At 42.6% G+C, this 121896-nt stretch overlaps 5 protein-coding genes across 7 annotated transcripts; 2 read left to right on the top strand and 3 right to left on the bottom strand.

Moving 5' to 3' along the window:
* Nucleotides 1-44116: 44116 nt before the first annotated feature.
* On the bottom strand, nucleotides 44117-50266 carry TEX36 (testis expressed 36). Its single transcript, XM_036385759.2, has 4 exons — nucleotides 50174-50266; nucleotides 49157-49288; nucleotides 47411-47491; nucleotides 44117-46124 (listed from the first exon to the last, which is right to left on the bottom strand). Exons 1-4 carry the CDS (start codon nucleotides 50219-50221, stop codon nucleotides 45852-45854), a joined length of 534 nt encoding a protein of 177 aa, XP_036241652.1. The 5' UTR covers nucleotides 50222-50266; the 3' UTR covers nucleotides 44117-45851.
* A 1454-nt stretch (nucleotides 50267-51720) lies between these two features.
* Nucleotides 51721-73020, top strand: EDRF1 (erythroid differentiation regulatory factor 1). Its single transcript, XM_036385402.2, has 25 exons — nucleotides 51721-51893; nucleotides 53166-53374; nucleotides 54744-54810; nucleotides 55949-56074; nucleotides 56564-56688; nucleotides 57021-57180; nucleotides 58408-58509; nucleotides 58778-58899; nucleotides 59632-59743; nucleotides 60423-60570; nucleotides 60645-60753; nucleotides 61055-61166; nucleotides 61782-62042; nucleotides 62341-62412; nucleotides 62527-62677; nucleotides 64474-64662; nucleotides 65669-65869; nucleotides 66213-66431; nucleotides 66751-66974; nucleotides 67315-67473; nucleotides 68240-68389; nucleotides 68613-68766; nucleotides 69030-69145; nucleotides 69425-69588; nucleotides 71966-73020. Exons 1-25 carry the CDS (start codon nucleotides 51828-51830, stop codon nucleotides 72120-72122), a joined length of 3675 nt encoding a protein of 1224 aa, XP_036241295.1. The 5' UTR covers nucleotides 51721-51827; the 3' UTR covers nucleotides 72123-73020.
* Nucleotides 73021-73859: 839 nt separating this feature from the next.
* On the bottom strand, nucleotides 73860-83607 carry UROS (uroporphyrinogen III synthase). 3 transcript variants are annotated; one of them, XM_036385406.1, is made up of 10 exons: nucleotides 83389-83607; nucleotides 82002-82092; nucleotides 81177-81260; nucleotides 80731-80827; nucleotides 79431-79505; nucleotides 78826-78900; nucleotides 76277-76360; nucleotides 75891-75976; nucleotides 75227-75325; nucleotides 73860-74612 (listed from the first exon to the last, which is right to left on the bottom strand). In XM_036385406.1, exons 2-10 carry the CDS (start codon nucleotides 82062-82064, stop codon nucleotides 74472-74474), a joined length of 804 nt encoding a protein of 267 aa, XP_036241299.1. In that variant the 5' UTR covers nucleotides 82065-82092; nucleotides 83389-83607; the 3' UTR covers nucleotides 73860-74471. The 3 variants fall into 3 exon arrangements, with proteins under 3 accessions (XP_036241299.1, XP_036241301.1, XP_054371514.1); XM_036385408.1 differs by lacking the exon at nucleotides 79431-79505; XM_054515539.1 differs by lacking the exon at nucleotides 76277-76360.
* A 76-nt stretch (nucleotides 83608-83683) lies between these two features.
* Nucleotides 83684-92016, top strand: BCCIP (BRCA2 and CDKN1A interacting protein). Its single transcript, XM_036386130.2, has 7 exons — nucleotides 83684-83955; nucleotides 86056-86130; nucleotides 86630-86710; nucleotides 87427-87519; nucleotides 88003-88190; nucleotides 89357-89534; nucleotides 91645-92016. Exons 1-7 carry the CDS (start codon nucleotides 83815-83817, stop codon nucleotides 91813-91815), a joined length of 927 nt encoding a protein of 308 aa, XP_036242023.1. The 5' UTR covers nucleotides 83684-83814; the 3' UTR covers nucleotides 91816-92016.
* Nucleotides 92017-92178: 162 nt separating this feature from the next.
* DHX32 (DEAH-box helicase 32 (putative)) lies at nucleotides 92179-114696 on the bottom strand. The gene is made up of 11 exons (XM_036386129.2): nucleotides 114427-114696; nucleotides 110983-111173; nucleotides 109444-109816; nucleotides 106711-106956; nucleotides 104481-104580; nucleotides 104206-104364; nucleotides 96991-97182; nucleotides 95333-95482; nucleotides 94159-94349; nucleotides 93158-93339; nucleotides 92179-92431 (listed from the first exon to the last, which is right to left on the bottom strand). Exons 1-11 carry the CDS (start codon nucleotides 114694-114696, stop codon nucleotides 92239-92241), a joined length of 2247 nt encoding a protein of 748 aa, XP_036242022.1. The 3' UTR covers nucleotides 92179-92238.
* Between the last annotated feature and the right edge of the window lie 7200 nt (nucleotides 114697-121896).

The following is a 121896-nucleotide window of genomic DNA, read 5'->3' on the forward strand; positions in this document are numbered from 1 at the left end:
CCCCACACAGCACACTCCTTTCCAGACCCTATCCTCTGCTATTCCAAAGAAGTGAGGGAAATCGACCTTATAACACTTGGCAGGGACTTGCTGGGTTGTTCTGAGTGTCTGAGTTAGTCACACCAGACACCAGCAGGAACCAGAATCTCCTATGGTTCATTGCCATCATCATGGGGTCAGCATGGGAGAAGAAAAATGGACCAGAGCTGCTTTGTTAATACAGAATGAAACCTAATTTTTACGTGAAATTTGGTTGGTCTTACAGAAACTGACCAGTTTTCTTTTTATGACTAATTCTTTGCTGAAGAAATGGTCATTTCTACTTAAGAACAAGTGAGGTGTCTGTCTGCAGCATGCAAAAATCCACGTGCTTCCAGAAAAACCTGGGAAATGGTTCTTCCCAACTGGATGCCTTTATCTCACAGTGGGTTTCCTTTAAAGTGTAAACTAAAACTTTCTGAGACAAAAAGACCAAGAAGTTTTAGGTAATTCTTCTAAAATGGTCTGTGGACTCTCTCATGTGTCCAGCTGCTCCACTGAAACATGGAGAAGGAAACCTATCAGTCCCGTCATGGAACTGCTTTAATGGTGCATAATGAAATGGAATTTGTTACAGGATTTGGAAAAAGAAATTAGAGCTTACCAAGACAGCTGATTTTCTCCCGTGCTAATATTACTCTGCGGACTCCCATGGGACTCCTGCCTGTCATGGACCTTAATTTAAGCCAACTCTTCAGCAATGTCTGCGAGTAAAGACAGAAATTTAATAACTTTGCTGGAGTCTCAGGAGTTGATGAGATTTCAGAATTATCTTTGGGCACAATAAATACTAAAATGGAAGCTGAATTGGTTTTCACTTGCTATCATTTGAAAGTGTTCTTGTTATTTTTTTCTGTGTGGATTGCTTAATTAGAAATACAGGTGCATTCACTGAGCTGTATTTCACTGCTCAACTTAAAAAGCCATTTTTAAACTACTGATACAAAGCAAAACTAATATTTGCTGTTTAATTGGTTTTACTAAAAGTTATTTTAAATTAGTCATTTTTAAAATTAATTCATTTTAATTATACAGTGAAAATATTTATCTGTTAAGTGAGGACCCATAAAATGAATATGAGAAAGGAATAAAGGTGTCACTACAAGGGATGAAATGAGCAGCTTCTGTGTCACTTACTAATGATTGGCCGTTATAAATAAGATTTTCCCTTCCGTTGTATGACATTACTTTTGATATTTTTTGTACAGACTAACCATTAAAGCACTTCATGTATGACTCAGAGAGTAATTTTATTCTATCAGAACTCAGGACTACAATGTACTTTCCCAGGATCAACACCCACACAGCCTCCAGTGCCCTGTGCAGTTGAGGTGAGCAGCGCTGACAGAGCCGCGTCCCAGACATTTCGTGCTGCACTTGGCAGAGCACAACTGGCCCCAAGAGAGGCTGTTCATCAGTGCTGATGTGCAACACTGGGCAGGGGATGCCCCAGCAGCTTTTCTCGAGCTCTTATGGGTCATGCTGGAGACCAAAAACCATTTTTATCACCCACTGCCTGCACCTGACAATCACATATTACCTGCAGATGTCATGGCATTACTCCTCTCCTGTGCAGGACTCATGGAAAATGCTGTTAAGTCAATCCTTCAGTTCTCCCAGGAAAATCAGCCATATCTAAACCCTGATTCTGTGCACGTTGGTTACTTAAGCAGATTCCCTGGAGTTTACTGCAGGAGAAAAGCAACCCAGATTTGGTCATTAAATTTAGATTCTTTTCGCTCATCTTATTCACACAGTCAAGAAAGGTATTTGTATCATTCTGCTTTTCAATGGATGGAATAAAATTAGCTGCATAACAAGTGTCCTTGATCATGAATTATATAAAGCAATGCACTTATTTGGAATTCCAAATACACAAAAGAATTAAAGACGGTGAATGAGAAAATACACCTGCCAAAAGAAGAAAGGATCCAATTTTCCATACATAGTACAGATCATATTCCTAAAATGGCTGGAGCAGTCTGAAAATATTATTCTAAAGGACATATCCTGATAGTCCCCCTGACAGATACACCTTAATTGTTGACTGACTGAGATTTTAGGTACCTGCACTGTGGTCAGTGGGCAAAGCCAGATGGGTTCATCCAATGGAACTGCTTAATCTTTAATGCAATTAATGGAGATCCTGCAGAACCACAGAGAGAACCCACTCTGTCCCATGCCTGCATTCCCATCTTCCCAACGGCTATATCCAAAATGTAACTGTGCCTCCAGCCAGAAATCCAATCCATGGAAATTCAGCATAAGAATGGTCATGCTTGAGGTGAGACCAGAGGCTCATCTCAGGGTGATACCTCTGTTCTAGAGTGGCCAGACCACTCAAAATATTTATTTCCAGTAAATATTTGGAAACAAAAGATTTCTTTGAGCGTGAGGTTGGTTTTATGGATTTATTAATCCCTCAGTGGATTTCCTTTCCATGAGAAAATGCATCTTAGTCTCTTTGAGGCCATAGGAAGCAATATGAACCTTCAGGAGCCATTCTCCACCTTAAATTCAGATCTCAGAATGAGAATCATTCAGGTTGACAAAAGACCTTTAGGATCATCAAGTCCAACAGTCAACCCAGCACCACCACCATGGTCACCACTAAACCATGTCCTTAAGAGCCATATCCACATGTTTCTTAAACACTTCCAGAGATGGGGACTCCACCACTTCCTCTTCCAGGTTTTCTAGGTCTCTTCATCTCCAGTAGCACTCATCCACCAGATCAGCAACAGCAATTCTCTGCTTTTGCAAACCAGTCTAGGGACCAAAGAGAGGTAGGCACTGAGGGCAGCCAAACTGGCCCCACAAGAAGTCCTCTCCAGGAGATGCTCACCTTGAGAGGTCTCTGTCTTTGGTCCCTGCAGGTGGGCATCAGCCGTCCTCCAGCTGAGAGAAAATCTCCTCCCTACTGAACACCACACACCAGCCAGACAGGTGGAAACCCTCACATTTTGGTGCCCATGCCCTATGATCTGTGACCATTTTAAATGTCACCATCAATGGCTGCCAAAAAAACCCAAATTCAAAACAAAGGACCCAGTCCTGGCTCTATGGTTAAGGATCAGGAGCAATTCCAAATCATGTAAGGAATTATCAAATTAATTTAAGTTCCAGGTCAGACAGTCCTGGGCAGCCAACTGGACTGGGTTCAGTCTGAGACCCTGGGCAGAATGGATTCCGGCCAATATTAATAATTGCTTTACTAATTGAGGTTCTTTGTTTAGAATCTACAAATTATAGTTCAGGGTCTGAGGCATCTGTCATTCCCTATCACAAAAAATTAAAGCACCTGGATGACAGCATTCCTATTTTACAGCTCTTGTTGAGCATAACAGTTTTGAGATCTTCAAGTTGGCAACATGCTTATTTCATATAGTTTGGTGTTTTCCTTGCTTTCATTGATCCTTTGGAAATGATAGGAACCACGAATATCCTCTGGGTGAGCACCTTGGACCAAAAGGAATCATTGCTCAGCAATACAACCAATTTTATCTGCATTAAAAAGAAGAAAGAGAACTCCACACCACCATTTTCCCACTTTATTTGTGCAATAATGTGAAAGCCCAGACCAACTCAGAATTATGCAAAATACCAGGACATGAAGTGTCTAATTACATTCTGACTTTACTGCTTCCTAACACCCTAAGTCAAAGTAGGTGAACTATGAAGAATATGGAATAATTGCAATCATTATCACATAAAATGCACTGAATATGATTTTAGAGTGGTTTTGGGCTAAATCTATCTTTAGCTTAGCCTCATGGTATGAAGTCCCTTTTGTGCTAATAATTCCAAACCCCAGTTCAGGGGAGTGCAACAGAGCTTGATGAAAGCCAAATTTGGGGGGGGGATTACTGGAGTATTTAATTCTGCTGGAGCATGAGAAATTCCTCTGATGAAGAAATCTTGGATATTATTCCACTGATGTTACCCCTGGCAGAGTCTCATGGAAGTGGTAAAAATGGAATCAACCTCTCAAGATCTGGGCCTTGCACAGCTGAATTTCCATGATTATATGTCAAGGTAGAGAACTTTAATTGCTTATATCTATGCAACATTTTATGAGATCTGCTACAAGCCCGTAGCTATGAGATCTGCTACGAGCCTGCAGTTCAATCCATTTGCTCTTAAAATCATCTTCTTAAATAAATTTTTAAGAAAACCCTCGTCTCAGTTCAGCTCTTTTATCCTTTATTTATGCTTTGTTTAAAATCACCAGAATTGATAAGACTGAGCGAGGTTGCTTTGCACCTCTCAGAAGATGTGTGCACATTAAACATATTGGCAATATTTATTTATTCTGCCATCTGTCCCACCAGCCCCGCATTCTCAACAGTTTGGCCTAGAGAGGGCCAAAAATCACCTGAGCATCATAAACCGAGTCCCCGGCTGTCAGCCTAACACATTGAGCCCACAGCTGCTGTCCTGCTGCCTGATTTAATGAGGTTCCTAAAGTATGTGGACAAGTATTCGGGCTCTTGGTTGCCATGGCGATGGAGCGGGCGCTCGGAGCGGGTGTCAGCAGCATCCCGATCAATGGCAATCAGCTCACGGCCCATCAGCCCTGCAGATGCGCCCGGCCGGCCCTGCCCGCACGGACACGGCGGAGCTCAGCCCAGCCCGGCTCTGCCCTCACGGACACGGCGGAGCTCAGCCCTGCCCGGCTCTGCCCTCACGGACACGGCGGAGCTGAGCCCAGCCCGGCTCTGCCATCACGGACACGGCGGAGCTCAGCCCTGCCCGGCCCTGCTCTGCCCTCACGGACACGGCGGAGCTGAGCCCAGTCCGGCTCTGCCCGCACGGACACGGCGGAGCTCAGCCTAGCCCAGCCCGGCTCTGCCCTCACGGACACGGCGGAACTGAGCCCCTGCCCGGCCCGGCTCTGCCCTCACGGACACGGCGGAGCTCAGCCCAGCCCGGCTCTGCCCGCACGGACACGGCGGAACTGAGCCCTGCCCAGTCCGGCTCTGCCCGCACGGACACGGCGGAGTTCAACCCGGCCCGGCCCGGCTCTGCCCTCACGGACACGGCGGAGCTGAGCCCAGCCCGGCCCGGCTCTGCCCTCACGGACACGGCGGAGCTGAGCCCAGCCCGGCCCGGCTCTGCCCTCACGGACACGGCGGAGCTGAGCCCAGCCCGGCCCGGCTCTGCCCTCACGGACACCGCTGAGCTGTGCTCTGCCCAGCCCGGCCCGGCCCTGCTCTGCCCTCACGGACACAGCGGAGCTCAGCCCAGCCCGGCCCTGCCCTCACGGACACGGCGGAGCTCAGCCCTGCCCGGCCCTGCTCTGCCCTCACGGACACGGCGGAGCTGAGCCCAGCCCGGCCCGGCTCTGCCCTCACAGACACGGCGGAGCTCAGCCCAGCCCGGCCCGGCCCTGCCCTCACGGACACCGCTGAGCTGTGCTCTGCCCAGCCCGGCCCGGCTCAGGGCACGGACCTGTCCGAGGGGCAGCGCCCTGCACGGAGATAAACACGTTGTTGTTCGCTCTGTCTGTTCTCTCACTGTTTTGCAAACACGGTGTTTCACATCCTCTGAACTCAATCGCTTCCCTCAGGTTCCAGGAGAAACCCTAGAATCATGGAACCACAGATTATGCTGAGTTGAAAGGGACCTATCGAGACGAGCTAATCCAACTCCTGGCCCTGTGCAGGACGCCCCAACAATCCCCCCTGTGTCTCAGAGCATTGTCCAAACTTGGTCAATACTACATTCCCCAGAGGAAAAGGATTCATCCATGGTTGACTCAAACATCTCTGAATTTCCCATCACTTCTCACAGCATTTGCTACAACAGAGCAGCACCTACATTTCTGAGGCCAAGTGATTTTTACTGAGTCAATTCACCTGGTTTTGGAAGACAAACATTGATGTGCAATCTGTGATTCATGTAGAAGTTTCCTCACCCAGAAGGAACTGAAAACCAGAGTAGCAATCCAGTGACAGGGAGAAAACATGTCATGCCAGATAACTCAGGTAAGATTCCCACACATTTCCATCACAGCAGTAAGGGACAGAATTTTTTCCCACATACTTTCAAAGCTAAAATGTTTTAAGTGTATTTTCCCTTCTGTCCAGAAGCATGAAAGGGGTAATTGAGCTATTTAAGCATATCTGGAACACTCAAACCTGAATGAAAGGTTGTCTTAGACACTCATCACACCACAACCCCCCCAACAATTAAACATATTTTAATGATCCAAATCTCAATTTACCACCTTACAGCCTTGTAAGATTATTCTTCAGATCCAAAGGAAGCTGTTTCTTATTCATTTCCCAGCCCTTCTGACAGCAGCATTCAGACATTATCTTTCAGCCCAGAATATTAAAGCCCAAACAGCACCAGATCAGAGGGATTAGTCGCACATGTTTACATTGCCTTGGCCATTCAACCTCACTTGTCTTCAGATGGATCTTAACAATAAAGCAAACAGCTACACTGTGTAACAACCAAAGTGGGTAATCAAGGCCTCTGAACAAAGACAGGGAATTAAAGAGTTTGGAGTTTCTGTGAAAGCAGCAAAAGATGTCATCAAAGTTGGTACAGACATTTAAGAAAGTATCAAGTTTCGAAAAATGCTGTATTTTGTAGGGGTAGGTGGAAAAGCACAAGGCCATAACGACAAAAATTCAATCCCTCTGGGATCATCTTAGAAAACAGGCTCCACATTTCAAGCAAAGAAATTCCCCAACAAACCCACTCCTCTCCATATGAAAAAGCATCAACAATCAGACCTATTCTTGACATGGCATTCTGTCACTCATCTAATCCTCTGTGTCCAGAGGGGGAAACAAATTCCAAAGGAATTCACCTGGGGAGCAGGAATTTCCTTTTGTAAGAACTGATACCATCATTTTTGCTGCAGTTGTGAGCAGATGTTTCACAGCTTACGCTGCTCACCGAAACAGAGCTGAGCCCTCAGGATCTGAGCTGCACTAGTGCTGCAGTGGGGACAGCACGGTCCATGTCACCCCATGGTTTGTCACTCATCGAGGTCAGCTCCAGTGCCAACACAGCAAACACAGCCCACACCATTTTGTTTACAGCTGAGATTTACTTCATGCCATTTACACAGCTGCAGGTTTCATCAGGGATGTCTTCCAGACTGGGTTTCCTCATCAGAATGGTGCCATCTTCAAAGAGATACTGCCTTCTAAACTTCCATGTCCGATTTTCCTGTGGCAGTTACAGCGGCCAAGGGATGTCCACAACTTGTAGCAATGCCTCAGCTCAAGGAATCTGTGACTTGGTCACAGTTCAAGACAGGCTGATCTTCAGAACAAAATCCATTGCTCTGCTGGTGCTGGCTGCCAGTCCTCATCAGTCTTACCAGTCATGGGAAGAGGGGATTAAAGGCAAAGGCACATCCAAAACCCCTCCAGTCAGGAGTGAAGCATTTCAGCACTGTGCCACAATGGCACATTTCATCTTGGCAAACCTGTCCTTGGCAAGAAGCTACTTCTTGCCATGGACATTCCATCTCGTTCTTTTCAGTCAAATTGGGTTTTATTGCATCTTTGTGGTATCTTTGGCTTCCTTTGAGTAATTGGAATGGATAAAGTTAGAAAAGAGAACGTACAGGTCACTTGAAAATAGTGCTGAGGGCTGGTAACATTGTACCCTGTGACCACACAGGCTTCAGTGGTCAGTCATGAAATCTGCATTGCACAGGACCTGGCCCCATCACACAAAGCCAAGACTAGAAGATCAATACTAAGCTCTCCACCTAACCAGATACTCAGAGTATTCTGAGTGCCAAACCTATCAAAATTGTGTTTGCTGTACCTGACCCCTTGCATGGTGTTTTCATGCCGGTCAATCCTCATTTAAACAAGCAATAAAACTAATGGCACTGACCATTTCCTGTCACTGCAAAGGCAAAAGGTCTGTTTTACTGAACTCAGAGGAACTTGGCTCGTGGCTCAGAACACACCTGAAGGAAAAGGTAGCACATTCCTGACAAAAACTGACTCAGCTGCCAAGGGCAGAAAAATGACCTATTGCTATGTTATCTGAGACATTCACTTTACTCCAGGAGCAGAGGGACCGGTGGAAAAGCACTATGGACTGATCTGCTCATTGATTTCCCTACTGCACTATGAGTCTTTTCTTCCACAAGGAACTATCACCAGGCTTCAACTTCTCAAACTGACCAGCACAGAGCATCCACTGGCAGGGCAGCAGGAGCTTCCTCTAACAGAGCACTGGGAGGAATGAGTTAATCAAAGCCATCCCTGAAAACCTAAGGCTGGTGTTTCCACTAAGGCAGATAACTGCCTTAAAACTTGATCATGTAATCCTACTCACTTATTTCTGCAGTGGTGATTCCCACAAAGCATTTCCCTAAAGCTGAGTGGTCCAGAAAACTATGGTTTGAGATTTTTTTATTGGGTCTTTCTATTTTATGGGATATACAGAAACTTTAAAAAAAAGTTTTTAAATGTTTGAGATTGAGTTTGTTCTTACAATATACAGATTCTAGATTTGTAGTAGTAAATGAGAGCTCTGTTCCATCTTCTGCACAAAGACACAATTCTGACTTCTCTCCCAACTTGGATATTAAAAGTTAACTTCAAATCCCTTCATGAAATGGATGTTTATTCTGGGGGTTTTTATTTGCAGTTTTTGGCATAGTGTGATTTGGTTTATATTTACTTTTCCCCACCATAGCAATAATTTCCCCTTTCAGGATAGTGAAGTGTTCTCTAATTGGCTTTTATTTTGCTTCATATACTCTTTGCTCCTCGTAACAGAGCTTTGAAGAGCTCCCACTCTGGTGAGAGAGTTCCTACAGAGGCTGTACTTGCTGTAAAATATGATGACATTAGTTAAGTGATACGATCCTCCGAACACACATCCCTGCCATCAGCCTCCAGGAGCCAGCATTACAGGGAAGCAGCAGTCCATAATAAGTCCATATACAACAGGGAGTGATGTGATCAGAGAATGTCCTACTGAAATGCTTGTTCTTATGAAGTCCATGAATATTGCTTTTAAGTGTAAAAAAAAAAGTAATCTGTTCTGGAAAGACACTTATGAACAGAAAAGGGGAAAGAATACTCTCTGATCTCTTGAGCCGAGCTCTCAAGACATCAATGACTATGCACTCATTTATAATCTCCACTAATTTACTGGCTGCCCTAGAGACACACTTTGATCTTTGGGAAGATCTACTGTATCTCTCTGCTTTGCAACAGGCAATAAAAACTGTAACCCTTATAATAAAGTGGTCTAAATAATGTAGTCATAGCATCTAGCCCCCAATTCATCAAGGAAGATGCCACCTTGCACTCCACATTCTTGGCATAAATATTCATCACCAGCATGGGAAGGCTTGGCTGCGCACAAGTTTTGTAGTAGATGTCCTTCCTCTGCAAGTACATGTGCTGTGTGAAAGTCTGTATAATTAATGTCAAGGATCACTGCTACACTTTGAGCTGAGGATGGGAAGCAAATGCAGTTTGCTTCCCAAAGCTGGCTGGTTGGTTGGTCAGATTGCTGTCATTAGAGGCTGTGCTTATTCAGGTTTATTAATCTCCAGTGTTGGATACACATGGCAGCACCTAACATCCCAGCAGCACAGGGAGATGTTCTGCAGGAGGTTCTGCAGGGGAAGGAAAGCACATGGAAACCTCAGCCCAGGGGCTGCAGTGCAGAGCTGTGCTGGCAAAAAGAACCAGGTACCATGGGAGAGGTGAGGAGCAGCACTGCTGCATGTCCAGCACTGAAACATCAGCAGCAGCACCTAGAGCACCAGCAGCAGCACCTTCTCCTTGCCATGGCACTCTGGGACAGGCAAGAGGGCTCTTACTGCTCTCTGTGATTCACTTCAAACGTGTTCCTGCAGACCCAGGCTCAGCTCTCTCCTTCTCTCACTTGTCCTCTGCTCTCTCCCCTTTCTTTGGTGTTCAGCTGCACTCCTGCTCAGACACTGTTTGGTGCCTGTGTGTCACCCCCTTCCCTCCACATCCCTACAGCTGAATTTTTTAATTAAAGTGCAGCCCAGTGTCCAGCAGTCACCAGAAATCACTTCTCCTACAGAAAAGCCCCAGCATGCACCTGCTACTCAGTCCAGCACGGAGATACTCCTCTGAAGGAAGCAGAAATATTCCTCTGAAACTTCTGCTCTCACCAGTGGAAGGGGGGTGCTCTGCACTGCTGCAAAAAAAAGTTCAGAAAACCCAACTAAAACTCAGAAAAAAACAAGGCCCCAGAGTCAACAGACATTTTTGAATATTTTGGCCTAAATAATGAATAAGGCTCCCAAGCAAACACTTTTAGGATTAGCCAAGATTATGAATGTTTCAAGGCTGTAAAACAATAAAAATCACAGTCAAATTTAACAGCATTATTTAGCATATGGTACAGATAGAAGGAGAATAATTAAATAATTCAAAGAGCTGAAAGTTACCCATTATAGCTTCTGAATCTGTAGATCCTTTGTACAATTTCTTCATAATGGCAGAAAGCAAATCCAGCTATTAGGGCTACAGGAAATCCCATGGGAGGCATTTTTCTTAATTGTGTATCTAAATTTCATTTTGCTGGAATAAAATGGATTAAATGTTTTCTGCAGTTAGAGGAGCAAGGCATAAAGCAGCACCAAGAATCCCAGATCTCCTGTGCATTCACTTTCTGTCACCCAGGGCAACTCTGGAAGAGAGATCCAACACAGAGCAGGATTAATGACAGCTTGGGTTTGTCATGGCAGGATCAGCTTCCCATCCTGGGGTACCTGTCTGGGAATTGTGCTCTTAAATAGCACAGTGCATCCAAACAACCTCTTTGGTGGGATGATTCCAGCTATATCTGAGGCTGAAATGGAGAATAAATTGCCCACTTGCAAGGCAGTCAAAATTGAAGGGAAAAGCAGATTTGCTGCTGACTTTGCCGAGATCCCTTTGTAACAACACAGGTGTCACACAGGAGTGGGTTTGTTTCTGGTGAGGAAGCACCTCCTCAGTGTCAGCAATGAAATAACAGCACCAGAAATAGAGAGAGCAGAAATAACAGCACCAGATGCCTCCAGACCTGTCCACACTTGTTGATCCATGGATGCGAGAGACAGCACACGCACGGCATGGGAAATGACAGAATACACATCTGGATGCCAAAAAGCATTTACTGCAGCAGTTGCTCTGGGAACTGTCTTCCCCACTGACTAGCCAGATACACAAGGCTGGAAATATTACCATGGGATAGGCAGATCCAACAGCAGGTTAAAAGTTAGCAAAAGGAGAAGAAACACAGCGGTATTTGGATAAAGAGAATTAAATACACCTCCTGTCCCCAAACAGACCCAAGTCCCTGAGGGAGTAAACCAGAGAGAGCTGAATTTTCATATGCAACCAAAGCCAAGAGGAGACAACACAGAGAGAGCCCACTGCTCACCTGGAGTTTGGCTCCAGGAAATGGGGAGCCCCTGGCACAAGTGAGGTGCACAGGATAGGCCCCATGGTCACACAGGAGAGGAAACAGGAATGCTTTTTCTGGTGGAAAGGGCAGATGCAAAGGCCTGGTGTGACTTCCCCATGTGCTTTCTGCTTTCTTTAAAGTGCCTGTAGCCAAAATTAATGACCAAACAGGCAAAGCTAATCACTCATGCTGGTTTCAATACAGGAGCTATTCAAACCCAGTACAATTTTACCTCATGTTTATTCTGGACCTTTCATCCTAAGAATGTAAATGTTCTATGTAAAACTTTAACATGAAAATGGGGCCCAAACCTCAAAGTTTATTAAAATTAATGATTAATACTAGCCAGAAGCCAGTCCTTAACCAAAGACCAACACACAGAGTCATTTTCTCAAACAGGAGCAGAGATGCCCTGTAAAGTCTCTTCACAGCAGCAGACTGAGGGGAAGGAGGAACCCAGTAGGATCAGTTAACAAGGAGGGAATATGCAGGTGGGCAAGGTCCAGCTGGTGGGCAATATTTAGTGTTCACTACAAGAGGAATGTGTACAAGCTCCAGGAGAGGCACTGGTGGTGTTTATTATTCCTGCACATCAGTTCAGTGAGATATTGCTGTCACAAAGTGGCCCCCATGGCCATTGAGCAGACATCCTGGCCATCACAGGTGTATGTCAGTTTTCCCAGCAGCACAGCAGTGTGGAATGTTTGTATCCTGGAAACAGGAGCACAGGGTTTGGCCAGAGCTCAGCTGGGCCGTGGCTGAGAGGAGCAAGACAGAAGGAAAAGGGCAGAGGGCGTATTTGAAATGGAGAACTGGGGTAGGAAGGGGAGCAAGGACCCTGCAGAGTGTGTGTGGCTCTCTGCTGCCCATGGCATGGAAAAGGAAGAGATTTCCTGTTGCTGTTGGGCAGACTCCCTCTCCCTGTTCCTGGTGGCTGAACCTGCCCTGTTTTCCCTCCAGGATGATGGTCTGCCCAGCAGCAGGAGCTGCTCTGGCCATGCAGGGGCTTTGCTGTAGCACAGGGAAAGGGCCATGGCCATTTCACTTCTTCTGCTCCAGGCAACTGTCTCATTTGCCTGAGCCTGGAGGGGGACAGAACTCAGTGCTATTGTCAAGATGCCATAAAAAAAAATTATTCAATAGCAAAAACCTCCTCAGTCTGATCAGTCTGACAGACATTAGATGCTCCATGGCTTTTGTTGCCCTCGTAGAAAGCCAGACAAATGATGGTCAAATAAGTGAAGTACTATGGATTGCACTAATGAAACATAGGAGAACTTTGTCCTGTAATTTGCCATGGATAAATGAGCTATTTTTTCCTATTCATACCACATCTTTGTTAACAGCTCTTTTTGGAAAGGCTGAATCTCTGTGACTAAGGGTGAAAGCTGAAATTAACTCATGGTATATAAGATTTATAGAAGTATGTATATAACAACGTGGCTTTCCAGTAAGATGCTCAGATTCATGTACTAATATTTTTATTTTTCTAAATAGCTTTATTTTTTGGAGGGAAAACAGAAGTGTAGAGCAAAGCCAATCCTGTTCATGTCCTGGAGTGAGCACACACGTGGGAGAGCACAGCTCACTTCTCTTTCTGCAGCTCCAGGGCCACCCTGGTCTCACTTTTCTGCCCAAGGCCATTCCTTCCTCCCCCAAAGTATTTCAATGCTGTTGGGATCTCTTTCTCAGCTTTGCAAAAACTACTCAAACACTGTTCAGAGAGGTATTTTAAGAGTTTCAGTCTTTTGGTTTTCACTGTAATAAATTTGTATTTTCCCTGTTAAAACTTTTCTATTTCTGCCTTGCTGCGCTATGTCCCTATTCTGGAATTTCAGACACCTCTGGTGTGAAAATGAAAACTCCACTTTAACTGGGAAAGAAGAATCAAATGCCATTTGCTGGAACAGGTTTCACACCAAAAAGGGAGCATGGAACATGGTTCTTCTTCATAATTACCACAGAATTTGTGCAGAAGGAATTTGACAAGATCAACAAAAATATGAACAAGAAGAAATGTGTGTTAATGAAAGATCATGTATTTGGAATTCATACAGAGATCATGAAAGCTCACACAGGAAGAACACACAGCAAACTCCAGCTGCAATCATGCCATAATTTTAGCAGAAATGGCCCCATCACTGAGCAAAATGTCATGGTATAAAGTGATAATGTATTGAATTAAGAAAACTTTTTGGAAAATTATACTAGAGGGTCTTTTCCTAAATGGATGGTCATGTTTAATTAGGTTTAAGAGCAAATATGGCAAGGGATCTTCATACAACAGAGCAGACTGCTGTTAACTTTGGCTGCTTCCTGAATTTTCAATGAGATCTCTACTATAAAAATCATTTTGCCATTGCAAACATTAAGGAAAAAACTGCCTTCCTGATCAAAGAATGCCCCCTTTTGGAACATCCCACCTCCACAGAGCACAGGTACTGCATCAGGGTGGTTCTGAACACCACATTCATGGATCAAGTCTTCTTTTCCTGATAGAGGAGCATGCAGTGCAGGTTAAAACCAGAGTTCACTTTGTGCCCCTCACTCCTGAACTGCTATAAAGGCAGACCAATGTTAACACTCCTATGTAGCCTCTGCCAGCCCATGGCTGCACCAAGGCACTCATTTGTGCCATTTGTTTTTCCCAACCAATTTTACAATTCCAATCTAGCTATATTGACTTTTCAGCATGGCGCTGAGCTTCATTTCCAGAGCAGCAGCCAGGAGAAGTTAATGATCCAAAAATGACACTATTTTAAGCTCATGGTGGGCCAGCCAATCCCTTCCACCCTTGGAGTGAAGGGTTTTGCCTCTCAGCCCTGCGGGGACACAAAGCTTGAAGGCTGCAGCACTCATAGCAGCTCTGCCCCATTTAGGATCCTTGAGTATAGGTGCCAGCCCAAATTTCCCCTTCTCTCTCTCCACTTTCCATTACAGAAGAGATGGCAGCTTCCTTCTAGTCCAGGTTCCCCGATTCCCTGTGGATCAAGTGCTCAGGAAGAGGGGAGCACAGCAAGGGAAGTGCTGGCAATCGCCTCTGGCCTTTACAGGGGGGAAAGTGACTGACAGATAAGCCAGGACTAAATCTCTGAAGACAAATCTTGGGGCTGTGACCTTTAAACAATACCAAATCCCTCAGAAAAAAAATAAAATCAAGGCTAAACTTCTGAGGAGCTCTTTAAACCATTTCAGATCCAGGAGTCCAGTTTTAGAGCAATTCTTTTCAGGACTATTTTGTTTCTTTTGGGATAAAAAAAAAAACCCCAACAAACAAACAGGCATTTCTTTTAGACAGATAGGAATAGGAAAGCAATATGGGCACATTCTAGCAGCTGGAAAAATTATGCCTAGAATTAACCAATATAAGTGGACAGCATAAAGCAGGGCTGTTCTTTCTGATTTGTTTTTTTGGTGTTTTTTTTTAAATGCCACAAATAGAGCTTTTATTACAGCCCCACATTCCACCCGAGCAATGGATGTCCAACTGCATCCTTTAAAAAGCATTGCATTTTAAGAAACACAAGAACACATTAACAATGGAATTAAGTAACTGGCACTATTTGTTACCCCTGATTTTTGAATTCCCATTGGCTTTTCTTATTTTCTCTCCCTCCCCTCCACAGAACAAGATAATTAGACAGAAGCAAATAAGATGTACAGAGCTAGAAAACAGAAGAGCCTGACATGTGTAGTGCATGCTGTCAGCCATATGGCATTCTATATATATTGTTACAGATGAAAATCCTACCACACACTGCGCTGTACATTAACACTGGAACGGTATACAGTAATTCACGGGCAGAAACTGATACTATCTGCTCTGTTGGCTAATAGATTTTTGAAGTTTTCTCCATAGCATTTTATTTTAAATGACAGTGTTTTCTATTAATGGGTGGGCACTGTCAGTTTGTTGACCCCGGTCAGGAAGGACGTCTTTTTGTTCCGATGGCAGCCATCATTTCTGTGAAGTGATGCATGTAAAAAAGCCAGGAAATGCAATTCACCTCACACGCGGCTGTCACTCAATCTGACATCTACATGTTGGAGTATTTTCTCCAAGTTTTCTCCATGTGACCTGCAAGTTAAAGATCAGGGAGGTTACCTTCATCCAGCCCATCCATGTGTCAATCATCCCCACCTAAAAATTAAAGTTACAAATAAACTGCAGCTCTATTTATACTCTGCTGCCTGTCCCATCTTTTCCACGTCAATCTCGCCGTCTCTCATTACAGCTACATCATGCTGCCCCCCTTCCTGCTTTGTGTATCCCAGATTAAGTGCCTTTGTTTTTCTGCTGCTGTCCTTCTGAGCATGTAAAGACCTTAATGCCTTGGCTCTCTTTCTTACCCTGTAAAACTTTGAAAGGAAACTTAGAAACATATTAATGGTCTTTTTAGATCAGTGCATGGCTAGAAATCAAACAAAAACTCCCTTTTCCATGCAGAAGCACAAGGGAAGTAAATACAACCCTGGAGCTGAAGTGTCTCAAAGAGAGTAGAGTTAGATGAGATTTTGGGAAGGAATTGTTCCCTGTGAGGGGGTGAGGCCCTGGCACAGGGTGTCCAGAAAATCTGTGGCTGCCCCACCCCTGGAAGTGTCCAAGGTTGGACAGGGTTTGGAACAACCTGGGACAGTGGAAGGTGTCCCTGCCATGGCAGGAGGTGGAATGAGAGGAGTTTTAAGGTTCCTTCCCACCCAAACCATTCTGTGATTCTATGATTTCATTTTTTCTGTGCTAGCTGTTGGAGCACACTGAGGGAACTGCCAAAGGCAGAGCCAGGGACCTGGCAGTGTTTTCCCAAGTCCTTGGTGTATCACTGTCACTGCCCAGTAGAGACGAGGGGTTTTATATGTGCTGAAAGTTGACTTGAACAGAATTACACCAAGAAAAGAAAATATTACTAAAACCAAAAATTATTACTGCAAATCACCTCTCCCAGTATCCAGGTTCCTTCCTGTATTTAGAAAAATGCTCAATAAAATCCTGACCTCTTCCTAATTAACAGAGGCAACTCTGCACCCCAGCCCCTGAACACTGAACTGAAGAATAAGCTGGAAACTGCCCAAGAAATCTTGAATTACTTCAGATAGAATAAAACTTCATGGGAAGACAAGAGGACTGTCCTTCAAATCCAATGCCTTGGGATCAAGGTCCTTGTACTACCCAAGGAGATAAACTTATCTGAAATATCCACAAAAACACAGAGGGAAGATTTGGGAACAGCTTCCTCTCAATTACCAAGCAGGATCATACAATTTCTTATTTTACTTAGGTTTTGTTGCCAAAAATCTAGTCTGGGTTTTAAGCATTTTATTTGTTTTGCTCTTAAATCCCAGTTCCCATTGGGAGATAAGGTGAATCAGGGCAAGGTAGACAAATTCAGAGCCTCATCTCCATGCAGGCAGCAAATTTACTCACAACAGGCTTCAAACGTGGTACATGAGGGTTTCAAACCTTGGCCATATCCAGGGAATCCAGAGGTGAAAGAATATTTTCTGCCTGTCTTCAAAGGAGCACATTTCCAAACACCATCCTTTGGGAAGTGCCTTATCTGGCAGGCAAAAATAGCTATTGCAGTGCAAAGAGCAGAAAATGAAGCAAATTACCTCCATATTTTTGGCTGGAAATGTTATATCAGATAGTCCCTCTCACAGTCCTTCTCTTCTGCTCCATCAATATTTGAGTACTGCCTACAAAGAGGAACTGGCTTCACAGAAAACATGCATGGCAAAAACCACAGAAATGTCTCCATATATCCAAATACACCTCTCCATATCTCAGCAGTTGGGTGATTTTTCTTAGTGAAAAGGGGAATGCAAATTCCAGACTTCCCAGGCAGAAGAGAGGGTTGAACTTAGGTCTGCTTCATGCTTTCATGCTAGACAAGCATCTTGAACATAGGCAGGTTGGGATCACCACTTCCCTGGCCTTCTCTTTGCTTTCAAAGATTCCATTTTAAAAGGAAGTAAAGCAAAAAAAAAAAAAACACAAAACACAAAAAACACAAAGGAAATAAAAAAGAGTGGTTTGATCAAATGTTGTATTTTCCTGCGCAGTTTTAGTCTGGCTGCCAAATTTGGGCTGGGGGAGGAGGTCACCCAGCCAGAAGCACAATATGTTCAGTCTGCTGTGGCTTCCAGTGGATCTGCTCCCTTGGGCCTGCCAGATGGAGCTGCACACCCTCCACTGAAGCCCCTCAGCCATATGCCAGGCCTCACCCGTGGCTGTGCTCGCCTCCAGTTCTGCTCTGAACAACAACCAATGGAAACATTTGGATCCTTTGTCTCAGAGCACCCATAGGGAGGTTCTTCTAACCTGCCCTGAACTCCAGAGGAAGAAGTAGTGCCCAGACTTCTCCCCGTCCAACTTGCTGTGTTCTGGATGAACCTGAAATCTCTGTGTTCCTGTCGGAGTTCAGCAGGATTTCATGCCATCAGTGATGTGGCACAGTTACCTCACAGGTTCCCACTTGTCCCTCCTGCATCCCAGGGACATGGCCACACTGTGCAGCAATAAACCACCCAGAGCAGGCCCTGGCCATTCCCTGCTCATCCCCACCTCATCCAGGGGCTGATGGCTTGTGGAACATCTCAAGAACCAGCTGCCCTGAGGAGCTTCCTGGATCATGAACAACTTTCTGCACTAGGAGGTGAAATGTCCTCTGTGCTTCAGCTTGTCTCTCTGGAGAGCAAATCTCCTCCTCTGGGCTACAAAATGTGAGGAATTCCTTCTGTTTTCTGACACAGCTAAGCAGTGAGGATGGTGTTTTCATAAGCGGGTTTGTAGGAACTGGGACTGTATTAAATGACATTTTACAGCTATTTTGACTGCATGGCTGTTTACATTTCAGACTTTCAAACCTACAAGAAACAGGCTATATTTACCCTTTAATCAAAGAATGGCCTCTGGATACTTTGATTTAGGAGATCCAGCATGCCCCAGCATCGTGTTTACTGCCCACACTCACTGACCACAGCTTGTGCTCCCCTCTGCTCACAGGAGGACTTGGGCACAAATCCCCCTAAGACAGTGAATACCTTCATCATTTTCTTGTGTCTCAGCTGGAGCACAGAGGAATGGACTGAGAAACAGGAGGAGTGAAATATTGCAGTGAACTTTTAAACTAAAATAGCAATAGAGAGTTAGATAATTAAATGGGAAACCAGATCCAAATGTCAAATAAGGAGGGGGACATCAAAGAGAAACAGCAATCTCTGATAAAGATCAAGAGAGAAAACTAAAATTTTTATGGCATATGCTGACAAATGGCTGAAGTAAAATATAACAAAGTAACTTGGTTTAGCAATATTTCTACAGATTGTCTGAACTACACTGCTGCAGAGATCAAAGGATAGAGCTGGAAACAAAATACCAAAAGAAATGACACACTACCCATCTACCTCTTCCCTCTCCCACCGACCCCCCTCCCTTTTAAATTCATATTTCAAACCCAGGACTCAGAGGCTGGAAATTCGTAAGTGTTTCTGGAAAGGTCACTCCATCAACTGGGCGAGTGGGAACTTTTTATTTGAAATTTCTTTGCAGTGTGCTGTTATTTTCTGTCCCCATCAGAAAGGTGTTCTCAAGGCAGCTCCAGGCAGCTCCAGCTCGGATCTCCTCTCAGCTGAGCACCAGATTTTCCTGGGATGCTCAGCTCTGCTCTGCCTTTCTGTGTGGGACTCTGTCACATGGCTCCAGCAGATGGGTTTGCTGCAGTTTTTTTCCCCAACAATGCTCCCATTGTTGTTATTGAAACTTCTCCTCCTGCTTGAGCCCAGTCCTCATTATGTGCAGATTAATCCCCTGGTTCTGATGACTGTGCTTCTCTATCAACACTTGCCATTTGTGGGCATCCTCGAAAAAGAGAATAATTTCTTATTTTTGGTTGGCTTTGTTGACTTGCTTATCACTTCATCATACACTCCAGCTAAATATATTTGTCAATTGAGGCATTTTGAGCACTTTGTAAATAAAAGAGCCATCTGTAATTTATTTAAAGTTTATTTGCAGTAATCTCAAATGCAGGGACCGTGCCAATTATTTTTTGTTCCTGTTTTTCAATTACTTAAAATTAAAAATGAAATTTCACAAGGAAAAAAACCCTGGTTTTTCCATTCTACTTGAAAGCCAGCTCTCAAGATAGCTGCTTTTCTGTATTATCAGGAGACTGGGCAATAAAGATTATCTCTGACTACATTCTCCTCCTACAAGAGAACAAAGACTCTTTTAATAAATGAAACTCAGATTCTTCCTGCTCGATGAAAAAGAATTGCATTCAAAAATAAAGTAGCCAGGTGAAATCTTGGAGTAGATGTTACCTGCAGGACTAAACTAGATTGAATGACCCTTTCTGACTTAAATCTAGGAAAAGATTTGGCAGATGTAGCCAGATGGAGCCTGTACCTGCTGCAAAGGTGTGATAGCTAACAGGAAATTGCAAGTCCATTGGAGGGCAAGGTTGGACAGGAGGCACAAATGTTCACAGATAAAGTGGTTTAGCTGGTTTAAAATATCTACTTAGTTTAAACAAAAAATTACTTTTCAGGCACTTCTTGAAAGCTGGAAAAGAAAAAACCACCCTCCTGCACCACCAAAAGTGTGCAAAATGCTGCAGAGCCTCTGTGGAGCTCTCGTTTTCTGTTGGGTCCTGGTGTTTCCCTGGGAGTTGGCAAACACCAATTCCCATCTCCAGCCCCACAAGAGCAGGGCAGTTACAGGGCAAAGACAGATCACAGGGCCCTGACAGCAGGAAGAAGATGTTTATTGCTCCCCTTGCACAAAAGATGGATTCCATGCAACCTTGGTTAGTATTTAAAAATTCAGGAACAAGGGAATGCTCAGGATCACAAGAGTGAATTGCTACACTTTAGAAAATGAATATGTGGGAAAGGACAAGGAATGGGCTGGACTGGTGGAGACTCACCCTAATGTTCCCCAACTCAATCTTTATTAGCAGAGACCACCAGAAATGAGTGCATCCTGACTCCTTTTGATCCTTCAACTTGCATGTTTGCCATGAGGAAAGTTCAGCAAAATAAACTGTTGATTTTAGGAAGCTATTTGTCCCCTCTGTGTAATATATGCTGACATTTCCTCCCTGTGAACCATCTTTTGCCATTTATTACACTCATCCACTGAGTCCTTCCTCTGATGTCTTTCTATTTATAGCTCTGTCTCTTCTATTTTTCTTTTTTTTCATTGCCTTTTAGGATTGTGGAGTCAAAAAACAAATGTGGTGCCAGAAGAGACAACTGCCATTGGATTCTTCCAGGGCTTCCTAATCTGCTTCTGAAACTTCCTGGAATAAATCTCATCGGAGTGGAATGAGCTGGGTTTATACAAGATAAATGTGAGAGCAAACTTTGGAAACTTCCTGCTTAATCAGAAAATCATAGAATTTTGAGGGACTTTTTGAGGTCTTGTGTTTCAACCCACAGCACAAACAGGATCATGACACCCAATGACTTCTGCGGCCAACCTAGATGGAGACACCACAACCTGTCTCTAAGAGCTATTTCAAAACCTTGCCTACCTCTTGTCCTGTAAAACCCCTCTAGATTTAAGATGATTTAAAACAAATCTTCAAGTCTTGCATTTAAAACCAGACAAAACTCCTATCAATAAAAAAAAGGAAAAAAAGAACTGGTCTATGTAAAAACTCTTCATTCATGGCTGTGCACTGGCAGAGATTTCCTAACTCCAAGAGCAAGGAAGAAATTCATTGCTGCTGATGACAAGCAATAAGAATTCTTTGCTAGACAAAGCAACTTTTCATTTTAATTCCCTGTGACTTCAAGATGCAAAGGATCAAGTGGTTTTGGTTTCACACTTCACTAGCACAGTTTATTTGGAAACAGAAGAGGTGACAGATAACACTACACAGCATTCCAGACACTTCTAATGACCAGACAAATCCCAAATAACTGCCTGAGACTCCATGGAAAATGTCTACCTAGTTCCTACATTGAGCACGGAGTTTAGTACCTGCATTGGTGGGAAATTGTTGTGCAGTGGTAGTAATTAACGGCAGTAATTAAGTTTCCAGATTATAAAGTGATAATGAAGTGTTGATCGTTGCAGGTGAAGGAATGAGTATGGCACTGTATCCAATAGGGAGTTTGGTGCCTGAAGCTCTAACAGGAACAAAACTTCATAAATTAATGATTTTCTACTCTTCACTTCCACCTGAAACAACTGAAAGAAAAACAACAAACTTGAAACAGATATTGATCTTGGTTCCACCAGCATTACATAAATTTAATACAAAATCACATCATTTCAATACAGTTTAAAGCAGGATGAGTACATTGCAGACTGGTCATAAATCATGCTTTCTGATTGAATTAATGACCAGTACATGTCCAGCTATAAAATTCCTCATTCAAGTCATAATTGATAGCGTTGCAATCTCCCCTTAGTTTAAAACATATTTTTATCTTAGGCAGAAAAAAAGATCTAACACAGCTTTGTTTCCTGTGCTGGCTCTTCTTTCACTAGAAAGGGATTTGGGATTCCTTTTACTGTCCTTCAATCCCCAAGATTATATTTGCAAGAATTATATAAAATTTCAGAGATGAAAAATACCTGAAGATGAGCAATTCTAAGTAGTTTATGAGGAAAACAGAAGGGAGAAAGGCAGGAGAGGAAAACAATAAATTGATTTTTGGTGATTTTAGAAGGGCTGAAGCATTGCCTAGAGCATGATCCATGATCCATCAGTTCTTGCTCAAAGCTCACCTGGGAACTTCCAGGGTGATGGGGTAACCTGAGTGGCACTTGTGTTCTTCCCACAGAACAAGGTCCAGCAAGCCCAAATGGAACAATGACAACAGCCAATGCCTCCAGAGGCAGGAATGGAGCCCTGCACAAAGGATCCTCTCCAGGGATCTCCCTCCCAGCTGGAAGGGGCTGGAACAGGCTCATGATTGTGCCTTGGAGCAGAACCTCCAGGGGCTGCTCCAGGGCACGGGAGAAGGGATCTGACGGCTGAATGGGATCGGATGCACCAAAGAGGCTCCAAAGGCACCTCCTGCCTCAGCTGCTGCGTGACCCTGCTGCTGCTGATGTGCTGCCACTTTGGGACTGGTATCTCCTGGTACCTGCATCAGTCAGGGACGCACAGACACAGAAAGCAAGAAGAAAAATTGTGCGGAGAATGTTCAAGTTCAGTTTAGACAAGGCTTTTCCTAATTCTCCCCTTGAGCATCCCCTGCCAGCAGAGTGCAGTGGGACCCACCTGGGCTGGCTGCTCTGCACGGTTTCCTGGGATCCTGTTTCCCAAAGAGGAGCCTGCCTTTGAGGAGAGCCCTCCTGGCCCAGGCCAGGCACACGGGCAGGGAGGGCGGGGGACTCCCCCACCTCTGACAGAGCCCATTCAAAGCCAGATCAAAGGGACCATTCACTCCCATGCTCCAGGTTGTAAGATGATCACCCACAGGTCTCAGAGCAGAATTTTCCCACAGAGCCAGGCACAGAGCTGGGGAATACCCCGGGAGTTTCCTGCAGTTTGGGAGAATAGCTGTTAGCAAACTGGATGGATCCACAGGCCGAAGCTGTAGATGAAAGTTGGGAGCAACAACTGATCTAAGTTATTCCAAGAAAATAACTCTGTGCAAGAAGCCACAGAACAGCTGTCAGTTATTAATTACAATAAACCCACTACATCAGGAAATTGGCATGTACAGATACTAGAGTTATAATTAATCTCCAGCAACTGCTATCAGAAGCAGTTTAGAGCACAGGACTCCAGAACTTGTTCAACAGAGGCAAAGAAGCCTTTGCAAACACCTACGTGTGCATGTGCACCACGTCCCTCTTATCCACAATCCAGTGAAAAACAAACATGAAGAGATTCAGCTGGAATTATTCAAAACTTCTGAGTCAGGTCTCCAAAATCTGAAGGTCTTTTGTTTTTCTCTCTGTTACAGAGAGAAATGGTTTATGGTAGACCTTTCTCCACAGCCACAAAGACTTTATTTCCTCTTTTTTACTACATAAAATCTGAGAGTTTCATAAATAAAGCAGACATCTAAAAATCTGGAATGTGAGCAATGCAGCAGTGCTGTGACTGCCTTTGGAGACATCAAGGCAGGCTGCAGTGCAGTGAAGAGGGCACCGAGGCAAAATCAATGAACACTTTCCCCATGAAAAGAAAAACCTCAAAAGAAGTAATACAAAATTTAAGTCAAGAATCTAACCCAAAAATACAGAAAACAGTTTTCAAGGAACAAAAAGCAAGAGATATTAAGAGGAAAACCGCAGAGGAATGTGGCCTAGAGTAGGATTATAGGCTTTTGGCTCTGATTCCTACCATGAGTAAGGATTAGCCTTGATTACACAACGGCTCTGCTACTATTAGTGACTTGCTCACTTGCCAGTTGCAATAAAAGCAATGCAAAATATATTTTGTTAATTTTGACACCAGAAAAGCAGCCACAGGGCAGTTATTTAATCACGATTATGGGAGAAAAGTCCCATTTTTTGTTATCTTCCAGAAGGAGAGGCAGAGTCTGTTTTTACTCAAATCAATGTCATTATGCACATAGAGTCATTCCCTCCAAAATCTCCTCTGTCTTTACCCACATAAATAAACCACCCACCACCCAACCACCCTCTAACCTCAGTCTCTGAGGGAATGCTTCCAAAGCACATTTGGTCTTAAAAAAGGCACACTTCAATCTGAACCAAATAATCTTTCAGCAGAATCAACCCAAACCATTTGCACTCTCTTCTCACACGGATTGCCTGAAACTTGAGATTTCCAGAGGTCCACTGGAACTCATCTGCAGCATAAACACTCCCACATAGCAGCAGAGATTTCACCTACAGCAGTTCTTTTGTCCAGAGGCTCACCACCACTGAGGGTCATAAAAAGACTGAGCTCCATATTGCACACAGTCTGACAAGCAGATAAATGCACAAGTTGCTCCCTCAGTAAATTGCATTAAGGCCTGATTTTAGGATTAGTAGGACTTGATAACTTCCCAGGGATGCTGCAAGTCAATACATAATAGGTTTCAGACTTGCTTTAGAGCATCCCTCCCCTGTATGCCAAAGCAAACAGACACTGGACCCAAGACAGATCCCACTCAGCCCCTTCCCTTTCAAACTGAGTGTTCCATGTACTGGTTGTTGACTCCTGCTCCTACTGCTGTTCACTGGACCAAAGGGACAAATTAGTAAGGCTCCTGCCCCATCCATCTAGAACTCAACTCACCTGAGAGATGAGATTTGAATTTCATTATTCAAAGGAGGAGATGGAACATACATCTGTTTATGCAACAGATTACATTTCCTTGTGTAAGTACAATAGCTGTCTGATCACAGCTGTTCAAAAGGCATTTTAGTGTTCAGCTCACTTCCCTCCTCCTGCTGTCCTCCAAACCCTCCCCAGCTACAGCTCTGACAGTTCTGGGGATCAGCTCTGAGTTCTGCCTGGAGCTCTTCACTTGGTCTTGTCAAAGCTGATACTCAGCCTGAGGAAAATTCTCAGGCAGCTGGCAAACACAGGTAAGGAACAGGAGCACTCAAAGCTTGGACATCTTCAAGTCCACACAGCCAGGAAGTTGAAATTTTTGGTAACTCCATTTTTGGGTTAGGCAGCAAATTTTACTTAATATCCAGGGTACAGTGTGGCAGCCAGCTGAAGGGTACTTAAGATTATGTGAACTCTTGGAGGGGTGATCCTGACATCTCCACCCTGAGTGCTTCTGTTCTTCTTCAGATTCAGCTTTAGTGCTCCATGCAAGAATCTAAACTAACTAAACGTTCCCTTCCCCAGTGAGTGTGCTTTCAGCAGCATCACCTTGCTGATCTGAGTGACTCCAAAATCCCTCAAGCACCACTGCCAGTGCTGGGACACCCCAGGACCATGAGTCTGAGAACCAGGAGAAAGCCTGGACCCTCCCTTTGGCAGCATCTCAGACTGAAACTTAATTCAGTTGCTAAATACATTCTGAACTACTTTATGATATTGTCTTGATCCCATCAAAGGCAGGTAGGAAGACACAAACACACACACACACACACACACACACACAAAAAGTCTCTCTCTGGAGCATCCACTCTGCCCATCTCTGTGTGTTATTGGCAGGTCTTGGTGCCATTCCATACAAAATCTCTCATTCCCAAAGGAACCAATGCAGAACTTTAAATCAGGAAGACAAGGGTGAAAATAATGTTGTGGCTTTTGCTTTTCACTGAATTGCCCTCATTGCAATGGGCATGGCAGGAGAGAGGGAAAGTCCAGCTCCATTGCTGACAGGAAGTTTGTTCAAAGAGAGGGATGGTGGGACTTTGGCTGTATCCATTTAAAAGTAGCATATTGTACTAACTTTATCTGCAGCAACTGCAAAAGTCTGATACAAGGGACACTTTATCTGCTACTAATCTTTGAACTGATAAATACTTCCGTGTTTCAAATCCAGATTCTCTGAGGCCTCTTGAAGGAACAGGATCCTGCTGATTAAAGACAGTGTTAACACCTCCAGTCCCTGGCCTAGATTTTCAGAGGAAGGTTCAGATACTGAATCGAAAGTTCAACTCTTTTAAAAGCTCTTTCCTCCCTCATTACTCGTCTGGCCAAGATGGAAATTTGCTATTTGAATTTTTAGAGAAAAAGCATTTGGAAGAGGGTTTGAACTACTGTTGTTAACCTCACTTTTTGTCTTAGCCTAGAATCCAGAATTTTAAGTAATCACCTTTACTGAAAAGGATTGTAAGTGCAGACCCTTCAAGTCCCCTACTTTACCGAAAAGGATTGTAAGACCCTTCAAGTTCTCTAGTTTTAAAAAAAAATTGTACACCACAAAATACTGATTTCCCAACACCAGAACCAAGCCAAAGGGAGCAGGCAGACTCCTATCTTTTTTCTGATACACTGTTACAGAATTTATTAATAGTTTATATAGATTTTGTTTTTTGGTTTTTTTAGTCAGTAAAAAAATTCTTTCTTTGAAGGTACCAAGACTGATGTCTCCCTGGCCTTAAATAATGGAGCTGGTACATGGCTGAACAACTTCTTGCATTGTTTTATTTATGAATTGCCATATGTAGCTATAATTAGGGTGTTTAAAACACATTATGCTACGCTAAGTAAAGTGAGATATGTTTTTTCCTGGAGTCTTTTCAGCCGGAAAAGCCTCCTTGGGACATTTGCGATGAACACCCGTGCCCAAAGCCCGCGTGGAGAGGCTCAAGCTGCCCTCGCTGCGCGCCCCGAGGGCTGCGGGCTGAGCTGTGCGCGGCTCCTCGAGGGTTACAGCAGCACCATCTGCCGGACAGCCCCTGGCTCCGAGCACACCCAGAGCCCGTCCCGGCACTCGGGAGGGAAGGAGAAGCTCCGGCAAGGTCCCAAGCGGGGAAGGAGAAGCTCTGACAAAGCCCCAAGGAGCGGCACCGCCCGCGGCCACCCGGGGACAAAGATGCCCGCGCCTCCAGTCCCGGAGTTCCCAGAGTACAATAAAGAGATGAAACTATCAGAGTGTCCAGAGGAGGGCAATGAGGATGGATGCTGGGGAAGATGAAACAGGAAAGACTTATACATGTGATTGCCTGGCAAAAGATTTTGAGAATATGGAAACTATAAGCGAGATTGAAATGAAAGCAGGCTTTGAGATCCCTCAGTTACTGAACAACTGGAAAACAATGGCGTGGCCAGCTGAAGGTAAAAGGTGTTTCATCACCCTTTTGATGGAACAACACCCTCTGCTTGCAGACAGGCCCAAGGCTCAGAGCAGACCCCTGCCACTTGGCAGAAGGGGCCCAAAGAGGAGTTTTTAGGGTTTAAAATGTAACACAGGATGGTAATGTAGTGATTCTTATAGGCTGTATGTAAATGTTATAGGATTTGTATATTGTAGTAGATTGGTTAGTGAGAATTGGAATATTCAGCACAGAAGAAGATTTGTTGTATTGTAACGGGAACCTCACTCTGTTATCCTCTTTTACTCTGTACCTCTTTTACTCTCTCATCCTCTTCACCACACTCTTGCCTTCTCTCTCTTTCCCACTCTCTTTACTTCTCTTTTCTGCTCCAGCTGTGGCTGGCAGCTCCAAGCAGGGCCCTGCACCCAGGCCCTTTGCAATAAACCACAAGTTCCAAGACCTGGCTTCAGAGATGTCTCATCTCCATCCATCCCAACCATCCTAACCCTGTCACCCCCACAGATGAAGGGCCTTGGGAGGCTCTGAGAGGAGCAGCTGAGGGCTGGGGATGTGCTCAGCTGGATCCCTGTGTCCCAGGAGGAAAGGAAAAGCCTGGCTGGTTGCTTCTGTGCAGAGCAGCACCTGAATTGCTTTCTTTCAGTGTGATCAAGCTGTATTAGAAAGGGCTCAGTGGGAATGGAAGAGCTAACACAGATGATTGTGGAAACCCAGGGAATATTTCTCTGCCTGCTCTGGGGTGCCCTGACCCCCAGGGCAGCACTGACTCTGACCCTCATTCATGGAGAAAGTTTCCCAGACTTCAAGATAGACTGGAATCTACAAAATAGATTATAGAGAGCAGTGTAGGTGCATCACTTGGTGAGAAATTGAGGTTTTGGGATTTTTAGTGTGTTGTGGATGGAAGCAAGATGGAGGGCACAGGGTGCCCTCCTGGGTTTCTTCTTCATGTTTCTTCTTCCTCCTTCCTCTTCTTGGGTTTGGGTGGCATTTTGTAATTGGGCAGAAAAGTCTGCACTGGGGGCTCTGTGGGATCAGTTATTGGGTTAAAAGGGAAATAATCCAGGTGTCAGCTCTTAATTGGATAGTTTAGTCTTAAAAGACCTTGTACCAAGAGATTGTTGGTCATTTTGTGCCTTCCATGAAAAGCTGCTGAACTCACAGTAGTGAGGCTGTTTTACTGATAAGAAATAACAAACACCTGAGTCTGAACATGAACTGCCCTCTCAAGTGCCTTCAGTCCAGACCCAGAGAACCCACAGATGATTACTGAGAGGAGTGGATGGTGTGGAACACCCAGCCCAGCTCAGCACTGGCACCTTGCACATTTGGTTCTTCAGATTCTTGTGCTCTGGTTTCCCTCCTGGTGAACTCAGGATCCACTTTTCTCCAAAGTAATACTTGTAAAGCACTACGAGATCACAGATTTAAAACAAAACTCCAGAGAGACCTTGGAAATGTGTGACAGGCTTGGGTTCTGCTCTGGCCCCCCTAAACACCCTTAAAAAAAAATCTCAGAACACTGAACTTCTGTGCCTGAAATAATGTCTTATTGTAAAGGAGCAAAGGCTATGGGATGTAGATTCCCAAACACTGATCCTTACAGCTTCACTAAATAAAACAATTACTAACAGCTTCTTATTCCAAAAGATCAGTCAAATAATTTAGATTAACTAAGAAATGTAGGGGATGTATTAAAAATTCTTATGCTGTATATGTATAAACATGTGCCCATCTCCTAATCTAAGGGCTTTAGTTCTGTTGAAAATGAACTTGCAATCTTCTAGGACAAACTGTCCTTCACTTCATCTAAAGCCCTGCCATTAAATTCAAAGGCAGGGAGGCTGATCTTTAATGACATTCATCTATTTATATCTCACTTCTTAAATAACTGTAGAAATCTCTTTCCAGTGTGAACAGATTACAGAATATTTGTAAATGCATGCAAGCAATACAATGCACAATTTTGTTCTGTGCTTTCTAGAAGTGCCATCCTCTCAGGTGGAATTACCAGGATTAATTTAAGGACCATTAAAGGACAAAGCCCTTCTTAAAAATGGAACCAGACCAATTTATCTCTTGGTTGCCAAGAAATGCATTTAGGAAAAAATCAGCTACTTTGCATTTTGAACATGAAATAATTCAGTAATGTCAACATGCAGCAAAATGGACTCGAGTGTTAAAGTGACTCTGCCAGGGTGTAATTAGGGCTCATGTCTGGAAGGTTATAAAGCAGATATACCTGTGCTCCACTGGGGTTGACTCCACTACATTGGCTAATTATTTTTTTAGGAATAATGGCAAACCAAGTCAGACATCTTGCTGCTGATTTAATAACATTAAGCTTCTAGGAGACAACCTCTACCATTCAGTTAAAACTGAAATAGCAAACAGGGCATTTAAAGAAGGGACAGAAAAATCCTGGCTGCTCCCCTTTCCTCACACAAATACCTCAAAGCACATCACAATCTACAAAACATCAAAGAATCAATTTGAAGAAGTTTAAATGCACATCCAGACAGGAAAACATAATGAAAATTGCACAGATCTTTTACTGATTTTCCCAGGTTTTATTTGAACTATCTTGGAGGCTTTTTGCTTAAGTTTATTATTCATTGTTTAAATTCTTTGGGGAAGTTTTTCCCAATTGCTGTAATCATCTGTGTTAGCTCTTCCATTCCCACTAAACCCTTTCTAATACAGCTTGATCAGACTAAGGAAAGCAATTCAGCTGCTGCTCTGCACAGAAGCAACACAAGGCAGTAAAATAGTTCCCTTTTATGCATTTCTGAAAATAGTCTTACATTTAACTCCTGAAAGTTATCCATCTGAAAGTTTATCCATTATCTTCTTACAGGAACTTCTGGATTTTTTTCCTGAGGGTCTGGAAAGAATTTAGAAACCACCAGTGTTGCATCCATGTGGGAGTTACAATGATTCTCTCAAATATGCTTTGATGCAACTTTAACACCTAATTTCATTTCTTTCATGATGTCCAAACACCAACATAAACTGGTTTCCTCATTTCATCCACCCCTCTTCAGCATTAATTTCCTCTGTAAATTTTAACATCTTTTTGTTCATGCTGTATCCTCACTGTTAAAAGATTGAATGAGATGTAATAATAATTCTTGGGATACATTTCTGGAATTTTTTATCACATTAGTGGTTGACTGTTCTGATGTTTCAAGGGTTTTTTTCAGGTTAAAAAGTAATTACAAAACTGAAGAAAAATTAGCTCTCCCCTGACAATTTACTTGCTCTATCAGCTTACAAGAGACATTTGAAAATCCAAATTTATTATCTGAACTAGTGAACCATAACAAAAAAATTCTGCTAGAACAGAAAGGCATGGTTTTCATACTAGCTATAATTTTCCAATAAAAATCATACAGCACAGTAAAGATTAGATCTGGTTGGAAACAGGAATTTTCCCCATCATCTTCTTTAATTTTTTTTTAAATAAAGATATGAACTCTTCATCCAAACCTCAACCATTCAATTTTCAACAGAGAGGACCTTGATGATGCTGCTGGGAAGGCTGACAAGAGCTGAAATTTTCCATTGGATACAGACAATATTTTGGCAAAAAGGAAGTGTTATTTAATAGTTCAAAGAATTCCATCTAGTTAATTCCATCTTATCTGTTGTTTTTCAGTTTTTTTGGTTTATTTCAGCTCTGTCATTTTTTGACACACCAATACCCAGCCCTGCCTTTGTTCCTTATTCCCTGCCACTCTTGATTTGGGTATATTTGAAATAATTTCTTGTTTATCTTTCCATCTTCAGTTGTTTGCTCTTCAAATTCCCTTCTTAGTCTTGCTTGACTTTTTCCTGTAATGGTTTGTTCTTTCTGTAGGATCCATTCGGGCAGGATTTCCATTTTCTCTGTTTGGCTTGGATAACCCCTTAAACTGTACCAGCAGACCAAAAATCTGCGCTGCTGATTGAGCAATTAAGATTCTTTAGGCACGTTAATGAAAGGACACTGACAAGTGACTGAGCTATATATAATCATGGCCTTTTAGAACACCAGAAAATAAATTCACTAATACCAGGTCTTTTAGACCCCATTAGAGAGCACAGCCTGTGAGGCAGCCTGAGCATTTCATCAGGTCGGCCAGGTCTGTGCTGGCTTTTGATGAGCTCCTCATTGCCATACATGAACTTTCCAGATGAGATTCACTGCCTGATTATTTCCCTGGGGGATGGGAAGAGCACAGCCCTAATTAGCAATCTACTTTGATATGAAATAAATATTAATTGCCTTTTCTAATCTGAAGGTGTCCACAACCCTTGCCTTTTGCTATTAACAAGAACCCCTTTTTTTCTTTTCTTTTTTTTAAATTCTGAGCTGTTTGTTTTCCTTTACATTTAAATAGGCCTTAAACTTATATTTAAATATAAACTATCTCATAGTTATTTAAATATAAACTATCTGAATATAAACTATTCAAATATAAACTATCTCATAGTTACAGGTTTGGTTTGTACTATTCTTGCAAAGACACGGGGAGTTTTAATTCAATTTTCTGATTTCTAGAAAAATCTGTGGGATTATATTGCTGAAATATCAGCCACATATAAACGTTCACTTAAATTCCTTGCACAAACAAGTATAGATAATAAATACAATATCTATTTTTATAGTATTTTTAAATACTTATTAAAATATTAAAGGAATGTGGTCTTACCCCTGTAAAAGTATCTACCTGGAATTAAGCTAACAAGTGACTCCTGCTAAATGCTTCAGGGATAAAGCACCATATACAAGGAAGTCAAAGAGGTGGCTCTCCACAAAAGCAATTAGAAGTTATCAATGCAGAGGAATGATTGATAATAAGGTTGGAAAACAAGGCATGGGAGTCCTGAGTGTGAGGAACAGGGGTGGAAGGAGAAAAACAGAGAGAAAATGAGAATTCTCCTTTCCAGTCAGTGCTGGATTTTCCTCAAGCAAACCTTCTTTATTTTACACCACATTTTCCTTTGAAAAAACAGCAAACCAGTTTTCTTACAAACATCCACAGGAATAATCTTCCTGTGAGAAACCTCAGGAATACAATGTAATTTTTACAGCTTTTTCTCTTCAGTAAGAGAGCAATGGCAACCTGGCAGAAATAAGAGGCAGGCACGAAAGCCTAGCGAGGATTTTTTTCTTATTATCACACCATCACATCTGAAATAATTCCAGGATTCCAGCCAAGATCTTTGACACAAGTATTTGTAATGTTGAGCTGAAATACCAACCCAAAATGCAGCCAAGCACTGTTTGCTAAGACAGAAATCCTCCTGCAGAGTTTCTAGATTTATGTGTCTTCAGGAGATGGGGGGGGAAAAAAAGAAATCCTAAAGTTTTTCTGAACTGATACAGCTTCAGGATTAAGGGTGATCTGTAGACAAAACATTTTGCAAGGCTTTTTATCCCTGCCATGGGAGACATTTCACTTGAATGTTCTATTTCTGGAGCAACGGGGGATTTTTAAGTTTGCTAAAACAACTGAACACATTCTTCAAAACAATACAGTGGGTCTTTCTTGTGAGAGCAAAGCTAATCAAACACACATCCTGTGCTATTGATGTCAGCCAGCTGCTCGTGGCACTACTGCAGTCTCTGCTTTTAGGCCAACAGGAGTCTTATGGACTGTTTCCTCCATCTGTTCTCAAAGCAAATGCCAAGATGGTCAAGGTGTCAGAACATCCCACTGAAAACTACATCAAAGGAGTGACCTGAGCTGCTGTGCCAGGACTGGAGTCTTTGCAGAGGCAAAATCTGTAGAAATAAATGCCACAGCAAATCTAGAAAACATTTATAAGATAATTCAACAGGAACAGCCCTGGGTGGGCTTTGAGGGCTCCAAAAGCCCAAAACACCAAAAGGTGTAGTTAAGGAAATATATAATGTGATCCTACATGGCTGCAGCCACCTCTTTGTAACCTGAGAATAAAGATTTCCTTGACACAGAAAGAGAGGAGAAAGCTGGAAGGAAAGGATTTACAGGATGGGTAAGTGAGGTGTCTCAGGCTCTGAGAGGCTGGAAAAAGGGAACAGGAGAGGAATGGGAAAGGAGGGGCTGATTGACATGGCCACAGTGCAAGGAACTAAGGAGGGTGTTGGCAAAGAACACATTCAGGTGGAAGCAAAACCACTTCCCACAAAACTGAGTGTGGGGTTTGGTTAAAATCTCCCTTGGGAGCTGCATCATTTTTCTACAGACTGGAAGGAATGGTGCTTAAATAAGAGCAAGTAGCTGGCAGACAGAAGCCAGATAAGGGTGCTCAGATATCCTTGGTCTCTGAGCTCCTCTCAGCTGTGGGATCTCAGCTGCCTGGAGGCACCAGAGCAGGAGAGCAGAGGGCTCTGCAGGCAGAGCTCAGCTGCACCTCTAGGAAATGGGAGCTGAGCAGGTCCTGGCTGAGGTTTGCTCCCTGGGGAGCCCAGGCAGCCCAAGCAAAGCTCTCAGAACCCACCACACCCTCCTTAAAATCCAGATGTTTACTGCAGCTGCCTCCTAGACATGTCTGAGGCTAAGCCAGCCCTCCCAAGCTGGATTTCACTGCCATGGCAAGAGGCACCTGAAGGACAGGGGGCAGCTAAGGAGGAGAAGAGCAGCTGCCTTTGGCATAGCAGACACCACCACATCACTCCCACCCCAGCAGAGATGGCAAAACCAGCGAATCCAAAGGAGTAGGACTGTCCATCTCTCCCACCTGCCTTCCTTTCCCTCCCTGGGCTGTAGGAGCAGGATCCAGTCCCTGACACCTCATCAGGGGTAGCAAAATTCAATTTTATCAGTGCTGCCAAAAGACCTGGATGAATTCTGGCCTGCTGTGCCCAAAAAAGAGTTTAAACTCGTTACAAATTCTAGGCAAGCCTTGAAGTTATCAGTGAGATTTTTTTTTCTACAGCAACAGTCAGAAATGCCTGTGGATTCCAAGCTTCCATTTCCATGTAAAGCACCACATCTCCCTGCCTGACCAACCAGGCTATTATGATTTGTGTATTAAAGCCTTGTGTTTTCCACCTATTGAGTGCATAAACAACAGTTTAACCTTTATCCCAAGGCATGTACACCCCTTTACTCCCAGAAAAATGAATTCATGTTTAGCAGTCAAATCAGTATCAACCTGACCTTTAAACACATCAGTGTTTCTTGGAAAAATATTATGGCTGGGATGCCTGCTGTGGTAAACAATATTAGCTGCTCCAACCCATGGCTGAGCCATGCTGTGAGGAGCCTTATCAAAATAAGGGGGTGAAACCCAGCAGGGACTGCAGATCTTCTGACAAACTCCACAGGATATGAAGAACAATGTAAATGTAACAGTACTGGCAGATATATTTCTATATTACTGTTCCAGAGATAACAGCTAAGGTGAATCATTTCCCACCACCTACAGCACTGAATTATTTCAAATTCTGAAGGGACCATATTTATTTCATTGGTAGGTAGCAATTTACTTAGCTGAAGATCATTATATTTATGTGTCTGTGAAATCCTCACAATAATTATATATTTGAGCTGTCTCAGAAGTGCTATATATATTCTCATTAGTCATGTACTTCCAAGGATATTATCATTTTTTTTTTCCTTCAACAACCTTTGCAATCCGAGTGTGAAGTACTGCACTGCACATGAACCTCAATTCTTACAGTTTTCTTAAACTCCAGTTTAATCAAACAGCAGGGTGGCCTATATTGAAATGCAAATGCTAAGCGTGCTATGAAATATCTTCATTCCCTTAAATGACTGCACTGTGGAGCTTATTTAAAACAGACCACACTGTGCAACAAAACAGAGGAGGACATGGGAAAAAAGTCCCCTGTTTGATATTACTTTTGCCAGACTTCTCCAAAAAAGGTCATGAAAATGTTTAGAGCAGGGTAAGGAGATCAAGGCGAGGGGGTTTCTGTCATTCCAGTCCTGGCTGTGCCAAGCAGTCAATTACACCCTGTGGGTGGAGAGAGCTCCATTTGTTTTCTTCAGTGCACTTCAGAAGCCTCATGTGAAAAATATTTTGAAAACACAAAACGTTGCAAGGCTCTAAATGCAAATGGCAGCCCATGGAGCCAGAGATTAATTACGCAAGGAGGATCAGTACACACTGACATTAAAACTTGCAGCCCTCAGACCTGCAGGAGAAGATCATGCTGTCCTTCACACCAGCCTGGGACCCTCTTCAGTGTTCCTGCAGGATCACCTGCTCAGTTTTCCCCTCTCCTTTTTAATGCAAAAACAGAGTGAGGTGCCAGGCTGGCAGCCCTGGAGATGGATGCTGGTGGCTCATGTAAACACTCCACCCTTCTGCAGAAAGGCTGAGCCAAAGAAACCCAAGAGCTTTAAAAATATTAATCCCTCACATCACTACTGGCATTCTGTCCAGGTTCTTATTTATTTGAACACCTTCCACAAGCAATAAGGAATGGACTCAGTTGTATTTTCCTTTACCATTCTTGCCAAAATCAGAGAGATTTCCGTTTCTTTCTCCTTTTTGAAAATAACTGAGTACAAAAAGATTTAATGTCGAACTTGTTTTAATACACCAGGTCATATCAATTACTCACTTGCCTTAGACCTGCCAAAATGACAAGTTACAGCTAAAATCAGCAATCAGCACAGGTAGAACACTTGCCATTACATCTCATGGATGTAGTGCAGTAACAAATCAGCCACAGTCACTGTAACACTGAGACAGTCCAGCAGCAATGCACTGCAACTACCAAAATTTGCAAAGAAAAGGGCAGAGGCAAAATTCTGTTTCAGGCTGTGCAAACACAGGTTGAAACAAAGAGAAAAAGTTCTCACTCTTTTTGCTGGTTTGGAAAATTGAGCAGTGAGGGAGATGCTGAGGAATATCAGTTCCTCCTGTCATCAACCCATTTCTGCAGTAACCTTTACTTTTCTCTTTGTCAAGTAGCTTTGTGTAAGTGTTTACCATGAAGATTAAACCCCCATCCTACTGTTAAAGAAAGTTTCAGTTCGTATCACCGAAGAATCGATTAAAAAAGCAAAAGTACAAAGTTTCCTGGAAAGCACCTGCATAGTAAATGAAAATCAAGCAGTAACTGACTTTGAGGAGCTCACTGCACCTCTCACCCTACACATTTATCTATACCTATTCTACAAACCCATGACACTCTTGACTTGGCTGAGGCTGCTTCTAAGTAGTGCAGATCTACCATTTCTCTTCAGGTGAGCACCTATTTCTACCTATAGAAATGTATTTATTTATTTATTTAGACACTCCATGGTTATGGAAGCAAGCACTGAGTAAATGTAAATAAGCATGGCTTGGGAAACAGACAGACTCACTGTGAACCCGCCCCACAGCAAATTAATCAGCCTAAAAGACAATCACAGTTTGAAACTGGGCTTCCTAATCTATGATGGCTGCCACATTTAGCTTATGATGATATAAAATAAACGTCACACCTTTAAACTTTTCCCAGGGCTGATAAATCAGCAAGGAGGGGATGACTCTCACGAGAGGATCATGCCTGTGGTTAGCAGAGTCCCACAGATACACAAGAGATGCAATTATGCTGGAATAGCCAATTCTAGAGCTCTGACATGGCTTATTATTTGACTAGCAAACAAGGAACTTCTTCAACTTAATTGCAGCCTAGCTATTCTAATGCTGATCTTTTTCATCCTTCTTTTCCTTTAACTATGGCCTTTGCAGAATTTTGTTTTATTTTAATTCTTTGGTTGTTGATGTGCCCATTTTTTGGATCTGTTTCATACCTGCCACAGATATGCACAGCTTCTGAGTAAGTGTAGTTGCTGATAAGATTCACCCCCCTCACAGCTCACTTGTCAGAAATTTGTGATTCAGAGTAAAGGAATTTGCAGCATTAATTTCAGCCATGCACTGTTAGAGGTTCTTAACTGTGGCAGTGCAATGCTTCTGAAATGTATGGAATTCCTGACACTCTTGGTGCAATGTTTACCTTTGGAAGCATCAGATGATATTGTGCCTCGTACCATAGTGAATGTAAGTGTGATAAGGAATTTATAACTCCAGGAGGCAGCACTGAATATGCATCAGGAATTATCCTCATGATCTGTGTGTGTGCGAAGGGAGCTGGGCTCTGACAGGGGTGACAATCCGAGGAGCTGCAGGTGCCCACCACCACCTCAGCCACACACCAAGGACACAAACTTGTCCTGCCTGAAACCATTTCCATCCCCCTGCAAGGTAACCCTTCCATCACCCTAAACACGAGGAACAAATGATTTTCACTAATGAACAAACAGCCTTGGCACAGGGCCCGGGCCCCGACTGCTCCGGTACCGGCTGGAAGGAGCACGGCAGAGCAACTGCTCTGGCAGGTTTGGGACTCGAAAGGTCAAGTAATTACCAGCCCTTCGGAGGCATAAACTGCCTTTAGAGCCAGCAGAGCAAGCAAAAACTATTAGGAGATTCATCCAACATTTATCTTTTAACTTGTTATCTCTGATACACAAACTCATTCTTATACTGTTTGCATTGCAGTGCATAAAATATTAAAATTAAAAGGCTTAGGGACTTCTGAGGGAAAAAAGAGAGGAAAACTATTTTAGATTCAGAAACATTTCATCAATATGTAGTGTATTTGCATACTGGAATCAGAGAGTCCTGATTATGCATGTTTATTGATTTTGGCTTTGTTTTGATTAATGATAAAACTATGATCCTTCTTGTAAGGTAGCAGGGCTTGAGGGAGCTCAGTGCAATACAAATGTTTTGTATTTTAAGAAATCCTTTTTATGCAAATAAGAGCACATTCACATGCATTTTGCTCAAGCATGGTTGTAACAAAGCTCTCCAAACATTCTCTTTTATACTCTGGATAATTTGGGGAGGCATGTTTAATACAAAAATGCCGCATAACAATTACTTTTTTCTTCATTATGAATGGCTCCCATTATATCACCTTGGACAAAAGAACAAGCTTCAATTCCCACTGAGCCTAATTTATTATCACAGCCAAAGATATTATTTTGTGTCAGAGTGAATGCAATATTTCTAGAAATGGACTGCAAAAAATCCTGCTGGGGAAGTTCAAGGGGACAAGGGAGAAGTGAAAAACAAAAAACAATCTGGAGCTGGCTGGAAAAGTTTTTGCATTTCTGGAAAAGCTATGTTGGCATGTTTGCCTCCAGTCCAGAAAGGGGGAGAGAGGCTTCCACCAGACAAAGCAGCTGTAGATACTCATTATCAGAGTGCAAGGAAAACGTGAGGACAGACTCCCAATGTGTCATGTCCTAAGGACATCAAGAGTTGTGACAGATTCTATTCCTGCCTTAGTTACCACCAGCATTTAGACCATCCACTGGGCAGTGGACTGAAATGATTCTGAATTTATCCAACCAGACATCTGCACATCAAGATAAATAAAATTATCAGTTGGCCTGTGTTCTGACACATGAATTATCTCACAAATCTCAGCAGGATCTTTGCCTGTATGACAGCTGCCATATTGGCCTCTGATATCTGCTTTGGCAGCAAGGTCAGGATCTGGAGTCTGAACATAAGAGCAACCTGAGAATAAGTGAGGGAGTGGAGGTGAGGAAAATCCTCCTCCTTAAGTTATAACTCCCAAACACTCTTTTTTGACAACTTAGTAGTCCAAAGCTGTGTTGTAGGAGAAGGATATGGAACAAAAGTGTCCACATCTGCAAGCAAGGCTGACCCATCTGCTTAGAGACCCTCTGACAGCTTCTTTTTGAAGGGCAGTGGGGTTTGTTTGCCTTCTGTGGGCTGTGGGGGCTGGGGACAACAGAACACCAAGAGAACACCAGTGGAACACCAGTGGAACCCCAAGAGAACACCAAGAGAACACCAAGAGAACATGAATGGAACACCAGTGGAACCCCAAGAGAACGCCAAGAGAACCCCAAGAGAACAACAACAAAACACCAAGAGAACACCAGTGGAACACCAGTGGAACACCAAGAGAACACCAAGACAACACCAAGAGAACACCAATGGAACACCAGTGGAACACCAAGAGAACCCCAAGAGAACAACAACAAAACACCAAGAGAACACCAATGGAACACCAGTGGAACCCCAAGAGAACACCAAGAGAACACCAAGAGAACCTCAAGAGAACAACAACAGAACACCAAGAGAACACCAGTGGAACACCAGTGGAACCCCAAGAGAACACCAAGAGAACCCCAAGAGAACCCCAAGAGAACACCACCTTCCCATCACCCTGCACTGACGCAGAGTATTTGCTTCCACAGCAGTTCAGAGCTGCTCCATGATGCAGGAAATCTGGTTTAATCCCTCCTCCAGGTGCTCCTGTGTATTTGGAGACAGACCCAGTCAAGCTCAGAGGGAAGAGGAGGGGTCAGCTGCACAGCAAGGAAAGGTCAGGCTGCCTCACCACCATTCCTGCAGCTGAGGGACTGCATTTCTCTTGGAAATTTGAGCTCTTAATGTCTTCACTGGTTAATAACCCCTCTTCTACTTCAAGGACTTTGTTCCATGAAATAGATGAAATGTTCGCCCTGCTCTTCCAGCTCCAGCTGCTGGGAACTTCCCTCCAGTTTCAGAAGAAATGGCATTGCCCATGGAAAGCCTTTGCTGGCCAGCACTGACAGAACACAGCATTGCCAGGCTGCAGGGCTCCACAGGGATCCCCTCTGGAATTCCTCAGGTCAGGAATAAGAGTCAGGACAGACGGGGGAGATCCCTGCTATTTCCTGAACACAGGGCACAGGAACTGCTGCTTCCCTCCCAGGTGCTCTGCAAGAAGGGATCAGCCAAGCCATGAGGGCACACACACATTTCTGCCTCCAAAAAAACAAGTTTCACTTGTTTTTCAACTCACTTGAAAAGGCAAATATGGTTTGAAATTTCAAATTTTGTAAGGAATTATTTAACCCAAAGGCTAAAGCTGTTTTATATTTAAGACTGAATTTAGCTTGAAGCATAAAGAAAACTCTAGCATAAATTAGCACATATTGAAAACTTGATGCTAGAGAAATAAAAAGTTGGTTTAAATCCAAGTAGTAAACCAGAAAACCAATTTTGTGAATTTGCTGGATACTGCCAGTGATTAAATAAGTAATTGTAATCAGATTATAGGCTCTCTGAGACAAAATAAAATAAATAAGTATTGAAAAACCTTTGAACTTTGTAAGCATCAAACCCCATGAGATATTTCTATTTATGCTGGAATCAAGTTGTTGCATTTCTCTGACACAATTTGAGAGCTCACTGATATCAGTATAAATCTGATAATTCAACTCCCAACTGTAGCTCTTACACTGATACAACACATATTAAAATCAAGCTGTTCAACACATCTGCCCTCCTATGGAACCAAGATGCATTGCAGGTCACAAAAGAGTTTGAAGATCAAATGTTAATTCTTGTCTCAATGATAGCACGTTTAATTCAGAATGAAAATTAACATCCCACATGCACTGAAAATCTTCATAGCAATGATGTAAAGCTGGAAGTGTACAGATTAACACCAGGAACAAAGATAGGATTAGGCATTTTTGATGGAAAATATTCTGCTTCTGCATCAACAGCCTTCTCCTCCAGTCCTCTTTCTTTTTTAAGTCTTCAAACCTGGTGCTTAACCATGAAATATTCCACAATATGTTGGTCAGGCTGGGTTTTAATTTCAACTCAACTGAAGAAGCACTGTTTAAAAGAATCACTATATCCCAGGGGAATCAGGAAATTACACTTTGTTTATTGGGTTTGCCTTCCCATAAGTAGACAGAGCCATATAGCATCTGATTTCCCTGTGAGGGAAGACACAGCTTGAAAAAGAGCCCTGCCAATGAGCCACAGGGCCATTAATTAATTAAGCAATAAGATGAGGAGGGTCACTTAGGGTCATTAATGCATGCCTACAATGCCATTGGAGTGTCTGGTTAATACCATAGGGCCTGAGCCCACAAGGGTTTACATCCAGGCACGGGACTTGACACTTGTGCTGCTCTGTTTGCACATTAACATTGCCATTTGTAGGTGCTGGAATGTCCTGGGCAGCCTGAACACAATCCCTTCCTTTTTGGGGGCAATGGGGTGAGAGAGGGATGGGAGACCTTCATTTTAAATCTACTTTCATGGAATTGTTTCACTTACAAAATCTGTCATTCCATGGAATATTGAAAAGGATCACAGACATACATGTTGCTATTCGAGTAGTGCTCTGTGAGCACTATTTCTACAGATCCCACAGCAAGGAATGAAAAGAAAAGGTATTCCTAAGACTCTTCTGATTTCCTGAACTGGTTCAGGCAACCTGGAAAACCACCACCCTCTACGTGGTCTGCATTTTGTTAGCAGCAGTTGAACACTGGCCTTGTGAGAAAGCCCAGGGCTTTCCCTGCTTCAGGGGGCTGGGCACTCACCTGTGAGCAGGCATTCCTGAATTCCTGACTTCCAGTCCTTGCAGTCCCAGAGGTCTCCTCTGAGCACTTCTTTCCTTCTCTGTGAATTAAACTTATCTGTTTCAAACTACATTTTTTTTCATTACATCACATTTCAAAAATGACAATTTGAAATATTTCACTTTCAGGTGAATATACTGAAGAATAACAAGCTTGACCAGACAAGAGGTAACATGATCTTCATAAAAGCAGCTGAACAAACCATAAATAAATTGGGTGTTTTACTGGTTCACTCACACCCACTATGGCTAAACATCCAATTTAAGGTCAGTTATGATTGCTTCCCTGTTGAATGGACTTCCCTTTAATTAGATATTCCACAGACAATGTTTTAACAGCTAGTTATTTTATTACTTTGTTGGGGAAGTAGGAATAAACCAAAAAATTTGGGATGAGGCAGCTCTGTATAGTTCTTTCCCACTCCAGAATGGAATGGGTCTCTGTCCTTGCCATCTACTGCTCCTTAGATAAGGTATCAGCAGCAGGAGTCTTAAGGAAAATTAATAATAGTAGAAGTAGTAGTAGTAGTAGTAGTAGTAGTAGTAGTAGTAATAATAATAGTAGTAGTAATAATAATAATAATAATAATAATAATAATAATAATAATAATAATAATAATAATAATAATAAAGATGTTTGAGTACTGTGGCTTGAAGATAGAGATCCCCAAGAAGTTTCTACTTAATTTCAGAAGTTTCATTTCTTGCCAACCAGTGTGGTCAGTGTATCAACATAAACACTTCCATTAGATACAGGCTTGTCTGTACTCTTGGTTCAATATCAGCACCACCACAGTTATACCAATATTTTCCTCAATTAGGGAATGTTAAACCAGCAAAAGAGTACTTAAAGAAGCTTAATGTCATCCACACATGAACTCTATCCCTGTGAATAAATGAGCATCAACTTTGGGTTTAGGCAGAGCTGGAACAGAGTTGTCACTGTGAAACTGTGCAGCACAGGGAAGGAAATGGACTCATCTCCAGTGCCACATCCACACCAAGTTTCTTCACTCTAACCTTGAGAGTACAAGCTAAGGAACAACATTTCAGCTACATGGAGTGATTAGATTATGAACACAGTGATTAGATTAAAGCAGATGACTTGGAAGTCAAACTGCTGCATCCCCAGTGAATTACCATCTCCAGCAGCAGCAGAACTCCCCCTTCCAGTGCTCCCCACAGCCCCAGCTTTAAGGACTTCTTTAAGTCTTTAGACACCAAGTAAACAAAAGACAAAATTTCCATTTTGCCTCCTATTATACCAAAGCCAGTGTGCCCTCATAGAATGAGGGTCTCTAATGATTGTAAACAGCTTTTCATTGGTCACAACACCTCACAAGTGACACAGCTATAGAAGGGGACATCCAGCTTACCAGGGGCATCACAGGCTGAGCAACAGCAGCTTTGAGGGAGACCATGTCCTCACATCTCCTCACCAGGAGGCAGGAGAGAAAGAAGGGAAAGAAAACCAAGCACAGTTTAAAGCAGTGAACATAACACAGTGAACAGGCACAAGATTGTCACCAGCACAGCTCCAGGGGCCACCTGAGAACCAAGGGGCTTCAGCTGGGCATGGAAACTTCAGTGGCAAAGTTGAAACTCTTCAGCTCAGCTCTTCTAATCACAGAATCACAGAATATCCTGAGCTGGAAGGTCCCACAGGACCATCAGTCCAGCTCCTGGCCCTGCACAGACACCCCAACAACCCCACCCTGTGCCTGAGCCTTGTCCAAACCCTCCTGGAGCTGTGGCAGCCCTGGGGCTGTGCCCATTCCCTGGGGAGCCTGTTCAGCCCTCTGGTTTAACTTTTTTAAAATTGATTTTGTTTCTGTTCTGTGAATTAAAGTAACACACTGGAAACACTTTTAAATTAACACAAAAAAGATTTCCTAAAAATGCTGCATAGGCTGTCCCTACATTGATGCAGGTGCAGGAGAAAAAACAGAGGACACCAATACTCCTTGGAAAGGATTGGAGGATGACGGCTGTTGTTTCTGCAAAGAGGGTGTTTGGGTTTGATTTTTTAAATATAACAATGCAAAAAAAAAAAAAAAAGTCCATCCTTATCAGCAGCTCTTAGAACAGTATTTGGCTGATTTAAGCCACAGAATGATCATTCTGCTGAGCCTACCTACACCCATCTGATCCCAATGAGCTCCCAGCCAAGAGCACTGTCCTGCACTGACCTGAACATTTCAGGGCAGTTATCAGCCCTAGTTCATTTTCTTCCATTCCCAAAGAAACAAACAAAAGAAAATGTATGTTCAAAACTGTTTTAACTCAACAGGACCTTCCTCACAGAGACAGTATTATCACAAGAGTAAACAAACTGGTGGTTTCTAACCAAAGTACACAAATTTATCTGAGGAATTCATGATTCATTTCCAAATTCAGTGTATTGTGTATCCTGTTATTTACCCAAGAAACACTGGCAAAGCATAAGATATGTGGGAATCACCTGCTTTATTCAACCCACCACAGTTTATTTCAGTTTATAAGGGATTCATGCTCTCTTCAGTTTCTCCTCTGCAATCCTTATTACAATATAGTTGAAAATATGTATTAATACACAGGTACTTTCTTTTCTTTTTTAAAAGCCACATTTTAACCAAAAATGGGAAGAAAAAAAAAAAAAAGAGGGAAAAAAAGAAATCTGGAGTGTTTTTATTGGTGTCTTAAGGCATAACAAACTCCAGCAATTTATTTCACCACATCCAGTTGTAATGCTAAACCACAGATAAACATTACTAATGGAACAAGAATGTGCTCCTTCCTTCTGATGGAGGTCCAAGATTGCCCTTTGGAGTATGCCAAACAGCATGGGGCACTTCATTCACCATGTGACTGGCACACACTGCAGTTCTGAATCAGTCTGGGGATGAAACTGTTGGCTAAAGCTCTGGAAATTCTGACTCTGGAGCTGTCAGGCAGGCTGTCTTTACTTTGAGAAAATGCAATTCTTTTTAATAGCACTATGTTACTTGGCTTTTTATTTGGTTTTACATTGTTCATTGATGTTTTGGATTTTGATGTATTGTGTAGCACCCCAAGAACTCTAAGAGGGGGAACTCCATTAAAAAAATGAGTTTATTATTTCAACATGTGCCAATAAACATGCTACACGTTTGGGGAATCTAATCCCATCTATTTTGATGGCACACAAAAAGGCCTTCAGCCACTGCATGCTGATAGCAAAAAATGCATCTGTTCACTGAAAGGCAGAAATGTCATTTTTAAACTGAGTTCATGTTCAAGGCAGCTCTTACAATGCAGGGAATTCTAAGGGTCCAGGGTTTATTTTTTCCATTTATCTTGTAAAAAAAGGAAATTATCTCATAAACTTATGATTTTTTTTTTTAGTCAACTTTATTTTGCATAGCAACAAGCTTATTTGTAGGATATTTTAGGACACATAGCTTAGCTTATTATTTTATTGATATTAATGGAAATGATCCAGAAGAGGAAAACACATCATCTGGAGGTCTGACTCTAGGTGTGACTCAACTGCCTGCCACATCCTAACATCAGGGAATATTCTGGGAGAAGAGTGCTTGGAGGACTGGGTTTGAATTATCTTCCTTGGGGACATGCAACTATAAAATCATGAGCTCTTTTTAAGATCCAGTCCACCCCAAACTCAAACCTCCATGCAGCCTTTCACTTCAGCTCAACTTTTTTTCCCCCTTACATCCATGAGTCAAATTTTTAAGTGCACAAATATTGTTCACAGCACTCCTTCTTTTTTCACTTCTACAACTGCTGTGCTTTTACCAAACAGGACACTGATTTTGCACAGCAATCTAAAGCACAGCTTCTTTTTTATCTGCTTTCTTTCTAATGGCTGGTCACCTGCCTTCTCAGCCATGAAACCTTTCCGAAATGTTTCTCTCTTGCCTGAACACACAGGGGTTTGGCTCCCTGCTGTGGTAACCCCTCAAGGATCCAGGTCCATTATGCTCCTGTGTCAGTAGAGGTGCTGTCAGCTGCCTGAGGTACAGCCCTGCCACTGATTCAGAGGCTGAAGGAGCTTTTGTGTCAAGATGAGGGTCAACCAGTATCAGGTAACACAAGCACAATCCCTATCTGTGTTCTAGCAGACATATGTCTAAAAGTATGCACAATCTTGTTTTTCCTTGTAATGCTCCTCTTCCTTAAAGGTTTTCTAGAAATATGTTCTCAGAGTAATATCAGGTAATGAACTCTCAACGTACTGCCACGTGCACTTCACTCAAATGTTTATTCCTCCACCGTTGGTCTGAGTGGTGAACAGCTCACATTTGCTCGGTGGGTGTTCCAGAGGTGTTCTGCTGATTAAGATGTCTGGGATGGCTTCAGGGCTTTCTCATCCTCAGGAGCAGCTTTGCTGGAGCTTTGCTTGTGGTCGCTGTGGCTCTGGCAGTGGTGTTTGGGGTAGCGCCTGTGGGACTGCTCCTCCTTCCCGGGGCTCTGGCCCGACACAAACGTGCTCTGGTACACGGTGACGAAGCCCTCGCGGCTGCTCCGGCCCGGCGCACGAGACCACTCAAAGAAGTTATGGGAGTTCTGTCTCTGCTTCTCTGGGTCCAGCTTCCTCACGCCCATGCCCTGCAGGAAAAAAAAGGAAACTAAAATTCATGCAACCATATGACTTCCAGTCACAGCTTCACAGATGAATCTTGTAACAGTCACTGCCCCACTGGGAAGTGAACGAAGCTGTTACCGCAGTGACTGCAAGAACTCACGGTCGACCTTTAGCAAGTTAAAAATAATATTGTCAGACTTGCCTGTATGAACATTTTTGGTTGCATATATAATGGGAAATCTGCTGACCTTCCACCTCTCAGAGCTAATAAACCACTTTTACTTTGCATTTCTGTAGCACACCAGCTACTCAAGGCTATTTAGCTCGGCTAAATTAATCTTCAGAGGCACCCAAAGAAATAGGTTAATAATTCTAGGTTTGGACTGCAATAAAGAAACTGAGACAGACCATGAAATCTGAATCTTCAGTGCTATCCCTTGTGTGTCCAAACACAGAAAGACAGAGCCTGATTTTCACACTCCACAGCTCACAGGAAATCTAGCTGGAATTATGGTTGATCAGTATCTCTAAAACAATGAGACACTGCCCAAAGTGCACAGAAATTGAGGTTACTCAGTGAATAATGAATTCCAAAAAGTCTAGGCCTGACAGAGCCCAAAATCAGACAAACTCCCTATATCACGATTCACTGCTTCCTCCTTTACTCATTATCCTGTGAACTGCACTATTTCTTTTGCTGCCTGGAATAATACCAACAATCTAAGGGGAATGGAAAAACATGAAACTGCTGCCCACAGAGAAAGGCCCAAAAAAATTTTAATTCTAGTCAAAGTGTATTGTAAAGAATTCAAATCTCAATATCTTGAGATATATTGTGGGTATCCTATGGATTTTGTTTAAATTTATGATAAAGATGAGTCTGAACCAAATATTTGGGACCGCAAATTAGAAGTTGCTGAGATATCTACAGAAATGCATTGCAAGGCAGATCACTTAGAGCAGACTAATAGGACATTTAACTGGGTACAAAACCAAACAGGAATATTAGAAAATATCAGAAAATGTCAGAGACCCAAATCATGGCTTTTTGCTTCCCTTTGAATCATACCATTCTCAATGACTGTATGTGCTGCTGCACATCTGTGACAGTCCCACAGATGTTCCAGCCCTCTACTAATAAAAAGTGTATTTTTCTTTGCTATTTACATTTTTCTCTTCTCACAGTTTTAGCATCTATTTTCTCCTTTTTTATTTTTTTTTTTTAGGGGACAGAAAAGATGCTGTGTTTAATCTCTGGCAGACCAATAGATCTGAAGTTGCCTGATTTGTCACAGTGCTGGGTACTCACCAGGTCAAAATACTCGACTGCATTGCATATGTCATGTCTGTTGTCATGAGAAGAGAATGGGAAATTGTTGTTTCCTGCTTTCTGCAAGAAAAGAAATTATAGTAAAAAAAAGAAGAGAATTTTAAACTCTGTTTGGAGTCTATTAGTCTTTATTCTTATATTGTGAGATTACAGCTGCCTTTGTTCTAGAACAGAAGTCATATTCCTATATTAAATATTCACCTGCACATGATTTTATAGCCATAATGTGGACTTTTAATTTTTTTTTTTAATAAAATGACCAGGAGGATTTGCTGAATATATACATGATTAATATAAAAGTGCGAATTTTCAAATAAGAAATGATACATTCTGTCTGCAAAGCAGCAAAATGCTAGATATATGTCAGGATTGCCTTCCTTGATTTAGCAGTAGGCCTAGAGCTAATTAAAATAAACTACAAAAGGGACCTCAAAACTGAATTAGTCTGTGATTTATGAACTGAATGTCATGGACACTGCTTGTTGCAGGGGAAGCTGAAGAGGTATTAATTACTTAACTAATTTATAATCTTTATAATCTCATTCTTTAACAACATAATGTTCATCCAGTCTCTAAATGAAAGCAGAGTTTCAGAAGAAAAGACAACTGCAAAAAGTGCTATTTTAGAAATACTGAACATATCTGACTTTTTAAATGTTATCAGTGCAATATCCCAACTGTGATATTCCACTCCAAAGAGAAAAGGAAGTTTTAATGTGACACAGTCTAAAAGAAGTGTTTCAAGAATAGGGGAACCTGAATGAGTTCTAAAGATCAATGTGACTGGAGGCCTGATCCAGCAAGAAGATTCACAAAATGTGCCTGCACAGGGTCAGCTCCATGGTCAGATCTCAGGATAATTGGTTTACTAGGCAGGTTCTCTTCCCTTTTTTTAAGGTATATTTACCAGTTGATAAAACCTACCCTTTTCAGGCAGTGGCTAAGGCCAGATGTTCCACAGAAAGGTAGATGTAGTATTAACACAGTGTATACTCATGTTACAGTATAATCTCCTTTTCATAGTCCCAAGCTTCCCTTTTAAATATTCCTTCCAAGCCCTTCATTTCTGCCCTTCACTATAGCAAAACCAGTGAAATGAACCCACTGTAATTGCTGTGCTTATAGAAAATGAAAATAGAAAATGTTCGGTGCCCAAAGCGAGTGGGTAAAGCAAAGCTCAGTGTGATGATAAAATAAGGCCATGAAAAGGTGCTTACAACACTGCAACTTTTTAAATACTTGTGATTTTAAAAATACTGTATTTCCTTTCATCACAAAATTTTTCATAAGTCCCATTTTTAATCAAGCCTTAAAAATGTTTGAAATGAGGAGCTTCCAACTTTTTAATGATCAAAAAGAGCACTCCTTTGTGTGAATATACTGAATTTCCAACATTCATTGCCAAACAGCTGATCAAATGTCCATTAAACCTTCTTTACGCACAGGCTGTGGGCTGAGATTGATCATAATGTATTCGGTGTCTCAGTAATAAAAATCAGCAGTAATGCAGCAGGACTCGGAGCAACTAAAATTATGAGTGAATAACAGGGAAATATGTTTCCTCCGCCGCACAGGCAGCAATCACTCCATCCCCCGAGGCACAAAGTCTGCCAGCCCGCTGTGACTGCTCCGCTAAGGACCCCGAGTGCTGCTCTTACTCACAACTTAGCGAGTGACAACTTGCAAAAGAGCTCCGAAAATCGGCTGTGCTGCACAGGAACTCACCTGCACCCGAGCTTTGTATTGCAGCGGCATCCTGTGTTCCTGGCCCACAGCGGCTACGGAGTTCAGGACATGCTTTAGTGAAGCGCTTGTTACTGATTCCAGCTCGCCCAGCTCCAGTCCGTCGTGAGTGAACTAAAAAATAATGAAGATGATGAGCCTTTAAAATAAAAGCCAGCTGGGAAAAAAAACCCCAACAAAACAAACCAAAACCAAAACAAACAAAACCCAAATAACAAATAAATCTGATCAGAAATGTGGGCAAAATGGTATTTTCCCGTTTATTTTTTATTACTTGGATTGCAGCAGCACCTAGTGGCGCCTGGAAAAATGAGGAGTCTCCTACACACAACACAAGCCCTGTCATAAAGACGTTCAAACGTAGATAAAACAACCAGACAAGAATTTTAGGAATCTTCAAGACAAGAATGTCCAGGAACTTTCTGGAAACTGTTCACACAACAATAACCACCAAGGAAAACAACGACCTTCTAACCCCCCTTCCCCACGCTACTCCTGCTGTAGTACAAGTTTGAAAGCACAAAACTTTTGGGAACAGCTCAACCCAACATCAGGCCAAAGGGTTCAGAGAGTGAGGAGCAGCCTGTGCCAGCAGTGTCACAGTGCCCTGGGATGCCAACATGTCCCAGCCCAGCGTTTCTGATGGGATCAGTGTTCTCCTGGAGGCGAGAACTGAGGCAAACCTTGGCTGGAGCTCTCCAGAAGAGAAGGTAAATCAACCAGGGCTAACTATCAAATAAGAGACCTCCAGCATTGCTGGAAAACTTTGTGTGTGTGTGTGGGGGGGGGGGGGGGGATGAAAAATCCAGCCAGGGTTGGTTAACAAACCAGAACTTTTGCACACTGAATACGTAGGACACTTTCCTCGTAAACCTCAGGAATGGGAAGACTCACTCCTGACTAGAGGACAAAGCCACCCTTAGCACGGTGCTTTTCCTGAGAGTTTAGGGATCAAGGAGCCCTGTGGGGGGGACACGGGGGCTCCTGCTCGGCCCTTACCCAGTCGCTACTGTGCCCCCCGCTGTGCTCCGGCCCGTCCTTAGCCATGGCTCGATGTCACTGCCACTGCGGTCACTCTGCCAGCGCCGCCGCGCTTCCCTGGAGACGCGCTCGGGGGAAGGCCGGGCTGCGGAACCTCCTCCCCTGTGACCTCAGAGCCCTCGCGGAGATCCACAGCACCGGGAGCCGCGCTGCTGCTGCTCCTGTGCTGCAGGGCAGAGGGGAATAACAGCTCCTCGGAGGATTGAATGCTGGAAAGAAATCAGTTCTGCACGATCGCTTCAGCGACACTTGACTGCCTGAATAGGAACGGGTGGGGAAAGGAGAGCTGGTTTTGAGGAAAACACAAAGGAAGTTAGAGAAAGAATTTTTAAGATGGAATTTCCTCCTCTTTTGAAAACGGCTTTCCACATATACACATCTTAATTGAACACACCCCCAATATTTACAGAAAACCTGGCTGCGTCTTAAGGATTTTTTTTCTTTTGAGTTTAAGTGCCGGCTTGAAAACATCCCAACTATTTAACTGCAGCACACTTGGCCACTGTAGCACAAACCAAGACTTTGCCTCCTTGGCCTTGACAGACTGGAAAGAGATGACACTTGTGTCCTTTTTGTCTTCAAACTGACAGAGACTAGATTTAGATTGGATATTAGGAAGGAATTGTTCCCTGGGAGAATAAGGATGCCCAGGCTGCCCAGAGAAGCTGCAGCCCATGGCTGGGGTGGAACTGGATGATCTTTAAGTTCCCTTCCAGCCCAAACCATTCTGTGATTCCATTAAGTATATCTCTGTGTGTGTGTAAACATATATATATATATATATATATATATATAAGATATATAGATACAGATATAGATGCAATTTATGAGGCAACCAGCATTTGTACTCCCTGACCAGTCATGAAGCGTACTGCCTCTTGCAGTTTAGAGAATGAAGAATACCATCTACACGGAAAATAATAAATATTAAAAATCCCATGGGCACTATTTAGGAATTACTTGCTTACTGAAGCCATCAGAGCTCAGCTTTTGTTGAACTCAGTGTACAGAGGGCAGGACACTGCAATTTTCAATCCTCTCCCATGCTGAGGTACCCCACCACCAAGTTTTTGCGTGTTTCATTAAGGTCCCAGTTATCCAGTCAAACAAGCCTGGAGAAAGGGAGGCTCGGGGGGACCTTCTGGCGCAGCTGTGAATGGCCTCAACCTGTGCCAGGGGAGATCTACACGGGAGATTCGGGAAAATTTATTCATGGAAAGAGTGGCCAAGAATTGGAAGGGGCTGCCAAGGGAGGTAGTGGAGTCCCATCCCTGGAGGTGCTTCAGGACGTGACACTCCGTGCTTCGGTGTAATTGACAAAGTAGGGATCGCTCACAGATTAGCCATGCATTTTTCCGACCTCATAACCTCTCTAACCCCGCCGGCAGCGCCACACCCGCCCCTCACGGAACCAGCGCCGCCGCCTCCCGCCCTTCACGGCACCGCCCCCAGAGCCCGCCCTTCCCGCGCCTTCTCGAAGAGTCTCGCGAGAGGCGGCGGTTCCCGGCCGGACGCCCCCGGGAAGCGGCTCCGCTCCCGCCGCCCCTTCCCGACTCCATTCCCCTCCACTCCCGGCTCCATTCCGGCTCCATTCCCGTTCCATTCCCGGACCATGGAGGAGCCCTGCGGCGCGGGCGCCGCTGCCCCGCTGAGGGGAGACGCCGAGGAGCCCAAGCAGGTGAGCGGCGCTGAGGGGGGGCCGTGCTGGGTGAGGTAGAGGGGCTGAGGGGGGGTCGAGCGGTGCCTACAGACACAACCCCTAGTGGTGTTTTAATTGAAGCGGTGTTTTTGATCCTCTTTCCAGTTTGTCAGGGCCGGAGTGCTGTAGGGAACACGCTAATTATGATTAAGCGTTAATTGCGAGCAGTGTTGCTGTTGTTGTACTTAAGTGCATTGTATTTATGTAAGTGGTGTCCTGTGGAGCTGTTTTTCCCGCGACATGTGTTAGTTCAAAGCTCCTCTCACACGGGTGACAGCTGCATGTTCGAAAAGAAATAGGCAAACACCAAGCTTATTTAATTTATTATTATTTAATAATAATAAGGTAGAAGCCTGTTTAGCTTTAATGTTAGTGTTAGGGAACACTTGGTGTTAATAACCACCTACTTTCACAAACTTCAGTGGGAGGAGTCGTGTTCGTTTTAGCCTTTCTGACTGATTGTGTGTTGTGTGGGCAGCTGACCTTAGTGGCACCTCGTTCTCGTACCTCAGGTGGGCAAGAAGCCACTGTCACCTGCTTGGATCAGCCACAGTGTGGCCAAAGGACAGGACAGGGGTTGTCCCCCTGTGTGTCCCAGTGCTGAGGTCCAGCTTCACATTCTGGGTTTGGTTCTGGGGCTTTATGTCAGGAAAAACATTGAGGGGCTGGAGTGTGTGCAGGGAAGGGAATGGAGCTGGAGAAGGCTCTGGAGCCCCAGGATCAGCTGAGGGAGCTGGGAAGGGGCTCAGCTGGAGAAAAGGGGGATCAGGGGGGACCTGGTGGCTCTGCACAGCTCCTGCCAGGAGGGGACAGCTGGGGGGTCGGGCTCTGCTCCCAGGGGAGAGGGAATGGGCTCAGGCTGGGCCAGGGGCAGCCTCAGGGTGGACACCAGGAAGAATTCCTTCATGGAAATAAATGATTGTCAAGCGTTGGAATAGACTGAGTCCCCATCCCTGGAGGTGTCCAAGGAAGGACTGGATGTGCTGTTCATTGGTCCATCGCAGATTGGACTTGATAATCTTGGAAGTCTTCTCCAACCTAAATGATTCTGTGATAATTTGTAAAGTGAAGCTTATGCTTGACATGAATTGGAATTGGGATAACTGGAAAACTGTATGTGCTGGGGAAAGGTGAGTGATTATAGGACTGGAGTTTGCTCACTTAGCCTTAAAAATAACTTATTACAGAACAAGCCTGATAGTTTTAATTGCCAGCACTTAAGCAGAAGGCTGATTTCTCTCTGGAAAGCAGGGCTCGGTGCTGTTCCTCGGAGGCAATGAGGTGAAGAGCTGTGCTGTGGTGAAATACTCCTCAGCCCCTCCTCAGGCAGCCTTTGCCCGTCTGCAGGAGAAAACAGACCTGAAGCTGCCTCCTGCCAACTGGTTACGGGAAAGTGCCAAGCTGGGACCAGCAGGGACAACCATTCTGGGCAACAGCAAAAAGAGTAAACCCTTCTCAAGGTAAATAAAAGCCCCTATTTTTTTTTTTCCAGGCCTTTAAGAATAATTGTGATTGTGAACTTTGATCCTGTACCACTTCAAGTAGAAAGTACAGGTTTTACCATAGCAACTCCATATTGCTTTGTCTTAACCCTTCTCCCTCTAGTTTTTCATCTTGAGCTGTTGCTTCTATGGTCTGATCTTGTCTCATTAGTGAATGATTGATGATATTGATTATTTACATAACATACAGAGATGGTTTGGTTTGTTTGTTCACGTGCACGTTAACACCTTGCCTCAGACAGTCAAAGTGACTTTTTTGTTCCTCCCTGGTTGGCCCAGATCAAACTGGACTGGTTCAGCCAGCCCTCCTGCCTTTGATAACAGGTGAAATAGAACATGTGGTTGGTTCCTCTTGGAAACCAATTTATGGCTCTTCTGGATCTTTAGAAACTGAACCTGACTAATACAAATCAAATTTTGTATTTCTAGCAGGATTTCATATTTCTGTCACACTGTAGGTGAAATGAGGGGCACACCCAAGCAGCAGTGTTGCCTTTCAGTGTGGATGTTTGCTGAACTGTTGAATGAGTTGAGTTCACAGTGTTCATAAACAGGAGGCTCAAATCCTGTGCTGAACAAGCAAATTCACACCAAGTCAGTCAGTCAGTGAAATTTAACAGTTTGTTCAAGGTCTGTGTTTATATCCTCATTATCTCTTTTAGGAGCTGTGCTTTTCAGAGCAGAGTAACATATTTTTCAGGGCTTTATGAATGTTTCATGTTTATTTTAGATACTCTGATTGTCAAATAGAGGCTGGCAGTTCAATCTCTTTCCCTAGTGTCAGTATTAAAAAGCTGGTAACAAAGTATGACTTGCACATCATGTATGTTTTGGATTTTAGTGGTATCTGGATTTGTTTTAAAGAATGATCTGTACATTGAAATATTCCAGCTTAAGTACTTTGTAATTTCCTTAACGAGGGTGGAGGAAGAGACAATGTGTCTGTTACAACATGTAGGGCAGTTCTGGAAAATGTGAACAAGAGGTAAAATTCAATTACAGCTACTAAAATTAAAGTCTTTAATATGCTTAATGCCTTACAGAGAAACTCCTTGAAGAACTCTTCTTATTTTCAGTGTTAGAAAGAATCTTTCATTTTCTCTGATTTTTCTTGATTTCCACAAAACTTTAAGTGTTATAGAATGTCCTGGAATTAGATCTAAGCACTTTCAAAGATATATTTGAAAAACTTGCAGAATATGAAGATGAAATTACAATTTTTTTTTTATTTTATGAAGCCATTCAAAGATTAAATAGATATAAAAGCCAGGTCTGTAATGTCACACTGGAACTGTCTTAATTTTAATGTTTTGTTTTTTTTTAATAGCTTTGGGATGGCCTATGACTTCATTGACTCAGTTGGAAATGATGTGGATGTTGTATCTGATTCAGAGGTATGGACACATCCTAAATTCTCTCATTCAAATTCTTACATTGCATAAACTTTTATTTTAAGATACTGTGATGGCTTCTGGCATCTTTGTGTCCTTTGGGGAAAAGGAAAGATCCCTTAATGAATCACAGATCACCAAGTAATTGTGGTCACTGAATAAGAAATGTAGAGAGAAAAGTCCTATTTCCTCTGGAGTTCTACAGGTAATCTGCAGCTAAAGTGTGCAGTTTAGTGAATGCAGCACATCAGTCTTTTGTGTTTGAAATCAGTTATTTTGATGCTAACTTGTTACTCTCAAGATGTTTCTTTTCTATTCTTGTCTAGAAGAGAGAGCTCCCTTTCAACTTCTCCTTTCATTTGATTTTTGTCAGTTTGTCAGCTCTTTTGGTGCTGGTAATATCTGTAGAATTCAGATGAGGCTACTCAGAAGAGGAAACATGCTCATATTAATATTTGTCAGACTTGTATTCAGATTTAGATCTTTGTCTGGATTGCTTTGGACACCTGGCAAAGAATTGATATTCATGCTGTGAAAATAAAGGTTTACAATCCAAATCACGCCCTTGGATATTTTTGTCATTTTTGTTGGTACCTGGTCATGGTGATCCAATCAGAGAATGTGTTTAAGCCATGAGTGTTGTTCCTACTCTCTTTATCAGTGTCATTTGTGTTCTCTGTCCTCAGCAAATACATTTTCCTGTGGGATGGTTTTCAAATCCCTGGCACTGTCAGGCTTTGTTTGGCCATGTGGCCTGGGGTAGCATTGATTTTTCTTCCCAGTGGCTGGTAAGGGACTGCTGTGGGGTTGTCCTGAGCACAGGTTGATAATACAGAGATGTGTTTGCTGTTGCTGAGTGGGGCTTACACAGAGCCAAGGCTTTTCCTGCTCCCATCCAGCCCTGCTGGCAGGGAGTGCATGGAAAACTGGGAAGGGACCCAGCCAGGACAGGGGACCCTGCCTGACCAAAGGGGGCTGGGGGGAAGAAGAAGGAAGGGGGAATGTTTGGAGGGGTGGAGTTTAGGCTTGGAGTTTCTCCAAGTCACTGTTACACATGATGGGGCCTTAGTTTCCTGACAGTTGTCTTCCCATGCAGCATATTTATATTAAATACTCTCTCTTTTCACTTTCCTTCTGCAAGAACATCAAAAAACTCCTGAAGATCCCTTACAGCAAGTCCCATGTGAGCATGGCAGTGCACAGAATTGGGAGGACACTCCTGCTGGATGAGTTGGACATCCAGGAGCTCTTCATGAGATCGTCTCAGGTGAACCATTTTGTTCTTGATAACTGTGCAATGTGAGCAAAATGCATTATTTCAGGAATAGAGTAGCAAGAAAATGTCTGGAAATCCCTAAAAATCTTATGTGGCTGCCAAGGGTGTTCTGTTCTGCAGCAGTTTACCCACAAACTACACTGATGTCCTGTGTTTATGGCATTGTAAGGTTAATATTCTGTGTCTCACTTCTGTGTAATTACTTCAGTATTATTATACCCTTTGATTGATTTTGTAAGCAATACATATTTCTTACTATGTAGCCTGTTAAATATCTGATTTTCTAATTAAGTCAAATTATCAATAAGAACATAACTTTCCTAGAAGCTGTATTTTCAATAAATGACCAATTCAGGACTTCAACTCTGATGTTATTTTCTTGGTTTCTTCCTGTGGAGGAGTATTTGTAAGTTTATAAGGCACTTGGTTTACTTGGCAGATGCTTCTTGACATTATTTTTATATTTCTTCTGTTGCCCAGACAGGGGACTGGACATGGCTGAAAGAATTTTATCAAAGGCTGATTGATCAGAAATGGCAAAGAAAAAAGAAGAGTAAAGAACATTGGTACCAGAAGGCAATACTTTCTAAGTTTTTATATTACAGGTAACCTTTTGTCTTTTTGTCTCCATGAAACTTGAATTCTGCACCAGCTCTGCTTGGTTTTTGGTCTTGGAGTAAATGTTAAAATTCCTTTATGGTCTGATTTATTTACTGCTTTTTCCTTAAACAGAGGGAATTGAAACATGAAATGTTTTCATGGAATTTGAAGTATTTTACTTTAAAATTGAAATACCAAAGAATAAAATAAACAGCATGACTTAATTAACTGCATATCAGCCAAGTCATTTGTTGGCAAGGGTGCATCAAACATAACAACTCTAAAAATGGATCTGTTTGCATCTTGTCAGCTGAACTTGTAAATGTTTCCTTGTCAGCATTAATGGAGATGGAGCTGCTCAGCCTGTTCCTTCCACTTCCAAGCAGCACCAGGAGGGTCCTGTTGCAGGTGAGAGTGATGAGGCAGGAAGGGCCTCCTGGCCAGCTCCTTTTGAAATGCCTTCCTCGCTCTCTGAAGATCCAGGTGCCTCCAACCAGGTTGGTGTGAAGAATGTTTTACATGGCACCACAGTGTTTGTAGAGCCACAGATGGAGAAAGCTCAGCTCTTTCAGCAAAGGGAGCTGCAGCAGCACTTCTGAGAACCTAAGGCATGAGGAGAACTTGGCAGGAGGATTTGCCAGTGGTTCTGAGCTCCAAAATTCAGATATTTGTTCTGTCACTGTAATGCTAAATTGCTGTTTATCCCAGTATCCTTGAGAAACAAATCCTTTGGCTAAGAGTGTTCATCAGTGCCTTTACCCAAGAGTTGGAAAATGCTCATAATCAGATGTGTTTGGAACCTTAAAGTCCCAGCCTTTCTTTTTAAATCTGCCATTAAAATCCATTTTCTGGTGTCCCTGAATTCATTAGGGGAAGAGGAAAATGAAAATTTCTGAAAATGGAAAACAGTTAAGCAGTACTTAAAAATACTTGCCATGAGATTACACAAGTGAAAGGGGAGATGTTTACAGCAATTATGCAACAAGCTATGATTAGTATCAGGCCCTAATTCTGGGTTTCAGTTCTGGATAAACTTATTTCTGAAAACTGTTCATTCCTGTGGTTTTTGTGAGTAATATAAAACAGAAATGATTAAATTTTGGAGAGGTTGAAAGGTCTGCTGTCTTCAGTCTGCATTCATATAATAATGATGCTACAGTTGTGCTTGCACAATGTTACCAACTGATCTGCCAAATTTAGGGGGTTTCTAACCTACATTGGCCATAAAATTGTAACTGCTTGTGTTGTGTGAAGTGGAGGAATGCTTCAGTGCTTGAAAGCTTTTAGAAAAAGGGCTCCTTCTCTCTTCAACCCTTTGGAGGAACCATTGCCCCATTCAGCAGACTGTTGATCATAAAGAATCTGTTGTGCATTTGCACAGTGCCATTTTCTTGAGTTCATAAATAAACCAGCAGGAATAGAGGTTTTGCTTCTGGACACTGATAATGTGGTGTTGACCCTGGTTAATAAGGAGCTCTTGTAAATACTTCCTGGTTTCTTCCCAGAGCCTCTGAGAATATTACAAAACACAACATTTTGGCACTAACTGTAGAAAAGAAGCATTCTAGTCACTGCCTAGAGGCCTTTTGCAGTTTTATGCAGATTTATTTAAAGATGTTAGAGGCAAAGGTTTTTCCCTCACGTGCTTTTGTTGTTCATCTCTTTTGAAATGGCTGACTTGACCTCAGCAGCAGAATCACTCCTTATCCTTGTGCTCTCCACAGGGAAATGTGCCTCTTGAACCCTCATATCTAGTGGGGCACGTGGCCTCAGCCCCCAGAGAACAAAACCTGACTCCTTTGTTCAATGACGGGGAGAACAGTCAGGTATGCTTTATGTGAGAGCTGAACCCCCAGGTGAAAGCAGCGCCTCCAAGCCAGGCCTGAACTGGAGCCAAGGCCAAACCTCAGTCCCTCTGGCAGTAGCTGTTGTGGCATCTGCAATTTTAAGTTCCTGTGAACGCGCCGGGTTTGTCACGTGCTGGCTTTTATTTGCTGCTTTGGCTTCTTGCTGTCTCAGAATTCCACAGAATGTCATGGAGAACAAGTGTTATGCTGCTGATTTACTGGCCAATTCTGTTTTCTCTTAATGAAGGGACTTAAAAATGACTTTGTTCGTAACATCCTGTGGACCTTTGAAGATATCCACATGTTGGTGGGATCAAATATGCCAATATTTGGAGGTGGGAGATACCCTGCTGTGAGCCTGCGTCTCAGGTGAGCTTAGAAATGAAAAGATATTGTTTATACCAGCCTTGACTGATTTGTTACTCTGCTTCCTAGTTAGCTATCTGCTTTTTTTTTTTTTTACTCTTTTTTAAAAAGAGAGCAGTAACATTTCTCTTCCTGGGAGTCTGAATTTCAGTAGCTGCTTGTTGGGCATAAGCACTTAAAATATTATTGAGCAGTGAGACAGAACTATTCCAGTCCCAATTTAATGTCAGTCCCTTCATTACCACTCATCCTGCTGCTGTCTCTAAATAGGCAAAGAATGAGCAAAACCTTGAAGCTGATTTGGTGTATTTGTCATCTTTTAAAGACACATTTAAGAATTAACAGTACCTTGCTCTGCAAGGAATTTTGGGAGGTCTGGGAGTAGGTTTGTGCTATAATTAGTTGCAGCAAAAGATGCTATTCCTTTAGAACTTCTCAGGTACTTATTATCTTGGTAATAGTGTGACATCTGAAGCCTGTTAAATGTAGGCAAAAAGTCCAAACTGCTGATGGAATGTGAGCATATTCCATTGGAGAGATCAGCACATCTGTTTTGTTATAACTCTTTAATACAATTCACAAATAATTGTTTTAGTCTTCATCCACTCTCAGGTGACTTAAACCTAAATTCCATTAATAAACATCCCTAATATTTCCTGAATGTGTTCCTAATTTCCTAATGTTTTCTGAAGGCTAAACAAAGGTTTAAGTAACACTACAAATACTTTGTTTTAGGGATAACAACAAGCCAATAAATGTGCTAACAGGGATTGACTATTGGTTGGACAACTTAATATGCAACGTACCAGAGCTTGTGATGTGCTTTCATGTCAATGGAATTGTTCAGGTAAGTCTGGCTCTTTGCATTATTCCTTAAAATAATAATTCATTTTTCATCTTCTAAAATTGCCTCAGTTATCACAGATCCTTCACACTGTTCTGAGCAAAGATGGCAAAAATCCTGTGGTGCAGAATGAGAAGCATCTTAGACAGCTTGCAGCAGTCATCTAAAAATAGTGTATTCTTTCTTCCCCTCCCTTTCATGCATGCAAGATTCCTTCTTCCCCTGGTGCTTGAGTGAAGGCAAAAATAAAAAATGCAACTGCAGAAATCAGTTTCTTACATCTTGAAAGTCTGCAGTGTTCCCTTGCCAAGACAGATGCAAGCTTTTGAATGTTTCTGCTCTTTTACTGTGGACCAGCTGTTCTGTTCTGTCCTACCTGGTAGCCTGGAGTTCTTTCCTAGGCTGACTAGGTTTGCTGAAGTAGCAGATGTTGTACCTTCTCCCCCTTATTTTTCCTCATCTTTTGTTCTCCATTTGCCATGTTTGTGACAGAAATGGATCCTTCTTAAAGCTTTGTTTGAGTAGTGTTGTCAAGATGTGCTTGCTTAAAGTAAATCATAGAAATTAACTCAATTTATCACAATAGCAGCCTTTGTTTTAGCTGCTGATGGAGACACTGATACATTCATTTTGGTGTCACAAAACCTTCCTGAGCTTGAGTCTTAATTTCTGTTCTTTGCAGAAATATGAAATGATCAAGACTGAAGATATTCCCAATTTGGAAAACTCCAATTTTTCTACCAAAGTGATAAAAGATATTGCTCAAAATATCTTATCTTTTCTGAAATCAAATTGCACCAAAGAAGGACACACCTATTGGCTGTTTAAAGGTAAGAAGGTTTAGAGTAGTTTGAAAAGATTGATGTTAATGTGATGTTGATTAATGAAAAATTTTCCTTTTCAGCAAGTGGGAGTGACATAGTAAAGCTCTATGACCTCACCACGCTTTGTGAAGAGACTGAAGACAAATACCAAAACCCTTTTACAATGCCAGTGGCAATTCTGCTGTACAAGTGAGTTTTTGTCATTTTTATTGCAGTCCTTCATTCTTGGTGCAGTTCTATTCAGAACACAGGCCACAGATCATGATCAAATGACAATCACACACAAACTCACTAAATCTCAGTCCCACCAGATCAAAACAGACTTCTTCCTTTTCACCATTTCTCCATGTAAACTTCTTTGCTGATAAAGTCTTGTAGACTCATAAAGTTTGGAAGATCAGTAGCTGTAGAATATTGTTTAAAGCTTCTTTTTTTTCTAGCACAGAGAAATTATCCAGGGATTTCACAGTTTTGTTCAACTTTCTCTTAGAGTTGCTTGCAATATGATGTTGAAGAAAAACCAGAACAAGAAACACTATGGCACAATCAGAACGTTGCTCCTGAATTGTCTGAAGTTGTTGGACAATGGCAGACATCCTCAAGTGAGAATTCAAAGTTTTCTTGCACTTTTGTGTAAATATGCTGTAATCATAATGAACCTGGTAATAAATAGTGTGGTACTTCTTCCTGTCGAAGGAGAGAATTTAAATTTATAAACAAACTTAAAAATTGATTTTATTTTTAAAGAATCCCCATGCTATTCTTTAAAATTAGTATTTTTTGCTGCCCCTCATTACAGCACAAGTCTTCTGTCCTGCTCTAAAAAGGAACTTCTCATTACATTCAGTCTGTTTTTCTTGCTGCCAGAGAGCCCTTTGGGAACAGATCCTGGATAAAAAGCGTAAAATGTGAATATATGAACATTTTTACTCTGAGAGTGGCTGAAAACTGGGTCAAGCCAACCAGAGAAGTTGTAGTTTCCATCTTTTCAGATACTCAAAGCCCAGCTGGACACAGTTCTGAGCAAGTTCTCTTCTAAACTTGATCAGCTTGGATCCTTTTCCCTTCCAGGGAATTTGCTCAGGCTGTATTTGCAGGTTATCAAACACCTCTTTGCATGTCCTCTGTCCTCCTTATTCTGAGATAATTTATATTCTTGCCTCTCAAAAGAAAAATTTAACTTGAGAATGAATAATTTTTTTCTCTTCTTTGCAAAGATTATTGCTTCAGCAAACTACATGTTATCAGAGCTTTTTCAGCTGGATGAACCTAAAAAAGAAGACAGTGCAGACTTCCCTATAAATGGAAATTCTGATGAAAGTTACAGTGAGGAAGAGGAAGAGATGCCAGACAGTGATGAAAATGGTTCCTACAGCAACAGTTCTGATCCCCCAGATGACAATAAAGCAGTGGCAATCATCAAATCTGTTGGGGAGTTGTCAGTACCAGAGAAGTACAAGTCTGTGCATCGAATACGTGTAAGTGGCACTGGGGGGTGTTTCAGGGTTTTCCTGGATGATTCAGTTCATGGGTACTGAAATTCTGTTCCCTGGTAGTTTTGCCTTCAGGATAACTGAAGTGGGCAAAGAAACAGTTCATGAGCTGCTCGTAAAATCTGAGGTGTTTGAATTTTATGGTAAAAGCTTCATGTAGATTTTTTTCCTTTCCATGTTGCACTTTGTTTTGATGGTACCTCTCACTTGCATCTTCTGGCCAGTGATTTTGTATTTCCTGTGCTGACCATTTCTCTGTTCCCTCCCTGGTGCCCCACTGAAGCCCAGCTGTGCTTTCCCTGTCTGCCATGGCACCGAGGAGCGCTGCAGGCTGGTGCTCAACCACGTCCTGGAGGTGAGTTCAGTGCCAGCTTCCTGAGGATGCTTCACCTCCCACCCCAGTCCTTCATCTGCTCTGTTTGCTAAATATTGCTCTCAAGGTGAATGAAAGGATTTCTCCCTTTTGCAGGGTTTGAAGTCTGTTGACAGCAGTGTGAAAAAAGAAGGTGACCTTCCTGCAGCTGACCCCAGCACTCCAATCCCGTTGAAATATGAGGATGAATCCACCAGTGGTGGTCCTGAGTCTCTGGAAAAGCAGATGGCCTTATTTCTAGACAAAAGTAAGTTGTATTGTTGTGCAAATAAGACCTTTCCAGTCCCAACACAAACTGCTGCTGCTTTATTTTGATTGTCAAAACAGTGTGCTTAAATCACTAATTACAGCATTGCCTAAGGAAAAGTGCACTGAGAATTAGAGAACAGTCTGTTCCTTTTTAAATATGAACAGAGGAGCTCATTTGAGTTATTTTGCATAGCAAAGAATCTTTTATTAGTCAACACATGATTTTACTGGACCCTATTTAGATGTGGCTTTCAGATGACTTCCATAAAGGTTTGGTATTTTGAGGTTTGGTATGTGCAGCACCGTAAGTTTTGTGGGCTGATTTAAAAATAGCCTTAATTTCTTTATGTGTGTGTGGCCTGGATGTTTTCTGGAAGAATTTCTCCCTTCTGACAGGTTTTGTTCCTACATTAGGTGCTTGAATCGCATATAAAATGTTAACTAGGATTTTGGGTTTTTTCCTGTACCTCTACAGTTGTGAAAAGAAGCAGCAAATGAAAGATGTTTTGTTTGTTTAAATGCTCAAACTCCTGAAATTTCAGACTACAGTCTCTCTATTTTATTTTGTTCTGGAGCAACATAACAAGTTCCAGGAAGGACTTTTTGTTTGAAAGAAGTGGAGTTCTCTGCAGGGCAAGGAGCCCTTTAAGCATAGCCCAGAAAAAAATGATCTTGCCTCTTTGGCAGTTCTTTATTCTTTCTTTTCTCCTCCCTTCTGCCTCTGAAAACTCTCAGAATAAGAAGCCAGTTCAATTTTGTGTTATTCACACTCAGACATTCCTGGATCTGTGCTTGAGTCCATCCCTGAAGCAGCAGCAGAGCTGCTTGCTCACTTCTGTTTCCCAGTCCATGGGTTTGTTCTCTGTGATGAGAATTTTGTATTTTCTTTGCCACATGTACATATTTATGTACATATGGAAAGGATAAGTGCTCTAAATGCTGCAATTTCTAACTTCAAGAGAACTACCTGTGAACAGTAGAGATGGATACAGGGTCTGTGCAGTGTGTGTGTCTTTAGCTGGGTGGGGTGTTACTGTTGTGGATTGGTCTTTGTCCTAGGAGAACATGTACTGCTTAAGGATTTATTATATTTACTTACTATATATAATGTGGTAAGATAGTGGGATTACAAGTCAGGCCTTGTAAATCCACTCATTTCTGTGTGCAAATACTGTCAGGGCAAAATTCTGTCCCTTGGTAGGGACAGGCCTTAAATCAGGAATGGTGATCTGTTCTTTCTGGCTCCATAACCACTGCAGCATCAAAGAAAAGCTTCATAACTTTATGCAGAGGATATCCTGAAATAAGTGTGAGAAAGTGCTTGGTTTTCCTTGTGGGAAGGACCAGGTTATCCAGGTTCTTGTGTGCTGGAGGCTAAAACCACACATGGAAGCTTTCCCACTGAGACTGTTCATACAGAAACTGAGCATTTATCTTAAGGATGTGGTGGAGAACATGACAAATTCTGCCTGTGACTTTCTTGTGGTTTTCCTGTTGCTCCCTGAGGGAGAAGTGTTGGCCTCTGCTCTTGTGTTCCACAAGCTGTCTGAGGTCAGAGAGGTCACCTGCACTGTCACTGTCCCACTGGATTCCAGCATGCTGCTGCCAGGAGCAGTGCATGGAGAAGTGCCACGTGTTGGGTGTGTTTGGCAGATGGCACTGGAGTGGCAGAGCTCTGCCTGTGCAGGGCTGTAATCAGGCAGTTCCCATCCTGCCTGTGTTGATGGAGTCCAGTCCAGCCTCTGGCATGTGTGTGAGGGGAGAGTCACTGATGGGGTTGTGTTCCTCTCACAGTGGGCTCCTTCCAGAAGGGGAAGCATTCCAGTCAGTCAGGAATGATTCCTGGGTCGTGGCAGTATAAGATGAAACTGCAGCTCATCCTGAAATCATCAAGAGCTTACTATGTCCTGTCTGATGCTGCAATGGTCCTGCAGAAGTACGGGCGAGCGCTGCGCTACATCAAGCTGGCCTTGCAGTGCCATGGTGAGTTCCTTGAGTGATCTGTCACCTGTGCCACTGCTGGAGAGACCTGCCACCACATCAGACACTGCTGTGCATGGTTTTCCCTGTGGTGTGCAGTGACAAGTGTGACAAGCTTGTGTTCAACTGAACTCAGTGTCCAGCTCAGTATTGAGGGCAGAAGTCTGAAGTGAGGATAATTTCTGTCACTGACCGATAGAAAGATGATCCCATTTTGACAGCTTGGCAACTTGAGGGCACATTGGAGCTCCAGAGCAGTTGGATGTGGGAGAGTCCCAAGACAGTGTCCTGTGCTCCAAGTGATGCTGCTGCAAGCTGGTGTTTGTTCCCTGGTGTTTCCCATGTTATTTAAATGTATCTTTGAGAAATACTAAACCTCTTCAGCAGCTGGATTGGATGCTAAAATAGAATACATCTTGAAGTATTACTGAGGAAAAGGAAAAAAGTAAAATGAAGCTGTTTAGACTAATAGTGCCATAATGAGAGTAACTAACTGGGAAAGATGCCAGTAGCTTGGTGCTAAAGTGCTGCTATTTCTCTGCCATAAGGGAAGGCTCCTGTCTTAGGGCAGGAGGAGGTTTATAAAGCAAACCCACTTGATCTTAGCACAAAGCATCAATAGACCTCTCAATAACTCAGAGCTCTGCAGCTTTCAGTCTTTTATAAACTCTACCTTTTGGAAATTAACTTTTCAGGCTGTATTTCCCTTGAGTCAATCTGCAAAAAGTCAAGTTTTCCCGTGGTCAACTCTGAGGCTAACATTTGTAATTACCAGAGTGACTGCTCATCTTGGACAGCATAGGGGCTCTTTTGAAACCATCAGCTGTGTAGAGCAACTCTGTCTTTAAAATAGGTTATTTCTTCTGAGGATAACACATTGTCACACTTATTCTCTGTCTGCAGACAGGTAACATAAAACCCAATTATCTTGTCAGTCTGTGTCAAGCCTTTTGATGTGTGATTCTTGTCGTTCCCCCTCCCTAATCCTTGTTGTTTTTTTCCCCACCAGATACCTACTGCTGTCTGTGTGGCAGCATGCTGCCTGAGGTGCTGGTGTTCCTGTGTCAGTGCTTAACCCTTTGTGGAGATATCCAGTTAATGCTGGCTCAGAATGCAAACAACAGAGCAGCTTACCTTGAAGAATATAATTACCAGACTAAAGAAGATCAGGAGATATTACACAGCCTTCACAGAGAATCCAGGTGCCAAGGTATGATTCTGATACAGGAGAAGTGCCAGACTTTGGATACGTGACAGGCATAAATAACTCCACTGGGTTTCCTCAAAACCATGCCCTAGGAGAGCTTGTGGCAGAGGGGTTATTGCACTTCTGCTTTCTTCAGAGAAGGCTCATCCTGCCTGTCATACAGAAGGGAGTTGGCAAGGTGTTGTATGACATGGCCTGAAGCTGTGAAACAACTAAAGGCAGTAACTGCTTCAGTGATAAACAAAATCTACCTGACATGAGTCTTCACTTTCCCTGGACATTTTCCCCTAGACTTAAATTAGAGAAATACTGTTTGACTCAAAGACTTATGCATTTTGTTTTCCAGTGTTTGCCTGGGCTACAGATTTATCCACAGACTTGGAATACCAGCTTTCTGTCAGCTGTAAATGCTATGAAGCAGCTTATGAAATCCTACTCTTCAGTAACTTAAAAAGTCAAAACCCAGAGCAGCACATCCAGGTGCTCAAGAGGATGGGCAATATCAGGAATGAGATTGGAGTGTTCTACATGAACCAGGCAGCTGCAGTGCAGACTGAGAGAGTGGGCAAGTATCCTTTTTCCATTCCTGACCATTTCATGGAGCTACAGCAGTGATCAAGTTCACTAATTGGATGAAAAATCAATTTCTCTGTATAAAGAGGACATGTAAATGACTTTTGTAGTTTTTTAATGTCCACTGTGATTATTTGGTTACAGTAGATCACTGTGGCTTGTAAACTGTAGCTAATTGAGCCTAAATTGAATAATGGAATATTCAGTTTGGAGAAATTCCTTTAAAATGGGTAGAATGATCTCAAAAAGCCATCAGGGAAAACTTCAAACTCTGAGGAGTTTGAGTCTCTAAGCCTTGTGCTTCACCCTAGTGAGTAAAAACGTCTCAACGACAGAGCAGCAGCTCTGGAAGAAAAGTTTCTCCTGCTTTGAAGAGGGAATTCAGAATTTTGAGTCCATTGATGATGCCACCAATGCTGCCCTTCTGCTGTGCAACACGGGGAGGCTGATGAGGATCTGTGCCCAGGCCCACTGTGCAGCTGAAGGGGACTTCAAAAGGGAGTTCTCCCCAGAAGAGGCCCTTTATTACAATAAGGTAACCCCAGACCCCAAAATGCCTTCTGCTGTGAGGTATTTGTGAATACTTTGGTAAATATGTGTAAATTTGGGTGGAATAATCTGGGATGGCTGTCCTGCCTCCACACCACCCTAATCCTTGCTGTGAGGGCTTTGGTGGTGTTGAGGCCTGATTGCTGTGACATTCACATGCTGACATTGAACACACACAAGGGAGAAGAATTGCATGGTCAAAATTCAAGTGATTATCAAATGGGAAATACTGAAGAAGGCTCAGAGATATTTTGAGTCAAGGCAAGTTGATTTGTAGTTGTTAGAAATGCAGGCAGTAACTGTGTGCATGATTTTGTCATTTGTAGGCTATTGACTACTACCTGAAGGCACTGAGGTCTCTGGGGAAGAGGGATGTGCATCCAGGTGTTTGGGATTCTGTGAACTGGGAGCTGTCTACAACCTATTTCACCATGGCAACTCTGCAGCAGGATTATGCTCCCTTATCCAGAAAGGCTCAGGAGCAGGTAACAGAGGGCATTCATTGTGTGTGAAAAAATGCATTGTTGGCATCCTGGAAAACTGAACAGGGAGCAAAATTGATACTGGAATTGTAGAATCATACAATGGTTTGGGTTGGAAAAGACCTTAAAACCCATCTTGTTCCACTCCTGCCCTGGGCTGCTCCAGGCTGCTCCCAGCCCAGGTCCAGCCTGGCCTTGGGCACTGCCAGGGATCCAGGGGCAGCCACAGCTGCTCTGGGCACCCTGTGCCAGGGCCTGCCCACCCTCACAGGGAACAATTCCTGCCCAAAATCCCATTTAAGTCTTCCTTCCTTCAGCTTAAGGCTGATTCCCCTTTGTCCTACACTACATGCTGTTGTGAAAAGCCCCTCTTTATAGTAGAGGTGCCTTTGAGTCCTAGCAAAATACAAGTATTGTACTTGAATATCTGTATAGAGGCTTTGCCCTGGTAGCTCCCGGTTGTCCTTGATTGGGCTGCAGCTGTGACCAATGAAGATAACTGGGATAAAAGGGGATGGGTTGGCCAGTCAGGGAGAGCCTTGGAGGAGCCCTGAACTGGGAGAGAACAACATGCAGCAGAAGGAGTCTGTGCTCTGAAGATCTGCAGCCATGAGAACGCACCGAGGAGGTATGGGACTTTAGAAATCTGATAACAACAGCATGGGACTCTAGAAATAGAAGAACAATACAACAGCATGGGACTCTAGAAATAGAACAACACCACCTCTTCAGGGATTTTTCCCTTACGTTTGTATTATTTGTGCTGTAGATAGAGAAGGAGGTCAGTGAAGCCATGATGAAGTCCCTGAAGTACTGTGATGTTGATACAGTGTCTGAACGACAGCCCCTGTGCCAGTACCGAGCTGCCACCATCCACCACAGGCTGGCTTCCATGTACCACAGCTGCCTCAGGAACCAGGTATTGCTCCAGGCTCTTTGATTTTCTAAATTCCATCCTTAACATGCTCAATATGTGTGGAGCTGATATTTATCCTTCTACCTGTAGCTGGGATATATTTATTTCAATTACTTGACCAAAGGAAGGAGTGCTGTTTCCCAGCCCTCTCCAAGCAAAGCTGTGCAGTGGCTCCTCATGAGCATGCAGAGAGGGGGATTCACTGTGTGCCCTCCTGTGAGTGCAGGTTGGTGATGAGCACCTGAGGAAGCAGCACCGTGTCCTGGCTGATCTCCACTACAGCAAAGCCGTGCGGCTCTTCCAGCTCCTCAAGGATGCGCCCTGCGAGCTGCTGCGTGTGCAGCTGGAGAGAGTGGCCTTTGCAGAGTTCCAGATGGCCAGTAAGTGCAGCTCTGCCTTTCAACAGCTTTCCAAACCACCACTGCCTACTTAGTTTCATTTTTAGATAACTAAATTTATAGGAGAGCAGGAGCAATCTGCTGCTCAGAATAGAATTTTCCTCAAGAAAGGAGACAAGGTGCTTTTTATCTTGCTGCTTTTCAGCTGACTAGGGCAGTAAGGGCTTTCTTCCTAACTCTTGAAGTCTTTGGATAGAAGAAAAATACAGTCTGTAACATAAGACTTTTGTACTTCATTTTTTTAGGTCAGAACAGCAGTGCTGGGAAACTGAAGACTCTGTCTGGGGCCCTTGATATAATGACCAAGACCAAGAGTGCATTTCAGCTCATCAGGAAGGAGCTTGTGGCAGAAACTGAACAGGTAAAGGAGCTTCAAGTGGTGTGATACCTGCTCCCTTCTGGCTTGTGCCTTCACAAATGAAGGGGCATTTGGCAGTTAAAATATTCCTTGGTTACTTTTCCATAGAGCCAGTGGCTTAAAGAGTGTGGACAGTTAGATGTATTGCAGCTCTCACTTAACCGGGAGTTTGGGTAACACATGCAAAAGTCAGCTCACCTGCAAGAAGGGTTTTTTAAATCACTCCCTGTATTTAAGAGGTGGAATTCAGTTAAATTGTTTTGGGTTGTTTGTCTCCTGCAGATCAGCAAGGATAAAAGTCCTGCTGAGAGCGTGTCAGTGAGCGATTCCTCTGCAGGCCTTAACAAAGAGGAAGTCTTGAAACTGCTCGGGATTTTTGAGTCCAGGATGTCTTTCCTTCTCCTCCAATCCATTAAATTGTTAGCTTCAAGCAAAAAGAAGATTGGGTAAGTTGGAACTTGGTGTCCTTTATCCTGAGTGGAGTGACATTGGTGTGTGACTGAGCAGAGTTCTGGGGGAGCAGCTGCTGGGTGCTGCTGGTCTCTTGATGCACCTTTCTGATCAAATGTCAGTGGAGTTTGGCAGGCAGAACACCTGAGAAGAAATTCAGGCACATCAGTAATGCTGCAAGGAGAGGGATGGATGTGGGGACATGTGCACTGGTGTCAGAGAATTTACTAACTCCTAATGGAGTCTTGTGTCCTGCTGCTGGCATTCAGGACAAACTTGAGTTCTTTTTGTGCTGACTTGGAAGAGATGTTGAGATTTGGTGTGGCAGCAAATTCCTTCCCCCACTCCTTCTGTTGCTTTGGTCTGAATGTGTGTGGTGTTCCTTTTGGGACTCAGAAAATGCCTTTTACTCCCCCTGCAGCAAGCGTGTGACTGCAGGAGCTGCTCCTAATGTTACATAAAGTGAAGTTCTGAAAATGTGGCATTAGTTTTAGAGGATTCTTTTAGGCTTGGAAGTTGGGTTAATAGTTTTAGGGATTGAAGCCCTGCTGATGGAAGAGCTGTTTTGCTAAAAGTAAACTGTGAAATGAGTTCATTGAGCCCAGGAATTTGGTAGTGGGAGACTGGTAAATAAAAAACATGAGAAGAGAAAACAGCCTGGGTGCATTTTTAGCTGTTTTTCAGGCAGTGTTAGGAGCTTTCAGCTCCTAAAAAAGAGCTTCCACAAGGTGGCAATCTGAATATGTGAAACACAGAGGATTTTTACAGGATAATTTATATGTTATCAAGCAGATGTCACAGCTAACTGAGTAAATGGGTTAGTTCTGTTGTCTCATAACATGAGCAACTCCTCATTTTTTGTTTTGGAGGGTTTTTGCCCCCCCATTTACCTTGGCATCATTATGAGGTTTTGCAATGAAGATTCCACACAGGGAACTTGTTACAGTTTGAATGCTGTGTCAGGGGACTCTTAAAATCTCAACTCCTTGAAACTTTGAGGCTAAGATTGAAACTATCTTTGATTTAACCTTTCTTGTGCCTTCTGTACATCCTGTGTGCATTTCCTCCCTTCTGCTCTGCAGAGGGGAAGTTCTGCCCTCTGCTTTGATAATGGGGTGAAAAGGGGGAAAATTGGAGCTCAAATGGTGCTTGGGGGTCTCAGGTGCACTTTGGCAAAAACCAGGAGAACAGGCAGTGAAATCAGTGTTGGATAGCCAAACTTGCAGCCTGGCAGTCAACGTGGATGAAATCAGTTGTACCCTCCCAAAGTGGAACCATGAGCAGAACAGAACTTGGCTGTGCAAATTGGAGGGGAAAAGTAATTGAAAGTAATTCTTTGTTCTGGGAATAACTTTGTAACTTATCCCAGAAATACTTTGCATTTCAGTGGCTTTTTATTGACTCCCTGTTCTGTTTAATAAATGAACCTGATTCCTGCCAAGTGTGTGATGAATTTGCTTCAACCTTTCTCAGTCATTCCTGAAGCGCTTACAATTAACCTGACTGCTGCTTGTACATTTTCTGTTCTATTCTATTTATGTTTTATGTTCCTGCATGCAGTATAAACAGAATGCCCTGACTGCAGTGCAGGGAATGGTAGAAGGAGAGGATGTCCCCAGTACCCAGTTGGTCTCAGGGTCTCTTGCTGCTCACAGTGACCCTGAGATGTGTTAAAGTCTCTTTTCCCAGCCTGGTGCTCGAAGGAGGAGTCAGAGCTCTTCAGGTCTCAGTCTCAAGGTTGTTTATTGTTCCTTATCTATAAAATTCTTTCTCCTGTCCAGCCAAGGTCCGCTCAGCAGGACAGTCAGAGGCACTCTGCCTGCCCCAGGGCAGTGTTATCTTTTTATACTAAAAACTACCTGTACAATATTTACAATTACTTCCCAACACCTATCACCTATGTTAGACAGTGAGCTTCTATTCTAAACCAATCTAAAAGTGCCACCATCACAGCAGAAGATGGAGGCCAAGAAGAAGAAGGAGAAAGGCTGGACACACCCAGATCCCTCCATCTTGCCCTCTGAACCCCCATTCTGGAAAACCCCAAAATCTACTTTTCCACCCTGTGATAACTTCACTAATATTCTACTTAAACTGTTGTGGCTTGCAGGTCTTCATCTAAGGTGGGTAACTTGCTCCATGGGTCATAATCAAACCCACAGGGGCATCCTGGGCTCTGTGCCAGGGTCTCTGAGCCCCCTGGCAGGGGTCCTGGCCAGCCAGAGGGATCTCCTGAATTCCAACAAGTTGGGATACTCACACTTAATACTATCATTAACATGACTTAATAATGCTGTTGGTGATGTGCAGAAGGCAGCGCTGTGCTCAGTTACGAGTTGGGCTCTGTGCTCTCTCTCTGTGCTCTCTTTGCAGGGGCAGCAGTGAGGAGGAAGCAGCTCTGAGGACAAACAAGCAGGTTTACTCCCTGCTGCTCCGTGCCACTGCCAACAAGGGGCTGTCCCTGCTGGAGCGCAGCGAGCTCCTGCTGAGCCTGCTGGAGCAGCTGGAGGGCAGCCCTGGCCTGCAGTGAGGGCAGCCCTGCAGGCCTGCAGTGAGGGCAGCCCTGGCCTGCAGCGAGGGCAGGCCTGCAGTGAGGGCAGCCCTGGCGGCCTGCAGTGAGGGCAGCCCTGGCGGCCTGCAGTGAGGGCAGCCCTGCGGGCCTGCAGTGAGGGCAGCCCTGGCCTGCAGTGAGGGCAGCCCTGGCCTGCAGTGAGGGCAGCTCTGGCCTGCAGTGAGGGCAGCCCTGCAGGCCTGCAGTGAGGGCAGCTCTGGCCTGCAGTGAGGGCAGCCCTGCAGGCCTGCAGCGAGGGCAGCCGTGCAGGGCTGCAGCACCAGTGCCTTGCTGGGAGCACGGGGGTGTTCCCGTGGGCTGGTTGTGCTCACTCAGGGGGAGCTCTCACCGCTGTTGTTCCCTTGGAGCCTGGCAAAGCACAGGGATTCTTTATCCCCACAAAGCTCTCCTTGTTCGGCTCGCGGCGTTTCTTTGTTTGAAAGGCCAGCTTGGAGTTCTGGAGGTAAAAATGGAACTTTTGCACCGTGGGGAAATTGCTGCTTCTTCTCTTGCAGTGAAATCTGTGTTTTGCATAAAGATGTAACCTCACAGCTGCTCTGGTTTGGTATTTATTGAAATGTGTTTTGTAAGCAGGGCTGCTCTGGAGCACTTCCACTGCTAAAGGCAGCCCAAGCTGTACCAGGAGATTTCTGGATGCACTTGTTAATCCCAGGGAGGATCCTGCACAAAAACCTGTGCCTTTCTAGCTTTGATGTGACTCTTGCAATTTATCAGCCATCTCTGGGATTTTGTTTTGGAAAGTGAATGGTTTCAGCTATGTTGGAATTGATCAAGAATAGTATTATCTTTTTCAGACTTGAAACTGTGAATAAATGAGAGGATATTTTTCAATAAAAATTTATTTATTAAATATAAACACATTAGTCTGCCTTGTTTTTCTTGGTTGTGACCCTCCTCAGAGCAGCAATCTGCCCAACAGAATTAAAACTATTTGAAAGACAAATTTTTAATTTTTTTGAAAAAAAATCTTTAAACTCCAGTCAAACACTGAGTGGGGTCTTACCTCAGCACGTGAGGACTCTGGGTTTTTTTGCTAATATGTGTTATTTGAAGATAATATTATCCAGAATATAACATTTTATGTCTTGATGCTCTTCTACAAATAAATGGGCTTCTTTATTGCATAATAACAGTATCAACCACCTTTTCAGAAAGGTAGAAACGGGTTTTACATGCATTCATATGGAATTAGATGAGCTTTTTAAGGTCCCTTCCACCCCAAACCATGCTGGGGTTCTGTGATCTTGCAGCAGTTTGCACCCTCCTGAGATCCCATTTCATCCTGAGACAGGGAAGTGCTTCACAGGCCAAACACTGTCCTGCTGTGCCCAGTGTGCCTGATGCCCCCACACTCTGGAATTACTCATCACAGGAATGACAGGAACAGAACTTGGCCTCCCTCTTGCTCCAGATGTGGAGCCTCTCACCTGGATGGAAATTCAGGCCCCATCCTCAGACTTCACCTGCACTGTGCAGCAAACGAGGCTTTCTCTGTTATTCCAGGAACCTCAGCACTGTGCTAACAACACAAATGACTTTCAGGAGGATTATAAATGAGTATATTATGATTCAAATCTCCTGTGAAGCCCTTGGCATTAGCTGGAGGGAGTGTTAGTGCTAAATAGGATTATTTTTCGCCTTCCAGAGATAAACAATTAAAGCATAAACCACATCCAGAACAGACAACTCCAACACCATTATTAACTCTGATAAGCCAGTTTATTTCCCTGTTCATAAATCCTTCATTACAGGAACAGAAACCAAAAGCTAATTTTGAAGACCCTGTTAGGGTAACAAGGGGCAAGAGCTGACCTCAACTGACAACAGCCCCACACAGAGCAACTTCACAGCAAGAATTCTCCTGTTCCACTAAGAATCTACAATTAACATTTTGTACAAATATTTGAAAAGCAGAACAACAAGCAAACAAGTTTACAAAAGAAAACACTTCATTGGAATATGGGGTTTTTTTTCTACAAAAGAAGATGTGCAAGTAGAACTGATCATACAGAGAAATCCAACCTGAGCTGTGTGCTGGGGGATACCTGAGGTGAGGTGTGGGGCTGATTGCAGAATCTCAGTGTTCACAGCTGCTTGTCAAGGATAAAATATTCACAGTGCACACAGGAGGAAAGGGAAGAGCTGGATGCTTTAAGGATGCTGGACAGATCCCAGATTTCTTAAGATATTTAAGTGCAACTTTCTCACACCCATCCCTGACCAGGACAGTGCTTCATAATCCCAAAACCCACGGGTCTGCAGACTGGAAAAGCCCTCCTGGAGTGCCTTGCTGGGCAGGCTGGGCTGTCAGTGGGAGCAGTTTGGTGGCTGCAGGGCTGTGTGGATGGCAGCAGCCAGGTCCTGGGCCGTGGGGCTCCCTGCAGTGCAGCTCACGGCGACGCCGGCATCTCGCAGGGCCTTTGCTGTGCTGGGGCCGATGGCAGCAAACTGCAGGGACAACACTGCACTGTCAGGGCCCAGCTCTCCCAGCTCAGGCTGAAGATTTGCAGCATTAAAAGGCACCTGTCAATGGAGCTGCTTAGCAGGGACTCAGAAACATGAGTATTTATCTTGCCATTACAAACACTGAAAGCTCTGAGTCCCACGGAACAGGGAAAAGTGAGAGGAATTTCAATCAGGTGCAGCCTGCTGCAAGCAACAACTCCTCACACCATGGATCACTCAGGGAAAATGAAGTCTATCCCAGTGGAGATGGGGGAATTGGATGGGGAAAACATTGCAGGTGAAAACAATTTCTTTTTTAAAATCCACCCAAGGCCAGGTTGGATGGGGTTGGAGCAACCTGGTGTAGGGGAAGGTGTCCCTGCCTATAGCAAGGGGCTGGAACAAGATGGGTTTTAAGGTCCCTTCCAATCCAACCCTTTCTGGGATTCTATAATTCTGTATAATATAATTTGTATTTGTTATGAACTGGGGTTTTCTTCAGAGAAATAAACACAAACCAAAGATAAGGTTTGCAGTGTTTGCTACAGCCTTTCTATCTCATTTGCCCACCCCAAATTTACTGCCTCTCGTATTCCAGCATTTGTAAGAGAAGATACCTTGACTTGGTTGATCAAATCCCCTGAAAGCTTCTGGATGTGCTGGAGGCAGAATTTGACACCAGAGGGGCTGAAGAACACGATGCTGGCAGGGATGCCCTGGGTGAAAGAAGCAGAGGCTGGCACAGCTCACTCCAGCAGTGTGCCAGTGCCTTGGCACCGGGCACAGCACACAGGGAATGGCTTTAGCCCAGAGGGCAGGGATGGATGGGATTTGGGGAATTAGGAATTGTTCCCTGGGAGGGTGTAAGGCCCTGGCACAGGTGCCCAGAGCAGCTGGGGCTGCCCCTGGATCCCTGGCAGTGCCCAAGGCCAGGTTGGACACTGGGGCTGGGAGCACCTGGGACAGTGGGAGGTGTCCCTGCCATGGCAGGGCTGGCACTGGATGAGCTCTAAGTTCCCTTCCCAGCCAAACCATTCCATGATTCTGTAATTCTATGATGGAGGCTCCTAACATGGAAAACCAGTAGGCCAATCTTGAAAAATGAAAAGCAATGATTTACTTTTACACAAACTACGCGGGGCAGATAACTCCTGGATTCTGATTTGTGATGCACAGCAGTTTCCCAGTGGTATTTCAGTTACACTACTTCAAAACCAGGAATATTCTGGGAGGCATTGTCACCTCCCTCAGAAAATCCCAAACCACCTCAGTGTCCAGTACCTGTTGGGAGAAGTAACTGCTCAAAGATTCCTGCAGATCAGGGTGCTGGGCTGTTTGATACACAGTGAGGCTTTCCAGGGGTATGCCTGCAATCAGGACATGCAGTCATAATTAATTAATTCATTAATTTCTATTATTTCAGTTCAGCACTCACAACATCCTAACTGCACTGAAATGTAACTATTTTAGGCTAAAAAGACACATGCAAGTTCTGTGAAGGATTTGCAGGTCCCAGAGCTGTGGGCAGCCATCCAAGCTCCCAGTGTTTACTCCTGTCCTCTCCTCAGCAAGTTCCACTTTTACTTCTTCCAATTTGGTTCACAAGCATTAGATACAACTTTTCTCATCACTGACTAATTAAAATGGGTCTCCAGGGGAAGCTCAACCTTTTTCTCTAAGCACTGTAGGAAGTACTTCTCTTTTCAGGGCTCCACAAGGAAATAGGAGAGCTGAGGAATTGGGTTTCTCTCCTGTAAACACACAAACAAGAACTTTAATTAACTCAGGCCTTTAATGAAGAGTAAATGTGATTGAATACATTTTAAAGGTATCAAATGCTGATTTATCAAATGCCTCACCACAGACACAGCTCTGAGGTAACTGAAAACATCTGCAGCCCCAATTCACAGGACAGGCTACTTAGCAGGAACGTTAAAAATGTTCCATAACTAGAATTTAAATCTTGGCTAAAAAGATAACTTCCTTTGTAGAAGGGCAAGGGGAATAGAAGTGCACTTTATCTCCTCCTCAGCACAACCTGCCTCAATTTGGTATTTAAAATCTGTCCCACTCAATAAATGACAGAGCTCTCTAGAAAAGAATATTCAGGCAGACAAAGAAAGGACAATACTGTGCTGGAAAAGTTTTGATCTATCTGCAATTCCATTTTCTTAATTCCCCAAGGAAAAAGGATTCTGGTTGCACTGCTGGGGTGGGAGTAGATATCCTCACCTGCTTTTGTCAAATTAGGAATTTAACAGCAGACTTGCTTTGCAGAGCTTTTACCCTTTCTATAGATAAGAAACACAGAGAAAATGTCAAGATTTAATTCTACACAGATTGATACAGCTTTGCATTCAGCTTTCCAAAGAAATTAAATTATTTTATTACTAATTCTGATTTGTTAATACATTTTTAAGAGACAATTACTGGAGAAGAAATGCTTTTAAGAGCTGGAAGGAGATTGTTGGTTTATGCAAGCAAACATTCTTCAGGGATAAAAACCAAAAAGGGCAGCAGGGTGAAAATCAAATGGGAAGACCCCTGTAGGAGTGAACCCAGACACACCTGAGTGCTCTGACTGCACACTGAGGTTTTATTAGAAACCAGATATTCTTAAATTAAAATTAAAAATTAGAGGAAGAATGAACTTGGCTCAGAATGTAAAAAAGATTTTAAAATTAGATGAAATTGGAATGTTCCAGCACCAATTCTCCTGCAAGTCATGGCAGTTGTGTGAAGAGTCAGTGTGACACCTGTAAGCAAACACCAAATTCTTTTGGCACAGAAAAATTCCTTGGTAGGCCTGACAACACAACAAGGACTGGGATCTCCTGCTTCTTAGCCAAATATTTGCCTTGAGAAGAGTAAAGCCAGACTGTCTTGGAGTAAATCCCTTTATTTCCCAATCCCTTAAAATGAATCCCTTTGTGTTACCAAAGCACAAAAGGTGACAACAAAAAAATCTCATTATTTCAGCTTTTATTTTTATTCTGGCAATAACCTCTCATGATACAAGGAAGATTCAGAGCTATTCTTTTAATTCACTTCTTCATGCACCAACCAAAATGAATTTATACATAATAGGGAACATGAGATAATTTAATCTGTACTTCCAAGGTTGATATAAAGCTCTTGATCAGCTGAGAGCATTTAAATATGCAGAGCCCAATAAATCCTGGAGGATATTTCTGTGTCTCAACAACAAACAGGCTCCAGTGACTGAAATTCACTGCTTGGGTAATTTTCTTTCACCTTCATACAACACAATAAACAGGTATTTCTCTTGTCTTTCTGCTCAAAAAAATCCCTGGCAAATATTAATTCACTGCCAGAAGTTGATTTTCCAGCACTAAAAATCAGCTGAAACCTTTCTTTGCATTAATACATTTGCTATTAGAACAGAGGGGATGGGTTATTCTTCACTCATGACATACTCATGTTGCATTTTTAATTTTCAGAATTTATTATTTGATCTTGTGTTGGCAACTCCCATTTTCATCATTAAATATTCCCTGGAGCTGAAGTATTTTATTTGCCTGTGAATTAGAGAGCCAGCAAAAACAATCCTTTCCAGCTCCCCACCCCATTTTCCTTTTCCCTATAAATCTCTGCTACTGGGCAGACTTTGCTCAGCAGCTCTCACACCTGTACAAAAACTCTTTTTTTTCACTGATCCTACTGAGCCATCCACTGGAAAAAATAAAAAGCTCCTAAGTCTAAAAATTTTCCTTATTGCTACTGGAAATTTTAACAACTTAAGAGTAAAAGCAGAAGAAGTCAGCAAATAGACTTTTAAATTTCCCCAATAATTCTGGTAATAGGTTGAGAAGAGTTACAGATTTAACCATAACAAAATGATTAAACAAAACTTAAAGCATCAGTTTAATTTCTTCAAATCCACTCAGCTTTGGTGCTGAAAACCAGATCCCTCTGATACCACAAGGTAATTTTGGGGAAAGTCAGCAGCAATTTCCAATCATTATAGCTCTGATCTTCCAGTAAAAATAATTTTTTTCCTGCTGGCTCATAGAGTATTTATTAATTAACTAGAGGGTCTAAGATTACATGTAGATTAATATCTTGTAAATGTATTTTGAAGTATTTTTGTCTCACTGTGCACTTGATTTTACCTCAAGGAAATTCTGAAATGATGGAAGGGACCTTAATTTATTTAGGATTACTTTAATTTAACTCCAACATTTTAACCACTTACTTGAACAAATATATTCAGCTAATTTCTCAGCATTTCCAGCCATTTCTCCTTGTGGAACAAGACCAATTTCTTCCACTAGAACCAAAAGCAGCAAAGAAAAAACCATGGAAAACAATGAGAACAATCCAGATTTCCTGCAGAACCAGAAGCAGCAAAGAAAAAACCATGGAAAACAATGAGAACAATTCAGATTTCCTGCCACAGAAGCCTGGGATAGAAAGGGAGGCACACAAATAATTTGTGCACAAATAAATTGTGTGCAAGGTTAGAATCCTTTTCATCCAATTTCACTTCCAAAAGCAATGACAAAACCACATTCAAATTAAGAACAAAGGGGTTTTTTTTCCTGTTTTGACCCAGTTTTTCAAGCAGTGGCCATCAGATTACAACAAAAGTAGCAGAAATCCAGAGGCTGGATGAGATCCATGGATATCCTTGGCTGGAGCATGGATAATTCCAATGTTTACATAATTACCTCTCTTCCAAATTTACCAGTTTAAAACTTAAATTTCTTTCTCAGCACCACTGAAGAGCAGCTCCTCCTCTAAAAATTGTACTTACAAGTCAGATTTAGCCATTTTTTCTTTTTTTAAACCCCAGCTTACCTAAAGAGGCTGTAGCTTTTCCTACCACATAAGTTGGTTTGATATTCCACATTTGTTTAAGAGATTTTGACCAGGCTGAAAAACATTAAATGATACTAAATTAAATGCAATTTAAGCACATGCTAACAGAATGTGAATGCTAAATAACTATCTGGACCTCTTTAATCCACAAATGCAGCAAAATGATAATAATAGCTAAAATTCCACTACACATTCAGCAAACCTGGATGTACAAATCCTAAAGGACCAAAAATAGATACTCCAAGTTTTTTATTGTCTTGTTTTCACCAGAGCAGCACAGGACACTGAGTTTTTTTTTCTGGGACTGCTGGGGGTGAAAAAAGAAATACAAAGTACAACAGTAAAAATAAAAAATCAGAAGTAAAAACCCAAGGATTTATTGCCTTTGAGAGGAACCCAAATAGGAACTACAGACTCATTTTTATTATTAAAATCTTTATTTTCCAAAAGTCCTAATCAAGGTTAGGGATGGAATTGAGAGATTACTTTTGACCTAAAATCTTAATATATTGTCCTCTGCTGCTGCAAATGCTACCATAGCTGAGGGTCCCAGTGCATTTACACATTGAAGGGTGTAACCTTACTCACAGGACACTGATTTGTCCTAAGCCCAAAAATGGAGCAGGTAAAGTAGAAACTCCATGCCAGAACCACCCAAGATAAGAATTTGGAAGAGTTTATAAGGCTTTGGCATTTCATTGTGATGGGTATTTCTATTTGGCAGGATTCTTCCTCACTCCTCATCTCCTGGCTTTGATGCCTCAGCACTTCTTCACCATTTTTTAGCTAATAATGAATTCACTTGAGAAATTTCTTATTCAAGACAGAGAACTCCCTCCCTTTTTCTGCAGCATTCCATATGAATCCTACAGGCACAGAAGTGGTGGCCAGTCTCTATGAGATGATCTTCTCTTTAAGGGGGGAGAGCAGCCAGCAAGCAAACCAGGCACTGCAGCAAAAATCCCTTGTGCAAGAGAGAAGCAGAGCTGGCAAAGCCCTCACTAATTAGGAATTTGCACCAAAAACTCCTTTCCTTCATTTTCCAGTGTGGAAACCACAACCCTTAAAAGCTCAGTGTAGCATGAGCCCTTTATGATTCTAAAAGAATGATGAAATTCAGGTTTCTTTGAAAAACCATGCTCCGAATATCTACTGGTGGGTGAAATAAAATCAATTAAAATCCAAACTTCACAAGATGCTGTTACCTTTTCTATAGATAAGAAACACAGAGAAACTGTCAAGAAGAAGAAAAGACCAAGGAATATCAATATGTACTTACCCTCTTTTTTACTCTTCTCTTTTAAACATATCTTGATGGCTTCTAATGCTCTTGGGCTGGTAAAAACTAGGCCTCCATAGCACTCTGGATGGGAAAGCTATTTAGAAACAGTAAATTTAAGAAGTAAAAAGAAAATTAATTATAAATTAATTTAAAAAAATCAGTTGATCAATTATTTATAACCTTGTGGCAAACAGAACAGCTTCAGTAAGTGCCTGAAATGCCCCAACACTTGTGACAATTTACAATTTAAATGTGGGTTCTGTCTGACCAATTTAATTCTTTAACAAGCAAGGGCAAGCTCCTTGATGCTGTGCATGAAATTTTACTGTACAGAGCTGGTTTGTGGCAACACAGAAAGAGGTACCACACAGAGAATGATTAAATGGGATCTTGGCAACCAAATCCTGTTGGAAATAAGACAACTGAAAGAGTTTCAAACTTACCTTCTCAAATAAGCTGTCAAGAGAGGTAAATTCAAATGACAAAACAGGGATCAAGGTTGCTTCCAAGTTGTATGATCCTAATTCCTATCAAGAAAAGGTTTGCAGCTCTTGAAATAAATTCAAAACAGCATTTTTGCTTTTCCAAAGAGCTGACTAAGTCAGCACAAGCATTTCTCTTTGCTAAAGCAAAATAAAAAGACATTTTATTTCCTTTCCCTGGTAAATCTAGTTTGAATTTGTTAATTATTTAATATTACAATGTTTAATTAAAGAATCAGCTGTGGGACCTTCTGAGGTACAGGAGACACCAGCACATAACTCTGAAGTCCCCAAGTGCCCACCCAGTCCTGTGAATATCCCTGTGCATTTCTGTAATTCTGTCAGTGGGTTTCTCCTGAAGAAATAATCCTCCTTTATCAGGAATGCTTCCTCTTATCAGTGAGATTTACTCACATGACCCAGGGCAGGAGCAGAAGGGACCCCAGCAACAGGTAACCTCTATTTCACATCACATTCCCAGTAAAAACACAACGAATTTCTGTTATCTTTATTCTGTCCAAATAAACATATCAATACTAATTAATTCAAATGGAGCTGGTTTAATATCAGTACTTTGCTAAGAGCTTTACAATGAATTCAGTACAAATCTCCCATAATTAACACAATTTGTTGCAGGAAGGGCTGTTTTCCAAGATACTTTTTCTCCCAGAATAATTTCAGACACCCTCTTCTAATATTGATCAAGCCCCTGTTTGAAACAGTTGCATTCACATTTAATAAAGAAGTGACACTTTTTGTTTTTTAGTTTTCTCAACGTTTACTCACTTCAGTATAAGGATCTGGTCCTGAATCTTTGTCTTTGGGATCCTTCAGCAGCAGAACCTTCATTGTTCACCCAAGGAAGCACAGCAGAACCCTGAAATGCAAGAATAGAATTTACCTTAGTTAGATCTAGAGGAGTTTTTGACTCTAACAGTGACTTTAGCAGCTCCAAGAAGGGGGTTGCTAGCAGTTGTACTGCTCTTACACAGTGAGTAAACAGTTATTTGTGCATTCTCCAGGCAGGAACACCCACCCTGATAAGGGCAGAAAATAATATGCTGCCTTTAGATAACACTGCTCAAAGGAGAGGCTCTGGTAAACTCATCAAGGGGAACACATTTTAAAGAATATTCTGTAAAAGCAGTAACAGGTCCTACAACCCCACCACGTTCTGCAATTTAATCAGCTCCTATCTACAAAAAGATTATTTATTCTATTAATTTCCGTGCACCCACGAGTATGCAAAGATTGATTTTATTTAATATATGTGTGTCTATATTTATACATCTATAGTAATATAGATAATTTTCATATGTCTTCTCTGATAGTCTAGGAAACAAGGCAGGACTGAAAACATCTATTCTGCCATAAAAATGGAAGAAAAAAGATGAGACTTCTCAGTTCCTTACAAACTTTGTGCTAAACTCAAAGTTACAAAACGTAAGCATATAAGCAAATAATACAAACAGAAATCCACTCTCTAAGTGCATATTTACCCCAATTACCAGTGTGGTATTTTCCTGACAGATCACACACATAGGAAAATTCATCTTCCTCTAAATTCTTTCCCTGGATATCAGCATTCAAATTTTGGCAACGACCTGATTGCTCCCAGAGCAAACACAGCTTTAAAAAAAACAAAACAAAAAAACAAAACCAGAAAAACCAACAAACAAAACCCGCAAACCAAAACAAAATAAAAACCCCCACAGATGAGTTTGAGGCTTTAAAGGGAAGATGAAAATCTGAGCTTTCTTGAAGCACATTTATAAAGCTGGAATTACATCCCAGGGCTCTGTGCCTTGCATTTCTCCTGGCTGGCACCAGCGAGTGCCCACTGCTCTTCTTCCCATGGCCTCGTTAACAGCTCATTTCTTCATTAATTAGACACAAAGCGTTAAATGGAACACGTTCCATATAAGCGAGGCTTGATCATTAATGAGCATTTCTTCAGTGTTTAGGGCATTTGAACGCGTGTTCCCGACTGGCATTTTTTATAAAGCCCAGGATCACGTTGTGCTTACTGCGCTCTCCCTGTCACCCTTCTGTGCGGTTTGCCTGGAATTATCCAGGGAATTTGGGTCGGGGGAAGCCGGGACACGATTTTTAGAGCGAGCAGCCTGATTCCTGCTTTAATCGGCAATTTTCGCTAACGCTGGTTGTTACTTACAGGGATTTTTGCTAATGTCGGAGATGCTCAGACACTCTGTTCCTTTTAAAGCACAGGATCCCTGAGGCTGGGGAAGCCCCCGGGGTCACCGAGCCCGAGCAGTGCCCGATCCCCGCCGCGTCCCCAGCCCTGAGAGCCACCTCCAACCCTTCCTGCAGGGACGGGGACTGCAAACCGCCCTGGGCAGGCGGATTTACCCCCCGACAGCCATTCCCGTGAAGGGATTCCCTTCGCAAGGAAGTGACACCACAGCACCGAGAGGAAATCCGGGTTCGCGGCCACGGAGGCTGTGCGGGCCGCGCCTCCCCCTTCAGGCTCCGCGGCTGCCCGGGCCCCTCCGCGCTCAGCGGGCGCTGCCTGCCGCTCTCTATCGCGACATTCGGCGACATTCGGCGACATCCCGCGGCCACACCGCCCTTCCGTGCCATGGCCACGCCGGCCAAGCGCCGGGCGCGGGGCCCCGCCGGGGAGCAGGGATCCCACAGCGGCTCCGACAGCGGCTCCGAGGGCTCCGACAGCGGCTCCGAGAGCTCCGGGTGCTCGGACTCGGACGAGCCCATCGCTGAGGTGAGCGGGAGCGGCCCCGCAGGGCTCCCGCACGGGTGGGGTTGGCAGGGATGTTCGGGATGGGATCGGGAAGGGATTGTTGTCCGGGGATACTGGGGAAGGGATCGGGACGGGATTGTTGTCAGGGGATATTCGGGAAGGGCTTCTTGTCAGGGAATATTCGGTAAGGGACTGTCAGGGGATGTTCAGGAAGGGCTTGGGAAGGGATGGTTGTCAGGGGATGTTCGGGAAGGGCTTGGGAAGGTGTCAGGGGATGTTCGGGTGTCGCCACGTTTCTCTTCACTGAGAAAAACAAGGCACAGTTCTTCCCAAGAATACTTCTGGGTTTCACATTCTCTGAACATCAGAGAAAGGAAAAACAGTTCTTATAATTTGCAGTGCCTGTGTTTGTGCTAAAGTAGAATGCAATGTGGAGATTGTTTGTTTGGTGTTTTGTTTGCTTGGCCTCTCGGGGCCAGGTGTGTGTGAGTGTGTGTCGGGACTGAGGGTGACAGTCACGAGTTCTGTGCAGTGTGTGCAGAGTTGAGTGCTTGGCAAATAATTCAGTTTAGATGTAATGTAATATAGTGTAATCTAATACAGAATAATACAGTATAAAAAAGTAATTAATTAGCCTTCTGTAAAGATGGAGTCAGAAGCATCATTTCTCTCCCCTTGTCGGGGGTTCCCTGAAAATACGATTATTGGGGAAGGGCTTGGGAAGGGTTTGTCAGATGTTTGGGAAGGGATTATTGTCAGGGATGTTCGGGAAGGGCTTGGGAAGGGTTTGTCAGATGTTCGGGAAGGGATTATTGTCAGGGATGTTCGGGAAGGGCTTGGGAAGGGTTTGTGCCCCTGCCAGGCTCAGCCGGCGCTGGGTGTGTGTCCTGTGGCAGCGCAGGGAACGCGTCCCAAAGTGTGTTCGCTGCGTTGTTGTTGAAAGTTTTTAATTTTTTCGCTGTTTTTCAAGTGTTGGGGTCCCCGAGGTCTCAGCTGTACAGCCCCCTGGCATTTGGTGTGTCTGCTCAGGTGTGGGGCTGGAGGCAGCTGCTTGGAAATGGTGCTGTCAGCACAGAGCATTAGCTCTTTTATTATTTTCTGCTATGTTTTATTGTTATAAAAATAGATTTGCTCCCTTTTATTGTAGAATCCCAGTGTAGTTTGGTTTGGAAAGGACATTAAAGCCCATCCAGTTCCACCCCCTGCCATGGCAGGGACACCTTCCACTGTCCCAGGGTTTTCCAAGCCCTGTCCAGCCTGAGCCTTGGGCACTTGCAGGGATCCAGGGGCAGCCTGTGCCAGTGCCTCCTGAATTTTATTGGCTTCCAAGGGATCGTGTGCCTGTTTTCTACATTGCAAACAGGTCTTTAACACTGTTCTTCCAGTGGACAGCAAAGGCCGTGACCTGCATGTGGGACTGGAGAGAGTTCTGAGGCTGAATAGTGGCAAAAGTAAGGCAGAGTTGTTGAGGTTATTCAGGAGGTGTAATTGAAACTGGCAATTAAAAGTTGAATGATCTTGAACAGTGGAATAGGTGGGCAGAGTAACCTTGGCAGGTGTGACTGTTGAATTTGAATGCCAATAAAAATGTTGGTAGACACACAGCATTTGTTCTGGAAGGAGAAGCAGCAGTTCCCATTGTGGCTGTGCAGTGCCTCATCATTTGCAGAGTTCCACAGTGGGATTAATGATGCCAGGAGGATTTGGGGAAATAGGAGGGGTGTGGGTTTGGGTGTAATTACTTCAATGTCTGCAGCAATCTGCACTAAGGTGTTAGACCCCAGTGCTGAAGTTGCCAGGGTTTAACTTCCCGGGTCAAGCCTCTCTGCAGGAAGAATCTGTGGCTACAACAGCTGTAATTGTGTGAACCAGACAGCAGGAGCAAAGCACTAAAGGTTTGTTCGTGGCACAATTGGTGGGTCAGCTTTAAAAAGTTACTTTCACAGATGTTCTCTAAAGGTCACAGGAGAAATTATTGAAATTGCTGAGATTACTGCAAGGTGGAAATAAGGTCTGTTTCTGCTCTTTGCCATTACTTGTCTTCAAGTTTCTTACAGTTTAGCTTTGTTCTGATGTAACCTCTTGCCAAGTGTGTGTGATATTCTCTATTTTCCTCCACAGGAAGTGAATGTTGAATTTGAAGCACATTCCATATCAGACAATGACTATAATGGGATAAAGAAGTTGCTACAGCAGGTACTGTGGCTGCTTGTCAGCTTGGTTGATATTGCATTGATAAATAGTACCTAAGGAGTTGTGCAAAGGCATCAGTTCACATTCTCTGTATTGATTTATAGCTTTTATATATCACTTTTATATTCCTTTTATTAGATAATCTCAGAGTAGTTTGGGTTGGAAGGGACCTTAAAGCCCATCCAGTGCCACCCCCTGCCAGGGGCAGGGACACCTTCCACCATCCCAGATGGCTCCAAGCTCCATCCAGCCTGCCCTTGGACACTTCCAGGGATGGAATAGCCACAGTTTTCAGATCATACCAAACTCCAGAGGGTACCAATGTGAAAATATCAGCATGTGGAAGGTGCAGGAGCAAGCACCTCCAGCAGCTGGTTGTTAGTTTTTGCAGTATTATAATGAAGGAAGATAAATTAAAAAAAAATCTCACTTTATTTTCTATTAAGTGGTCCAGGAGTTACTCTCAGTGCCTGAAATGTAATACTTATTTTCTGTCTTCCAGTTGTTTCTAAAAGCTGCTGTTAACACTGCTGAATTAACTGATATATTAATACAACAGAACCATATTGGGAGTATTATCAAGGTAAGACAGATAGGATATTAGTAATTGAAGTACAATGCTTTCTTTGTTAAAATGACATTATTTCTGTATTTCAGAAGGGGATCCTGTCTGTTATTGTGTGCTTTCTTGCTTTTTCTGCTTTAAGAATAATTTTTCTATGGGAACTGAAATTTTCCATGCCTTCTTTCAAGCAAAGAATGAATTTGATTTGCTGTTATTGCTGGTTTGTTTTTACATATGGAAAGCTTTCCCCCCCCCGAATTTCAGTGTAGTAATGCTGAAAATGCAATGGAGAGGTTTGTTACCATCTCCATAAGAGGTAGGAGCTTGTGACTTTCCTACAAAGACACAGCTCTTTGTCCCCCTCCCTGTCAAAGCTTTAGTGCTCTGTGCTTGTCAAGACATTCCAGGTTTACTGCATTAGAAACTGAAGGAAATTGGTTTTGTTTAAGATATTGCCATTCCCTGGGCCGAGCTGCTGCTTATTAAATGTGAGCTATCAGCCTTCAGTGCCTTTCAGAGGGCTCTGCTGTGGAGGATGCACGACCTGGCCCTCTCTAAGCTGGCTCTGAGCACACTGAGGTGCTCAGTGATGCAGCAGAATGTGCACTGTGTGTTTGTGCAGATTTCCTCAATGGTTTTCATCTGCTGATATCACCTGCAAAGAAAAACATCTTTTGCTACAGAGTGGAAATACAATGTCAGCATGAGCTGTTGCTTTTCCTTTCATCCAACAGCAAGCAGAAGTGCAGGAAGACAGTTCTGATGACGAAGAAGATGATGATGAAGTATTTGGTTTTATAAGCTGCTTGAACTTAACAGAAAGGAAGGTTGGTATTCCTCAGTAACATCTGGTTATGAATGTTAGCATCAGTAGTAAATGAGACTGCAGCCTGTGTAACAGGTCTGGACAGCTGGACAGGATTTGGAATTCCACTCTGGAGGACTGGGGTGATAAAACTGGAAGTGGCTTAGCTTTTTTGGGAAGCAGAGAATGGAACAGAGAGTTAAAACTGGGCCTAGTAATTCCAGCATAAATGAGCTGTCAGTCTCTTGTATTTCCTCCCTCTGATCTTCTGCAGTTTGGAGTTTTGCTGTGCTCTTGCAGTTCCTTGTTCCCATCACTTCCCAAGCTTTGTTTGCCCTCAGCTTTAGGGCTGGAGAATGATTTCACAGCAACTGTGCAGTGCTTTAGAGGCTGCTGAGGGAAATTGCCACCTGGCCTGTAGGAGGTTCCCTGCAAGGTGACATTCAGGGTTTTCCTGTGTAAACAGCTGCTGTATCAGGTAAAGGAAATGCACCTTTGCTTGCAGGGCACCCAGTGTGCTGAGCAAATCAAAGAGCTGCTCCTGAGTCGCTGTGAGCAGAGCTGTGGGCAGCAGGTGGTGGAGCAGCTGAGCAAACTCCTCAACGACAGCACAAAGCCTGTGGGGCTCATCCTGAGTGAAAGGTTCATCAATGTCCCCCCACAGATTGCTCTGCCCATGCACCAGCAGCTCCAGTAAGTTTGTTTATGGTTTTTTTTTCTTGCATGATGCTGAATGGTATTTTTCTTCCTATTTTTCAGAATTCTTATGTATATAGAGCTGTGTTAAGACAGTTGATGCTGTAGATATGAGTAAAGCATGAACAAAATAAATATTATCTCATATATGGTCTTTAGTTAATTTTAAAAATATTTTTATATCTTTATAAATGTACAAAACTTTCTCAAATTCTATAGCAAATACAATTTGAAAATATGTGCTGTTCTACAGAAATAGCTGTGTCTGTGTTGCAGTTTATCCTTGTATTGCAGATTATTTTCACACTGATCTAGGAAAATTCAAAAATGAGAACTCTTTTAGCAGATTGGGTGTTTCTGTGGCAATGGCTGGTTCAGGAATGGGAGATTTGGACTGAGGGAATCTCAGAATTTTAATTAAAAGGTGAAGTAGTTTTGACCCATGTAAATATGCAGTGTTTTGATTAGTTTCAGGTAATGAAAATGCAGGTGAAGTGCTGCTTGATCTCTGCTAATTCATGGATTATATCAAAAGCTGGGTGAATATAAATGTTTTAATCCACTGAAACACAGCATTGCATTATTCTGGTGTCACACTGAGAACAGGGAACAAGGAAGTTTTGTTGGATAAGGAACCAGTAACAGAATGGAGATCATCTTTTTTTCTTCTTTCATTTTTGCCTTCTTTCCTCTCATGTGAGATGAGATTAGAAGTCAGATTGAGGTCACCACAAATACAGCACTTGTCACAGCTCAAATTCACATCTCAGCCTCTTTGTCTTAAGGTTTTGGAGTGACAACATGTTGAACACAGGGGTGAGCAAGAATATTTTCTGTCTTTTCAGTTACAGTCTTCAAGGAAGTGATAATGTGATGTATTTTTAAGGAGAGTTGCACTGAGAATCATTGTACAGACATTACCATGAACAGAATTCTGGGATAAAAGGGTTGTCCTGTGAGCTGTGGAAAAAATCCATATTTTTATAGTTTCAAGTACAAATAGCATGTTTAAGTACCAGGAATGCATCTGCAGAATTGATTTTCTGAGGTAGTCAGAAAAGAATAGGCTGCAATTTGAATGTCCTTTCTATACCACTACATTCTGAGGTGTGGTTATGTGCTTGTTTAGGATTTAAGTTGTGTAAACATTTCTTCCTCTTTAGGAAGGAGCTGACTGAGGCACAGAGGACAAACAAACCCTGTGGAAAGTGCCACTATTACCTCCTTATCAGCAAGACCTTTACAGAAGCCACAAAGAGCAGTTCTAAGAGGAAGGAAGGGAGGAATCAGCCAAAGGAGGAATTGATGTTTGCAAATGCAGAGGAAGAATTCTTTCATGAGGTAACATGAGTATTTAATTTAAAACCCTTCTTTTTTCTTTACGTATCAACAAGAGATGTTTCACCTTAAATTCAAGGGGAGCTTTTAGCAAGATGATCACACATATTTTTTAATTAAATCCAGGGTGTTTTGCAGTAGTGTTGAGAGAGGAGCAATCAAGCTCTTTGTGTATATTGATTTATCTGTTCCCTCATGGGTATCTGTTACTTGCAAAAAATGCTCAGAATAAAAACTTAAGGAGATCCTAAGAGGTGGCTCTTGCTTCCTTTTTCTGTCTCTCTTCTACTCAGGGCAAGTATATTAATGAAAAGTGGTGAAACACTGAGATGAAAATATTGCTTCCCATTTCCTAAGGTAACCTGGCCACACAGTTCTGCTGGTCCCAAGCCAGATCAGGTGAGGGCAAAATGCAGGAAATTAAATTTAAGATGTGCTTTGAAATGCAAAGAATTTTTCATGGCTTCTTTTTTTTGCTCCCAAAGCTTTAAAACCACTATTATACAATATCATTACTTTGTCAAGAGGCTGTTATTTTTCATTTCTGGCAGTGCCTGCAGGGCAAAGGACTTGCACATGCATGGGGTGGTTAATGGCAAAGGTTCCTGTGTGTAATCATTCTGACAGAGGCTCTGATAGGGCTGTAATTTTATTTTTTGAGAGTGAGCGAAATGTAAGTGGGGGAATTCACTGGTAGCTGTAGGAATTGTGTTGTAGCCTCTGTGCAATGGCAGCTTGTGGATTTTGTTTTTGTGTTCCTGCCACAGCAGCTGAAAATGCTGAAGCTGAACTCTGTGTAAAATGTTACTGAGAAGCTGCTGGGGAGAAGCCTGTGAAGCTCATGTGTCCATGGCTGTTGTGTTGTAGAAGACCCATTTTGTATTTATTTATCTCAGCTTTGTTAATTATTAAAGGCTAATTGTGTGCTTTCATCTAAACTCCAGTAATTCCCAGCTGAAACTGAGCATGTTTTTCTTTTTAACAGTCTTTCAGTGTTTAAAAAAAAATCATTTTAAACATTATGGAGGGTATTAAATGAACTGTCTCTCTGTACTTAATAATGTGTGTTAAATTAGTGCTGAGTGTCTGTCCTCCCTGATCACACATACTGTTAATTAGATTGCCATAAAATAGCATTAAATGTGGTGAGGCACTTGGAGCCATATCAAACTGAGAGAAGCCTTTTCCTGCACTTGGCCCTACCCTGGGCTTCATTCTGTTCCTTAAAATTAGAACCAGAAAATCAGTTTTAACCAGACCTGCAATTGATTGAAGGTGCTCCAATTGTTCTTGAGCAAAGCCACTCAGCTAGTGTGGGAATTCATCCAAAATGAGATTTAAAGCCTTGATATATTGTTAGTGGAGAGCAAACCTAAAAGGAGAGTGGATCTAAATTTTCCTTCAAAGGGAAGGAATCAGGTAAGTTTTTCTACTTGATGGTTCAGCTCAGAGTTCTTCATCTGACTTGTGGGAGAGCTGGAAACATTCATTAGGTTATTTTTCTGACCAGGAAATTTTGTCTAGGAAAGCTGATGGAAAGGGACTTTCTGTGTGGGGTCCCTGAAAGGAATCATGCACATTCCAGACACCTGCCTGTTTGGAGAGGCATAAATACATCTTCTAGTTGCTGCAGCCATCTGGAACCTTTCCAAGACCTTTCTGAAATTCTCCTCAGGATTCATTTGGGGCCCATCCCCTTAATATTTGATTCCTACTCATATTCTTACGGATTTGTTAATTTTTAGGACTCTGGGCAGTTTCAAGAGTAGGCCCTGAAAGCAGGAGAGCCTCAGAACATGGATTTATTTTTTTCTTAATTTTTTTTTTTGCCCTCCCTCCTAGGTTATTTCTCTTATCCCAAACTATAATGGTATTAATCATTATAGAATTTAATATGAAATATATAAATTCTGTGAAAATAAAATGTTTGTTTAAAATACTTCAGATAGTGGATTTTTTTGGTAGTTCTTTTTGGTGGACACTTCAAGAGGGAAAAAAACTTCTTAGTAAGCATGGGCATAATAGATTCATTATTTTCACTTTGTTTGGACGATGAATTATCTTCATGCTAATTAAACATTTTAATTTGAATGCTTTTGTTTCTGTTGTTTAGAAAGCCCTTCTGAAATTCAACTACTCTGTGCAGGAGGAGAGTGACACCTGTCTGGGTGGCAGATGGTCCTTTGATGATGTGCCCATGAAGCCTCTGAGGACAGTTATTGTAGTTCCAGCTGATGGAATCCATGGAATTATGGATAAACTCAAAGATTATCTCTCCCTCTGAGCTCCCCTACAAACACCAGGCTTTTACAGAGTAGCCATGCAGGACTGTGAACTCAGAATATTTGCAGAACTGCTCTTGAGTCAACGGTTTTGTACCAACAAAAATATCACCAAATGAATATTTTTAAATACTGCATCTTATTTTACTTTGATATCATCATGAAGCAGTCAATAAAAAACCAGTGTCAAAAGAAAACCTGAATATCTGTTCAATGTGCTTTTAACCAAAGCTAAATCAGGTGGTTTTGTTCCAAAATAATGCCTGCAATCTCCTTTTGTTGAGAAAAGTGCTTTTTCTTTATTTCTTCTGTTAAATGTATTTATGTCAAAAGTTTGAAATAATTACATAGGTTAAGGTGGGGATGTGGTTTGGATATATTGCTTTTATTTATTGTTGTCCAGTATGTGAGAGTTCAGTCTAAATTCACTGAATAACACATCTCTGCTCAGTGGGAGTTTGGGGAAATTCTTCATTCTCTTTGCTGTCATTGGCAGTTTTCTGTTCCTCCTCTGTGGCTGAAACAGGTGCCAAGTGATTGATCACTTCCTGCAGAATATCCTTGCTTTCACTTGGAGGCAGATTGCTGAAATAATACTGAGGCACCAGCTCTGCAAATCTGGGGAGAAAATCACACAAAACATTATTCATTTGTAATTGATTTTTCAAATACTTGAATAATTATTTCTAGGCATATCCAAAAGAACTGCAGAGTTGATATTTAAGCCCAAAACTCTGCAAGAATCCAAGATTCTCTGCAAGATGTAGCAGGAGTTTGTGCTTTCAGTAGCACTGAAAATCCTCAGCCTGCACTTGAGCTGCAGTGCAGTTCCCAGTGCTGCAGGCTGCATTAAATAGGAATTTCCCTGCTTTGGAGCAGAATGGTTCAATAACATTATGAAAACAGCTCTCCTATAAACATGGGGAATGCAAAAGATGGGAGAGTGAAATGTATATTCATTGTGTAAGAGATTTTTGCAGAAGGAGGACTCTGGTCTCTCCCTGAATCCATAACAGGCCATGATTCAGCTGGCTGGGTACAGAAAAGATGTTAAGAAAAGGATTTGCTGGAAAACAGCTTTTCAGGGAGCAAAGACCTTTCCAGCTGGATTCATGTGTGAGTACACTGCTCTGTTAACTCTGATTGAATTTTTTTTCTGTATATTTCACCTTGTAAGAAACTTTTGCAGTTCATAATGTGGGCTTTTTTAATTGATTACATTTACAGTGGCAACTGCTGAGAATAGTGAGGGCCTGGGATCACAGATCTTCCCTTTCTATTTTTATTATCCTCCCAAAGTGATGATTTCAGGAGTGAAGGAGAGTTGCATCACAGTTCACTTACAGATGGGGGGAGATCTCAGAGACAACTCTGATGGAATTGCCCTCTGAGATGCTGAACTCGTGGAATAAAACCCATTCTGGAATCCTCCTGGTGTTGCAATAGGATGAGAAGGGGTGGAGCTGGGCCACTTGTTTGTGTGTTAACATTAAATAGTTCCCTGAGCCATCCACATCACGAGCAATCTAAAAAAACAAATAACAATGTGGAGAGTTATCCATTATTTAATTGATCAGTGCCTTTTAGATTTCAACCAGAAATTAAACTTCCCTCCAGATACTTTCAACTGGAAACTCTTCCCAAGTTTTTGTGGGAAAGCTTGGGAGTGGATACCATGAAATGAGACTTAAAGAAAATGTTCATCTGTGTATTTGAAAGGAAGCTGCAACAAAGAAGTACAAAACTATCAGAGTTTGGCTTTGCAGGTCTGTGTGAAGGCATTCAAACATGTATTCTATAGCACATACACTTTTAAATACAATGTGTCAGGCCATGAAATGTGCAGCTGGGAGAGGTGATTTTTGTGTGGAAACTGGCACAGGGATGTGAAGGAAAGCCTGGGGATTCAAGTGGGAATAAATCAATCTAGTTTGCATTTACAATTACAGTTAAGAATGCCTTCCTGAGATGAGGCAAGCTGTCTGTTATGCACACCTAAATATATCCAAGTCATTTCTCTATTTCCAGGCAATTTTTCACCTTCAAAAAGGAGATAATTCCTGAGAGAATATTGCAATTTCAAGAGGTTTTTTTGAGGTGTAAGAGTTCTTTGAGTGAAAGGCATATTGGCAGTTTTTTTCTTGCTATGGAGAGTGTGAACTCCATGCAGTGAGAGATGAACCTCAGAGAAAAGGAGGATGAAAATGAGAAGAAGTGTTTGATAGACTGGGAAAAAAATGGCTTTTATGGTAATCAAGAGATTTCACTAATGAACTTAAGTTTTCTGAAAGCATTCTACATAATTTAACAGTGCAGGAAGATGAAACCACAGTGTTTTTCCTTACATCCATGAAGTAACCAGATAAAAGAGCTTTCTTAATGCTTAGCAGATTTGCTTCTGATCCAAAGTCTGGTTCTGAGATGGGAAGTTCAATGCGCTTCATGATCTCCACCAGCTCGGCTCTGATCATCTCTGCCATGCTCAGAGCAGAGCAGCTCAGGAAATACTCACAGCACCACTGCTCCCTGCTGAGGTCTGTGGGGACAAAACAATGGTTTGGCTTAAAGCAGAATCTCACTGTTGCAGAGGTGCTGCTCTGTGCAATAAATGCTAATAAATGTTCTTGCACTGCTGCAGATGATGTCCAAAATTCTGGTAGTGAGCCATACAGACAGCTCAGGCTCAGCTCACCAAGTAAGTGGGCAATACTGGATATCCTCAGTCAGTTTTATAGAATTGCAGCTATTTCTTCCTCAATCTAACCCCTTCTTTTTGAGCTCTGAGTAAAGCTCACCACAGAATGAGTAGCAATTCTGTTTTTCAGGCCTTGTGGATTTAGGCCAGGATCTGGAGTTGAAATCACACCTGCAGTGCTGGTGCTGCACAGGACTGGTTCTCCTGGAGCTCTCTTCAGCATTCCACACGACTGAACAGGAGACAATCCTGCTTCCCTGTCTCAAGGTTTTACTCAGTGTGTGCAAATTTATCCCTCTGCTGTCTGAGCACTGGACTGGGGCTCAATGAACTGGAGCAGGGGAAAATGCAGTGAAGAGTTTCTGCTGCTCTGCAGCCTCCTGGCTTTTATTTGTGCTCCTGCAAATGTGAACTTTACTGCTTTCCATTTGTCCCTTAAATTTTCCTTTCAGTTCACAGCTATCCTATTCAGTTCACAAGTTTTCTAGCTGTGTGTTGGGCTGTTGGGGGAATTGAGGCCCTCCTCAACAGCTTTTATTCATCCTAAACTTGGATTTTGTGCTTCTACAGGAGGAACCATCATTCTGGTTTTGCACAGTGCCACTTCAAAGGACAGTTGGAATAGTGGTTGTGGATCCCTGTTGGGTAAGAGATGCTGTCCTAGGACGGTTTTAATTAATTAGTCAATTAATATTCATCAGCAATAGCTACTCCCATAGGTTTCTCCCCACATATCAGCAATTCTAGAAAGAACCACCAGATTTTTGGGTTTGTTTTTTTCCCCAGTGGTGCCAGTGGGCTGCTGGTGGCTCGGGCACACTTGCCTGGCTGTGTGGGGCTGGCAGTGGCTGCCCTGAAGGCGTTGAAGATGTTGATGAGGGTGAAGTGATCTCCTGCAGGGTGGGAGAGGCGGCGCCAGCGGCTCCGAGCGATCTCCTCTGTGCCAGGAGGGGCGTGCAGGAAGCAGCTGGGAGCTGAGGGAAAACCAAGCCAGTGGTGAAAACACAGAGGTGCATGCACGAAACCCGTTGTTCTTTTTGGGTTTCTCCTTCCTCAGTTGCATTTAAGCCCCAGTATTGGAACAACGCTGAAGAACTGAACCTGCTGCGTTCACTAAGGGTTTATTCTGTGGGTGTCCTTCCAGTCCTGTTTTGGGGGAATCAGAAAAACAGAAACTCCCACAGACACTGAAGGGTTTGATCTGCAGCCTTGGATTGATGTAAAAATACAATACACAGATATTAAGGAGAAAAATCATAAACTCATATTTCTATAGTTGTAAGTAAGAATATGCCTGAAGTAAGGGAGAAACTGCACTGATAAGGTGGTGAAGGGTTTATAATGTAGGGGTGGGTTGTGTGGAATAAACTGAGAGTTCAGAAGTCAGAACAGAAGCAGATGTGTGCCTGTGAGACAGGAGCCCATTGGACAAAAGTATCCTCAGTGCAGCAGAAGTGAGTAAAGGTGATGGGTCAGAAAAGCAAAATAAACCCTGTGGCACCTGTCCATTGGGTTAGAAAGTTCTAGAGTGCCTTGTAACAAAGAACTTGTGACTGCTCTTGAGCTATGGCTGAATGCTTGCTCCTCTGAAATCTCAGGCCTCTGAGACTGATGTTTGTCTGAGCAATAAATCCTTCTTAGCCTGAAAATAGTCCCATCCCTTCATTTCTAGAGGCAACAATGATGTTATTTAGTTAATATGTATTGCAAACACAAAAGAGCAGCTTTCTCCCAGACTGATGCCAAAAAAGCTTCCTAATGTCACAACCTAATTCAGCCCGAATCCAACAAATGGTTTCTTTATTATAAAAAGACATCTTTTGATTTAATGCCTTAATTTGCCCCTCTGTGTTGAAATTTGTGCTTTCCAGTGCATTTTACTTTTGTGTCTTTTGAGCTTTTCTAAAATGGAATTGTTCCTATGCTCAAACATTTACATTTGTTATATGTACTTTAGAAAAACCATCACAAGTTAAAAATCAACCCAGTTTGGGCATAAAAAGTTGTCCTACAAGGAGAACACCTCATGCAGCTTGATAGCTTGTGGTTCATATGTTTGCTGCTCAAGACTACAAGGTTATGTCAGCTTTATAAAATATTTGAAGTAGAGAGACAAGATCACAAAGTGATTGTTTGTAGGTAAACAGTTCAATGTTTTCTAATTAGAACTTCCTTTATTTTGCTGCACTGATCTGTCACAAATGTAGATTAATATGAGAAAGTTTCATTTTGAAGGGATGTTTCTGACAAAAGGGAGAAAGCCAATGGGCAGCTGAAGCCTGGAAATGGAATTCTGGAAGTGGGAATTCTTTACTTAGTTTTCCTTGTATCCTTACAGTTAAAACTTGAACAGCCAAATATATTCATTTACTTGAAGTAAGCAGGATGAGAATAACAAAAATTTGCTTTTGTGGATAGATAGGGAAGGAGTCTGGACTGGGCAGGTGGCACAAGGCCTGCAGTGAGAGCTGATCAGGAGTACCTGTGACCATGGCTGCAATGGTGAGCATCTCATCCACACACTCAAATTCACAGGAAGCCAGCAGTGACTTGGACAGCTGAGGATCCAGGGGGAATTCGGACATAATAATCCCAAATTCAGAGAGGTTTCCATCGTTGTCCAGCGCTGCCAGATAATCCAGATCTTCCAAAGCCTGCATCAGGCTTTCAGGAGCTAAGGAAAAGGGAAGAGAATTCCAGTTCTTGAGAGTGGTGCACAGGAATGAATGTCTGAACTCTCATTGTAATAGTTCAGCTGTGGGAAAATGATACATCTGGTATTTGAACAAAAATAAGTGATTAAGAACAAAAAGTAATGGATGAATGAAAGACTGAGAAAATTCTAGAGGAAGCAAAGAAGAGGTAACAATCACAGAGCTGCAAATCACTTTTTTGATACTTTTAATGTCAGAACAATTTTTGTCAAAAGCCTGGACACAATCCTCAATACTCCCAGACTCTGTCAAAACTGCTTCCATTATTGGCAGATTTCAGGTGGGTTTTTTATGTTTATTCTTTTATTAAGAGGGGTGGTTACATGTGAGGGGTGCTAAGATACAGAACAGGATCTTTTTTAACCAGAGGAGATATTCTGATATTTACAGAAGTTATAACTGCTATTCTTCCAGGTATTTGGAGTTCTCTTGGTTGTCTTTTTAATTATTATACTTTTTATACATAGATTCTCATAAAACCAGAAGAAAAATGGGAATGTAGAAAAAGAAAATGTCTCCATAGCAATTGTCTGTACTTCCTCACTCCACAAAATTCAATGTTCAGTTCTTCCTTAGTGTGGGTTATAACTTCCTTACAACCTCCACGAGTAGAAGTGAGAACAGTGAGGCAGCAAAAATAATGAGGGAACATACAAAAATATCCTGAGAGGACAAGATTAAACAAATCAACACTTAAAATTAGGAACTGAGCAGGTCTGAAAAGAAATCTGATGGTGATAACAGGAGGTCAAACAAGCATAGAAGAGCTTTTTGTGGCTCCAGTTCTGAAGGTTGAAAGAGGGACCCTCAAGTTGAAGTTGTCAGGCCTACACTCCAAAAAAATTGTTTCCAGAGCATGAAAAACATGGTGGAGATTTGGGAACTCCTGAAGTGTGAAGGTTCTTTGAGGTTCTTTCCTCCCAGCTCTTTTCCAAGGTAGATTTCTAGTCCAGGTTATATTGAATGGTCAATATCTTTCATGGGTAGCAGTTCATTTACATTCACAACTGCTCTCCAACCACTGCAGGAACTTTCTCCTCACTCCAGCCTAAGGATCTGGTTGATATTTTCTCAGTTTTATGGACAACAAGTTAATTTTGAAGCTGGTGGCAGAAATTCCACTGCAGCAGGACTTGGCCTCACCCCCAGCCCTGGGAAGCTGCACTGGCCATTTGTCAGTCTGTACATTAATGGGGAAAAAAATCCCTAAATAAAATATCCAGGCCACAAGCACAGCTGCCCACAGCAGGGGTGCATCTGCACTTGGATCTTCATTAGTAGATGACTGAAATAATTTCTTGCATTCATTAAGAGTGGGAATGTGTATGGCATCACCAAGACTAAAAGGCTGTAATGAGCTGCTAGGTCACATTTTGCCACACTTTCCCCACACATTCTGCAAGAAAATCTTGAGGTGAGGTTTTGACTTCACTGGCAGTGAATTGTTTATTGCCATCTCTCTGGAATTAACCACTTAGAGTCAAGGAAAAAGTAAAATGGGAAGCAAACAAGCACCTGTTGCTTTTAACCTCATTCTGCTATGTCTGAAGGGGAAAAATAGTTTATTAATTCCCCTTTCATGAGCTTTTCCAGAACTTCTCCAGCATCTCAATCTGCTAATGTGACTTTGGTTAAGTTTAAAACACCCAGTTTTCAGACAAATTCTCTTGGGAACCTGCAAATTCCTTATGAAACTGCTTCATTTCAGTCTTAAGAGTTCTTCCCTCTGCCTGAAAAATTCTCTCTAGAGAGCACATTTATTATAAAAAATGTGGTGTTTAGTGGGATAAACAATGAGGCCTTGCAAAAACTGAAGTATCTGAGAAGAAAATACTTAGGAGTTTTAAAGAAATGAGAAGTAGCAGCTGATGATAATATGAGTCAGTGACAGGAAATAAAAATCAGTGATTGAAAATCAGGGGTAGTAAAAGGGTCACTCAGACGTGTAGTAATTACTAGGAGATCATGGAAAGCTATTTTCCAGAATTCAACAAGGTAGTTTGTGCTAGAGCTCACAAAATACATGCTTATATGGCTGCCAATTTCAACCCCCTGATGGCATCAGTAATTTGCATTTTTATACCCTAGAGTTAGTTGTCTTGAGATTTATAAGCACAAATTACTTCCCTGTCTTGCTATGAGTGTTCTGGAAAATAAAAATAAAAAATAAAAAAAAAGATTCCTGGAGTTTTATTGCTCTGAAAAGGACAAGACAGTAAAGGTGGATTAGAGCAGGTGAAGGAACAGTAAAAAAGCAAAAATAAAAAAACAGAGTGGGGCTTTTTAGGGCTTCGTGCCAGCACCAGCCACTGGTGCCTTGAGGTGTGAAGCACGAGGATTTGTGACTCCACTGCTGCTTTCACAGCAGCAAAGCTCAAAAAACCTCTCAAGATGTGTCCTGTGCTTTCAACAAGAAGCTGTCACATCCCTGGAATTTTAAAAGGTATTTCCTAACCTGATATTTTCTTTCCCTGCTCTGTGTTCTTTGGCTGCTCTGGACTCATTTCAGGAGATCTGACCAGTTTTATGTAAATACAGATCCTGCTTTTGATCCTTCTTAGGCTTAGGAAAGCAAATCTATAACTTAATGTTATTGTTGGCACTGGAACAGTTTATCTGAGAGTTTCAAGCTACTTGAAATGATATTCTTGGTTTCATATTTCTGTGACTTTGATGTGAACAAGAGTAAATTCTGTCTCTAAAGTCAGCTACACCTGTAGTCTTCAGCACCACATCCCAGATGGCTGAAATGCCAAGTGCTCAAGGTGTGAGCAAATAAATTAAAAAGTATTATTTTTGTTGCATTAGGAAGCAAGTGATTTAAGGATTTGGTCTGTAATAAGTGGATATTAGAGATAGGAATGAAACTTAAATTTTGGGATTTTAATAGTCCATTTAACTGCTCTCTTGTGCTTCTCTGGAGATCCACAGCTCCTGTGTTCTGGTTGCCTCATCTGCAAATGCTGAGGATGGTAAAATACCTTTTTTTGGATAGATCTTTTCCTTCCAGAGGAATAACTTAAAAAAAGAGCTGCCATGGATGTCAGGTGGTGAAGGGATGTTGTGTTAAAGGAGCTGATGCTCTGCCTGGCACAGCCCAGGTTTTGCAGGTTCTGTTGGGCTGAAGAGCAGAAAGAACTGCCCAGGTAATTCCTGCAGGCAGAGCAGTCCTGGGGAAGGGTGTTTGCTGTTCCTGCTTTCTAACACTGCTCCCTGGACAGCAAACTGAGAACAAGGAGGAGTCTATGCCAAGTTTTCCTCAAATTATGCAAAGATTTTTCTTCTGCAAGCACAAGTTTCTCTGTCCTGATTCTCTTTTTCCCCCTGTACCTTCTGAGTCAGGATTTTTTATGTGTCTGTTTTGCTGTTAGAACTATTATTTTGAAATGATAGTTGATCATTAAAAATTACCTCCCCAAGCTCACACTTTGCAGTATTTCCATTCCCCCTCATGCTGCTTCATCACTCCTCCAGTCTGGCTGGTGATGGTCCCTGCTGTGCTTTTCTGCCAGCAGGGACAGCCAGGAAGGGCCTGCCCTGCCCTGTCCTGACAGAATATACTGAATAATGTCTGCACACATCATTTAATTGATGAAATCCAGAATTTAATACAACAAAGAATTCACAAGTAAATGTAAGATAATAAATCTGCCCTGAAGTGATCTCTGCTGAGCAGAGTTTACATGGTGGATTGAGTTTCTGACTTTGACAGTCTCCAGTGAAAATATGCCAACAATTAATTTTTCTGAAACAATTTGAAATTATGTATACAACTCTTGCTATTCTGGATTTTCCAGAAATATATTCTCCAGGGGGTTGTGAAAGCATAGCTCTCAATGTCATGGTCATGACCATTGATACATCCTTTAATCTGAAAATTGTTTAGGGAAATTCTGAATGAATGCAGAATCTGCAAATGCTTTCCCCTTGATCCCACAGAGAAATTTTGCATGGCTTCATCTTTCTAATGATTCACTTAGTTTAAATAAGGATTTTCCAGTAATTCACAAAAGTACTCAGTGTTGCTGCAATCTATGGGACTGGAATTCTTTTGTCCCATTATAAACCCCAGCAAAGATCTATCTGATTTACTGATCAGAATGCAAACACATCCCTGTTCTAGGGGTACAGGAAACCCCTCTGATGCACTTTGGAGCTGCAGTGCCAGGTTCATTTTCCTCTGGCTCATGAATTCCAGAAAGGGGAACGAGCTCTGCTGCATTTGCTGCTCTCGATTATGGCATGAATTAAATGCAGCAGCTGTAAGCCTGACATGTTTGTTGCTTTCATAATGCAGTAATGAGTCAGACTTAATCCAGGCTTTTATTTCTCCTCAAAGAGCAGCAGGAAAAAAAAATCCCTTGTGCACATTGTTGCTGAGCAGAAATAAAATGTAAAATGTTTTACTGATGTATCTTTTGTCTCTTATCTGCTGCACGTTCTCCATGTGCAGGAGACAGATTGAGAAGTACTTCTTGCTATGAATTCCAGTGTCCTTCTGATTTGTTTGTTCACCAGCTCATGCCCTGTCTTACTCTGTCATCTCAGTGAAAACTTGCTATTTTTTTTTCTAGGAGAAATTCACCTAGAATTCACAGAATTCACAGAATCACTGGGTTGGAAGAAACCTTCAAGATCATTGAGTCCAACCCAGCCCCAACCCCTCACCCAAGCCCTGGCACCCAGTGCCACCTCCAGGCTTTGTTAAACACACCCAGGGATGGGGACCCCAGCACCTCTGAGAACCCCTAAAGGCTCCCTGTGTTTCAGCTGCCAAGACCAGGTGAGAATGTTTGTTGGACAGAAACAGAGCAGAGGGAAGCCTGTGGCACCCAGGGGATGCTGCAATGTTTTTACTCCTTTTCCTCCAAGGGAACTCAGCTCCAAGGAGGGGAAGAGCCATGGAACAGCCAAGCCCATGGCAGGGATGGAACTGGGTGATCTTTAAGGTCCCTTCCAGCCCAAAGCATCCTTGGGTTTGTGTGCTTGAAAGCCTGATGTGTTTTGAGTTCTGTGAGCTGTTCCAACACAAGTACTGACTCCCCTGACAAATTTCTCCCTTGGGCTCTCCAGTTTCTTTCAGAGAATTTCCCAGCAGGCACTCCAAACTCTGTTCTGACTGTGGCAGCTTTGCCCTCATCTCTGGAGGGTTCTGTAGGGATCAATCCAAGTGCTGCTAGGAAAAAAGTTCCCTGTCTGCTCCAAAGTGGAAAGAAAGCCCATGTGTGATGTGTCCTGGTTAAAGGAAGAGCTGTGCTGGATTATCAAAGCTGTGTCTCAAATGTTTAATTGTGTAAGGCAGGAAGCAGCCAAGGAAATTGTGCAACCCTTTCTCCCCTCCTTTCAGAGCACCCCTGCAGTGTTTGTGGGATTTTTCCTCTGTTCAAGAAGTTTGTGGGATTTTTCCTTTGTTCAAGAAGTTTGTGGGATTTTTCCTTTGTTCAGCCAGTTTGTCCACTGTACTTAGTGGACAATAATTTAGTAATTGCTAAAACTGTTCAGTACCTGCACCTGACACTCTTGATTTAGTCAGCAAAACTTTGCCATATGTGATGTCCATCCAAGTAAAGCCAATTCTTTCACTCATCAAATACCTTCACAAGTTTTTACACATCAGGACAATGCTTTCTTCAGCTGCATCATCCAAAAATACAGCCAAAATGTGGAATTCCTGTATCTGTGAAACCCTTGTGTGCCTCTAGCACTTCATGCTCTCTGAATGTTGTCCCCATTGTGCCTTTAAACCCAAAAATGCCAAATGCCTTCCCTCATATAATTCTGCTAATTCCTTCTACAGTTCAAGACCAACTTTCTTCATATCCAGGAAAAGCATTCATATGTTTTAGTATATTTTTTAATAGTAAAATATATTCTAAATTTGAGTGGGAGCAAACTATTCCATAAACATTTTCCATGCAGATTTTGTGGGTTCAGCACAGGAGATGACACAAGGCCAAAATACTCCAATTCTCATTGGTTTTGAATTAATTACCATCAGACTGGTCAAGGTTTTTGCTATTTCTTTAGGCATGCTTCTGCTAAACAGACACACAAAGGAAAATTAGAATAAATTTTTCTTAAAAATTCCACTTAACCATCTATTGCAACATCCAACAGTGAGAATTAGCACTTTATTACTGATTAATTACAGTGAACAACACATAGAAGAGATCATTCCAATTTTGTGTATGTGCACGAGGAAAGGCAGAATAATATAAGAAATTATTTTCTACATATTATTTTCCTGTTTGCACTGGAAAATTTTCAAGAATGAAGCCAGCAATCCCCAAACCAATGAAATCAGGGCTATTTCCCTCACTTTAATGTGTTTCAAAGCCTCAGCAGAACCTGCAGTGGCACTTGGGGTTTGTGATAAGCCAGAATAGAGGAAAATATCCTATAGAAAAAAACCTAAATTATGAAGTCAGGGGGAAAACAAAGGCAACTTCCTTTCTTCTCTTACCTCAAAATCCCTGTGTTTTCCCTGGCTGGTACTGAAAGCATATTTGGGTTAATTTTACAAGGAATATTGTCCTTAAGGAGCAGCCCATTGTAAATTTGAGGTGGGAGATGCTGGAGGATAAGGAGGGAGCTCATTTCCTCCACACACATCCCCCAGGTAACAACAGTGCTTTATTTGGCTTGTAAACTTTTGATTAAAGGAATATATTTCGTTGGATTTCTGTACAATACCTTGTACAACAGGGCACAAATTTTCTTTGTGGGTTACAGGAAAATAATAGGTAACCTAGATGAGAAGATACTTGGAATATTGAACTTTTTTTTAGCATTCCAATTCCATTCAGATACTTTATGGTCTTTTTTCTAAGTGCTGTTGCTGTAGCAGGTAAGTGGGAAAAGCAGGGTGATATTATTACAAGTCTTTAAATAAAAAACAATCCTGTGAGTGACAGGGTAAAATTAACCTGGAAAGAGCTTCTAAAATAATGATAAAAATATGAGAAATTGGTGAATCCTCTTACCTGGGCTGCTGATGAAGTCACAGTGTGCAAAGCCTGCTATGTCCATCCTCTTCAGGAACAGGACCAAGCTGGTGAGGTTGGATTCCTGAACTTTAGCTGGGATTTCTGCCTTCATTTCCTTGTGTGTAAATTCTTCAGGGTACAAGCAGAAGATTTTCCCTGGAAGAGAATTCAGGAAAATTACCTTTTTTAACATGCTTCCTCCTCATGTTGCCACGTTGATTGCATTAATAAATTTGAGCTAATGGATTGAAATTTTGAGCTAATATTTCTACCTGATGGAGACATGCCCAGAATTTGTTTATGCACCTCTGCTTGACTTTGGCTGATAGGCTGGGTTAGAACAGAGTCTGCTCTGATTCTAGGATTGTACACCTTTAAATGAAAGAGATACCAAGCATCAGACAAGTACACAAGGGCTGCAAAAATATGAATGGTCTGTACTGAATTTCTCTCTAGGTCATTTCACAGAAAGGGTAGGAACAGTTTTCATTTCTTGTTGTTTCAGCAGCTTGGGAAGGAGAGCACTCAGCACCCTGACAAACTGACAGATGTTTTGCAGACACTCTAAAGTGTGCTCTGAGATAAATGTCTTTTTTTTTCCCCCTGAAGAAATGTACCTTACTGAAGCAGAAAATGGTATCATCAAGAAAAACATCAGAAAATATTATTAATTTCTTGCAGTGACAGAATCCCAACATTTTCTGACAGCATTTTGCTCCCTAACTGCAGATTTTTGCCTTAATACTGAAATTCCAGGGGATGAGGGCTGCATTGGAGATATATGATGCCATGTTTTATAGTTATCTTAATTATGCTTTATTTGGATTAAGCTGAGGAGCTGATTCACTCCCTGCTCTGGCCACAAGCCTGTGGTGTCCAGCAAGACATAAAACTGCCAGGATAAGGCAGCTCTCTAGTCCTGCCTTCTGAGTCAACTCTATCTGCTTTGAGCAGACAAAAAAAAAGATCAAAATTTAAAAAAAAAAATCCTTCAGTGCAGGGCACAAATTTCTTTTCCTGCAGGTGAATTGCTGATTTACCTCAGCTGCAAGGACCAGGTGGGATTTTGCTCTGCACTGAACTTTTCCTGTTCCCCCTGTGCTCAGCTGACTTTGCCTGAATGGGAATTTGAACTGGTGAGGGAGGAATATCACAAGACTGAACAAAAGAATTGAATTTAAAGGTAAAAAATTGCATCCCTGATAGAGATGATTTGACAGACATCAGGACTGTTGGATCTGGTTTGTTCCCAATGATTTGTATTTTAAATTCACAACATTTGTAATTTGTTGAATTGTACTTTGGGCTTCAGGTCACCATGGCAGTGAAATTCATTTCTGCCATCCAAGAAAACTGCAGTTGTAGGAATAAGTTTAAGAAATAAGCATGGTCTAATTGAAAACTGCTTTTGGGCTTTTCTTCCTTGCACACAAAACTGTAACTTTTTTAAACTTGCCTTGAGACCGAGTTAGTTCATAATTCCCAGTTAAAAACCTTTTAAAATGGCAGATTTTTGCAATGCAGATGACAAGCACTGGTAGCTCACAAGCTTTTCCCTGAAACACTTGCAAGGCCAATCAGGATTAATGATCCCTGCTCCACAATGTTAGGAACACTTAACTCCAATTTTGGCTATTCCACCTTGTACTATAGAAAGGAAATATATTACATTGTTTCTTTTGCCTGTTACTGGAATTTTTATTTTAACCAGGACAGTTACAAAACCTGTAGTAGTGCAGCTCTCCAGTTCATGTTCCTCCTACTTAGGACATCAGTTTTGTAGAAATAAATGGGATTTTTTTTTTTTTTGCAGCTGCACTAATCCTTCCCAGGGTGGAAAACAAAACAATGAGGCCAAACTTAGAATGAACTGGAAAAGGTTAAGTATGAATTAGATAAATCAATTTATTTAGTTAATTTATCTAATTATCTCTAATGCAATTAGATAAATTGCAGCATTTGGATGGGAACACATGTCGAAAAAAATAGAGATTCCCTGTGTGGGCAATTACTAAATCATTAAATAAGGGATGAGAATAATCTCCTAAACCAGGAGATCTGCCAATAGGTGCCTAAGAAGTGATTGTATTTTGCTTTATGTAACATACTGAAGAGACATTCATGACTGATAGGCCAGAAGTCAAGTGAGATTTATTTTACAACCAACCTGTCATGGGTTTGGTGCCCAAATGAGTGGCAGTTGCAACTGCAAGTGTTCATCTGGCTTTAGAAACTTCAAAAATTCAATTTCTGATTGAATTTGTGAAGTAACTGTGATTTCTTGCTTGGTTTTCACAAGAAATGCCCATGAAAATGATATAAATTCCATTAATTTGCCTGTTAAAAATATCATGGAACCTGTGCTGTGAAAGAAGAGAAAACCACATGATCCTCTAGAGACTATTTGCATTAATCTGAGCTGCACAATTCCCTCTCCCCTGCCTGAAAAGCCCTTTTGCAGAGTTTATTTTGGACAAAGTGCTTCTGGTTCCCTTCACTGACCTTTCTTGTCTCCACACCAACATCGATGACAAAAGTCACATTTTTAGTCCAGACCAGAGGTTCTCCAGAGCTGGTGGTGAGTAGCACTTTCCTCCTGTATTTTTTGCAGCATTTCTGCTTGTTTTGAATTAGTTTGGGAGTCAGGTCTTGTTTTGTGGGGTACAAAGGGATGGGGATGAGTTCTCCAAGGTCAGGGTTTAAATTGGGTTGTTCCTGTCTGATCATCTGATAAGCTTTTTCAATGTCCTGGAATCAAGAGAAATACATTTTTTCCTTACAAAACTGCTATATTCTTAGTCCAATTGCAACACATAAAATGATCAAAATATGCAGAAACCTCCCTACTTTCTCTTAATTATTATATTTGAGTAGATATAAGTATTGTAAAGGTTTCAATTTTTTCCCCCCAATGATTAATAAACCCTATAAAGATTTAATAAAGTCAATAAAATGTCCCTAACTTGTGTTGATGGAGCATCACCTTATTTTTTTAAAGAGTTCACACATCCAGAGGTTGGATATGAATTGTAAAAGCTTTTTGTTGTTGTTTTAGTGTTTTGCTGTTGGAGGGGGTTAATAAGAAACCATTTGTGTTCTGCACGATTTTTTGAAAAGGCATACAAAAATAATTCATGGCCTTCCTCAGTCTGAAAGGGAATTTTTGTAAAAGCATTTTTATTAGCAAAGGTTTTGCAAAATTGAAAAGCCAGCCTGAGTTTCTCTTTGAGAGTGGCAGCACATTTCCAGCAGTTATAGGTTGAAAGTGCTCCATAAAAATTGTTATAAAGATACAAGAGTGACATCTAAGAGCAAGGCTGGCAGCAGGGCAGCTCATAAATTCTGATGTTCTTGGTTAACTCATATTTTTGTTTAGTTTAAAAGACAGTTGAGTGCTTGGGAACAGTGGACCATTACCACTATGAAACTTTAAATCACAGTTAAACAAGAATTCATGGGATGTTCTGGTTTATAATGAGTGTTCTGTTCATTGTGAGAGAGAAAAATGAGTGATCTCTTCTAGGCAAGAAAGAAATTCCTATTCTAGTTTTGTGGGGAATTTACCTGTCAAAAAAAAACCCTTTTAAGCAGAAATGAAATGAAACTTTTGAAATGGAAAGAGAGTGTGTTTTTTCTCTAACATTATCTATGGTAAATATGGGGATGACCACAGAGAATTCATCACTTTATCATTTGTAAAATTGGTGTCTATAAGGTTTAAAACTGATTATTGACATAATTAAAAGTGTTTCCTATCCATCCCCCTTTTAACAGTGAAAAGCAACAAACACTACCTGGGTAGTTTGTGGTAAATTATCTTTGCTTGTGAAAAGTCATTATTTCCTGGGGTCATGGTTGTTCTAAAGCAGATTTAATGGCACACAGTGGAAGATCAGGGATCATTATCAGGAAAATAATAATAATAATAATCACAAACACTGAAATATTTATTTGATTGTCAGGTTACTTTGACAGCTATAAAGGACCTGCTGGTGCAGTGAATTTAGGGAACCACTGCTGTCTACAGAGGTTCAAAGGTGTCACTATTTAGAACGTCCAAGCCTGTGCAGATTCCTGGATTTTCTTTCACACCTCTGGAGTGACTTTTTCCTCCTGCTGCTGTGCACACAAATGGTTGGGAAGAAGAATCCAAATGGAAAAATCTCCTTGGGAGGTTGAAGGTAAAAACCCCCTTATGCTGTAGGGCATTGCTGGAGGCTGGACCTGTGTCCATGTGTCCATTCCCACCCCACAGGGATAACACAAACTCTGGGATGCCCAGTGCCAGGACAGGTTATTAAATCCCTGCCCTTGTGGCCTGTGCCCCTGTGTGCTGCTTCTACAGCTTTTTGCATCACACTAAAGGATGGTGGCCTGTCTTTAAATCTACAGAAAAATATATATTTCCTACACAGTATTTCTGTGTTATATAGATATTCTATGTGTATAAAACACAGTATATGTATGCCATGTCATTATGTATGCCATGACTTCTTTGAAGGAAAACCCTGAAATTATGAAACCTGGTGGCAGATCTGCTGTCTTAGCTACTGACAGCAAGGTATTTACAGGTCAGATAAAAAACCCACATTTCCTGATTAAAATCAGAAAGAGAACAGGTTTGATTCCTAGAGAGGCTACCTAGAACAGAGACTAGGCAGAGTTAAAGAATAAAGCAGGTATTTATTAAAAAGCCTTCACAGATACACCCTGGGCAGTACAAGAGCCTGGCCATGGCTCCACCCAAGATGGACAATGAGTCACGAGTTTTCACACTTGTGTAAGTTTTGGTCCGTTTCCATATTGGGGTTAATGTGGAAATGTTGTTGCTTTCAGAGTATCTGCCTGGAATGGACAGCCAGGAGTTTAATCAAAGTTTCTTTGTGCAGTATTTTTGCTGAAATCTGGAGACTATATTGATTCTATTTTTAATGTAGATGGACCCAAGATGGATGGCATGTCATGAGTTTTCACACTTTTATAAATTCTGGTCCATTTCCATACTGGGGTTAATTGTCCAATCCCAGCTCCAGGTTATGCAGTCTCATCCTCCCAAATTGCTCTCCCCAGTTCTCTGTTTGCACTTTTTGGGCCTGGAAAAGGATTGTTCTGTGTGCCTGAGCTGTGAGCAGAACTTGCTGGCACTTCATATGAAGTTCAGAATTATTTCCTAATGCAGCCCAGAACGTGGAAAACACGAAAGCTAAAACTTAAGGCATCAGTTCAACAACTTACTTGCTCAGACGCCAGGAAGACGACGATGTCCCCCTTCTCCCTGGTGTGGTGGATCTCCAGGAGCAGCCTGAGGGCCGGCAGGAAGGGGTCCCCGTGGGGGCTGCAGGAGAACACGGCCTGGGCGCGGTGCCTGCCCCGCACGCGCAGCACGGGCACCCCGCCACAGAAACCCTGCAGGGTGCTGCACATGTGGGGGGCAGTCAGCAGCACCAGCCTCAGCTCTGCCCTGGCTGCCAACACCCCCTTCAGGAGGCCAAGCAGCGCATCTGTGGCCACCGTCCTTTGGTGCACGTCGTCCAAGACGATGACACTGTAGCAGCTCAGGAGGGGCGTGGACATCATTTCCCGCTGCAGCATCTCATCCGTGCAGTACCTGCAACACAGGCACACCACACTCTACCAGCAGAGTACCAAAAAAAAGCTACCAAAAGTACCAGAAGTCTTGGGCTATTATTGTAAGAAATGAATTCAGTGTCTTGGGGGCAGCTTGGTTCTTTCTGTTCCAACAGGAAAGGTTTGATAAGAACGGGGAGTATTTTTAGTCTCAGTTACATTACATGTTCAAATCCTTCCTTTAGCAGCTACAAACCTGATGTGATTCAATGACACTCTGAGACACAGTGGTGGAAAGGATGCCCCAGGCAAAACCAGAAATCCTCCTGCCCTGAAATCATCTCTTCATCTTCCATCACATGCCATAAACAATTCCTGAGCTAGGAACAAATCCCTTTGGATGAGGAAAAGAAGGTGCACTTGAGGCAGAGCCAGAACCAAGATGAGCAATTCATTTATACCATAAGGCCCTGCTCACTTCTACCCCTGCTGCTGACAGGTTTTTAAAAGGATATTAATTTTGTTGTGTTGCTCAGCAGGACTTGGAATTCTTGAAGCAGGTTTTGATGTGTGAGAGGGAGGGATTCATCTCCCTCTTAACAGGAGCAGCTGCAGGAAGTTCTGCTGCAGGATGAGGTTTAAGGAGTTCTCCACAGAGAAAGGACAGGCAAGAGGAAGAGTGGTGGAAATTGATTTTCAGAAGTGGTGGGCATCCTCTTCTTCACTGGAAACTGGTGGCTGAGAAAAAAGATTGTGGTCTAGATATGATACTTTGTGCCTCCCATATTAAGGAACCAGAGAAAATAACTCTCATAACTTTCTGGGAGGCTCAAAAGCTGAATCCTTGTGTTCCTGCTGTCACCTGCCTGCACTTGCTACATTAAGTGCATTTCTTATCTCCCAAAAATCCCCCTCAATGCTATTCTCCTGTTGTTGCTGTGTTTGAATGGAATTTATGCATCATGTATGAGGTGTATGAATATGCAACAGGTTATTGTTTTTAAGGGTTAATCCTCTGTTAACGTGGGTCCTCTTTTGGGCTTATGCTGCCCAGAAAAAGGTACCCGGACATGCGTAACTCTTTGTTTTTATCGTCTCATATTGTCCTAATTCAAATCGTCCAAATTATCATTACTCTAATCGTATTACTATTTTTATAACCACTTTGTTACTTTTAAATTTTTAAAAACCGCGATTGGCACCAACCTGAGGATGGTGTCAGGCCCACAGCAGCTCTCGAAGGGCACGCAGTATCCCACCTCATGGCCCACGCCGAGCTCCATCTGATCGGCCACACGCAGGGCCAGCGCCACGGCGGCCCGGGACAGCACCTGCGTGCACACCACGGCCCCGCGGGGCTGCAGGGCCAGGCAGTGCTCGGCACACCACTGAGGGACCTGCGGGGACAGCACAGCACCAGGGTGAGGGTGGACGGGCTCTTGGAAACCCCCGCAGGGCTGCAGGGCCAGGCAGTGCTCGGCACGGCACTGAGGGACCTGCGGGGACAGCACGGCACCGGGGTGAGGGTGGACGGGCTCTTGGAGACCCCTGCGGGGCCAGGCAGTGCTCGGCACTGAGGGACCTGCGGGGACAGCACGGCACCAGGGTGAGGGTGGACGGGCTCTTGGAAACCTCTGCAGGGCCAGGCAGTGCTCGGCACTGAGGGACCTGCGGGGACAGCACAGCACCAGGGTGAGGATGGACGGGCTCTTGGAAACCCCCGCAGGGCTGCAGGGCCAGGCAGTGCTCGGCACAGCACTGAGGGACCTGCGGGGACAGCACGGCACCAGGGTGAGGGTGGACGGGCTCTTGGAAACCTCTGCAGGGCCAGGCAGTGCTCGGCACGGCACTGAGGGACCTGCGGGGACAGCACGGCACCGCCGTCATCAGCACGCTCAGCTCCTTTGGAAACCAAAGCTATGAGCTGAGCGAATCAATGTTATCAAAAGTGCTTCATTAATTGAATTTTTTTTCCCCCGTTCATTTTTTTGTGAAGATGAACGGCTGAGGGAGCTGGGGGTGCTCAGCCTGGAGTAAAGGAGACTCAGGGCTGCCCTCATCGCTCTCACAGCTCCTGAAAGGTGCCTGTGCTCAGCTGGGGCTGGGCTCTTTCTCCAGCAGCACTGACACAACCAGAGCACTCAGCCTCAAGGGAAATACAGGTTGGATAGCAGGAAAAAGTTTTTCACAGAAAGGGTGATAAAGTTCTGGAATGGCTGCCCAGGGAGGTGCTGGAGTCCCCATCCCTGGGTGTGTTTAACAAAGCCTGGATGTGGCCCTGGGTGCCAGGGTTGAGTTGAGCTGTTGGGGATGGGTTGGACTCAATGATCTTGAAGATCTCTCCCAACCCAGTGATTCTGGGAATTCTGTGAAAGAGCCTAGTAAAGGAAATTAAAATGAATATACTGCAAAGCCAATGATAACATTTTCCAATCCTTTATATTGGGATAATGGATTTATCCCATTATCCCTAGACTAATAAGTATTTTCTGGACTAAACACGTTTATTTTGAAGAGGGTGAGGTATACAAACTGTGGGGTTTGTGTTTGATTAGATTATAATGGAAATTACTAATTTATTATTAGTCTAATTTCCCATAGGCTAATTCCTGTTAGGAGCTTATTCCAGGACTGGAATTCTGAACAACTGCAATGTTCTCAGCAGTGCAGAGCAGCAAAACCGAGCTGAGCGCTCGCTGCGTGCCAGGGCCTGCACCATGCACAGGAATTGCCCATGTCAGCTCTTGGAATTTCCTAAATTCTCATCAGATTAGAAGGTTTGTCTGGGAATTGCTCAGCTGGACTCAGGTTGGAATTTGCTGCAGAAGGGGCCTCTGGGGAGGATGTGACAGCAGGGTCACTGCAAGCACATGCTGATGGATCCAGCTGGTGCCTTGTGAAGGCTGACCTAGAACAGAGGCTGGATAGAGCTAAAGAATAAAGCAAGGATTCATTAAGAGGCCTCAAATAGATCCACCTTGGGCAGCACAACCCAAAATGGCCCCAAAATGGACAACAGGTCACAGGGGTCTGTCCCTGGGATCAGTTCTGCTCCATTTGCACCTTGCAGTTCATTGTCCCATTCCAGCTTTAGCCCCTGCAGTCCCACCCTGCTTGTTTTTCTCTCTCCAGCCCACGGGGTTTGTGCTCTTGGGCTGAGATTTGGATCATTTGTCCTTGGTGCCCAGCTGGAGCAGGAATTGTTTTGTCTCCCTGCTCTGTGCACAGAGCTCAGCATGCCCTGACGTGAGCCCAGACCCACACACTAAAGCAGCACAGAATGGGAAAAATAGAAAAGCCGAACCTGAGGCATCACAGCAAGGTCAGTGCAGTTGTGTTCAGGGCTGGCTCAGCAGCAAACCTGCCCCTTCTGGATCATATCCATGGAGAACATATCCCAGGATTTCAAACTGACAAATGCCACAGCCAATATCTATAATTTCTGATGAATTACTCTGCAAACACATAACTGAAACTGAACTGCTCCAGGAACTTACACAGCAGCTCCTTAATTTATATATTTACTAACATCAACACTGGAGAATATCCATGTGTTGTTATGAGAAATTAAAGTTGCATTAAAAATATTATTTTAATGGATGGATTAGGTTTCAAATCCTTAATTTAATTAACATCTAAACCTAGGTGCATCAGCCACATATAATTTATTTCTGTATAGTTATATGCATTTCTAGAGATGTTTAAAAACCAACCAGCAATGTGCTATATCTTATTGAAGGTTCAATAAAATTTGCCTTGTTAAAGGACATTTTAAAAGCTAACAATTCTTAGCAAGTTGTTTACTATTACACCATTTTTTTTGTGTGTAAATTACAGGCAATAACAAGGGGTAAAAACTTGGCACTCCAAAAATTATTTGGGTGTGAATCATTTTTATGGGAACAGTGGAATTTTCAGGGAGAGGTGTGATGTGTCTAGTTTAAAATGTGATCTCTAGAAGTGTCCAGCACTGAAGTCTGTAGGATATATGAGGTGCCCTGTAACAGTAATTATCCTGCAGCTCTACCTGCAAGAAATTTTTCTCCTGATCCCAGTCATAAACAACAGTATTTTGGCTGATAGCACTTACTTGAAAATTCTTTTCTACTCTCTGTGACAACAGACCTGGGTTGTTATATATTGGTAAAGCAGAATTTCGTAGTCCTGACTGATACTTGTGTGCTTAGACTCAGCTGAGACTGTGGCTTCAGTGGTTGCTTTTAACAGGAGTTTTGTAAAGTAATTTTGTGCTGTTGGAGAGAACATTTGCTCCTGGCTGAGGTGGGTGAAAGACCATTAATTCTCCCTGAGAATCAGCCCTGCTGATTTCAATCCTTCATTCCCTGGGAATGTTTTGTCACTTTATCTTATGCCAAATCTCCTGGATTTCTTTCCTGATACAGCATTAACCAGAACCAAAACACAGAGTATCTTCAAAAATTTTTGAGTGCTTGAAGAAAGTTATTAAAATGTTTAATATATTTTAAATCTGTAGTTGACTGCATTAATCTTTCTTCACCTTCTGCATTTTACTTTCCCTTTCTGCCCTTAATCCTTGGATTACAATAGTTACAGTGACTCTGAAATTCATACCTCATTAAATGTTCTAAAAATACATTAAAAAACCCCAACCAAGTCTGTTGTACTGACCTGGGAGCTCTTGCCAGTCTTAGCATCTCCTGACACAATCACAATTTGATTATGAAGCAAAGCTTCCATGAAAGTACATTTTTCTTGCCATATTGGAAGCTCTTCTCTCTCTTTCATCAGTCTGTAATAACGGGAGGAGTAAGGCAAGCCATCAAAAGGATTAAGCTCTAAATCTTCTCCACAGACAAGAATTTCCTCTTCATCCCCGTCACTGCCGTCGAGTAATTCTGAAAAGCAGTGGTTCTCTGGAGAAAAGGTTAAAAACTCCATTTTTTCTTACATATATTATTCCCAGCAAAAGCACATTAGTGATGGAAGGAGTCCTTTGTGTGCTGATTGATCATTTAGGCCCCCTAAACCTGAGCAAATCCATTTTTCCTCACTCCAGGATTAGTATTTCACAGCTCTTGGGTTTAAAAGTCCGGCTCGGTGTCCAGCTGCCTTTGTGGTCTGCTTGTCTCACTCTGGGTGGTTTAACAACCCCAGTGAGCCTGGAGAAAATATATTAAAAAATAATAATCACCCAAAAATCTTCCAAATGGCAGCAGTGGAACCAGAAAGAGAAGCTGAGCAGATTTTGCAGTTCAGCACTGAGTCCAGCCCACGAGTCCCAGTGTTTGCTCTTGTCCAAGCCGGGGAATAATTGGGCAGAGCAGCTGAGCCTGACCTTTGTGGCTGCTGGGGGAGGCTCTGGAGCTGTGGCTGTGATTGCAGGGCTGGCATGTGGGAGCTAATCCCAGCACAAAGGCTGCACCCCTGGGTGCTGCCTTTGTGCTCTCTGCGGAGCTCCAGTGAGTCACACCGGCAAAAACTCTTTTTATTGCACTCTGTGGATGAGCCTGGAGGTCTTGGGAGGCTTTAGCAGCTTTTGCTGCAGTTAAACTACACTTGATACATGAAAAAATCCCAGTTCTAATCCTTCAAGGGCACCAGAAGTGGCCTTGGAAGGTGGTGGAAGAAAAAACATTATTGATGTAAAGTGACTCCAACTCTGAGGACTCAAAAGTAGCAAAATAGCTTCCTAATCTTGTACTGTAAGACAAATATGAAAGAACACTTTTTATTTTAGCTCCAGAGGGCAGTTATCACCAGGAGGCTGCTAATGTCCAGTTTTCATGCTCAGTTAGGCCATTCTGCTGCATTTGGATTCCACTTTTGCTCTGACCTTCACGGGTCCCTCTAATCCGCCCTGTTTGTCTCATTTTGTGTTCCATCCCTCCCTGCTTGTTGTTACAAACTCCCTGCCTTTGGGGTCTCTGCCTCTCCCAAATGGGCCCCAAATTACTCAATAAGGCAGAAATGTCACAAGGGGATTGGAAGTTCAATCCCACAAAGGGTTTTTTTTTGGTAAAAGTCATCTTTAAATAACATTAAGGATTTTTCAGGGTGAAATCAATATTAAAACATCTTGAAGCAAACACGTGAATTGCTATTATTCTGCATTTTCCTTGTTTTTCACATATTTAGAAGCAGTAGCACACTCTGGTTTCCTCATTTGCAGTACAGGCTCATCTCCTAAACACTGAGAATTGGACAGCAATATTCCTGGTTCACTGAACAAATTTGAATTGTCATAGCACAGCAATTTTTTCTTGTTCTCCCTTTCTGGTATGTGTAATACAAGAAAGCAGATTAAAATGTTACCAAATCAAGAAGAACATTTTACTATTTGAAAATGAAATATTTTGAAACTAGTTTTCCTTTTGTGATCATGTTTTAACAGACCATGTTGTTGACTGATTGACTTTATTTATCTCTTCTAAAAGAGAGCCTGTAAAACTTTATTTTTCTTTTCAGCCAGGCCTTCAAGGACTTACAAGATGTGTGCTTTAACATAACACAGAAGGATTTAATTAATTCTAATAAATAACAAAACACTCTCTGCAGATGAGTGCTTTTAGTAAATTAGGTATAAGCTGCTTTCAAAGATATCAATAAGAACTTTGCTATTGATATAAATTATATATTGTTGTGCAAGTGCTGATGATAATGCACTCTAGGAAAGGAATAAATACCACACAACATGTTCTGGATATTTAATAAAGGCTCCTTAATAGACAGCTACTCTTTGCAGCTTTGCTATTAAATCTTTCAGGAGAGGAGGATTTTCTGTGTGTAATTTAAAAGAATTTGATCTGTGCTATCAGTGGCATTGCAGAGAACTTTCTCCCCATTTTTCCTCCCCCATTTCAGCAGAAATATTTACAATAGAAATGGGAATTTAAGGGTGTCGCTTCTTTTTTTTTTACCCCGAGGATGTTGTTTAAATTGAGGGGTTTAGATTAAATCTACTTGATAATGTAGTGAACAAAGCCTGTGAAACGTGAAGGTGAGACATCCTGCCTGTTCACATCAGAATTACAGTTTATTGTTGTTAAATGAGAGCCAGCAGATGCTGTCAAGAGCAGTTCCTCCTTCCATCCTCTTTCCCAGCCCAGGCTCTTTGATGCCAAATCCCTCCACTGGGATGTGGAACAGCATCTTTGCAGCTGGAAGTGGAGGGGCTGCTCCTAACCTTGAATTATTTTAGTCCTGAAGGCTTTGATAATTTTCCCTTTTAACACAACCTCCCCCCCAAAGATGTGTGCTGGTGTTTTTTGCTATTTCCTCTTTATCTTTGTGTGGTTGATCTGTGACCCAGTGTCTCCCCTGCTGGGAATTAACCTGACCTTTGTTTTTCCTAACGAGGGCTGTGTTTTACCTGCCCAGGCACCTGAGTTTATTCCCTGGGACTGGGTGATCCTGCTGAGCCTCTGTTCTCCATGACCTGGGACTGTTGGATTGCAGGGCTGTGAGCCCAGGCTGGAGCTGGAGCTGCAGCTCAGCGTGCACAGCCCAAGGCAGGGCATGCAAGGAGGAAAGCTGGGTGAGAGCTGCATTTTGGCACAGGAAATCCTCATGGAAGATGTTTCCTGAGCCAAGAGCAGGGATTGGGCCAGGGCTCTCCTTGCACATAACAAAGCTGATCCAGTCACCTGTGTGAGCACAGCAGCTGCAGTGACTGCAGGGGCAGAAGCTGAGGTGAGGATGTCTCTGTGATTTATGGAGTCCTGCTGCTGAAAATGACACTTTAATAGTCTCAGCAGGAGTTCTTGTTGTTGTTGTTTTGGTTGCTTTTTATGCTGCTATGAATATGAAAGCTTGGTGCCTGGCCAAGAGACAGCAAATAAATGGAAAAAAAGTCCTCTCATTTGAAGACTCTGTTACTTCTTTCTTGGCCTACAGACAGCAGCATTTAACCTTGCTTATACAGTAACTAAATTACAGTTTATTGAGCAAAGTGTAAAACTAAAGCAGAGGATTTTCACCAGTGAGAGAGACACCAGCACACAGATGTGTCACACTTCTATTGTGTTTTAATTCCCACTTAAGGTCCTGCTGTCTGGTAAAATATTTTGTATTACTGCTCTTAAAAGTACTGACAGCCAGTGATGGATTGGTGCAGAACAAAGTGTTTCAAGTCAGGATATAAAAAAAAAATAATTCTAATTTTACCTCACTGGTTGGCCAGTTTTGGATGGAAACACTATGAGAATTGAGCTGAAATTGTGCAATTTTATCCAATACACTCAGCTGGGGTGTTATTCAATCGCAGGTCAGCTCCAGGAAAGGACTGGGCTAGACTGGTTTGGTGTGGAGCACTGTCTGAATGCCCTGAGTGTTCATAATCAGAAACAAAAGACAGCTCAAACCAAGTTTTCTTTATGTATTACCATATTCCTCACCAGCATTTGCTTAATAAAACCATTGGTTATCTCATTATCTGCTGTAAAGCTGGGTTAGGACAGCACCCACAGAATGTCAGCCCTGCAGCATATCTGGGCTTTTATTCTCCGTTTGAATGATGACATCAAAAGCAAACTCTGTGTGCCTTTTGCAAGTACATTTTTTCCTTGGCTGTTTCAGAGAATGGCTTTAAGGACAATTTAAACACCAAGACAGCTTAAGACAGATGATAGGAGGCCTAAATGAGATTTTATTCTAATTTATTGGTTGCTTTTTTTTTTAATGTAATGGATATCTTAATCTGTTTTCTATTCTCTTTCTGTTGTTCAGAAAAGCAAGACCAGCTTTGTTTTCAGTCCATAAATACAATATTCATGTGTGCTAGAGTTAACACTTTCCAGAGCTGCAGGAGGAGGGAGAAATAAAGAGAATTCATTGGGAAGAGAATAAAAACTATTTTAAATTTGGATTAAAATGAGATGAAGAGTCAGCTAGGATGGTATTAGTCCAGTTTTTTCTACATGACAGCAATGAGGGATGAGGAGTTTGGGTGGGGGCCAAAATGTCTGATGGGGCAGCAGCAAAAACTGTGGGAAATCGAGAGACATAGGGCTGTCTGAGAGAGCTGCTGGGAAAACTGATGAGAAATATTCTCTGGGAGGTTCCTGGAGCAAGTTAGGAACTGTGTTTGTGAAAGTACTGGTGATGTGGTGATGTTTGCTGTGCAGGCAGAAAGATTTTCACAGCCTGGAATATGAATTTGTGGATTTTGGGGAAATAAGGGGTGTTGAGCAGGTGAATCTGTGGATTTGGGGGAAATGAAGGGGTGTTGAGCAGGTGAATTTGTGGATTTTGGGGAAATGAAGGGGTGTTGAGCAGGTGAATTTGTGGATTTTGGGAAATGAAGGGGTGTTGAGCAGGTGAATCTGTGGATTTGGGGAAATGAAGGGGTGTTGAGCAGGTGCATTTGTGGATTTTGGGGAAGTGAAGGGGTGTTGAGCAGGTGAATTTGTGGATTTTGGGGAGATGAAGGGGTGTTGAGCAGGTGAATTTGTGGATTTTGGGGAAGTGAAGGGGTGTTGAGCAGGTGAATCTGTGGATTTGGGGGAAGTGAAGGGGTGTTGAGCAGGTGAATTTGTGGATTTTGGGGAGATGAAGGGGTGTTGAGCAGGTGAATTTGTGGATTTTGGGGAAAGAGGGAGGTGAAAGAGGAGAGCTGCAGGGCTCAGCTCTGCTTTGGGGGATTCATGGCTTCAGTTTTCTTTACAGCTCCTGGCAGCAGCCGTGAACTTTGAGAGTGCTCATTGCTGCTCTGATGGATGCTGGAGTGAGATGCCTCTGTACTCCAGAATTATTTTTCTGTGTTCTAAGGTCTTCCAAATGCCTCTTTAGGCTTTGATTAACGTGAATGCTTTTTCTATTTGCCCAATAAAATATATTACACACGCCCCCCCAAGTGTTTTTATGGCACAGGTGTCTGCCTTTCTCTGCACTGAGGTTTATTCCTTTCTCTGTGGGTGTGGATTCCTGATGCTTTAGATCCTGCAGAATGGAAAAACATGCAGAAATTATTTATTATTATATATAATTTTTTTTGGTGGCTCCTTTACGGTAAGTACAAATGTTATTGATTTCTCTCACGTTCTAAAGATTTTTATTTCTTAAAGAATCACAAAATATGCTGAGCTGGAAGAGACCCACAAGGTTCACTGAGCAGTAGTTTTTTCTCTGTGCTAACTTTTAAGGAACTTGTAACTTAATAATTTACCTAATGGAGCATGAGATGTGAAAATGTTGCACATTACAGATGTTTCTGATAAACAAATCCTACACAAGACAGTGCTGGAAATAAAAACGGGGAGAAGAGTGAGAACTTTGCCTTTAGGAAGGGTGAGGACTTTGCCTTCAGGAGAAGGAGGACTTGGCCTTCAGGAGAAGGAGGACTTTGCCTTTAGGACAGGTGAAAATTTTGACTTTAGGAGGATGAGAACTTTGACTTTAGGAAGGAGGAGAATTTGGCCTTTAGAAGGATGAGAACTTTTTGTTTAGGAGGATGGACTTTGCCTTTAGAAGGATGGACTTTGCCTTTAGGAGGGTGAGCACTTTGCCTTTAGAAGGATGAACTTTGCCTTTAGAAGGATGGACTTTGCCTTTAGGAAGGGTGAGCACTTTTTGTTTAGGAGGGTGAGCACTTTGCCTTTAGGAAGGATGAACTTTACCTTTAGGAAGGATGGACTGTTCCTTTAGGAAGGTTGAACTGTTCCTTTAGAAAGGATGAACTTTACCTTTAGGAAGGATGGACTGTTCCTTTAGGAAGGATGAACTGTTCCTTTAGGAAGGATGAACTTTACCTTTAGGAGGGTGAGCACTTTTCCTTTAGGAAGGATGGACTTTGCCTTTAGAAGGATGGACTTTGCCTTTAGGAGGGTGAGCACTTTTCCTTTAGGAGGATGGACTTTGCCTGCTGGGGTTGGCCATTTTTTGCCTTTACTGTTTGAAGTGAGCTGCTGATAGCAGGGCTGTTCTCCTGTGTCACAGGGATCTGGCACAGCTCAGTGTGCTCTGGAATAACATTTTGGTTTCTTTGGCCACTGGAGATGTCTCATGTGACACTGCCCTGGCTCAGTGTCCCTCTGTGCATTTGGGCACTGTCACCTTTGGCTTTCACCTGTTGTCACAATGTCACCATCAACTCAACACCCACCCTGAGCCTTTGGACACCTTTTTTATTACATGATTCCAACCCTGGCCAGGTCAGTGGGAGTTTTGTTGCTGACAGAAGTGAAGTCAGTCTCCACTTTTTGGCTTTTACCCTCAAGGCAGAAAATCAGGGGAGCCAATGTGAGCTGGCAGGGCTGTGCTGTGCCAGTTCCAGCCCTGCCTGTTGGGATATGTGCAGATAATAGGATGAAAATCTGCTCCAACACAGATGCAGAACTAATTTTTAATTAGTTCTAATTTTCAGGGGTTTTTTTAAATTTAACAGGAATTTTTGCATCTATAAAAATCAACCCAGATTTTCTTTCAGAAGTGTTGTTAATATGTCTGTGCCATATTAAAGAATTATGGAAATGCATTTTATTTTATCAAGGTAGTGTAACCCTTAGTGTGGGGTCAAACTTTGTTAAAGTTTTCAGCTGCAAGCAAAAAAGTAAATGGTAGATAAGTCATCTCTTGAGCTTAAATTTCTGCTCACCTCTAAAAGAAAGCAAAAACAATTTTACATCTTGATTAAGAAAAATTCCTGCTTTATTATTTTTTTCTTCATTCCCAGTAACTCTGCTGTTTCTTCTGAATCCACTTCTCCTTTTATTTCACCTTCCCTTTGAAAGTCTCCTGGAGGATAACTTGGATTTTGCTTGTTCAGTGCTAAAGCAAACTGCAGCACGAGAATCTTCTGTAATGTGTTTGGAAGGGCTTTATGGTCATGTGAACAAAACCTGGTTATGAATGAAACCTGAAACCTTTTAATAATAAATACAGAGATTGAAAACCTTTTAGAGCCACTGAAATGGGGGGTGGAGGGAAGATAATATCTTTACCTTCTGTAGGTGCATTTTGTTTTCCACTTTGGATTATAATTGGATGGGATAAATGAGATTGTTTATTTTTAATGACTACACAGGTTTTCATGAGCTTTGGTTGAGGTGTTGAATATTCAAATTCACCTACTCTTCAGTTACTTCCAGTCACGGCCTTTATTGAATAAATCATTAAGAACAACCTTGTACAAGTGGGACCATA

This window comes from Molothrus ater, chromosome 8 (genome assembly GCF_012460135.2).
Source record: "Molothrus ater isolate BHLD 08-10-18 breed brown headed cowbird chromosome 8, BPBGC_Mater_1.1, whole genome shotgun sequence".
NCBI classification, from domain to species: Eukaryota; Metazoa; Chordata; class Aves; order Passeriformes; family Icteridae; genus Molothrus; species Molothrus ater.

Bases quoted from the DNA above. Each gene is read 5' to 3' on its own strand.
- DHX32 (XM_036386129.2), bottom strand. From the start codon at position 114,696: ATGGAGTTTTTAACCTTTTCTCCAGAGAACCACTGCTTTTCAGAATTA. The intron at 106,957-109,443 runs GTAAGTTGTTGA...TCTTGATTCCAG, and splicing joins TCTTCCTGGCGTCTGAGCAA to GACATTGAAAAAGCTTATCA. The intron at 104,365-104,480 runs GTAGAAATATTA...ATTCTCTTCCAG, and splicing joins TCTGGGCATGTCTCCATCAG to GGAAAATCTTCTGCTTGTAC.
- UROS (XM_036385406.1), bottom strand. From the start codon at position 82,064: ATGAAGGTTCTGCTGCTGAAGGATCCCAAAGACAAAGATTCAGGACCA. The intron at 81,261-82,001 runs GTGAGTAAACGT...TTTTCTTGATAG, and splicing joins GACCAGATCCTTATACTGAA to GAATTAGGATCATACAACTT. The intron at 76,361-78,825 runs GTAAGTGGTTAA...GTGTGTTTACAG, and splicing joins AGCTGAATATATTTGTTCAA to GAGAGAAACCCAATTCCTCA.
- TEX36 (XM_036385759.2), bottom strand. From the start codon at position 50,221: ATGGCTAAGGACGGGCCGGAGCACAGCGGGGGGCACAGTAGCGACTGG. The intron at 47,492-49,156 runs GTGAGTTCCTGT...CTTTTCTTGCAG, and splicing joins AATACAAAGCTCGGGTGCAG to AAAGCAGGAAACAACAATTT. The intron at 46,125-47,410 runs GTGAGTACCCAG...TTTTTCCTGCAG, and splicing joins CAGTCGAGTATTTTGACCTG to GGCATGGGCGTGAGGAAGCT.
- BCCIP (XM_036386130.2), top strand. From the start codon at position 83,815: ATGGCCACGCCGGCCAAGCGCCGGGCGCGGGGCCCCGCCGGGGAGCAG. The intron at 87,520-88,002 runs GTTGGTATTCCT...CTTTGCTTGCAG, and splicing joins TGAACTTAACAGAAAGGAAG to GGCACCCAGTGTGCTGAGCA. The intron at 88,191-89,356 runs GTAAGTTTGTTT...CTTCCTCTTTAG, and splicing joins CCCATGCACCAGCAGCTCCA to GAAGGAGCTGACTGAGGCAC.
- EDRF1 (XM_036385402.2), top strand. From the start codon at position 51,828: ATGGAGGAGCCCTGCGGCGCGGGCGCCGCTGCCCCGCTGAGGGGAGAC. The intron at 54,811-55,948 runs GTATGGACACAT...TCCTTCTGCAAG, and splicing joins ATGTTGTATCTGATTCAGAG to AACATCAAAAAACTCCTGAA. The intron at 58,510-58,777 runs GTATGCTTTATG...CTCTTAATGAAG, and splicing joins ATGACGGGGAGAACAGTCAG to GGACTTAAAAATGACTTTGT.